Source organism: Podarcis gaigeae (genome assembly GCF_964106915.1).
Source record: "Podarcis gaigeae genome assembly, chromosome: 12".
In the NCBI taxonomy this organism is placed as follows: domain Eukaryota; kingdom Metazoa; phylum Chordata; class Lepidosauria; order Squamata; family Lacertidae; genus Podarcis; species Podarcis gaigeae.
The window spans coordinates 45,782,261-45,926,439 of record NC_139688.1 but is presented as its reverse complement, the minus strand read 5'-3'; the positions used below and the strand labels follow the sequence as shown (position 1 = coordinate 45,926,439).

Sequence of the window (144,179 nt, the reverse complement as noted above, 5' to 3'; positions counted from 1 at the left end):
GTTGAAGACCCAAGCTAAATTCCTTTTAAATACATTTTTTTATCTCACTTGACATAAATTAGAATAAATCCCACAAAATTGTAGTTCATGAAAGAGCATTTAGCCTAATTTATGTCCAAAGTGCTTCATATTTTGCCTGTCACTCCTTTCAGCATATGCTCAATATGCTGTGCAGTTCTGAATCACTATTTTTACAATACTGTATTTAAAGTTTTTTTTTTCCTTCTATGGAAGCTTCTGCTGGAGACAATTAATTGAGTTGCTTTGGGGAACTGTACTCACAAACCATCAAATAGTAGATTATTGTCTCTGCACAAGAAAATCTGTTTCTAGTAAAAAATGATGTAATGAAAATATAATATGGGGATGCTTAGGTTTCTGTGGGCTCCTAAAACCTGTAAGACCTCACACTGGTTTGTCAGAAGCTTTCCTTAAATTAGTAAACGTTTGTGCCATTTACTTAAGCACATCTTTGTATGTTTGAGAAAAGCTAAAGTAAACCTGGTTTGTAACCTAAACTGCTGCTGAAACCAGTATTTCTGGAAAAGACAGGAAATGTACTGGAAAATACTCTGGGGTGTGGGAGCTTTGATCCTGGGTTCCTCTTGTGTCAGATAGAAACTATTGCACCATATTTGAGTGCTTCATCTCTCCTGTCATCTTAGAAATGGACTTGCTTGGGAGTGGTTCTCTTCTTTCTTCCATATGCAGCCCAGATACCTATTAAGACTTGAATAGTTCAGTGTAAATAGGCTTTGGAGGGGTAGGAGCTGAACTTCCTTAAGGCCTTATTCACATGTTGTTTTATAGGGTCCTCAAAACAGTAGTTATTATGATTAAAACTGTCGTTAACATCAGTCTCTCTGAAGTTTCCATCAATTTCTCTAGGTTTAAGATGCTTTTGCAGGGACCACTTTTATCCTTCACTGAGTTGTTAAACTCTTGTGTTTTAATATTGATCCTTCTGGGCTTTTGTTCTTACACCGGTAAAGAAGTATCAATTAAAAGAACTGTTCTCATACAACTTTCAGTCCTGGTGTGCACTCTTCTTAGACTAGTAAGAAAGAAGGATAGGTGTAGTTTAGGAGCCAAGAACTAATGTACCCATCTTTCTTTGTCTGCTGCTGTGGCTGATAGACTGCCAATGCCCATTTTGTGTTTCTGCTTCTTTCATATCTACTTTCTCCATACATACTGATCCCCATGCTGGAAAAGGGCAATAAGGCAGACTATCTATCCTACTGGGTTGTAGCAAAACTCCATGGATGTTGGAGACAGGGTGAGAGAGTTGGCTTTGGTCTCTTACTATCAGCAGTGTTGCTTGCTGTCACTCTGTAGTAAGAAGAAGAACTTTCTAATTTCAGAACCCAACATTTTTGCTATGTCCTGGCCGAAGGGAATCCTGCACACAGATCCTCCTCTCCCATTCTGGTATCTGCCTTCATCGGGAACTGAAGTAAATATCATAAATAGTGTGTTATAGTGCTATATTTCAAACTGTTTGAATTCCTCCATGTGGATAAGGCAGAACATCACGTGCATACTTTCCGGTTACATCCTCTTTAACTGGTTCTTCACAGTACAGTAGGTCCACATCTTACGCTTCTTTTTCTTACATAATCACAGTTTTAGATGAATCACAAATAAATACATAGTAAAGAGGAGGGAGACCTTAGCTTATCGGGCTCTGGAGGCTCTCGCAAGATATTGCGGGGCCATCTGAAGGGTTTTCATTCACAGAAACAGCTTTTGAAGCCATGCGCCTTGCCTACGGGGCTCTCAAGTGGTAGTACAAGGCCCTCGTGGGGCTGTCCAAGACGTTGTGAGATCTCAAATGGCCGGGACGGTTCCTGGGTTCATTCTGACTTTGCATGCTTTTGCCTTTGTGGACTCCCGGATATAACCCCAGTGCTCTCCTGTTAGTAGCTCCATCCAGCATGGTCCAGTGGTTAAGGATGGTGGGAGATACATAGTCCAACAACATCTGGGGGCCCCCACGATGGGGTGGTTGGTCTGCAGATTGAACTTGCAAGTCTTCGAAGCAGCTATATTATGAGGAAGTCACTGTGGGCACTTCTGGCTGTATGTTTATGCATGGAATGTGGCAGAGGATAAGGATTGTGGAAAACATTCTGCATCTTGGGTTACCAGAGACCTGGTGGTAATGAAACAAACTGGATGACAAGTAGAGTGCAGGATGTAGAAGATGTGCTGCAAAACTGACTGAACATGAGTGAGAACACAGAGCCATGCCTACTGCATAACAGTGTAGATGGTGAAGAACACCCACTTTTCTGCTTTCTTTGCATCCTCAGTGGAATTTTGTTTTGTTTGTCTTTTTGTATTCTTTGGGGTCTGCTTACTTCTGATCCAGGCAGTGGAATTCTAGATCCTGTGGGATCCTGCTGTTATTTGTTTGCAAGACAATTTGAGGACTGCCCTTGAGGCTGACCCAGAAGCTGCAGTTATTGCAAAATGTGATGGCTCGACTGCTCACTGGAGTGGAATATCACCATCATATTACGCTACTGCTGAAAGAATTGCACTGGCTGTCATTTAGCTACCAGGCTATTCAAGGTGGCAACATTGGTGTACAAAGCCCTATGCAGCCTGGTACCAGAATATCTAAAAGATTATTTCATCCCCTACATACTCAACCTATCACTGTGTTCTGCAGGATCATCCTTATCAAGAGGTCCATTCTGCACAATGTCTGAATCAGGCTTTTAGTGTGGGCACACCTACCTTCCCATTGTATATCAGACAGGTGATATGTCTCTTTGGTACCTGCTAAATACATTCCTCTTTCAAGAAAGCTTAAAAAAACACCCAAGTTGGCATCTCTCTTGGATTTGAATTGATTTTATGTATGTGCTATTTCTAGTTCAATCTGTTTTGAATATGTTATACTGCCCTGCAAATTGCTGCTGAATGCCTCATGGGAAATGAGTAAAAAAATGAAATAATAAGGATTTGGCTCTATGACATTGTCATTGTGGTTTCTGATTAGTTCCATTTATGCCTGGATAATGTGTAAAATGATCCATTATAAGAAAACTTTTTTTTAAAAGCCAAACACAACAGAATAAGAATGTGTCATGTGCAAGAGAGTAAAGGATTAAGATGTGTGCTCTGATACAAGGGTTTGTCAGCATTAAGAGAAGAACTGCTTATTAAAATCTGCTGAAGGGCAGTACCACAGAAGTATTGAAGTAATTGCTTCTGCTAATGACTAAAATGAAAAGGAGAATAAATTTCTTCCTTTAGGATGTTTCATTTTGGGGGAGAGTTAAATATTTTTCCTGCTGTGAACAAGAGCAGACATAACTTCTTTGCAACCTCCAGCCCACCCTTCCCTCCAGTGCCACAAAGCATTTCCTTCCTCTACCATTTGCTTTGGTTGTGTTAGGGCTTCTGTGCTATCTATTTCATGACAACCACAATACCAGCTAGATTATTAAAAGTTCTGATTACGAATATCATTAGCCTTTTCGTTTGAATTGTGCACCTAGTGCTGTGTTCTCATCACATCGAAACTAAGGGAGCTGTATAACAGAACTGCCTTATTTCAAGAGAATGCCGTGAAACGTCTGAGTCCAGTTCCAGTCAACAGTAGAAGGGTGCATTGTCATTTTCCAGAATACTTAAGTCCATAGAGCCAAATCAAAAGAAAACTGAAAGGTTTAATTGGTGCAACTAGGAAAGTAAGGGAGGAAGCTGAAGCACTGGAAGTGGTGCATGCAAGCTATCGACATATATTTCTGTCTGTCATGGCAGGAAGAATGAAAGCTGTCAAACAGAGTGGTATCACATAAAGCAGTGGTGTCCAAATTTTTTTCAAAGAGGGCCAGATTTGATGGAGTGAAGGGCCGTGAGGGCTGACCAAGGGGCCGACCTTTTTTTAGGATTGAAGTTGTTGAGGGTTTTTAAAGGATTTTACCCTAGGAGAAACACTGCAACAGGGGCCGGATTAAACCAACCGGCAGGCCAGATTAGGCCTCCAAAATGGACTTTGGACATGCCTGACATACAGGGACTGTATCTCCAGATGGCATAGAATCCCAGCCATGAAACAATGGTGCTGGACTGCTGTTTACATCTTATCGAAGCTAGGAGTGAATTGCTTATTCGGATTGCCCTAGAAAACATCCCAAATGCATTTGAAAGCATGGCAATTGGGGCAGATGGTCAGATGCAATCTAAAACAAGTCACCACTTTTTTTGGCATAAGATGAAATAGCAAAGCAGAATAGTTGACTACAGTACGTGGAAGTTCCTTGTGTTTACACCTACAGAGACTACAATAAAGCTGAAGTGTAAATAATGCTAACCTTGGTTTGCTTCTGTTTATGGAGAAAGCTGTGTAACCTTGCTGAGTTTCTTATTCTACACTTTAAAAACCTGGAGATGATCTCCATTCATATTTTGTTTTCCAAGCTTCATGAGTAAAATCCTTCCTAATTAAAATTACTGCTTTAGAAGGCTGACTTGGCATGATTCAGAATGGTGAGGTTTGTCCCTATGCAATCCCTGCCTATTTAAAGCGCTCTCAATCTTATCTATACAAAACCTTACAGGGAAAAATGCAGACATAATTTAAAAAATAAAATTATTATACTGCATTTATATAGCTGTCCCTTAACAGTTTTGCTCTTCATTATTTTGTTCATTTTTGTAGGTCTTGTACTTATACATTTTCTTATTGTGTACTCTGGGGGGAGGGGGGGGTGGAATCATCTTGTTGTTAAAACATATATACCCGAATGGTATGGAAAAATTGCACGTATGCAACGTTCTGGCCTGTCATTTTTTTGATTGAGGGGCATTGTTTTTCAAAATCTTTTTCCTGCAGAAGCCCTCTTCTAATCCTACAAGTGCCCTACCCTTTTCATTTCATGCCTCCGCACGTTGACAAGGGAGTAACAAATAGTTTATACCACTCAAATTACATTTGACTAAGATTTCTTTTAGGCAAAAGTTTTGCAGCACAAAATATTTCTCATGCAAAATGCAGCAGTGGAAGAAAAAGTGAGCCCTGACACAACTCAAGGGACAAGTGCTGACTCACTCTTACTCTTTCTCTTCTCTTCTCTCTCTCTCTCTCTCTCTCTCTCTCTCTCTCTCTCTCTCTCACACACACACACACACACACACACACACCACTGAAGTTCATGTGCTCAAAGTCCAGTGGGGTTTACTGATCCGTAGAGCATAAACAGAAGGTGGAAAGCGTTCAATAAAGCACATCCTTAACCTGTAAGTCTTTAACTTTGTTTCGCAAGGAGTGCATCAGTTTTTTATACTACTGGCCTCAGTACGTATTTGCATTGGTGCTTTTCCAATAATACCGCTGTGCAGGTTCCACCTATGTATATAAATAGTTACTGTAGGGAATGACTAGATAAAGCAGGTGCTCTGTTCCTGCATTTCAGATACTTGTGGTTGATTGAAATATGTATGTTAGTTATTGGCCAGAAAGCCTGTAGCTGCAGGCACTGATGGAGACTGGCATGGGATGTGTGTTCCAGAAGCTGATTGTTTCATTGTATGTGATGAGAGGTGGTTTTGAGACTTCATGACCAAGTCGTACCTTGGAAGTCAAACGGAATCCATTCCGGAAGTCTGTTTGACTTCCAAAACATTCGGAAACCAAAGCTTCTGATTGGCTGCAAGATGCTTTTAGCTGCTTGGAGGCAGGTGAACTAGCAAGGTGTGTGGGGTTTTTTTGGCAGTGTTGTTGTTGTTGTTAGAATTAATATACCACCCTATACCCGGAGGTCTTAGGGCCAGTTCACAGAAGAGAGATAATTTCCCATTGGAAAGACTCCAAAGGTCTCTGGTTATTTCAAGGTCGGATTGCTAGCTCCTGAAAGCACAAAATCTTGCTAATTCTATGTTCCACTTGCTTGCATTAGTTAAACTGGTCACTTTACCAGGCAGACAGAATATTCAACAATATCAAGTGGAACACTTTAAGAGGTGCCCCACTTAATGTCCCTTCTCCCCCCTAAAAAGTTGTGACATGGAACATTTCTGGTTGTCTTACACTTTAATAGGAAAATATATATGCAGAATACACACACACACACACACAGAGAGAGAGAGAGAGAGAGAGAGAGAGAGAGAGAATATATCAATATATATTTTGAGATGAATTTTTAAAATCTGCACTTTGAGTCTACATTGGCTTACAAGGCTTTTTTTGTGTTTGTTCTGCTGCCTCACCCCCCATATAGCCTACCTGGCACTGAAATCAAAGCCAAGAAAACGTATTGTCACTGCACCTAGAGCAATTGCTGTACTATATGCTTCACCAACACAGATTTCTTCTTTCCAGTTTCCCTGAAATATGTTCGCGGCTTTTTGCAACCAGGTACCAGGGAACAAGGGGACACGGGTGGTGCTGTGGGTAAAAGCCTCAGCGCCTAGGGCTTGCCGATCGAAAGGTCGGCGGTTCGAATCCCCGCGGCGGGGTGCGCTCCCGTTGCTCGGTCCCAGCGCCTGCCAACCTAGCAGTTCGAAAGCACCCTCGGGTGCAAGTAGATAAATAGGGACCGCTTTCTAGCGGAAAGGTAAACGGCGTTCCGTGTGCTGCGCTGGCTCGCCAGAGCAGCGATGTCACGCTGGCCACGTGACCCGGAAGTGTCTTCGGACAGCGCTGGCCCCTGGCCTCTTGAGTGAGATGGGCGCACAACCCCAGAGTCTGGCAAGACTGGCCCGTACGGGCAGGGGTACCTTTACCTTTACCTTACCAGGGAACAAAATGCAGGCATATAGGGTCTGTTATGAATGGGACAGTTATGTGATTTGTAGCTTTTTCTCTTCAAAACATTTGCAGGTAGGAGCTGGAATGTCTTAGTTGTCACTCTATTTTGAACAGAATAGTTTCATGAATAGGATCTCTGACAGAGGTTTCCTCTGACTTCTATTTAAGATCTTTTAGTTGGTAATGTTAAGGACTGATTCTGAAACCTCTTGGATGCCAAGCATAAGATTTTATCACTGAGGATTACGTGTGCTTGTCCTTCATAACAAGCTGCAGTATGTTTGTGTGTCAACAAGGTACAAAATGTATTGTTCAAAATGGGCCTTTGGTGAAAGCCAGACTCTGGGTGTTTTCCTCAGAGGTCTGCCCTTTGCTTCTCTGTAGTGAGCTTCCAAGCACTAGAAAGTATTCTGAAATGCATTTAATGGGTTCTGAACCAAGTTATTTCCAAGTATACTTTTCAGCTGATTGGGATAACTACTGATGTTACTTTTTCTCATGGCTAATTCTTCTGTGCTTGGGGAAAGCACATTATTAATGAGGTGTTGGTAAGATAGACCTCTTGAAAACCCAGTCAGATGCATTTGATGCTAAAGTCTGTTTAATGTATACATACTTTTTAATGAAGAGTTAACTCCTTTCAATACAGGGATATAGCTATACAAAGAAGTCCAATAGAATCTACAGTGACCACAGTGTAAAAATAAAATAAAAATCCTACCAAACATCAGAGGTCATCCTATGGGTCATCTGTATTCCAAAAATGCAGAAATTGTATAAGGGCAGCTATAATATTGCAAAAGCAGTGTTAAACCTTTATCTGTTAATTTTTTCCTCATGCTTCTTTGAGTTGTGAAATCAAATTCACAAATTAGTTAAATAAGCAAATAAGAAACGGTCACATTGTAAATTAAGCGGGAAAACACTCAAATGGTTGAGGAGTTGAGCAGGTTAAAATACCACAAAATAATTTATGTTATCTATTTCTTTTTTTGACCTGAAATGGATTAAAATTCTGATTTCCCCCAGGAGCCTCTTCTTCAGCATTTTTAAAGTAGTTGTGTTGACACTCCTTAAGCACTTGTATGAGAAAATTAATTGATCCTTATATAGTACACGTCTGCTTCCTCCTCCCCCCCCCCCCCCGGCCAATAAATTTGGTCTCAAACTATTGTTATTGAAGATTGCATTTGCATCTGATACCTGATGCTGTTTTCCTGCTTAGCATTTGCCTTTCGCTCAGCGACAACCACAATATGAAGTAGGCCTTATTTGCATTTTGGCCCTGCTTCATTCAGAACTCTTTTACTCTGTGTTGTGCTTTACATATTCTGCAACAATGCACGTAACGAAATAGTGAATGTAAAGCGGTCAAGTGCTGCATTTTGTAGCTACTTCGTACCTTTGCTGATATAAAATGAAACATGCTAGCCTAAGGGCCAGCCTTACCATTAGTCATAGTGAGGCAATTACCAGTGTGCACAAAAATACAGGGCTGATCACCTGAACTCCTTGGCTATTCGCTTCTGTTAAAGATCAGAACTATGTGTGCCACGAGCTTGTCATGCAGTCTCTAAGCTAGCCTGCTTCCCTTGGGTACAGTGAAGGATGCTGTCCCATTGCCAGTGTTGAATCAAGATTCAGCTGCCAGCCCAGTCATCTTCTGTCCATGGAATGGAAGGGGCAGCTTCGTTCTTTGCCTCAGGCAACCAAATGTTTTAGGCCAGCCCTGTGCAGCCAGACTGTTCTACTGCATGTAGTAATGACGTTAAGTGGGATAACATTTCTTAAGAAATAAAGGTATAATGCTAAATACATTTTCAAGTGACCTTGGTTCTCTTTTATTTCTGAATAACTTTCAACAGAGTTTTGTGGTACCTTAAAACTAACAAACAAATTTCCTGGTGTAAGCATTCATGGACTAGGGTCAATTTCATCAGACAAATATTTTGTTTGCTGCAGCAGACAAATAGAGCAGCCCCTCTGGTAAATAAATACAGTACTTTACCAACTTTCACTAGCGTATGTTTTTTCTTTGTTGCGTTAGCTAAAACTTGCTGCGGGCTCTGACAGTTCCGTTTCCTCTTTCCCTTTAGCGATCAAAGTTGGTACAAAAACAACTGCTATCAGTGGAGATGCTTGATTCTTAACTGTCAGTTTTACTGTTGTTTGTTACAACTTACTTAAAAATAATCTATGTAGTGCTTGGTTGTAAGGGAACCTTAAAGAGGTTTACACAAAATACAAAATGAAACATTAAAATTATCAATAGATATTCAAAACATGGTTAAAATCAATAGTAACTGAAAAGAAATAAAACACATGAAACGTATAAATGTCTTCGATTTAAGCAAGGGCCAAAAAAAGAAAAGAAAAATTACTGCAAAGGGGCTGTTTTCTGGGTGGAATGGGAGGAAACTGGTGGAAAAGCACTCTTAGGCCGATTTGTTCATTAGTTAGGGAGCTGTTTCCTAATAGGCTCGAGTAATGTGAGATCTGATTATCTTTAAGAGGAGCCATTTGGTGTGGGACCAGACGGGGGGGGGGGGGAGGGGAGAAGCTTCCATGCCATCCTGGTAATGCATGATCCAGCTGTTCTTCCTTTACTCACCAGATAGAGAGTGCAAGTTGGCACTCTGTTGACTGTGCAGTTCAAATGGATGAGTGTGCATCTTACCTTGTGTAGATGGCTTTTTCTCAGGTAACCCCATCTCCCCCCCCCTTTTTGCCCCCTTTTTCTTCCTCAAGGTTCTTTCTTTAGAGACATCAGCATTGCCCTGATACTCTGTTTCTGCTCTTCTTGTTTCTAGGCAGCATGCTGATGGACCATCTGTTTTTTGTTTGGGAACTATTCCCCCCTCCCCTTGCATGACAGCTGTGGCTTTATGGTTAGACTGGCTTTTAGATACTTCACATTAAAGTAGATAACATATCTATTTTAGATACCAATATGGACCTTTGGGTAATTAAAGAATATTGGATTGATTTACAAATAATTGCCAAGAAGGAGCGGGAAAGAAATGCATTATCACCTGTCTCACCTACGTGATCAGCTATGAAATATTGTGTTTTGATTCGACTTTGAAAGTAAGGTTAATTAAAGTTCTTGTTTAACCTACCCTATAGTTGTTGTTGGCATCTGTCTCGAGAGACTATGTATCACGCCTCCAGGGTGGGAGGTCAAAACTCTGGAGAATCACAGCGGCTGCTGTGACTGCAAAGACCCATAACTTGTAACGGGTGTGTCTCACATTATTTTTGCTGTATTAGCAGCACCAAAGTGACCCCTTTGGGCCACAAGCCTTGACAGTGTGTATGGAGGTCTGGGGCTGCCCAGACAACAAGACGCCCCCTAGCCTTGCTAATGTCCAAAAGAAAGCAGAGCAATACATTTGGCACCAGCTTGGCAACTATTGAAAAGGCCAACCCTGGAACAAGTGGATTGTAACAACTATCACCCAGTTGCAAATACATCCTTTCTGAGGAAGGGATTGAAAGAGTTGTGGCAGAACAACTGCAGACATACCTGCATGAGACTGCCTGTCTGGATCCATGCAGGTCTGGGTTCAGGCCTGGGTTTGGGATCAAATCTGCTTCAGTCACTCTGATGGGTGACCTTTATAGAGAGAAGGACAGTGGGAGTGCAATCCTACTCCTGCTCAATCTCTCAACTGTCTTTGATACCATGGTTGAAAACGGTATCCTTTTGGACTGACTCTGTGGGATGGATATTGGTCTCACGGTGCTACCTTGGTTCCATTGCTAGCTGAAGGGTCATGAACAAATTGTAGCATTGGGATACTGCTCTTCAGCCCCTTGATGCAGTGGCGTAGCGTGGGGGGTGCAGGGGGGGCCAGCCGCACCGGGCGCAACATCTGGGGGTTAGGGTTAGGGGGGCGCAAATCCACGGGTTAGGGGGTGCAAATTACTTGCCTTGCCCCGGGTGCTGACAACCCACGCTACGCCACTGCCTTGATGTTTGCGTTCTGAGGTGTCGCAGGGCACTATTTTGTCCCCAATGCTATTCAACATCTGTATGAAGTCATTGGGAGCAGTCATGAGGAGTTTGGAGCCAAGTATCAGCAGTATGCTGATGATACCCAACTCTACTTATCCATTTCATCTGAATCAGGAGAGGCTGGATTACTGTAACACACTTTTTGTGGGATTTCCCTTGTATCTGGTCCACAGACTGCAACCAGTGCAGAATGCGTTAGCCAGGCTCCTCACGGGAGCAAATTACAGACAACATGTTACTCTACTGCTGAGAGAACTGCACTGGTTGCCAATTTGCTCTCGGACCAATTCCAAGGCTCCTTTGTGAATTTACAAAGCCCTGAACAACTTAGGCCTGAAGTACCACTTGATCTCTTGTACTCCACCTCAGTCACGGAGATCTTCTGGGGGTTCTCCATGACCTTGAAGTTTAGTTGGCCTTCATTAGGAACCAATCCTGTAGTGTGGCAGATCCTTTTCAACAGGTTTTCACAATATGATTTTTTTTCTTTTTAACCAACAGTATCTGTTGCTTTTTCATTGATGTTTTTAATATGTTCATTGATTATTATTTTTTGTATTTTATGTTGTAAGCTGCCTTCATATATTTTATGAATAGTCGTAGTCAAAATTCAGCACGTTCCCTTCTAAACCAGAATTTGCAAACCCACTAAACAGTAGTTTCACATTTTTGTTAAGAAGCGAGTCTGGATGCTATTAACCATTTTTAGCATTGGTGCAGGTATAAGATTAAACTATGGTTAAATTGGACAAGGGGAGGAATTGCATGTTCCTGAGCATGATTTCTAACTCACAAACCCAAGTCTGCAGGAGCTAGCACTATTTCTGCACTAGGCCTGAAGCAAAAAGTTGCATCAGAACCTGACCTTCGCATTTATCTAACGGAAATTTCCATCACATATGTATGTATTACATTCTGACTTTTTTTGTCATTGATAAGGTTTTCCTTTCTTTTTTTCTTGCTGCTGTGTTCCTCCAGGAACCATTAGCTACTGGTAAGTATTTCAATTAAATCAGATTTTACAAAGTTTTGCCTAGTGAGGACATTAGACCCTCGCTGACTTCAGTGAAAACTTTGTATCCGATGGACACGACTGTTACCTTCAGTGCTTTCTCAGGTAGTTGCTATTACCCAGTTGAAGAAATTGTTGGAAGTAAGAACAATCAGGACACTGAAGTCTGTGTTTGGACTTCATGGTAGACCATTGTTTATTGTGAAGAGAACAAGCAGCACTGAGCTTTGGGCTTGCATGCGCCCCCATCCCCTCTCCTCCTTCAGTTCCTCCATTAGGAGAAGAGATTGGAAGTTTTTGCTTCCGTTTTTGATTAACTTCAGTTTAGTGTGTGTGTGTGTGTGTGTGTATGTATGTGTATGTATGTAAGCAAATATATATATATATATATATATATATATATATATATATATATATATATATATGCAAACTGAAGCTGAAGCCGTGGCAGAAATGGAAGGCTGTGCTATTTGTGTCAAGCTTTTCATAGTGAAAGGGGATGTCCTGCTTGATTCTCAGTAACAGTTTTCAAAGTACTTTTTAAACTATTTGTAGGGTGCTGAGAGTTCCCAAGCAGTGTTCACAACCAGCGTGTTGTCCCCGTGGGATAGCAAAGCCAGTAGCAGCACATCCTAACTGATCTTTCTTTACCCCATATCCAGTGCAAAAGAAGCCAGTCTAGGCTATTGATAGAAAATTCTTGGCAAGCAAAGAGAGATAAAAATAGTAATTAATCCCTGAAGTCTCAAGCATCTCCATGTGTATAGTGTGTTTGTATGCTTTTCTCCTTTAGCATCCGACTGAAGGAAGTGATTTATTGTGCATTTTTAATCCCTGTGGCACTTTGGTGAATACTGGTGGCATGTTATGTGGCGAAGGCTGCAGTTACTTGTGTTTGAAATTGCATAAATGGCTTTACTTTCTCAATTAAACTCAACATCTTATATTTTATTCTGTGAACCACACTGAGATCTTGTGACGAAGGGTGGTATACAAATTTAATAAATAAGATTGAAATAAGAATACTAATGTAAACATACTGAATGCCTGAACATATCCATTAAACGTATTACATTCTTTTTTGTATTGCCACTTAATAAGCTTCTGGGTGAAGAGAGAAAATGGAGGTTATTAGGATGATCTGGAAACAAGAATGTAGCTCATCTGTTGAGAAGGCCTGCACTTATATAATGCAAAACCATGGTTTGTTCAAGCCATAGTTTAACAAACCACAAGTTAACCATGAGTCAAACAATGACTTTTCCCTCCATTTGCTTTATAGCTGCTCTTGCCAGATGCCGTTATGGCTTGATGAACATTTGGGCTGGGGTAGGCAACTGTCAGATGGCTGTTGCAGTTGCTTGAGAGTAATCAGGCAGGACTCCAACCTGTCTTTTACAGGCTTTATTTTGGTGCAAACTACTTATAGTGAAAAGCCCCAAAGCTCATGTCTGGCTCAATCGCTAGCAGAATCCGGGAGTGGTCATCTTTTGGACCTCCCCCAACATAAGAGTTTCATTACCGCCAGACTTCTCCTTCCCTCTTTGCGACTTAGACTACAGCATAGGATGGGCGATGGCAAGGGCGTGTTTCCCTCCTGTCCGGCTTGCCCAGGAGTGGTGTTAAGGCTCCCACCAGCATCCTCTGGTCCTTACACCTCTTCCCCACCTGAGGTGGGGCTTTCCTCCTCCCTGGAAGAGGAACTGCTTCACAAGATTTTCGGAGGCTCCCTGTAACACAACTGCCCTTCTATTTCTTGCCTCTGAGCCAATGGCAGTTCCCTGACAGCAATTAACAGTGGTTAAGGAAGAATGCTGTGTTAACTTGGCTTGTAAAACAGCAAACTGTGGCTCCAGAAAATGGTTTGTTGGCAATAAGCAAACTTTAGATAAGCTGCTGTGCTCGGCTTGCATATAATGCTAAGCCACAGTATGGTTTAGTGGCTTAGTGTTTTTGTGAAAACCAGGCCATTCTTGCAAGTTTTTAGTTGTGTAAGTAGGAAGAACCACCTTTATAAACCACTTGGAGGTTTTATTCACAGTTAAGCAGTATACAGATTTTGTTAAATTAAAATAAAATGCTGCAATACATTCCTCAAAGCTAGCTGTGACACTCTGCTCTCATCAGGTGTGTTCTGAACCAAATGAACCTTTGAAAACCAAGGGGTGAAATTTGAAGCTGAGTTTTTAAAGCAGCTAATGGGTCTGTTTGTGTGCGCGCGCACATGCCTGATCTCACTTTAACCATCTTCTGGTTTTTGGGTGAGCAGGATACACTGCTCTATATACCCCTCTTCTTCTTCTTTTCTCTATAAGGGTTTAAACCTTCTCTTTTTAAATGAAAACTAAATTATCTCAATCGCCTGTGTAACTTTATCTAGAAGGCTTTTGTTTTGTTGAAGATACAGGATGGCCATATTCACATGTAATGCTAAGCCATACTACTGGCTCCAGGAGGAAGAATATGCCCACTTTCCTCCTCCCTGGCCCCTTTGGCTCAGTGTGTTATCCAAACCCAGGGTTGTGCTTGAACTCTCTCCCTAACCACAATCTGTACCCAGGGTTTGTTTTTGGCTTCGCTGCCAAGATGCACTGCCTCTCCCCAAATGAACTGACTTAGACCCTGCAATCATCACCTGAGGCCCTTCTTTGTACGCCTCCCCTGAGAGAGGTCCGGATGGTGGCAGCACGAGCGTGGGCCTTTTTGGTGGTGGCTCCCTGTTTTGGAATGCTCTCTCCAGTGAGGCTCGCCTGGCGCCTTCATTATATATCTTTAGGTGCCAGGCAAAAACATTCCTCTTCTCTCAGGCCTTTGACTATCTATGGCCTTTTAAACTGTGTGTGCGCAAGTTATTGTTTCTGTTTATTATGATGATGTGTATTTTTGTGGTTTTATATTGTAAGCTACCATGTGATCCTTGGATGATGGGTTGTATAGAAATTTAACTGATGGTGTTGATGATGATAGAACCAGGGAGTAGCAAAAGGGTTGCAAGTTCCTCTCTGGGCTTAGCACATTTTCAGTAAACCTACAGTTGTCAGCATGTAATAAATACTACTTCCCACTTTGAGTTTTGTTTGTATATTGCTCTGTTCTCATTCTGGTTCTGTTCCTGTTACTAGTATAGAATAAGTATACTGGTCAAGTGATGTTCCTCTTTTGACAAGAAGGCTTTCTGGATTTCTTGGTTAGGCAAGGGGGCTGTTCACTTAAAGGAAATGTTGCCTTATTCTACCAGTTTTCAGATTAGGCATTCAGAAGACTTTGCCAATGTACACCTTCCTGCCCTATGTATCTTATGTGCCTGCTTGGTTTTTTCAAATGAAAAAGACACTTCCCTCTTTATTACATTGGACAAAATTGTGGGAGTTATTTTCATAAGCTAAACTAGAACAAAACTAAACGTCAATTCAAAACATCAAGGAGCTGGGTTCAGGAGATACTCAGGGGTCATTCTCTGCCATTTTTCACACATCATATCCCCCCCGCCCCACAATACAGAACTTATATCATTGTATCATCATATCTGAACAAGTAGATCAAAAAGCTATTGCAAGAATGTCCATGAATGTTCCCTTCAGCCAGGTTGTCAAACCCCAATGAGCCCCAGCCAGCAGGACCAAAGGTCAGAGATGATGGGAGTTGTAGTCTGGCAACATCTAAAGGGCCCCAGGTTGCCCCAGTATCTTGCACTTTTTGTGTAAAATAAAATGCTCGTTTCTTCTTTTTCCTTCATGAAAAGTGGATTTGTTTAGAGTTCAGTAGCATGTTGCCTGAAACAAAATTAATTCCAGAGTAGTATTTTACTGTCTCTCATCCTGGTTTGTACTTTGTAGTTTCCTTGATCTCATGCAGTGACTAAAAACGGAGGTTTTGCCTTGATTGCCGGATTTATCTCAAACTCTAGCTGACTTCCAGCAGAAGCTTGTACTCTTCTAAAATATTCCCTGGTCCTTTTAATGCTAACAAGATGTAAGTGTAAAATCACAATTGTTGGTTGGTTGGTTTTTTAAATACGGTTTATTCCATTATTTTGTTTGATAATGGGGTTTGCCATGGTATCTAGACTTACAGTAACATTGCCATATCAATAATGCAGGATCATAGTATTTAACTTCTTTTCTATTTCTATGGCAAACGTGTTTTCTGTGGATCTCCAAGTTAGTATTTCTGATTTAACAGGAGAGGGGGAGCAATGGTGAATTTCATCTATTCCAATATTGGGGTTGTCAGACTTTTCTTGAACTTTTGTGTAACATTCAAAACAGCCTAATCTGGTGGACAGAAAGTCTTAAGCATATAGAAATATTTACATCTTCATAAAAATAGTTAGCATTTATTGGACATCTCACAAGTTTTAATTTGTGCATTTTTAATGTAAAAGTGGAGCTGTCTGTCTCATATTTATTTTATAAAGCCAGAAGAGGTTATTACTTGCTGATATTGTTCTTAAACAAAGCTAAGATTATCAGAAGTGAAGTATACAACAGATGCTGTACTGGAAATCAGACACCACAATTCACTGTGCAATTGTGGTCATGCAGATGTCTAGCCTCTCTGACCTAGTTTCATGCAAAACTGATTTAATCCTTCCTAGTCCTAATTATGGGGTTGCTAGTATGTGACAGGGATAGAGAGATTCCTACATATGTAGGGTAAGGTCACAACAAGGATTTTCAGAGACTACATTGTGATGAACTGGTTCCTTGGGCAGAGTCATAGCTATGGGGCGTCTAGCTGGGTTTTTTACCCCTGGTGAAGCCGCCAGAGGAGGGCCATTGATGCTCCCAACCTGTATGTATGTGTGTGTGTGTGTGTGTGTGTGTGTGTGCGTGCGCGTGTGCGCAAATTTGCATGGGGGGGGGTACCAAACTGGGTTTTTGACCCATGTAAAATAAAGCCTAGTTTTGTCCCTGCCTTGGGCAATGTGAATCTGCAGTTATATAGTCCAGCTTTACATGAATCTTGATTCATTCTCTCTCACATTGGAAGTGAATATTGGCTAGGTTGCCATCTCTTGTCGTAGGCCACTACCAGATTTCACAAGGTGAAGTTTCAATTTAATTCTCCCTATTGAGATAAGAAATATCAGTGTCATATACAGTTCTCTTCTCTTGTCCATATTTATGTCATTTCCTCTGAACTGAGAATGTCCTTGTTGACTTTCAGTGTTTCTCATTGTCAGTGCAGTGCGATTTATTTTGAGCTGAGAGCCAACTTAGTTTAGCCCAGAACTGAACTGCTTCCACACACTCTCTTTTCCCAGTTTGTATCAAAATGAATTTGCAAAGAATAAAGTATGCCTGCATCATTAACTTGTGTTAAGCGCAAAGCACCTGTCCTCTAAAGCAGTGTTGTCCTTTAATACCTGTGTATAATGACACTTCCATAAACCAAAGAAATATTTTGATTTACATATCATGAAAAGATGAGCTATACAAAAGTTGTCACACTTCTCAATATTTTTCTCTCCTTTTTTCTTTTTTGCTTTAGGATTCAAGTGCCCTGTTTGTTCCAAGTTTGTCTCTTCAGATGAAATGGATTTACATCTTGTGATGTGTTTGACAAAACCAAGGATAACCTACAATGGTAAGAAAGTAAGCTAATTACTGCTTGTAGTACGTAACTGAATTAAGATCAGCTGTGAACTAAGTTGATACAATTATTTAAACCAGCAAATACAAAGAACTATTTACTAATGCTTACTTGACACTGATAAAAACCTCACATTTCTGCTGACCCATTCTGTTAATTATTTCATCCATTTCATTTCTAGTCTACCCTTGATGCCTCTCTTAAATGTTTTTGTTTTCATTTCATTCTTCAAGAGCCATAATCATTCTAGTTGGGAAAATAGTTGGGATACAATTATTGTTTGGACATAAAATCTTGGTATTTCAGTCGTGCAAGTCAGTCTTTTCTAGTTTCCTTTTTGGTGTTGTCTGAACGGGGCACAAAAATATCTCCTTCCTCTGGAGTAGAGTACTGAAAATGAAAATTGGTTATATCAGAAATCCATCAAGGTTAAAACAAAAAGTTGTGTCAATATAGCAGGTCATTGAAGAGCAGATACATTTGTGGGTCACAAACAGCAGATTTAAGCTAGTAAACCAGGAGTTGGTGGTTCTGTCTGTTTTGTTCCCAGATTCTTTTATCCAGATGCACACTTACTTAACTTCTCGTAAGAGTACAGAAATAATATAATTAACAAATAATATTTTAGCACTGAGCAATCCTGAGCAAATTCTGAGCAAAACATTGGGTTCAGATACACCCCTCCCCTTTTGCCCTCTTTCTCCTGTGTGGCCAGAAGAACAACTTCTACTGAGTTTACTTTCAATTTAAAAGGATCTCATCATAATGTTATTTGGAAACCAGGAATCCTGGTTTAATACAAACAGTAGTTGCCAAACAATATAACTTGCATCACCCATGGTTTGAATTTGGTTTGTTTAGGAATTAACCATTGCTTTAAACTAGGATTCCTTGTTCACATAACGCCAAGTCGAGAATATTTGGAAATAAAAGTAAGCACTACAGAAGTCTTTCTTGTGGCTGCGTGGAAGGAATAAGGGGGGGCGATGTGAGCCCAGTGCTTGCTTGGGTTCAGTGTGTCTCATCCATATAATGTCAAACTATGGTTTAGCATTTTGTGTGATCCAGTGAGTCCCATTGTATGTACTTTTTACTTTCTGTGGTCAAACATTGGGTCCCTATCTTTTCCTTAAAACTACAATGTGGAGAAGTGTGTAGGCTTGAGGGATATACTGTATAGATACAGGAATATTTCTGTTGCATAGAACATGGGTTAGAACATGTGACAAGTGGTTCCTTTTTATAACATCTGAAGTTCTCAGACCACACAAAATGTTGTGTTTTAGGTAAGTATTATATGTTTGTTTAATTTTGGGATACTTTCTGTTGTAATGTACATAAAGGTTTTTACTTATATTTGATAGTTTTCTAACATGCTGGTCAATCGGTGCAATTCATTCTCTCCCACAACTATTAAATTTCCATATTTTCCACTACACTCAGTGATGTTTGCAGCCTTTTACAACTATGCTAAGATAATGTTTCGGGTCTCTTGCTGTCTTGCCCAGTATGTAAAACATGCTATTTTACAGGGTTTTAAAATTATTATTCCATTGGTGAAGGCATTTAGTCTAGAGAGAGCCTTGTCCTATTTGACTCTTTGAGAACTGTTGTGATCTTTTTAGATGGTTAGATATTAAATAAGCCATTGTGTAACGTGGATTTTAAAACAGATTAGAAATGTAAAGCTATTACAGTAAGGAAGTTTGTAAAGCTACTATACAACCACAATAGTGTTTAGTATGATATTCTTAGAAGACAGATCAAACCTGTTGGTGCTAGCAGTTCATGCAGAACACCAGCCGTATCTATTTAGCCTCATTGTTGCCCCATGTGAAGTATAAAGCCACACTAGAAAGAAGTTATCCACCTCTGCTGCTGTTGATTGCAAGGGAAGATAAACAAAGCAGCCTTTTCTAAGGAAGGTTGCGACTTAGCTTTTTGTGCATATAGCCAGGCATCCACAAATACATGTGTGGATTCATAATACATCTTTCCAATGTCAAATGCTTCAAGCAGGGAAGCAGTGCTATCAAATCTCATTAGCACTGAGGGTTGGAGAAGGTTAAAAAATGGCACAAATCCATAAGGCTCTTTTATTTCCTTTTTTTTTTTTTGTGCCACACTGCAAATGAGAGGAATCCTGTCTCTTCCCCACACTCTCTGCACATCCTGGAGGAGCTGGGATGGGGAAAGATTTGTGGGCAACCACACACCCAGGCTGGCTCATAAGCCAAGACTACCATATTTTTTTGCTCTATAAGACTCACTTTTTCCCTCCTAAAAAGTAAGGGGAAATGTGTGTGCGTCTTATGGAGTGAATGCAGGCTGCGCAGATATCCTAGAAGCCAGAACAGCAAGAGGGATTGCTGCGCAGCGATCCCTCTTGCTGTTCTGGCTTCTGGGATTCAGATTTATTTTTTCTTGTTTTCCTCCTCCAAAAACTAGGTGCGTCTCATGGTCTGGTGCGTCTTATAGAGCGAAAAATACAGTATCTTGGTCAATTGTTGCATGTAACCACCTCATAACACCTCATTATTGCACTAACATACCTGATCAGAAATCTGAGAAAGTAGGAGGGTGCATCATGTATCTTCACCACTCTGATTTGAACAACAGGGTTACTGAGTAGCTGCACATCATAGAAAGTTTCTACCTAGTCCTCCACATTCTCCCAGTCTCAGAGCCTGAAGCATGACACTTGCTACAAGGTATATTGTGCTGAAACTTTGGTTTCAGACTGCTTCTCTTCTTTCATTTCCTTGCTCCTCACAAAAAAAAAGACCCTGAAAATAACCCTTACTTAGCAATATGGAAAGACTGTAGCCCAGCTTCCACTCAACAGCAAAAACAATGGCTTCATGATCCACTGTGTTTTATGAACAGGAAGCTGATCACTGCCCCTAAAGTGGCGATTCAGATGTCAAGTATGATACCAGTAACAAGGTTCCCTATTTGGAGAATGCGCCCCCCTTGCTTGCTTATTATACTGTGTGTAGCTATAATCTGTATAGCTTGTGCAATTCTCAAGAGTTTTCTACTTGCATATTACCCTTCTGATATGCCTACCTTGTGCTATTTCTGGCTTCTAAGGTAATGGCCTTTTAACTACAGCCTGGTGCTGAGGAGTTAAAACTATTAGTGATACACTCGGTTCTGAAGAGATGGAATAGAGGGGCAGGAATAGCTTTTCATTTCTACTCTGTTCAAGACACTGGTGTATAGTTGTGCTGAATTTCATTTTCTTTAAATGACATGGTGGTTATACTCTCTGCAATTTTTTTTTTTTAAGTCAGTACTCAGAAATGCTGAGCTCCATGACCCTCATAAATAATAGAAATTGAGCAAGTGTGCATAGTTTTTCTTGATTTACATAATTGTTTCTACTGTTGCAAATCAAAGGAGGGGCTAACAACCCAGCAACCCAGCACACTGAGTCCTTCTCAGCCAGTTTTCTTCATTCTGAGATTTTAGCTGGCACACTTTGCAACATTTTCTAAAGTTCTAGAAACTTTTTATTTAAAAAAAAAAAAAAGAGATTTGCAGGAAGCTGCTTTCTGCACTCTCTACCACATTGTAGAATTGCACCATATGGAGTCCTGAGGAGGGTGCGACACACATGTAGTAGTAATTCAATCGGAGGCATTCCTTCCTTCTTCAGGCCTATATTTAATTTTATTTCCTGATAGTGGGGAGTGCCCAGTGCTGCCCAGGAATTTTTCAAAAGCAAAAAATATTGGAGACCAGCATCCAAGTATCTTTAAAAGCTGCTGTCCGCACCTTGGGAACCCTTGTACTTAGTTAGTGATGCTCTCTAAAGATGTGTCCGAATTGAAAAGAGAATGAACAGACAGACAAACCACTTTCCAAAATCCATAGTAGATGACATGCTAATGTTGTGCCGTGCAGTGATGACCCACAAAGGGTTAGAGCCCCAGAAGACTACATAGGCTCCTGGGAAGGTTTGCATAATGCACATCATATTCTGATGGTTTGGATGATGTTTTCCACGTAGAACCTAGGTCCTACTAACTAATGATTGCCCTAAAAAGTAGAGAATTGACCGGATGATTTCCATTATCTAGGATTTTGAAATGGATTATTTAGAGGAGAAACTGCCTTCTGAACTCTGGAGCGGATAGTTACCTTTTTGTGCCTTACTGAAAGCTGTTTCAGTCTCTGTCTAAGTGATATCTCAAGCAGCTCTGTCGTGTGGTCTCTTGCCTTAGTGTAGTAAATGTTCTTGAGCATGATATGCTATACAGCATGACAGAAAACAGCACAAAACTCAAAAGAGAAAGCTCTAGGGCAGCTTGCTGTCTTGTTCAATTTGGAATGTTAATTCACTCACAGGCAAGGATTCAAGGTTATAAAAACCTGAGCACTGTGCTTTGTACCCCTACAAGTGAAGGTCCAACATGCCTACACCAAATGTTGGCAGTCCAGGAATCACAAAATGTTGTACTTTATCCTTTGACTCTTGGAATAAGAGTCTTCTTCTTCTTCTTCTTCTTCTTCTTCTTCTTCTTCTTCTTCTTCTTCTTACCCTGCCCATCTGGCTGGGTTTCCCCAACCACTCTGGGCTGCTTCCAACAAAATATTAAAATATAGTGATCTGTTAAACATTAAAAGCTTCCCTAAACAGGGCTGCCTTCACATGTCTTCTAAAAGTCTTGTAGTTATTCTTTTTGACATCTGGTGGGAGGGCATTCCACAGGGCGGGTGCCAGTACTGAGAAGGCACTCTGCCTAGTTCCCTGTAACTTGGCTTCTCGCAGCGAGGGAACCGCCAGAAGGCCCTTGGCTCTGGACCTCAGTGTCCGGGCAGAATGATGGGGGTGGAGACGCTCCTTCAGGTATACTGGGCCGAGCTGTTTAGGGCTTTAAAGGTCAGCACCAACACTTTGAATTGTGCTCGGAAACGTACTGGAAGCCAATGTAGATCTTTCCAGAGCGGTGTTATGTAGTCTTGGTGGCCGCTCCCAGTCACCAATCCAGCTGCTGCATTCTGGATCAGTTGTAGTTTCCAGGTCACCTTCAAAGGTAGCCCCACATAGAGTGCATTGCAGTAATCCAAGCGAGAGATAACTAGAGCATGCACCACTCTGGCGAGACAGTCCATGGGCAGATAGGGTCTCAGCCTGCGTACCAGATGGAGCTGGTAAACAGCTGCCCTGGACACAGAATTGACCTGTGCCTCCATGGAGAGCTATGAGTCCATAATGACTCCCAGACTGCACACCTGGTCCTACAGGGGCACAGTTACCTGATTCAGGACCGGGGAGTCCTCCACACCTGCCCGCCTCCTGTCCCTCAAAAAAAGTACTTCAGTCTTCTCAGGATTCAACCTCAATCTGTTAGCCACCATCCATCCTCCAACCACCTCCAGACACTCACACAGGGACTTCACCGCCTTCACTGGTTCTGATTTGAAAGAGGTAGAGCTGGGTATCATCCGCATATTGATGAACACCCAGCCCAAACCTCCTGATGATCTCTCCCAATGGCTGCATGTAGATGTTGAAAAGCACGGGGGAGAGGACAGAACCCTGAGGCACCCCACAAGTGAGAGCCCAGGGGTCTGAACACTCACCCCCCACAACTTTCTGAACACGGCCCAGGAGGAAGGAGCGGAACCAATGTATAACAGTGCTCCCAGCCCCTCTAGACGGTCCAGAAGGATGTTATGGTCGATGGTATCAAAAGCCTCTAAGAGATCCAGCAGAACTAGAAAACAGCTCTCACCTTTGTCCCTAGCCCACTGGAGATCATCGACCAGTGCGACCAAGGCAGTTTCAGTCCCATGATGAGGCCTGAATCCAGACTGGAAGGGATCCAAATGGTCTGCTTCTTCCAGGCGTGCCTGGAGTTGTTCAGCAACCACTCGCTCAATCACCTTGCCCAAGAATGGAAGATTTGAGACTGGGTGATAGTTGGCCATATTGGCAGCATCTAAAGATGGTTTTTTAAGAAGCGGTTTGATAACCGCCTCTTTCAGCACGTCTGGGAAGGCTCCCTCACAGAGAGAAGCATTCACCACCCTGCGAAGCCCATCGCCCAGCTAGCTTTTATAAGCCAGGATGGGCAAGGATCAAGGAGATAGCTGGTTGGTTTCACTCGTCCAAGCAGCCTGTCCACATCCTCAGAGGTAACAGATTGGAATTGATCCCACGCAACTTGACTAGACAGGACTCTAGCATGCTCCCGCCCCGGCCCTGCTCCCATGGTGGAGTCTACCTCTTCCCGAATCTGAGCGACTTTATCAGCAAAAAACTTTGCAAAATCATTGCAGGAGATCATGTGGCCCGTACTGGGCCCCGATGTAGCAGGTGGTTCCGCTAAATTGAGAGCCACCTGAAAGAGTCTCCTGCTGCTGTTTTCTGCAGATGCAGTAGAGGCGGTGAAGAAAGTCTTCTTTGACGTCGCTATCGCCACTTGGTAGGCTCGACATTGAGCTCTAACCCATGTCCGGTCAGCTTCAAAATGAGTTAACCGCCACCAGCACTCTAGCCATCTCAGCGATTGTTTCATTGCCCTCAGATCCATGGAAAACCACGGGGCTGTCTGGGCTCCATGCAATCGGAGAGGGCGCTTCGGAGCCAAACAGTCAGTAGCCCTGGTTAACTCCACATTCCAGCGGGCCACCAGGGAATCAGCTGAAAGGCCATCAACATGGGATAAAGCATTCCCTACCACTCTTCGGAAACCATTTGGATCCATTAAGTGGCGGGGGCGGACCATCCAAATCGGTCCCACCTCCCTGCAGAAAGGGTCGCGGAGAAGTCCAGCTGCACCAGGAAGCGATCAGGCCATGGCACTTCTTTAGTTTCACTTTTACTTACTGTCAGATCACTAACATCCATAGAGGTGAACACCAGGTCTAAGGCATGTCCGTGACTATGAGTTGGGCCAGACTTATTCAGGGACAGCCCCATGGAGGCCATGCGTTCCACGAAATCCCAAGCAGCCCCTTGTAAGGTTGTGTCAGCGTGGATGTTAAAAACCCCTAGGACAACCAAACTAGGTGTCTCCAGGAGAACATCCGCCATGACCTGAAACAACTCGGATTCCTCCTTGGTACAGGAATCCTGTACTTGGTACAGGAATCCTGTACTTCCCCTATTGCCCAACTTCAGAACATGCACTCAGAGAACTAGGTCTTCCCAATAGGACGCCTGGTGCAAACTAATGACTTCCTAAAAATCTCTGCAAACCCCTCCCCCCAAGGCATGGGTTGCTGTGCGTAAGAGAAACCTGGTAGACAAGCAGCGCCAAGGACAGGCCCATCTGCTTCATCCAACCTAGTCTCTGTTACACATGCCAGGTCACGTCCTCCATCCATGATCAAGTCATGGATGGCAGTAGCCTTATGAATCATTGACCTGCCATTGCACAGCAGCACCTTCAGGTCATGTGGGTATCCCTTGCTGATTCCAGTATCCGTCCGGACAAGACCAGACCCGGAGTAAGGGATAGTCCTCAAATAACGACTAAACCTGCCTCCTCGGTAATGACATGGTCTCGTCTTAGCGTAACTCCTCCTCCTACCCATGATCACTGAGATCAGTTTTCCCAGTTGGAACCTATTTTGATGGGCATTGTGAACAACAGGGCCCATTATGAGCAACAGCTCATGCACACACAAATCAAGCAAAATAACAGTTGCAATTCTGGATCATTGGTGCTGGAGAAATGTTTTATATACTTAGGCAGCAGCATTCATATTTTGGAGCCAATATCATACATTTAGAGGCAAGCTCTCTGAAGACAGAACAAACGTTCTGAACTTACTGGCACTAGCACAACATTTCTAGGAATCTGAGCAACTAGGCGCCTAGGAGTTTTCTTCGGGTGCTGCATCTGCTGTCTTGCAATTAGTTGAGTCCTTGGAAAGGCATTACACATGCTATAAACAACTTGAATGAAACTCTGCATTTTGCATTTTATAAATTTATATTTTGTAAGATGGAGCATGGTTGGGTTCTGCTGCAATTGGGAGCTTTGGGGTGCTTTGTTTTCATGCCAGATGCAAACCTTAGGTTAGGATGGTCTAAAATGTACACATGCAGTTGTGCATTCCATATGCTCTTAAAATATGCTGAGAGAAAGAAGTAGACCCAAATATAAGATTAATTTAACAAGGTTTGAATGTCGCTACTTCTAATTCTTTTAAAGCTGTCACATGGGTAAATGCAACTGATTTAAGTTAGCTGCAGACTCTGACCCATTATTTTCTGCTTTGACTGTTCTTGAGGTTCTTATCAGGGCCATTAGGCTTAGTTTGGTTTTCCTTTCTCCTCATTCTCCAGTTGATTGTCTTGTTGTAGTTCTTGCCCCTCACAAGATCCATTCTTTGAAATTTTCCTGCTTCTGTTTTCATATAACAGTATCTAATCTCTAGACTCAAAGGCAGACTTCAGCCATCATGCAGACTAAAGTACAGTATTACAAATATGTAATTGGGCGATACTGCATATTCATTAGTTGGGTGAGTCACCCCTGACCTTGCTGCCCTGCTTCCCAATGACACTTGCTTCTTCCACTGTTTGCTAACCCTAGTTTCTTGTCTTGCAGTGTCTTCTATAATAACTCTTAGATTTGATTTCACCATAATCATGTAACCAGTTTTTAAAATTGCACCTTTATAGGGTGATATTCAACTATGTTTTATTCAGAGATGTTTCTACATCTACACAACAAAAGCCAGAGTAGCTGGTCTGGTCTGTTAAGACTATTCCACGCAGGAATAGTAAAACAGTTGTATTAGAATTAACTGAAAAACCACAAGCTTGTACAAGTACATTGTGGTTTTGGTTGGTATCAGTAAAGCTTTTGATTTACTAACCCTAGGTAGAATCCCACACATTAAGCAAATAATAAGCCCTTGAGCAAATGTTTTACTTTTGCCATTAACTGAAATGCTTCTGCCATTGGAATTGATAATCTCACAAATACGAATGAGTTGCTAAGAAAGGAATGCAAAAAGTCACTAAAAACAGTTCAGAGAAAAAAGGGTGTGGAGCTTTTGCACGTGTAGATTTACAATACAGTATGCGTACATTTTCTTATGAGAAATGCACAGGGATTGTTTTCTGTACCTCGTGATTCTGCTGGATAAGAACTACCTGGAATGTCCTACACTTAATCAGTTTCTAACTTTAAAGGTCATTCCGAGGATGTCATAAATTGTGTCTGCAACTGCTGCAGTCTTATGACTGCTAGGAACTGTACCTGAGGGCAAACCCTGAGCCTTATCTTTCACTATGTTTATGGAGCGATTTTATTTGATTGACCATATAAGCATCTCACAAGAGACCACAATTATTTTGTTGATGTAGCTCTTTGAATCAATAAAAGCAGTTTTCTTTTTCAGGGTTTCTCTGTCCTTATGACTGTATTTTGTAGGTTTGCAGTTCTTGTACCTTACATTGCAGCCCTATGTATGTCTGCTCAGAAATCTGCTTAATGGAGCTTACTCCCAGTTAAGTGTGTATCAGATTGCAGCTTTAATCAACATTAGTCATAATTGGAGCAGACCTATTGAAAGCAATAGGTTTAAGTTTAGGTCTGTTGCTTTCAAAGGGTCTAAGCTGAGTGTGAGTTTTTGGTATACTGTTAGCTAAAGTGTTTTGGTGTTTTTTTAAAAAATAAATAAATCCTAAAGCTGTAATTGATCTTTCACAATGTGGATTTTGTTTGAAATGTGATGTGGTATGAGTCAGTAGCAAAGGAAATTCTTGACTTCAGCATTTTCTGCAACAGCTTAGACACCAGATAGGGTTGCAATTTATGCCTGCCTCAGTCTTTTCCAGGGTTGTGACTCTGTGACAGAGTTACGCATACTGGAATGATCTTTTCTATTTCAGATGAAAATATAGTACTGTTAATTTATACCTATTTTTGTTTTTTAAATCAATTTTTATTGCAGGAAGTGGTGTATATGTGTTGCTGGTTTGATTATGTTAAAATCCAAGTAGGAATTTCTGAACTATTGAGAAGGATTTTTGATTGGAAAATGCTTGCTGCGCCAAGACGGGGAATTGTGACATTGTTTAACATTGTAGCTTATTTCATACAGTGTTGACTGTTTACATTTTTTACACTGGAAACACCCAGTGTTTCCATAATTTGTATAACAGTGTCATCTTACTTTCAGGGGTTTAAGCTAATGTGTTAATCTTACCTTTGAAATGCTTATATAAGGGCACTGGTTGCATCCTGTTGAGGAATTGTGTACAAAATGTCAGGCTGAGAGATATGGTGGAATACAGAACCTAACATCCACAATAACAATGGAAGGGGTACCTGAACAGTTGTGTACACATGCAACTCAACTGGAGTGGTCTCCTAATGGATGTGGCTATGCAGGTTTTTACCATAGCAAGTCTACATCCAAATACTACAGAACTTGCAGGATTACATCTATTCCTATTGGTCCCCATTTTCAATATTTCACAATGGAGCTTCCCCTTTGAACAACTTCAAAGGGGAAGCTCCATTGTGAAATTTTTAAACTATTGTGGTACCTCTAGTTACAAACTAAATTCATTGCAGAGGTCCGTTCTTAACCTGAAACTGTTCTTAACTAGAGGCGTGCTTTCGCTAATGGGGCCTCTTGCTGCTGCGCCGCCAGCACATGATTTCTATTCTCATCCTGGGGCAAAGTTCTCAACTTGAGGTAACTCCTCCAGGTTAGCGGAGTTTGTAACCTGAAGCGTTTGTAACCTGAGGTGTTTGTAACTCGAGGTACCACTGTATAATGCATTAACAACTTTTTTGTTGCATCTTACATTTTACTTGGGTGACAAGTAGCATTCATTTTCCTCTTCTAGGTCTGCCCTGTAGTAGATTTCTTTCTGGCTACAACTCTGTGGAACTTTTATTTCACTGGGTGGGTATTGTAGACTGAAACACCTGGTGTAAATCCTTTAGTTGTGAGTCAAAACAGAGGCAGTTCCACACAAAAACATGTAGATACATATAGTTGTCAGTAGGTTTCCAACAGAGGGTGCTTATGTCCATAATGTTTTTCCACAGTAGTGTCTAGAAAATTGCTTGTTGATAAACTGGTCCAGGCTCACAATGATGGTGAGTTGAATTCCTAGTTGAGTTTCCCAAGTGTTTCATTTCCATTAGTCAATCTGAGCCTGGACTAGTTCATTCAATGGGACACTCTGGTGCTACTGCTTTCATTTTGTTTAATCACCTTCCGTAGACATACCTTAAGGTGATATACAAAATACAATAAAAACAACACAAGCAAATCCTAAGCAGCCAGAGAGCTGTCCATCTAGCTGCAAAGCTTCCTTGAACAAAAATATATTCAATAGCTTCCAGAAAGTACAGTGTGTTTGTCATATAACGTGACAGGAATACCGCTCTAAAAAACTGGTGCAGCCTGCTCCAAGTTACTGTGGAATGGGCTTCTGATATCTTTGGAACTTGAAGGAGGAGCTCTTCTGAAGTCAGCAGCGACCCACTTAGTATATACGGCATGAGGTTGTCTCTCAAGTAACCTGGTCCTGAGTTGTAAAGGATCTGACAGTGGCAATGCCTTGAATTTGATCCAGTAGCGGAGTGGCAGTCGGTGAAAATCCTTCAAGCCAGGTTTTATGTCCTGGCAGCAGTTTGCCCCCACAAGCCACCATATTCTGCAACAGATGAAGCAGAGCCCAGACCAAGGGGAGCCCCCCATGTATCCCCATTTGTTGGAAACCTCCTGATTACTACACACACACACACACACACACACACACACACACACACACCACTATCTTCCACTACTGCAATTACTCAGTATTCCCCCTTATATTGAGGAGCCCCACACCTCGCTGTGAGGGACATGGCTGTCATGGACATTGGGGGTGGGACTGGACTAGCTAGCATGGATCCCTTGTGCATGTTTTCAGTGCTTTTGGTTTCCTGTAAACACCCCCAAAAGTCTTCTCTCTAGGAGGTTCAGATCACCCCGGTGTCAGTATCTTAGTAGTTAGGACTCTGAACATGGGTGCTGCCTTAGCTTCTGCCTTCGTAGCTACTTCCCCTCACAGATGTATATTGGCTTGGTTTCCGTGCAACGCTGAATCAAACCATGACTTGGTGCAGGCTCCCAGAGAGGAGATTGTGGCTCACAGCTGCGTTGCTCTTCCTCCGGTCTCGCTGCTCTGAACCAAGCCACAGTTTGGTTTAGTGCATTGTCTGAACCCAGGCACGTGATTTGTCTTGCTCCAGGCAAGCCACAAGTTGTAAACCGAGAACAAATCTTGGCTACAGCTCATGACAAACCACTAGCCTGGGCTCAGATGACATGCTAAGCCAAACTTTGGTGTAACTCTCACAGTGAAGACAGCTATGACACCTGAGGGCTTAACAGTGCCTACCAAGTGACAGTGAAAAGGAGTTATTTCAAACTACAAAAACTTGTTCTGCAAGTACACTGGTTTGTCTATAAGGTGCTAGAACTGTTTTGCCCTGAATCAGCCCATTGATGTATGTAGCTCAGTACTGTCTAACCTGGCTGGCCCTCCAAGGTCTAAGGTAGAGACATTATTCAGACCTGCCTGGACCCTTAATTGGAGATGTTAAGGTTTGAATTTTGGTCTTCATGTACGCAAACCATTTTTCTTTTGTGAAGTGATTTAGTGCTATATTTTTTGAGGTCTAAAACTTTCAGGGAAGTCATATGTCTTTTATATTGGTATTCCCGTCTTCATTGTGGCTCTATGAAAGCACTCAGAATGGGTAAACATCCTCAGAACAATGCTTACATGCAGCATTGGCCACCTTCTGGAGTTCACCCTACTCTGCTCTCCATGTGTTTGCTGTAAATGTCTACTTTGGATGTGTGCTTATAGGACCCCTCAAATGAAAACGTAAGATCCTAACTTAGGGTCATTTGACTGAAAGGCAAGAATAAATAACACCCTATTTTGGGAGGTACGGTTCTACAGGTACACATGCCAACAAAGAGAGGTTGAGGCAAGCATGACCGTATTAACTCATCACAGTCCTTTGACTTACCAGGAAGAAAATGCACTGTTAACAGCCATATTGAAGTCTTGCTAAATGTGTAAAAATAAAGCTACAGACAGGTTTGAAGCTTGTCCTTTGTTAAGAGGAAAATCAAAACATCCAGAGCTTCTTGCCATAGCTTGGTTGGAGACAGAATGCTGCTGAATCCCAATTGTTGGAAATTTCAGGAGGAGAGAATGTTCTTTTCCTTGGGTCCTGCTTGTGGGCTTCCAATAGATATCACTTTGGCACTCTGAGCACAGGCTACCGGACTGGAAATGCCATTTGCCTGTTGCAGCAGGCTCTTCTTAGATTCTTCCGTATGTTATAACTTTCATTAGGCTATGCCACTTGCATTGTTTTACATTTTACTAATGTATCAGATTTTAAGACTGGTTTGATCATTGTCAAATTATATTTGTATGAAATCGACTTGACATACAAGATGTTTGCTTAATTTACCAGTATCAGTGACTGCAGTACATAATTAAAAATACAACAAGCTTTCTCACTAATTTTACACACACTTTATTAAGCGTCTCTCTTTTCTTTGCATGCAATAGAGTTCTGCTTTGAGGACTTAAGCACTGGAGTCCATTGTTGCTTGCCCTGGCATGTAAAATAAGCACAAAGGAGAAGAAGTTTGGGGGGGGGTGTCAAAATGTCAGGCACTTAAAAAAAATCTAAATGTTACGGAAATTAGAAGTATCTCTGCAACTTAGGGCAACTGTCACTGGCCAAGGAATAGCATTTTATTCTCGGTGGCTTCTGTACTATTACTAAAATAAAATCTATTATCACTCTTGATTTTTCTAGGGGAGTGCACATTGTGTGCTGCTTTTGTGATGGTCTGCTATCATTGAGGGTTCAAGAACAAAAAAGTATTCAGGTAACATGCCTGATCTTTCATCAGTCAAGTTGTAGTGCTTGTCTGTCTCTCTCCTTCCCTCCCCCTTTCCGCCCCCATTTCCACTGAAACAGATGAATTGTTTTGGATGCTTCGTCTGAATGGCAAATATTTCTGTTATGAAGCAGAGCATGGAATCCTGTTGGATGCTTTCATTAAAACCAATATATATTGCAGATAACAGGCTTTTGTTTTGCTGTCTGCTTTACTCATGCTGCCTTGACCTACATTAGTATAGACGTTTACTAAGAAGAGCTTTTTATTTTGCATTTTGGGTGCATGAAAGCTACTGATTCCAGACTTGATATAATTGTCTACAGAAGCACCTAGTATATTGAGTTCACTGACGCACAAGCAGCATTTAATTGATTGGCCTTTAAATAGCTATCTCCTTTTCTCCAGTGGTAAAATCTTTACATACCCAGCTACTAAATATCAAAGCATATAATAAGTTATGCCTAACTAGCCTCCACCGTAAGCAGCTGAACCTGAAGTTGGTTTGAGCAAGGCCAGGTCAGATGTAGGAGAGAACTCTGGGGTTTCTATTTCTTTATCATAGATCTTGCTAAGCAAGGGTGTGACTAAGTGCGGTCTGCACAGTCTGGGTTGCCTTGTGGCAGCAGGTAGTGGTATCATGGCAGTTATGGAAACCTCCACAGCAGTACAAATTGGTTTGCTCCAAGGTTCATGTACGACTTTGTTCTCTCTGTGTGTCATGTTCTCTTTGCATTTATCATGCCGACACTGGTGATAAACCAGGGATGATTGGGTTGTGCTCAGAATCTGGCATTGATTCACTCCAGGCAGTTGCTTAGGGTATAGTTTCTCTGTACGTCAAGGTTACGGTGACAACATTTGCTATGCAGAAGAGGAGACTGAGGAGAGCCTTGTGGTATGTGAGTCTTAGTTTATCTGGCCGCCGTGGAGACTGTAGAGTAGACTTGTGGAAATGGCTCTTTGTGGGAAAGTCTGTAAATGCATTAGGCACTTACATCAATTTGATCTGAAACAAGACTTGAATTTTAAAGTTGCTTCTAAAAATTATGCCTTCATAACAGTGGATTGTGCAAACTCAAAGCCTGCCAGGATGAGGCTCAGAGGTGATTGGGGATTGGACAGAAAATTCAGCATCTTTTATCTTGTGAACAGCCCTGAGATCATGTGATGTAGGACGGCATATAAATCAGATAAATAAATATTTAGAGAAGATGCCTTTAAAGTGCCAAGTGAATCAATCGGTAAAACAAAGTGAGCTTCTTCATAGTGTAGGCATAATACACTTAGGCCTCGCTGTCCAAGCCAATCAGGTTTCCCTTGGTTTTTAAGTATCTCACAAAAGCTTGGAGTTCATACCCTGCCAACTGGCTGGATTGCCATAATTTTAGGTCATGGCTGTGTGCCTGGTGGACACAGATTTGACCTGGTGGACCAGATTTTTATCTGTCTCCATCACCACAGTCCAACTTTACCAGGCCAATAGCCAAACAACTGGCTGTTGGGTGCTTGGGAAATGCTGTGCAAAGCACATTGCAAGCTCTGTGTTTCCCAAGAGTTGAGCAAAGGGCCAGAAAAGCTGCTTTCTGCAGGGATCGGCTGTACAATCAAGTTTCCCCATGGGAAGTTAGATTGCACAGCCATTCCAGCCACATCGGTACCCATGAGCATGATGGGTGTGGTTTTAGGAAAACAGCTTAGTTGGCCAATTTGGGATGTAGGCCAAATATGGCCTGTGGTCTGGAGGTTCCTCACTCCTGCTTTAGTGTTAGATGAGTTGGGGCAAGCACAAGTGAACTGCCAGGGTTGTGTGTTCCTTCTCCTATAGGGCCAGGGTTACTTTGGCAGAGTTTAGTTATGCTTTAATTAACCCCAGCCTTACTGTGTATTCAAACAAATAATCTAATTACAGTTGTACCTTGGAAGTCGAATGGAATCCGTTCCGGAAGTCCGTTCGACTTCCAAAACGTTCGGAAACCAAAGCACAGCTTCTGATTGGCTGCAGAAAGCTCCTGCAGCCAATTGGAAGCCTCAGAAGCCCCGTTGGACATTTGGCTTCCAAAAATAGTTCACAAACTGGAACAGTCACTTCGGTGTTTGCGATGTTCGAAAGCCAAAAGGTTCGAGTACTAAGCTTTTCGAAAACCAAGATACGACTGTGTTGTAATAAGCTAACTTGGTTTCAAGTTGGCATAGTATGAAACTTACCAATGTGTATGTTTAAACCAGGATCCTACCAACTAAAATGAAACACTACCAAAATTATTATCTTAGCTATTTGGGAAGAGGAGTACAGAATGGAGCATGTAAGCCCAGTTCTTGGCTCGGGCCCATTCAGGCATGTTTTAATTATTGACTAGAAACAGAAGGTTCATAAAGCCATGCCAGTATAGGTAGAAATTGCTTCTTATAAACTGCGGACATTTTAATTTGACCAGCTTCTGCGAATTCTTCATACTGTGGAAATAGGAAGATCTGTTACCTTTCATGTAGCATACTGAAATTGCCTGAAAAGTATTTCATAAAGATTTCACAGGAACAAATAAGAATTTGTTTCAAGCCCTAGTTCTGTGGAGAGAATTAGCAATTCTGATTTTTCCTTACTGATTTTTATCTCAACACAGAGAGATCAGTTTATAGTAAATCTTGACATTAATTCAAAGGATTCATCACAGAATTGTTGTCACATTGGTATTACAGCTTTGTCACCTACAAAAATATCCCCGTTTGGGGGATCGTTGTATCTACTACTACTAGTAATTTACTAAGAAAATGCTCCATTTGGGTGGGAGGAACCCCTTCTTGGCTGTTTTTGTCTGGTCAAATAGAGAGCATGCTTGAAAAGTTATTCAGTTGTATGAATAACTTACAAACTTTTTACTCTTTCATTAGTTAAGAAGTTGTAAACTTCCAGTTTCTGCTTCTTCAGTAGAAAAAAACAATTTAAGGTATCTATGCGCCATCATTCATAACCTACTTTGAAATTAAATTCTGGCGTGTTGTCACATGCCTTTGTTTTTACACCATCAGAACTCACTTTCGCTCCACAAAAAGAGATGCCTCCAAATTCTGGAGCTGATTTTGAACTTCTAATCAAGTGGAAATAGACATGGATTGCAAGGGGAAAGGGAAGGTCTCACTGGTTCTGGAATATCCTTGTTATTTAGATATGGCAGGCATAGATTTAGCCATCCCTAGCTTGCAAAGGTAGAAAGAAAAGCCAATCCACTTCTTGTAAGAGACAGTTTCTAGGTGCAGCATACCCGGATAGGCACTCAGCACAATTTAATCCAAAATTGGCAATGCTGTGCAGAATTAAACCTCTTTCACATTCATCAGCTGCTTCAAAAGCCTGGCAGGTGGTGCCTGTGGAACACTGCTTTCCAGATTCAGTGCTGGAACAGTGGTTGGCTCTGGCAAACCTCTGCCAGATTGAGCAAAATCTGGTGAGGTAAAGCTACAGAAATCAAGCGAATGGGCTTATTTTGCAGAAATTCTGCCTCAGGTTTTGTCCAGCCCTATGTCATCTGGAAACCATATTGCACAACTTGCAATCTGGAAGCGAATGGGTGTATCTATTGTTGATGTCTAATTACTTTTTATGATCACCACTTCAGCAGTAGGGATGTATAGAATCTAGTATGTCAGAGGTGCTTCTTTTCCATGTTCAGGCTTCAGGTGATAAAGGTCTCTGTTCCGTAAGGAGGTATATACTATAAATATTGATCTTTGAATAATGGGGAAGGCTGAGAGAGCATTTATATTATTTTCTGTCTATATCTGAGTTGAAATATATTTTATACCATCATAAATAACTCATTTTCCAAGTGTGGATCCTTAGTAGCCAAGTGGGTACCATCAATTTAGAACACGAAGGTTAGTAGGCTTGGGGAGAAACCCCCAAGCAACCCCCCCCCCACACACACAAAAAGGCTTTGGAAAAAATCTCTAAGAGGTGGAAAACCCCAAAAGAGCCTGTGAGGACCAAGCATGTTTAGTGGTCACAGAATGCTGTCGAAGTGTTCAAGGGTGGAAAACTGAGAGAACATGGGATGCATTGGAGTTTACTGAAAGAGGGCATGGCTGGCTGGCTGGCTGACTGGCTGGAAAGCTTTGATGCAGGTCTTCCTTGTTGTTTTCTATCTGCACAAGCATGTGAGGTATTGTAATCTTTAGCCCTACATTCCAATAGCTTGTTTCACAACAGTATTCCATTAGACTAAATCAAACCACAGTATGATTTGATTTTGTGACTGTTAACTTCATTGAATGTTCAGCGTGATAGATCTCATCTTCCTTGCCATTTCTTTAAAGGATATTGTCAATACTGGGAATGAAATATATATATATATATATTTTGTCTCTGTTGTGTTTTGCCTGTGTCTGTAGAGGACGTGCTGAGTAAAGATGCTGGGGAGTGTGCAATATGCCTGGAAGAGCTGCAGCAAGGGGATACAATAGCACGATTGCCTTGTCTATGCATATATCATAAAGGGTAAGTACGTGAGAAACAGAATGCAGCAGCTGGGACTTGGAATCATAGAATTGTGCAGTTGGCAGAGACCCAACGGGTCATCTAGTTCAACCCCCTGCAAGGCAGGAAATTCAGCTAAAGTATCCATGACAGGTGGCCATCCAACCTTTGCTTAGAAACCTCCAAGGAAGGAGAGTCCACAGCCTCCCAGGGGAATCTGTTCCACTTAACCATTCTAATAATTCACTGAAATAATTTTAATAGGTTTGCATTTAAAAACTATCAAAAATGAGATTTGACAAGGTGGGATTTCTAGAGCTTATCCCCTCAGCATACTTACTTTTCCTGTTAATTGTTTTTCTTTTGAAATCTTACTTCATAGTATGCAAGGACCCTCAAAAAGACACCTTTACTGAGGTTTTCCAATATATAGCTTTTTGATTGATTGATTGATTGATTGATTGATTAATCAATTACAAGTCTGTTAACTGTAATGGAAAAACCATTTCTGAATGATTGCCCTAGTTAGCATGATACTTTCATTATAACGAAAGCATTTACTTGAAAATATTTTTTTTCTGTTTTCGTGGAGCTGACTGATAAGCAAACTTCTCTTTGTGTTTCAGCTCCAGTAAAGAAATAATTCTTCTCTCTCTCGCTCTCTCGTAGATGCATAGACGAATGGTTTGAAGTAAACAGATCTTGTCCTGAGCATCCCTCAGATTAACGTCAGAGTTTCCTGTTTGTGTAGGTAACTACTGTCATATAGGTTGCTGTCCCCAAAGACCAATATATAAAGCTGAGTACCTTTTAATATCTGGCTGTAGCACAACGTGAGTTCTAGTGCTCCAGTAACCTTTTGCTCCAGCTACTTTTCTTAATGGTACATTGGCACAATAACTTCTGGGATTGGACGCAGTTGTTAAATGTATTTGATTCTTGCATACGCTAGAGACTTCAGACCATCGATCCTGTCACTGATGATGGGGATGAATGCTGAATCCTTACAGCCTGAACCACCTACTCCCTACTCTTGCCATGGGGATTTTTGTGTCAAGAAATTCCTGCCTTAACCCGATAAACCACCTTTGCTACTACTTTAGGCTTAGGGCCCTCGTATTTACGGGACCACCTCTCCTGGTATGCCCAGCAGAGGACCCTAAGGTCCACGAATAACCATAGTTTAGAGGTCCCAAACCCTAAGGAAATCAGACTATCCTCTTCTACCAGGGCCAGGGCCTTTTCAGTGATGGCTCCGACCTGGTGGAATGCTCTGTCCCATGAGACTAGGGCCCTACAGGATTTAACCTCCTTTCGCTGGGCCTGTAAGACAGAGCTATTCTGCCTGGCCTTTAATTTGAATTCAGCCTGATCTTTTATTTCCCTTCTCATCCCTCCCCCTCCCCTTTTATGAAGATTCCCCACTCTGGGACCCCACAGCTAATTCTCCTCTGGCCTCCTCGCTGGCCCAAGTAGGACTAATTCAGCCAGCTAGCCCCGGTGACTATCTAATGTTTATTGGATGGATTTCCCCCAAATTGATTTTTGAACTTCGAATTTTATTGTCATTCATGCTTTTATACTGTATTTTATGCTGCTTCCATGTTGTACTATAATTAAGTGTTTTAAATTTATTGTTAGCCGCCCTGAGCCCGGTTTTCTGAACCGGGAAGGGCGGGGTATAAATTAAAAAATATTATTATTATTATTTATCCAATTCTGCTGGAGTCATCTTACCATTCTGGGCAGCAGTGCTGGCCCAAGACATTTTGCTGCCTGAAGTGGCATGTAAATAAATGGTGGCCCTGTTATGGCAAACACTTTATAAAGGCATTTTCTGCACCATTCAGACACCAGTTCTTACCCTGTGTGTCCCAGATGTAGCACTTAGCATCTTGGTGCCTAATGCTTAGTAATCACAGTGGTAGGCTGTTTTTACTAGACATTAAGCAATGTGGAACTGGACATTCTGGCATGCCCTTTGTAGACCAGCAATCGGTGCCATTTGAGATGCTCTTTAAAGAGTTGTCTCTTAGCATATTCAGTTCTGACTTGCTGGAACTAGACATGTTACTATTCAGTAACATCTTTTTCATGACTTTTATCCCCACAAGGAAAAAATATTGTGTGTCATATTTCAGGCATATTTTTTTAAAACTTGAAAACCACAACTGTGTTAGAGCAGGGCAGCAATACTTTCTAAACTTCCTATTTTTAAATGCCTGCTGGCATTTGTGTCAAGTTATTTGAGTTGGCGCACAATACAAATAACTCCTTTAGGCTCGCAGGTACCAGGAAGGCTTTCCTCTCTATACGCACCCCGAACAACAGCCCTCACATGCTGTATCAAAAATTGCTCTTGAAGCATGATTAATTTTTCAGAAATGGTTTTTTTGTGTCCCACAATGAATGTCTGTTTAATGGAAATGTATAGTGAAAAGTCTCACTGTGCCCATAGTGTTACTCATGTGGTCTCTTGATTGTTAATCATCATAGTCTTGATCAAAGAAGGCCCTTTCTTTTTCCTTCCCCGCCCCCTTTTTACTATTTACCAGGTTTCATCTACTATTTCTGCATTCTTCAGTCATCTTAGAAACCACAATACTGATGTGGTGGGAGTGGGGAGGAGTTATGGTGCTGAATGATGGGTACTGCCATTTAAAAATACTCCCTGAGCCTCAAGCCATTTCTGTTGTTAACAAGTTAATACAGTATTGAAATACTAGTGCATTGTGACAAAAGGTGGCTCAATTCACACATAATGCTAAGCCAAACTATGGCTTGGCATGAACAAGCAAGCATGCAGGTGCATGTTTAGAACATCACAGCCTCTTTGCTCTTCAGCCAGTCCTGCTGCTGCTGTACTTCCAGAAGCTGAACCATGGTTTGGCTTAGCTATACAAGCCCAGGCTTGTAGCTGGTCTTGCTCCAAACAAACCATGAACAGTAAGCTAACTCTGAGTACAGCTTGTGGTTTTCTTGGACCAAGACAAACCACAAGCCTGGGCTCACATATAGCACTAACATGGCAACTGCTGGACCAGAAGGAGGGACAAATTTTCTAAATTTGCACCAACTCACTTGGGCATAGTTTGGCTTGGCATTACTTGCAGAGCAGGTTTCTCTCCTGCTTAGGTAGTCCAAGAATAAAAGAAGAAGTTTTCATGCCCAAATGAGTTATGGAGCTTTTGGGCAAGCCCAGGAACATCATATGGGCTCTGAGAAAATGGTGGGCAATAGTGGGGAGAATTTGCATGGCTGCTTCCCTCTTATTTCTCCTTCCTCCTGCCATCATGTGAAATGCAGAAGGGTTTAGCTTCCTGCTGCTCTATATGTGGGATGGGGGTAGATTATGGGAAATGCCAAGGAGAACAGTATTCCTTCTCAAAATCCCCACTACACCACTATTACAGGATAAATACAAGTGAATCGTTTTCTCAGTATCAGCTGGTTCTTATGGCTGTTTATACACACAAGGGCAATTTATTTTTAAGTGGTGTCCAGAGAGACTCATACTTTCTCCCCCCCCAACCCCCCTCCAAAACCTGCTGTTTCTAGAACACACTCCATTTCCAAGAAAGTTAACTTCCTTCTCTGTGAATTTCTTTCTAGTCTCTCACACTGATCATCACGTGTAAAGGATTTGGCGTTCCGTCTTCAGATGCCGACGTGAGACCGGACTTCTGTTCACTTTGTACTGGAAAGTTAAGAGGGAGACGGAACACGACACGGGACAAGTGATTCGAAGCTGGAAGCTCAGTGTACCGACACTCAGCTTAAAGGAGACACAGGGATTCTTGAAAATGCTGCACATCCTGGAAAAGTCCTCTTCCCACAGACTTTACGGACAACATTTTGTATCTACAGGCCAAAGTTACTAACTTTCATTTTAATTTTTTTTTTAAAATGAAAACTGTCTACAGAAGCAGTTTGTTCTCATGTTCTTTCTTGAATGGAAGCTGTGTGCTCCGGATCAAGATTCTGGGACATTGTACAAGGAAAATGCCATTTTGGAGTTGGAATCCGCCCCATTCCCACTGTGTACCATGAGCTTGGGACTGGGGGTAAAGGCAATCTATGAAGTACATACAGTTAAGCGGTGTGAACTTCCTCATGAAATTTTGCACCCTTTATGCTGTTCACATTTTTTCTGTGAAAGAATGCAACATTCCTTGACTTAGGATTTTTTTTATTTTTTAAGTAAAGCTTTGCCAGAGTGCAGCCCAAAGAGCAAAATGTAATCAAGGCAGATCATTAATTGACGTCGTTGATCAGGCTATAGAGTTAATTGAAATCCGCATACTGTGTTCATTTACTAAAATTCACCTTTACTGCTTGTGGATATCAATGCAGCAGCAAAACTTAAAAAAGAAAAGAGAGAGAGAGAGCATAATTTAGCAGCTATGCAATATTTTTTAAAATAAATTATAGGGAAATAAGAATTACCATCTCAAGTGCTGCCAGTTAAGGTAATTTAACGGGTATTTTTTAAACATGTTTCAGGTAGTTATTTTCTTGTACTACTTTAATTTCCAGGCTGTTTCTACAAAGGTGGGCAAAGTGAGACATTTCATGGGGATGGGACCTGGATTGACTTTTGTGTGGTTTTTTTAATGATTACTATTCAAGGTTGTCTCAGTGGCAGATCATAATAGTTCACGTTCAGTGCTGTTAGCCAGGTTTTTGACAGTAGCTATAATTCTGTACCCAACTGCTCATCCTTCATCCCATTGATATAAATGGGTTTAAACGCACATAACTGTGAGCATACATTTGAAGGAACCACCTGTATTTCTTGAACCAATAAAACTTTACACTACTGTGGCTTACCATAAATTGAAAAATGAGGGGTATGGGATAGGGAAGAAGCTCATTAAGTAAAATTGTGAGCTGTTAATAATATATATATATCTGTTTCCACCAAAAAAGGGACCCGTTTTGGAAGCTGTTAAAAGTACCTTGTAAAGTTTGTAACAAAAGCGTTAAATAAAGGTGATAGAAACTTTTCACATGTTTATATAGCAAAAAATAAGATCTATTTCACATTATTTTGTTCTTAAGAATTAAATTATGCTTTTGTTAAGACTCCCCTTCCTCCCCCAAAAAAGTGGCAAATGGAGAAGGTTTAAGTAGCCTACTTCTATGTCTGCCCTGCAAATGTCTCCCTCACCCCACCTTGCAAGGCAACCTGTCTTTGCAACCCAATACCTACTTCTGTCAAATGAAAGGAAGCAATATGGTGGTTTCTTGTAGCTTTAGGATATTGGATAGAGAGAAAAGAGTTTTATTAGCCTGTAGGCAGCCTGTTACTCCTTCCTGGTATCTCAAGTTCTTTTTACCTTCTGACAGGAAAAACTTGCATTCATTGGCTTTAAATTATGTCTCCATCTCATGTAACAGCACTGTGTCGTACCGTTCAGGGACTTTTCCCTCCCTTGAACTTAAATCAGATCTTTTGCTGCAGCTGCTGGGATTCAATGATTTTTTTTTTCAGGGATCATTACTGCTGGTACCAGACACTGAGGTTGGGACAATATAAGCAAGGCAGTAATTTAAATGTAAATGTACTTGCGATTTTCTGCACTAACTTATCGTTCTCCACCTTTCCCAGTGTCCTGTTGGTACTTTACATTTTTAGATTTACATGTAACACTGGTATACAGGAGCTCTTAGGAGGAAGAGTTAATCAATATACAGTACCTATTCATATATCAGGGAGCCAGGATTGGCTGTGACTCTTGAGCAACCTGGAGTTTGATTCCATGTAATTTGTAAATGGCCCTGGAATGTGAATATTTCAGACTGGGCACTTTTCAGTCGGGTTTCTTCACGTGTCTATTAATTGAAGTACCTTTTTCCTTTGAGGCCTCAAAAGCTTTTATTCTATTCAGTCTCCTTACACACACAAAAGCAGGTGAGTCCAGAAATATATGTTTATATTGCTTGCTACTCCAGTACACTTAAAAAAAGAAAAGAAAAGAAAGAAACCTGTCTTTTACTGTCATTTATTCCCTTGGCTGGTTTTGAGCCAGAGTGGGATTTTCCAGATGATTTTGCTTTGTCAAGCAGACATGCTGGTATGGAAAGTCCCCACTCTGCATTGCCAATGAGCTAATCTCAGTGCTGATCTTCTTGATAGCATAACTTGCTATTTATACTTCCTTGTCTTAGACTTTAAGCTTCAAATCTCTTTCCTCCTTACTTCCTCCTTCTAAGACATTGCACACTGCAGTCTTGAGCCTTATTCTGCCCTGCTTTTATTTGAGCAAACTCTTTTGTTGACCTCAATTAGCACTCCATTATACAGATTTCGCCAGAGGAGGAGCGTTTTCATTTTGGCCCAACCACTTTCTTGTGTCAAGTAGTAGCGGCTTTCTTTTGATGGCTCCTGCTTCTGATCCAGCCCTGTGCAATGAAACTGAAAAGCTCCAAAGTGCAGACAGCCAGGTTCAGTTCTTAAGTATGGTGTCTGCTCAGTGTTCTGCTGGATATATTGAAAAGACAGAAGTGCATTGTTCTAAATTAACTCAGTCAGGAGGCCAAATTTGCGGTTGCAGTTCAGAAGCAGAACAATATAAGTTGCTGCTGTTGGAAAATTCTCAGGCTGCTGGAAGGCATTCTCTAGAGTACATTGGTATGTTTCGTGCCACAGTGGTGGAAAGTGCAAAAGTAATGCAAAGCAGTGCTAAAGACTGAAAGCTGCCCGTGTGTCCAGCATTTATTTGGAAAATTGACTTGCTTTTGGTACTACTACTTTTTTGTGTCTCTGAGTTGCAAATAGGCAAGAACCCCTATCTGTTTGAAAGAAATGGCATCAATGATGTGCAGACTTTGCTTGCTGTCAGTCTAGTTCTTTATATATGTGGCATCTGTTTAAGTGTTTCAGAAGTTGCTTCAGCAAAGATTTTGCTTTGCATTCCAGCCTGCAAACATGAATTGCCAGATTAGTTGGCTACAATATTAGTTGACTGATTGATGGAGGTAAATGTTAGATCTACTGGAACAAACGTTAAGCAGAGATGCAGAGGGTTAAGGGTACTGTTGCTCATTTTTGAGGCTATTTTTCGTTCTGGAGTGTGATAGGGGGGAAAGGGAAATATTTTAAAGACGGCCTTCTAATAAGTCGAGGCTTTTTAAATGAAGTAGTTGGTTACTTTGCACTTCCCTTAAACATCTCAAAAGATACCCAATACTGAATTTTTCATGTTTCCAGATTCTGTGGATTTATCATTCAGAAGGCATCAAACAACTAGCAAACTGCTTGCCCTTGTTCCTACACACGGCGACATACAGAGTGAATCCTCATTGAATCCCTAAACCCCTTTTCGTTAGGCAAAACATTTGCACTTTTTCTCTTTTAAGTGCTGTCAGTGGCAAACTATTGTTCATGCAAGCTGCAAAAAGTGGCTCCTTCACAAATTGTATGGTCTGCGGTTTCAAACTAAAAACCTTCAGGGAATCCTTTTTCTGTTGTCTTTTTCCCCCCTTTTCTTTGCCACCAAGGAGCCACTGTGCCTTGGAAAGAATTCTGAAAGAGTGTACTAAGAGAGTTCACATGAGGTACTGGCCAGTCTCGTCGGGCCTCACCACACCTTCTGACGAACTGAGGGAATGTCCTCTAACACACCCAGAACTTCATGGTAGGGCAGGATTTATAGTGGGTGGTAACAGTGTCTGAACAGAACTTCTCTGCCCATATCTTCTCATTGTAGAACATCTAACAGACTTCCCAGTATTTTCTGAAGCATAGCATGCAAACCACCGGGATAAGGGATGCACTCATTAAACGGGGACTGAAATACTTTATTTTGATGTATGAAGCAAGATTGTACCTCCCACCATCTCCCCAGCTTTGAGAAGATGCAAGAATAATTTGAACAATGGCGAGGGGGGGAACTAAGCAATTAGAAGGCTCATTTGAGCATAGATAAGTTGGAAGGTTATCTTTTTACCAAGCAACGATTCAGGACTATCTGTACTGACCAAGAGTGTGTGCTCTTCAAACCATTAGATTCATGCTATGAATCAGCTGTTTGGACTAACTCATTTCCACAACACGTTAGATGGAACTGTGAGCAGGACGCAGCTTAACGTTTGGTAGTGGCAGTGGGAAAGAAGACTTCCTTCCTTACCCTGCTAATAAACCAGAATGCAATTAGCAACGTCTAATGTAACACGTTTGTAACTTTTTAAATTGAGCTTGTATGGTTGGGGAAATGAGGATTTTTTAAAAGGTTCATCATGTACTTGGTCTGCTGGTAAATGATCATTGATTCCACCCCCACCCCTTTTTTTTAACTGATCTAGGTTGTATGTTTTAACATTCCATTTGTGTAAAATAATGTACAAGAAGTTAATAAAAAAAAAATTGAAGCACACTTTCCATTATGACTGGGTGTCTTCTGGGCTTTTTAAAACAGGAAACTGAACTCTCTGATTTTCTGTTGTGTTTCTGGATTTTTGCTGTTAGAAAAACATGTAATGAAAGACAAGTGGGGTGTATCTTCAATTGCGCCCTAATTCATTCTGGTCCCTATTCACCAGCTGCTATGGGGCAATGGCTTAGTTGTAATTACTATTACTATTTATTACATTTGTATACCTCACTATACCGACAGGTCTCAGGGCAACTCACAACGTAAAAGCACAATATGAAAACACAAAATGCTTAATAAAAATAATCCCTCCCCTCCCCAAAGCATTTTTAAAGGGCATTGGATGTCAGTCAGCCAAAGCTAAGGTTAAAGAGGAACATTTTTGCCAGGCACCTAGAGATGTATAATGAAGGCGGCAGACAAACCACCTAGGGGGAGAGCATTTCAGAAATGGGGAGCCACTGTAGAAAAGGCCTGTTCTCGTGTTGCCACCCTCGGGATCTCTTGTGGAGGAGGAACATGCAGAAGGACCTCAGAAGATGATCTCAGGGTCCAGGTAGGTTCATATAGAGAGATTCTGTCCCTGAAATTATCCTCCATTTCTGCCATCGGTTCCAGGTGTTCAAATCCTGCCTTCACCCCATGCCAAGGGCCCACACTGTCTAGTACAGGGGTCGGCAAGGCTTACCGGGCATGGGCCAGATCACTCCCACAGAGATCCTACGTGGGACGGACCGGCGCAGCGCAATGCCAGAAATCATGTCTGCGCGTGCCCAGATGCCGGAAATTGCGCCTGCGCAGAAGCGATTTCTGGCGACGCGGACATGCACAGACGCAATTTCCAGTGTCTGGGCATGTGCAGAAGCAATTTCCGGAGCCACGGAAGAGAGTTGCCACATGGCACCAGTTTAGTGTAGTGCGTGGGGACTTGCCGAGCGGGCGGCTTGGTTCGGGGCTGGCTCGTGGGCCAGTTAAACGGTCTCTGTGGGCCGGTTCTGGCCCATGGGCCTTAGGTTGCCGACCCCTGGTCTAGTAGCTTTGGGGGACTGCCCTGTTTAGGGAAGTTTTTAATGTCTGATGTTTTATTGTGTTTTTAATATTCTGTTGAGAGCCGCTCAGAGTGGCTGTAGAAACCCAGCCAGATAGGCAGGGTATAAATAAAATATTATTATCATCATCATCATAACTCAGTAGTAGAGCACATGTTTCAGCAGTGTAATCCTATGCATGTTTATTAAATCAGTAAGCATTGTGTTTTTAGGATCGCAGCCTAATCCTGGATTAAGGCCCCAGATTCACTTCCTAGTGTCTGATTTAAATATATGTGTGTGTGTGAGAGAGAGAGAGAGAGAGAGAGAGAGAGAGAGAGAGAGAGAGAGAGAGAGAGCTGGGAAAGAACATGAAGAGGAGTTAGAACAGGTGGTGAGCAACCTGGTCCAACTTGGTAGAAGGCAGTTTGGAACAGAAGACCTTCGAGATCCCTTCCAACTCTATGTTCTAGAATTTTGAATCTGTTCTGATAAATTAAAAGCTTTGCAAACCTTGCTCAGCAGTTTTGCTAGACACCTTCCAAGTTTGCTGACCATAACTTGCTGCTCTAGGCTCTGTTGTCAAGGAGGCAATGTGATCACACAAGAACCGAATCCGATTGGAGCTGGATGGGTGGAGCTAGGAGCTGGCTTTGGGATTAATGAGGAATGTTACACAATCTCCAGTTCATCTGCCTCATCTGTGCCTCTGATCTCTCCCCTGTTGTCTGTCCAAACAGAGTCCTAGCAGAAAATAATTCGTTCTGTGTGAACGGGGCCAACTTGTTAAGATTCACTCCTTGTCCGTTTGTTAAATGCAAGCCTGTAAATGTTCAGTCTCTGCACCGCTTGAATAAAGGTAATATGAAAACTGTCGCAAGGCAACTTAGCATAATTAGAAATTAATTTTTTTAATTGCATTTGGATAAAACAAACCCTTTCGTTTGCTCGACTGGCTGACTTCTGATCTTTAAATTCCCCTCCTTGCTGAAAATGCCACAACCCCACCACAGTTCTTCAGACAATGCAGAGGCAGGGGAGGAACCTATTGCAACAACATAGAACCATAAAATTGTAGAGTTGGAAGGGATGCATTTGTCCCACACAAAGATGGAACATGCGTTGTTGGCACCACACTCTTAACTCCCACAGTTCTAATGCTGCATGCATTGAATTCACCCTTATATCCTCAAAAGAAAACTTACCTCTTAGCTACTGTGAAACCTTTTGAAACTACTAGCTTCCGCTGGCAGCCAACATTATTATTTATTTATTTATGTATCAAATTTGTATAGGGCATAAGTGGGTGTCTTCTATTGCCACTGGCTATGGTTCCCCGTGAAAATCAACTGTGGGTACCCTCGGTAGTCGGGAGTAGCCACATTCCGACTTTGCAAAAGGAAATTATTCCGGTCTAGTAGGTGCAGAAGTTCATGTGTGGAATTTAAATGAGCACCTGCGGGCTCCGCACCATCTCTCTCTCCTCTATGTATTGGCTCTGCCTTCAAATTACGAGGGTTGTGCTTCATTGGTCTCGAGCTAATGTAGTGTACGTGCCTGTAGACTTGATTAGATATTACATTCCTTATCCCAGGGATGGATCATGGCCTGTTGGCTGGACTTAATCTGCATATGACGGGAAACCAGGGACGGATGAATAATATCACTCGGGGTGCAGTCAGCCGGAGAGTTTCCTGCCTTCTCTATCAATTTTTCGGTGCAACTTGCCCACCCCTCCTGCCTGCCCTCAAGCAAACTGTGGCATGCAAAACCAAAGAACTTCAAACGGCTTGCAAATGGCTGTTCAGCAAAAGCACTCCTGAACAAGCACAGATGTGTCAAAGCCACAAAGGTTTTCTACCCTTTGCTGTCTGTGTGCAGCACTTTGGAGCGGCAACCAACTCGGGTTGCACCCTCCGAATTGCGCTGCCTGCTTTTTGTGAATTGGGTGGGGCCTGGAGAGGTGGTCAGGTGCTTTAAACATCACCTGGGAAGACAGGCAAACTAATGCCAGTGTACGCGGGTGGCGCTGTGGGTTAAACCACAGAGTCTAGGACTTGCCGTTCAGAAGGTCGGCGGTTCGAATCCCCGCAACGGGGTGAGCTCCCGTTGCTCGGTCCCAGCACCTGCTAACCTAGCAGTTGAAAAACACGTCAAAGTGCAAGTAGATAAATAGGTACTGCTCCGGCGGAAAGGTAAACGGCGTTTCCGTGCACTGCTCTGGTTCGCAATAGTCATGCTGGCCACATGACCCGGCAGCTGTACGCCGGCTCCCTCGGCCAATAAAGTAAGATGAGTGCTGCAACCCCAGTCGGTCACGACTGGACCTAATGGTCAGGGGTCCCTTTACCTTTTTTTACTGGAAGAAGCAAAGATCACCAATGTCGAATCTCTGATCTTCAACATCAACTTCGTTGGACTGGTCATGTTGTGTGGATGCCTGATGATCGTCTTCCAAAGCAACTACTCTATTCCGAATTTAAAAATGGAAAGCGTAATGCTGGTGGTCAACAAAAGAGGTTTGAAGACTCAAGGCAAATCTTAAAAAAAAAGTAGTATAAACACCAACAGCTGGGAAACACTGGCCTGCAAGCACTCCAATTGGAGAACAGCCTTTACCAAAGGTGTCATGGAATTTGAAGACACTCGAATTAGGGACAAAAGGGAGAAATGTGCTAAGAGGAAGGCACACTTGGCAAACCTTCACCGTGATCAACTCCTGCCCGGAAACCTACGACCCCACTGTGGAAGAACCTGTGAATCTGGAACTGGCCTCCACAGTCACTTCCAGACTCACTTTTAAAACCGTGTTTATGGAAGACAATCTTATTCGGCTACGAGTGCTTGCCAAAGAAGGACCATGTGAATTGTTTGAAGGCTATCATATCAGCTTTGGCTGTGCAGCTTAACTATCCTGACCAACCTGTTGTGCGGTTTAACTCCACGCAAAATCAACACTTTATCTCCAGGAACAAACTCCCTCAAGGTAGAATTTCTACCATGAAGAAGTCATGGTATTTTCACCAGACTTTGCCAAGGAAATTTCTGCTGGCTCACAAACTTCATCAAACTGATTTACATTTCCAATTACAGGAACTCAATTCCTCAACACATTGGCTTGACATTCACCAAAAAGTTAACTCTTTAAGGTCAGGCGACAGCTCTTTTTGCTGCTGAGCTAAATGCTGTCTAAAAGTGAGATCGTTGTCTATAAGGCAAGGCGCAAACATATCATTTTCATGTACTAAAACTGGTAAGGATCCTTTAAAATCTTTGTTTTCACAATCCACCTGGGCTAGACTGGTTTTTACTCCTTGGCCCCCATAGGGAGATTAGACCCAACCCACAGTTCTGCTACTCCTTAATTGCCCAGCTACTTACAACGGTTGGGTGGTGAGGAGCATGTTGAAGAATGATTAGCTTTGAGCAAGTGGTTTTGAATCTGTCCTAATCCCTCTGTTGGTTACTAAGTAATGGGTAAAAGTGCAGCTGTGTTTCAGTTTTGAGTGTGGAGCAAAGTGGCTTGATGCTTTTTCTCCACAAGGCAACGCCTTGGGGTGCAGGGGGGCGGGGATAGGAGTGCCCTGTCATTTGTCTTGGCCACACCACTTCCTGTGCCTCTCTAGGAGACTGGAACTTTAATCTAGCTAGAACTGTTGGTTTGCAGGAGATGCCTTGATGTAGTACAGTGGTACCTCGGGTTACATACGCTTCAGGTTACAGACTCTGCTAACCCAGAAATAGTACCCCAGGTTAAGAACTTTGCCTCAGGATGAGAACAGAAATTGTGCTCCGGCGGCCCGGCGGCAGCGGGAGACCCCCATTAGCTAAAGTGGTGCTTCAGGTTAAGAACAGTTTCAGGTTAAGAACAGACCTCCGGAACGAATTAAGTACTTAACCCAAGGTACCACTGCACATGTGTCAGGTGACTGCCATCGGAACAGGGGAGGGAGGCGGGGGGGGCATTGGGATACAGAGTGCCTCCAAAACTCCTGAGGAGCAGTTCTTCCAGCGGTGGGCAAAGCCACACCTCCAGTGAAGCAGAGAGGGAAGGGGCCAGCCAAGCGGGGAAAGGGCTTGAGGTTCCAGCTGAGAGCCCCAGCGCCTCACCTAGCCAGGCTGGCCAGGAGGGACGCTTTCCATCGCCCAGCTTGCGCAGAGAGGTGAAACGTAAGGAGGGGAGGAGGAGGCTTGGGGTGCCGAAGTTCTTATGTTGGGGGAGAAACCGGAAGGGGCCACTCCCGGATTCTGCAAGTGACTAAGACAGACATGAACTTTGTGGTTCTGCACTGTAAATGGTTTGCACAATAAAACCTGCAAAAGACAGGTCGGAGTCCTGCCTGGTTACTCACGAGCAACCACCACCTGCATCTGACAACATGTTTTGTTCCATTTCAGATTTTGGATCAAAGCACAGTGTCTTTCTTCCCGTGACCTGTCTGCGTGTACAGTGGTACCTTGGTTCTCAAATGTCTTGGTACTCAAAACAACTTGGAACCCAAACACTGCAAACCTGGAAGTCAGTTTTCCGGTTTGCGAACTTTGTTCGGAAGCCGAACATGCTCCATTTTGAGTGTTACACTTTCAATTTGAGTGCCACGCTTCCAATTTGAGTGCCACACTTGTCTGTTTTTACTATTTATTTTGCGTTTTTGCTTTTGCGGCTCTTTTGTTTTGTTTGTGTGACTGTGTGGAACCCAGTTCAGCTACTGATTGATTGATTGATTGATTGATTGATTGATTGATTGTGCTTTCATTTTATGGAACAATGGTCTTGTTAGATAGTAAAATCCATGTTAAATTGCTGTTTTAGGAGTTGTCTTTAGAAGTCTGGAACAGATTAATCCATTTTGCATTACTTTCTATGGGAAAGTGTGCCTTGGTTTTTGAATGCTTTGGTTTTGGAGCGGACTTCTGAAACGGTTTAAGTTTCGGAACCAAGGTACCACTGTATGTGACTGGTTCTTTTTGAAGCCCTTTTCTCCCTCCCCTAGCCGATCCCAATGACAGTTGTCTCACTTTGCCCATCCCGCCCCGGAGCAAAATGCTCCCGTTTTAGGCTATGCTAGCTGAATTTCTTTAGATGTTTCAGAATGACTCCTCTCCCTCCCTCCATCACCCGGGTGAAACACAAACGCATCACGCCTGTCGTCATTGCTCCGTTTCCCAGCAAAAGCACGCAACTTACAAGTGTGATAAATGGTTGTTCTGTGGGTCTTGACATTTCCTGCCAAGGCAGAATTTCAGAAACCACATCGCCTCCCTGCCAGTGTGATAGGAGTTCTATCACAGTTATCAGCACTTTGAGGATCTGTAGCAGGCAATGATCTGTGGTGTGATGGTGAGGTTTGCAGAGGGCTCTCCTCATCAGCAAACAGAATATGGAATCTGCTGACTTGGGTAGCTCTGCATTAACCTGGTAGCTTTATTTTGTTGTTGAATGCTTTCTTCAGAAAACTCCTTTGTGGATTTGTGCGGCATACTGGATTGGGGTGAAGGAGGAGCTAATAGTGCAAGTTCTTAAAAGGATTGGGAGGGCATCAAATCAGAGGAAATGTGGGGCATTTATTGTACTTTTGCTCCAAGGAGCTCAAGGTGTCATGCGTGATTTTGACCTATAAAGTCTTAAACTGCTCAGGACCGCAATACCTCAAGGACTGCCTCTTTCCATATGAACCTACCCGGACCCTGAGATCACCTTCTGAGGCCCTCCTTCGTGTGCCTCCTCCTCAAGAGGTCCGGAGGGTGGCAACACGAGAACAGGGCCTTCTCTGCAGTGGCTCCCCGACTGTGGAATGCTTTCCCCAGGGAAGTTCGCCTGGCGCCTTCATTATACACCTTTAGGCGCTAGGCAAAAATGTGCCTTTTTAACCAGGCCTTTGGTTGATCTGTTTGACATCCTATACAAAAAATAATAATAAGGGATGTGGGTGGCGCTGTGGGTTAAACCACAGAGCCTAGGACTTGCTGATCAGAAGGTTGGCGGTTCGAATCCCCGCGATGGGGTGAACTCCCGTTGCTCAGTCCCTGCTCCTCCCAACCTAGCAGTTTGAAAGCACGTCAAAGTGCAAGTAGATAAATAGGTACTGCTCTGGCGGGGAGGTAAACGGTGTTTCTGTGCACTGCTCTGGTTCGCCAGAAGCGGCTTAGTCATGCTGGCCACATGACCTGGATGCTGTACACTGGCTCCCTCGGCCAATAAAGCGAGATGAGCACCACAACCCCAGAGTCAGCCACGATTGGACCTAATAGTCAGGGGTCCCTTTACCTTATACCCTTTAAAATTGTGGCTCTGTTTGGGGTGTGTGTGTTATTGGGTTGTTGTTTTTATTCTGGTTATATATGTTGTGATCTTTTCTGTGAACCACGCTGAGACCTCTGGGTATAGGGTGATATATAAACTTAATAATAATAATAATAATAATAATAATAATAATAATAATAATTGCCCTCCCATTCCCTGGTTCCTCAGAACAACCCTCTGTGATACAATAGGCTGAGAAAGTATGACTGGCCCAAGATCAGTCCCTCTGTGAGCTTCACGTCTGAGATCAGAATTTGAACCTTGATCTCCTGGTCCTAGTCTAACATTAACTACTGCTACATGCTGACTGTGTACTATGTTTGGAGACCATGTCCAGGTAATCTAGCAAAATGCAAAACTTGACCCTTAGAAACTCCCTGTATTTTACTGCTTGCCAACTTTGGGTCTCCGAATGTTGTTGGACTCCAACTCCCATCATCCCCATCCGGCTTAGCCCAAAGGTCAGGGATGATGGGAGTTGTAGTTCAGCAACACCCAGGAATCCAAGGTTGAAGAACATTTGTTTTGACGGCTTGTCTCAGTTCCCAGTTTTAGCCATCACCAAAGACCAAGATAAGATTAGAACGATAATGAATACATTTGGATGTCTGTAATACAGTCAAGATGGGACGTGGGTGGCGCTGTGGGTTAAACCACAGAGCCTAGAGCTTGCCAATCAGAAGGTCGGCGGTTCGAATCCCCGCGACAGGGTGAGCTCCCGTTGCTCGGACCCTGCTCCTGCCAACCTAGCAGTTCGAAAGCACATCAAAGTGCAAGTAGATAAATAGGTACCGCTCCGGCGGGAAGGTAAACGGCGTTTCCGTGTGCTGCTCTGGTTTGCCAGAAGCGGCTTAGTCATGCTGGCCACATGACCCGGAAGCTGTACGCCGGCTCCCTAGGCCAGTAAAGCGAGATGAGCGCCGCAACCCCAGAGTCGGTCATGACTGGACCTAATGGTCAGGGGTCCCTTTACTAATACAGTCAAGAGCGATTTGCTTAATACATTCACTTGAAACAACAACACTAGTACAAATGTGGCAACTTCTCTCAGCCAAACAGTATGAAAAAAGCAAGCAGACCCAAAATGGCGCATGCCATTTCAGTTGATAGAAAGCCCTTTAAAAAGGCAGCAAAATGTTTTTCTTCTACAACCTGCAACAGTAGATAAATTGATATAACAGAAGTGTAAATTTTAACGCGATTTTGGACAACCTACGCTCTTAACACAGAAGACTGACAAGAGTACGTTCCCTTCCTCAGTTATACTATTGATCTTCGAAGCCTGGCTTACACATGAGTAAACTGTATCTAGGAGTTACCGGACATTTTACAGATGTTTACTTGCTTGCTTTTAAAAAATATATAACACATTTTTAGACATTTATTTATTTCAGGTCCAGGATAGTTTACAAGCTCGGTATCAGATCTCTCTGGATAAATATGTCATAAATTCTGGTTTAAACCCCTCCTTAAGCCCTTGGTGGGAGTCACAATTAGATTAAAGCAAGCAAGTGGGTGGGGATGAGCATGTTAGCCCCCCCCCCTTGCTTGTCACTTTATGAATGGCAGAGATCTGAAGAGGGGAGCATTGGTGGAGGTTCCCTGCATGCTTTATTGCACTGGTTACCCAGTGTGCATAGATGGGGGGAGGCGGAGAGTCTCCATGGTTTTTGCTGGCTCCCCAGTTCAGACCTTCCACAGGAATGGTGATAGGTGTGCTGATGAACTCAATTTCACTGCCCTCGCCTCTTAGGTGTTTACTTTAACCCAGTTTAATGCTTTAAATGGGACGCGGGTGGTGCTGTGGGTTAAACCTCAGCGCCTAGGACTTGCCGATCGCATGGTCGGCAGTTTGAATCCCCGCGGCGGGGTGAGCTCCCGTTGCTCGGTCCCTCTCCTGCCAACCTAGCAGTTCGAAAGCACCCCCGGGTGCAAGTAGATAAGTAGGGACCGCTTACTAGCAGGAAGGTAAACGGCGTTTCCATGTGTGGCTCTGGCTCGCCAAGAGCAGCTTCGTCACGCTGGCCATGTGACCCGGAAGTGTCTGCGGACAGGGCTGGCTCCCGGCCTATAGAGTGAGATGAGCGCACAACCCCAGAGTCTGTCAAGACTGGCCCGTACGGGCAGGGGTACCTTTACCTTTACCTTTAATGCTTTAAAAGGACTTTAGCCTAATCACAGTCACTCTGAAGGGACACATTTGGCAGTATCTAGATTTCTGGAGCTTTTGAATTATGGTGCTGGAGGAGACTCTTGAGAGTCCCATGGACTGCAAGAAGATCAAACCTCTCTATTCTGAAGGAGTGCTCACTGGAAGGACAGGTCGTGAAGCTGAGATTCCAATATTTTGGCCACCTCATGAGAAGAGAAGACTCCCTGGAAAAGACCCTGATGTTGGGAAAGATGGAGGGCACAAGGAGAAGGGGACGACAGAGGACGAGATGGTTGGAAAGTGTTCTCAAAGCTACCAGCATGAGTTTGACCAAACTGTGGGAGACAGTGGAAGACAGGAGTGCCTGGCATGCTCTGGTCCATGGGGTCACAAACAGTCGGACACGACTAAACAACAACAACAACAACAGATTTCTGGAGCAGGCTGATTATGTGTCATTACCAAAGCGGAAAGTGTCCTTTGCAAACTTAGTACGGCTTGTTCCAAGTAACACTTTTTTAAAAAACAAAAATAATTCAGATGCTTTTGCTTTTACAGTTGTACCTTGGATATCGAATGCCTTGGCTCCCAAACAAATTGACTCCTGAATTATCGAAACCCTAGTGGTGAGTGTTCTGCTTTTCAAATGTTCTTTTGGAAGCTGAAAGTTCGATGGGGCTTCCGCGGCTTCCGACTGGCTGCAGAAGCTTCCTGCAGCCAATCAGAAGTCGCACTTTGGTTTTGGAAGTTGAACAGGCTTCCAGAATGGATTCCGTTCGACTTCCAAGGTACAATCAGCATAAAAAATGTACATAGCCATAGGACACAATGGGGTTCATCTGTAATTCCATTTCTGTGGACAGATAGTGGGCATTCTCTGACAGATGCAGAACAAAGAGACATTTGGTCTTTCAATATGGAATTGCTCTCTGTGTCTCTTATTAAAACAAATATTCTGATGTCTGAAATAAGCATGCTTTTCAATTCCTGTTTTCTTTATGCTACAGATTTAATTGATTAAATGTTGACTGCCTATCCCTGGGGTTTAAAATAATAAAAGCAGCTTCACTTTAACTTTTTTATTTAAAAAAAAAATCTTGCTGGGCCCAGCATCAATGCCTGGCTCAAGATAAAGGTTTGTATATTCACGTGCCAATAAAAAGACAACCCAGTTCCAGCAGGAGACTTTTGCATGATTGCATTCTTTGCTCAGTTCTCTTTGAGATCATATTCCCTTGGCTCAGGATATTCTGGCCTTTTTTTGTTTATAGAGGCTTTCCTATATAGAAGGGCGCTCGCTCTTAAAAAAATAAAATAAAATAGAAAGGTCATAATAATGCGCTCCACTGCAGTGCAGTGAGAATAGCCTTGCTGGGCAGATTACCGGTAGGTATTCTCTCTCAAGGATGATGTTATCTACCCTGTCTGCTCTTCTGCTTTGTGCCGAAATTAAAATCCATTTGCAAAGTACAACATCCTCTTCTTGGATTGCAGCCCACCACTCATCTGCACACAGATCAATGTTTGGATCTTGGCCTGTTTCTTCTGAGGGAGCTAGGGCTGTCGTTTTTTTGGCCTGGCATATTATGGATCCATGTGTGACAGCACAGATTTATGAATCTGAATCAATGCAGAGTAGCCCGAGCGATTGTAGATGCCAAGAAGAAAGTGGCAGCAAGAGGAAAGAATGTCCTTAAATGCTTCATATTGAACTTTCAAGTCCATCCATACCTGGTAAATCAGATTTTTGCAGAATCCTACAGTGTGGTAGGAGACCTCTGTTGTAAACAAAAACCTGCCCTTTTCCCTTATGGGGTATCCAAGAGCCCTTATGTAGGTTCCCTATTGGTAGGAGAAAATAACAGAGGCCAACCAGAGAATATCGAGAAGCAAAGCAGCTAGTAAGCCTGATCTTTATTGATTTGTTGCAACAGGGTCCTCACTCATCATCCGCAGGAGAGAGGAGGAACTCAGAACAATGGTGTGCAAGCCTTTATATAGACTTTTGAAATTGCCACCCTGTAGATCAAGACCACCCCCAGAAACATCATACCTACATCACAGAAAGGGCGGTCTACAGGAGAAATCTGTTTACCCCCTGTCTGCCAGATTACCTGTTTAATGGTCACTTGATTGGATTCCCTGGGGAGCCTGGCCAGTCTTTTGTAATGATAAATACTTAGTTCCTGAGCCAGGTCAGGCTCACACCCTATTCATATATTAAATGTGCCCTTAAGACTCTAAGAGTCTATGATATGTTTCTATGACATGTATGCAGTTTACAACTGTAGCCTGTACGTATGTATTGGAGTAGGTGTGTAATCCATTGTGTGGTAAAACACTCTCTTTCTCCACCTTTTTTCTTAAATCCTGCATGGGAAAATTGAGGTACTGCTGGATGTGAAAAATCCACACCCTACATTGAAGGCAACATGGCTTCCCTCAATGAATCCTGGGAACTATAGCTTACTAAGGGTGCTGGAAATTGTAGCTCTGCAGGGGGTAAACTACAGATAATTTTGTCCTAGCCTTGTGATGGAATCAATGCAGAGACCAAATAATTCCGCTTAGTTATTATGCTCTTTGGGCGTAGGAGTTCAAAGGGCATTTTATTAAATTGCTCTTCACATTTGTTTTGAAATGAGGTTGCTGCGTAATGGACTCTTACGTTTGTTGGGGAAGATATTGGGAGGGTTTGTGAAAGACTATAATCGAACCTCCCTGCCTGATTGCGGAAAGTGTTTTGAACCCAGTGTGTTCCAACCTGAGATGAATGATGCTTTACTGTGGACTAGGCTGACAAAGAGTTTAAAAGACACACCCCACTGGGCAGGATCCCTTAACCGTTCACCACACAGCTTTCTTGCTTAGTCTGTGCTGCAGACATGCTTCAAATGACTCATCCACCAATTTGGACTTCTGCGCCGCACCTTATCGCTTCGTTGTGTTTCTTTCTGTTCGGGGTTGGACCTTCAAACAGCAACGGTTCGATAGATCTTGCTGTCTGCGTCTAAGGACCTTGCGCCAAGCTATCAGCAAGGTCCGGAACTTGTCACCTAGCCTGCAGCTTCAGCTGCCAGGTTCAAGGCTGGAAGAAGTGTAAATATTGCCAGAGCAAAGCACAGAAATCTCCCTGGGCAGGCAGCTATCCTCTGACAGCTAATAGATGGAGCCCTCTAGCAATAGGTTCCCAAAGTAGTACTTCATCATTGCCTCTTAAATGAGTAATGCAGGAGAAGATGGACTTTTTTCCCCTCTACAGGGATACTGCAAGATGAGTTCCTGGTACGCTTGAGGAATCTGGCACACAGCAGAATGTTGCATTTAATTAATAAACCTTGGATGTGCAGAGTCCAGGCATTAATACGTTTTTTGCCTGTGAAGATACAGATCGTATTAGGCTGTTCCTTTGCCCTGGTATAAATGAGGGCACAAACTGCACTACCAGCACTTTAACGGGCAAGGAAAATGAAATAACCAGCTCTCTTCTCATTGGGAAAAAGCTTCCCTTGCTTACAAGCAATTCTCACTTGCCCTAAGCTATAAAGCATGTAGCTCTTTGCTGGCTTGAATTATTTACTGTGTGTAAATTGCATTCAGGTAGCCAAACGCATTCGGGTATATGAGAAAGAAGGCAGGATAAAGCTTTCCTTTGTCACGGATGTGCCTTTGTATCCCCAGAGGATGCCCTGTTCCTGTCCTCTACCTGTAACGTTTGATGCCATTTGCGACGTGGATCTTCCCAAGTTGCGTGGAAAGCTTACTCCCTAGTGCCGATGCTGGTGGTGGTGTCGAAGCTCCACACATGGAGGAAGGTGTCAGTGGCAAGCTGTACTAGACATCACTGCCAGGACATCATGCAGGGGGCGAAAAGCAGGGAGATGAGTGACTCGTTCTCTGGGAGCTCTGCAAACAAGGCTTTAAAGACTTCCCTAAGGTAACCCAGGGTGCGGGTGGCGCTGTGGGTTAAACCACAGAGCCTAGGACTTGCCGATCAGAAGGTCGGTGGTTCGAATCCCCACGACGGGGTGAGCTCCCGTTGCTCGGTCCCTGCTCCTGCCAACCTAACAGCTCGAAAGCACGAAGTGCAAGTAGATAAATAGGTACTGCTTTGGCGGGAAGTTAAACGGCGTTTCCGTGCGCTGCTCTGGTTTGCCAGAAGCGGCTTAGTCATGCTGGCCACATGACCTGGAAGCTGTATGCCGGCTCCCTCGGCCAATAAAGCGAGATGAGCGCCGCAACCAGTCGGTCACGACTGGACCTAATGGTCAGGGGTCCCTTTACCTTTACCTTTACCTTTACGTCAGAAAAGCTTCAGGTTCCCACCGTTGCTTTAAAGGGATGCCCCAACAGCGCTTATTTTTATTTGCCCAGGCCTTTGGAAGTTATTGTTTCGGTGAGGCTTCTTTTGGGTTTTTTGTATTTTGAATGTGGTCATCTAGCATCAGCAATTCCATCAGCAGAAGGTTGGGGAGAGAGGGAGAGAAAGAGAGAGAGGAATATGGCTGAGTCTTTTCATCAGCTCAGCAACTTTTATCTCTTCCTCCCCTTGCACTCTTTCCATTCCAGCCGATCTTTACAAGAATCCTGTAATTAAGAACCAGTGCCTGAGTTCACATCTTTTCTTCTCCCCCCACAATCCTCTTTCCTTTTGAGCTGCTTTTTTACACTGTACCGCTGACTATAAGCAGGGACCTGTCTTGTAAATTGCTCTGGAAATTCTTTTTTTTTTCCAGTTAAGAAGCAGGGTTATTTAAAAAAAAATGCTTCCAATGAATAAATATTTCATGCTGGGTTGTTTCGGTTTCTTGTTTAGATTTAATGCTCTGCTGTACTAATGGTTTTTCTTTAATGGTGTCGCGGTCCACTGGTGGGTTGGTATTTAGATCTGAGCTGCAATTCAACTAAAGAAATTTCTTGATGGGACTGGGAACAAGTCCATTAACTTCGCATGACAATAGCACAGATAGTTCTTTGGTTACGACGTGATTACAGAATTATCCACCTTGTTTAAAACCCCAACCGCAGTGTTTATTTATTTGCAGAGAACACGGCTGCATTGCAGCATGTGATAGTTTTTCTTCAAATCCCCTGCATGCCTCTTTCAGAGTATTCATCTCACGCGTCTTTGTTTCTAAGGAAGGATGCTACTTGCAGTCGTGGGGAGTGGGGTTCGGTCTTGCTTGGGGAATCTCTCCAAATAGCCCCTCCTCCTCAGCTTTTACTGACTGTTGGAGAGACTAACTCACTAGCAGTCTGTTATGTACTGAGTTGAATAGCATCCAAAATGCAGCAGTCTGATTGGTCCTAGAACAATGCATCAATATGATTGGTCTGCAGGAGCCACCCAATCCGGCTCCAGATGGAAGTGAATCCACAACCTGATTGGCCTACAGGAGAATTCCGGAATTAGCCAATCACGTGCAGCCCATTGTGTAAATAATGTATATAAAGCAGGTACTTTGAGGGGACTGTCATCCCTCCTCACCACTATGAGCTGAATAAAGAGCATGGAATCCACTCTGGACTCTGGAGTATATTTCACAGTCCTTTGGTCATCTTCCATTTGTCTTAAGCCTTCTGCCTTCATGCCCTGCTCTATTTTTTCATCTCTGATTCAGCAAATGCTGGCTGGCTGGCCGGCCAGCCAATTAACTTTTATAAAAACACAGCCCTCTGGGTTTCAACCCCATTAAAGGTTCAGGAAAACCCTTGCTCAAAATATATGCACGGGCTGGGTCTGCAAACAAGTCATAGGGGGCAAACATTATCTTTAAACTGCGCCAGGGCGTAACAAAGCCCCTTCTCCCTTGCGAAATGTTCTTAGGAGGCTGTGATCTGTATTATAAGAATTTTGAGGTCTCAAATATAGAATAAATATTCATAAATGCATACATATCTAAATATATGAACCATGTGTGAAATATGCAATGGTACCTCGGGTTAAGTACTTAATTCGTTCCGGAGGTCTGTTCTTAACCTGAAACTGTTCTTAACCTGAAGCACCTGTTAGCTAGTCTGCTGCAACAGTTTGATCCATGTCAGACGTATTAGCAATTTAAGAAACATCCACCCACATTGTATATTTAATCTGCAACTGCAAGCACACTCAGCTAAAGTTATTTGTTCCTTAAACTTTAAAAGAGAGTGCCGTGCGAAATTTTTATAGGAGGGAAAAGAGAACAAATTAAAGGGTCAAACGACCCAGGGCTGTCTTCCTTATATTCTGCAAATGGGAACTAGAGTCTGTCACTCCCACAACTTTCCCCCTCTCCACACCCACCGTATTCCAGGTCAGTTTAGGAACAAAGCTTCCATGCTCTAGTTATCTTCCGCTTGGACTACTGCAGTGCACTCTACGTGGGGCTACTTTTGAAGGTGACCCAGAATGCGGCACCTAGACCGGTGACTGGGAGCGGCTGCTGGGACCGCATAACACTGGTCCTGAGAGATCTGCATTGGCTCCCAGTACGTTTCCGAGTACAATTCAAAGTGTTGGTGCTGACCTTTAAAGCCCTAAACGGCCTCAGTCCTGTATACCTGAAGGAGCATCTCCACCCCCATCATTCTGCCTGGACACTGAGGTCCAGCGCCGAGGGCCTTCTGGCAGTTCCCTCGTTGCGAGAAGTGAGGTAACAGGGAACCAGGCAGAGGGCCTTCTCAGTAGTGGCGCCCACCCTGTGGAACACGCTCCCCTCAGATGTGAAGGATATAAGCAGCTATCCTATCTTTAAAAGACATCTGAAGGCAGCCCTGTTTAGGGAAGTTTTTAATATTTAATGCTGTACTGTTTTTAACATTTGATTTGGAGCCGCCCAGAGTGGCTGGGGAAACTCAGCCAGATGGGTGAGGTATAAATAATAAATTATTATTATTATTATTATTATTATTATTATTATTATTCCTTTGGTAATACTTGGCAGAGGTAAAATTGGATTGGCAGACAGGTCCCAGGGGAAAGAAAACATCTGGCAGGGAAAGGGTTAAACATGCTCTTCTTGTCTTCCTCCCCACCCCCCAGCTAAGGTGTGTACACACTGTACCTTTAAAGATCATTCTTCCCCTCAAAGAATTCTGGGTACTGTAGTTCAGAGGAGCACTTCAAAGCAACCCTTAACAAACAATAGTGCCCATAATTCATTGAAGGAAACAGTATGCTCTGAATGCCATTTAAAGGTCTAGCACAAATCACCCCCAACTTGTTTTGCAGTGAATAAGAAGCTACTGTGGATTTGGATATGTACACTGAGTTTAATGTCTGTCATTTGAGTCCTTTGTTCCACATAAGCACACATGGAAAAGTATTCATTGTTCTAGTTGCCATGAGGAACTCAGTCCTCACGCAGGCAACCCAGCAGCCTTTATGTGGCTGTCTGTCAGCACAGCCTGTCCAGGTTTGTCTTGATAAGGAAAAATCCTGAGGTGTGGATTAACTCTGCTGCCCAGCTCGACTCCCCACAAGTCTCTCCAGTCAGCAAAAGAAAGATACTCCAGCCAAGTTAAAGGAGCAAACAGCAGTCTGCAGACCTGATCTTTATTTGTTGTGTCGTAAACAAAAATTGCCCTTATGGGGTATCCAAGAGCCCATATAGAGTCCTTACATAGGTTCCCTATTGGTAGGAGAGAATAACAGAGGCCAACAAGAGAATATTGAGAAGCAAAGCAGCTAGTAAGCTTGATCTTTATTGATCTGTTGCAACAGGGTGCTCCCCTCACCCGCAGGAGAGAGGAGGAACCCAGAAAAATGGCGTGCGAGGCCTTATAAAGACTTTTGAAATTGCCACCCTGTAGATCAAGACCACCCCCAGAAACATCATACATACATCACAGAATGCTTTTGAATTATGGTGCTGGAGGAGACTCTTGAGAGTCCCATGGACTGCAAGAAGATCAAACCTATCCATTCTTAAGGAAATCAGCCCTGAGTGCTCACTGGAAGGACAGATCCTGAAGCTGAGACTCCAATACTTGGGCCACCTCATGAGAAGAGAAGACTCCCTGGAAAAGACCCTGATGTTGGGAAAGATGGAGGGCACAAGGAGAAGGGGACGGCAGGGGATGAGATGGTTGGACAGTGTTCTCGAAGCTACAAACATGATTTTGACTAAACTGCGGGAGGCAGTGGAAGACAGGAGTGCCTGGCGTGCTCTGGTCCAGGGGGTCATGAAGACTAAACCAGTGTTTCCCAACCTTGTGCCTCCAGCTGTTTTTGAACTACAACTCCCATCATCCCTGACTAGCAAGACCAGTGGCAAGGGATGATGGGAATTGTAGTCCAAAAACAGCTGGAGGCACAAGGTTGGAAAACACTGGACTAAACGACTAAACAACAACAAACATCACAGAAGGGGTGTAACCTAAGACCACCCCCCAGATACATCATACCTACATCACAGAAAAGGCAGTCTAAACAGAAATTTGAATGTTGTTTTTCTCCTGTCATTGTTTATCTCCTGTCTGGCAGGTTACTTGACTGGATACCCTGGGGAGCCTTGCCAGTCTTTTGTAATGATAAATACTTAGTTCCTGGGCCAGGTCACAGGCTCACACCCTATTCATATCTTAAATGTGCCCTTAAGACAGGATTTGTGAGGAAAGAGACAATGGGGAGGTTTCCCACTTTGACCTTGCAGAGAAAACATTTGCTCAGTTTAGGAATCAAAATGGTTCCAGGTCGGTCTTCCTGTGCTGATCTATGTAGGTGCTTGGTTGGTACACTTATGAACATTACCATATATCTAAGACCATAAAATCCCTATCACAGTTGCAACAAGGTTCAAACACACAAAGAGTGGGAACATGGGGGGCATGGGGTTGCGTGAACCTTTAAGAGCTCCCCCCATTTCCCATAATACATTTTTCAACAGCATCATCAATACATCACAAATATGTCACAAAGCAGGAGTGCTTGCCATGTAGAAACATGAGCCCATCACCCACCCCTGTCAATAACCCTACTGACACCTTTTAACACATCCCCCTAGCTGCAAGGTTTTCCTCCACTTCTCCTCTGAAAGTATCAGGATTCAATCCACCATCCAGATGGATTTCTGCCTGAGGTATGTGCTGCCCTTGATCGCCTCCTGCCTCCTATTGTGAGGCTAAGTTCACACCTTGTAGAGGGGCAAGGAGTATGTGACCTTATGCTTAAGGGATTATGGAGGCAGGGGGAGCCCTTCCAGAGGAGTCATTAGCCGTTGAAACCAAGGAAATGGGTCAAACCGTTGAATTTTGGTGATTATTTGATTCTATGTTGGATACACAGAGGAAACAGTACGATGCAGGATATCCACTTACTGCTACAATTTTATAGTCTGTTTTTTTCTGATCCTCTTTGCTGTTGTGTATGTATGGTGCCTGACCTTAGTTAGAGACTGTGGTGGGGACTTGGGATTTTTGGGGAGCCATTTAAGTGCCCTCCATTCCTGGTTTTAACAGTCTCCACCTGCCTGACACCTGACATCAGAAACGACATCTTGGGGGAAAACAGCCGCTTGGGCCAAACTGGGACCTTGTTGTTGTTGTTGTTGTTGTTTAGTCGTTTAGTTGTGTCCGACTCTTCGTGACCCCATGGACCAGAGCACGCCAGGCACTCCTGTCTTCCAATGCCTCCCGCAGTTTGGTCAAACTCATGCTGGTAGCTTCGAGAACACTGTCCAACCATCTCATCCTCTGTCGTCCCCTTCTCCCCAGCATCAGGGTCTTTTCCAGGGAGTCTTCTCTTCTCATGAGGTGGCCCAAGTATTGGAGCCTCAGCTTCACAATCTGTCCTTCCAGTGAGCACTCAGGGCTGATTTCCTTCAGAATGGAGAGGTTTGATCTTCTTGCAGTCCATGGGACTCTCAAGTCTCCTCCAGCGCCATAATTCAAAAGCATCAATTCTTCAGCGATCAGCCTTCTTTATGGTCCAGCTCTCACGTCCATACATCACTACTGGGAAAACCATAGTTTAACTATACGGACCTTTGTTGGCAAGGTGATGTCTCTGCTTTTGGCCCATGAGCCAGAGCTTCCCCAACCCTGTTCTAGTAATATGGATATTTCTGACTCTTCAATGTAGGATTCATTGTATGTGGTGAACAGGGCCGCTCCACCCATGAGGCAAGATGAGATAACTGCTTCAGGCCGCAAGGTCCACTGTGGCAGCAGATCCCAATGTAGATCCTTCTTCCCCTGCTTGTTCCCAACACAGATTTTCTTTCACCCCTTCTTACCTGGCAGGGAGGGGAAAGCCATTTAGGGATGTGCCTCAGGTGGCAAAATGTCTTGGGCGGGCCCTGGCAGTGAATGCTTTTACAGTCGTACCTTGGAAGCCGAACGCCTTGTGAGTCAAACGTTTTGGCTCCCAAACGCCGCAAACCCGGAAGTGACTGTTTGCGAACATTCCTTGGAAGCCAAATGTGTGACATGGCTTCCAATTGGCTGCAGGAATCTCCTGCAGCCAATCGTAAGCCTCACCTTGGTTGCCAAACGTTTTGGAAGTCAAACGCACTTCCGGAATGGATTCTGTTCGGCTTCCAAGGTACGACTGTATTTTTAATTGTAGCATTTTGCTTCTTTGTTGCTTGCCTCCCTGGGCTATTTGGGGACGAAGAGTGAGATAGAAACATAACTGCTAGTAGTGATATTTGCGTCCAGATTCCTTACTCGCCATCCCTAGGCCCGCCGCTTTGGACAAGCATTTTGAGAGCTGGCTTATGCTGTTGTGCATTTGCTGCCCACTTCAGCCCACACAATCTGGAACCAAAATAGCAGCAGCTAAACCCGCCAGCAAGTTCCTTTGAACGATGCCATCAACCTTGGGTTCAATCCGACGCATTGTCTGGCACGGCTAGAAACCGAAGCCAAACCGGTCAGCTTCCCCTTAAAGTCCTTAAAGGTGAATTTATAAACAGAGTCCCTTACCTCCGTGGAAAGTGCTTTTCAGCAAATTACCGATCCCTGTGACGTACCGGTCTATTTTAACTTGGAACGTAAACCTATTTTTATTTCCAGAGACCTGAATTCTGGCGAACAAGGTCCCATTGTAGGCTGCCAAGCTCCATTCATTGGAAAAGGCCTATTCCCCCCGTGTTGTTGTGCCAAGATGCCAGGCTCTTTGAGACGATTAAAGGGGTCCAGCTGTATTTTCCAAGAAGCACAGTTTAGACGGAGCTGGTGAAATGACCACAGAATTTTTAAATAGATCGCTCAAGCTCTCCACTCCCCAATGACCTGGGAGAGTTTGGTGTTCCTCTTTAAGGGCCTGTAAGACAGAGTTGTTCCGCCTGGCCTTTGGCTTGGAGCCAGTTTGATTCCCTCCCCCCCCCTCTCTCTTTTTTCCCCTTCTTTTCCTTCTCCTCCTGCGATGAGGCTACATTTTAATATTTTAATGTTCCATTATTTTAATTGTTGTGTTTTATTTTTGTTTTTAAGTTTGTATTCATTCATCTTGTTTTTATTATTGCTTGTAAGCCGCTCTGAGCCCGGCCTTGGCTGGGGAGGGCGGGGTATAAATAAAAATTATTATTATTATTATTAAAAAGCTAAAGCGTTATTTTAACTCCAGATTGATTTAGCTCTTATCTAGACCAGGTTTTGACATAGTTGGGCTCTGGCTGAAATCATCAAGCGCACAGAACATGTGGTGGACATGCAAGATAACAAAAGCATTCTGGGAAATGATGTATAATGAGTTGAAAAAAATGTTTAAAATAACTTTTGTGAAAAAATCAGCTTTTATAGGAATTTTAGACGCAGAGATACCAAAAGAGCAGAAACTATTGTCTATGTATATGATGACAGCAGCACGGATACTAATGGCCCAGAGATGAATGACTGATGAAGATGATGGACTACGCTGAAATGGCGAAAACGACTGGGAAAATCAGAAACCAGGAAGATAGAAACTTTAATAAGGAATGGGAAAAATTTACAATTTACTTAAGAGAACACTGTAAACAACTGAAAACTTTGGCAGGATTTGAGTAACACTTTTAATGTATTAAAAACTAAGGAGGAAATTATTTTAAGAAAATAGAGAAAATATATGATGCAGTAGAAAAAGTTTGAAATGGAAACCATGGAGGGGTGGAGGGAAGTCCAAGGATTCGGGGAATCCTGAATGTTGATGATTATGATCAATGTCTGAATTTAAATGTAGAGAGTAAAACTGAATAAAAAGATTACACACACACACACACACACACACACACACACACACACAATATTATAAAGCAAACAACATCCCATACGTAAACTCAGCCATATAGGATGTGTTGCCATGGGACTTCTCCTACGTAGAAGTGGAGAACCTGTGGAATGCCAGATGTTGTTGGAGTCCATTTCCCACCAGGCTCAGTCTCCATGGCCAAAGTTTGGGGTGATGGCAGGAGCAACCCAGCAATAGCTGTGGGGGGGGGTGTCAAATGACTCCCCCCTACCTTTAACCTCTCAGATTTGCTGACACTGAATTGAAAAGGAATGCTTTCTTCTGTAACCAGGACGACTGTGGCGTTTGCCCTCCTAGGTGTGTGACATCATACTGGGTTCATAAGGAAAGGGTTAACCAAGTGTAAAATGATTAACCAATAGGAACCCAAGGGGAGGAGTTAGAGTTGTTAAGAAGTCAGTCTGGAGTTAGAGAAGAGACATAGAGGATAAGTCTGTGGGTTGGGCTAGTCTGATGTGAGAGAGTGAGAGAATCTCTTAGGAGGAGTCAGTCAAACAGTTGAGATAATCAGTCAGAAGGTATTAGGAAGGTATAGGCTGGTAAAGAAACTAAGGTTAAGAAACTGACAAGAAAATGATCTGAGAAACCATAAACTTGTTAATGCTTATAAAATAAACTGGTTTATTTGGTTTAATTTTAACAACTGTCTGGACTCCGTGTGTACCCAAGAGTAACGGGTTGGTAGCAGAGGGGAAGGTGAGCACAGTGGTGACACAGGGATCAGTAGACCGCCAAACATCCGGGGACCCTGTGTGATTGCCACAGAGTATACATCTATAAATGTATAGAGTAAAACTGAATAAAAAAGATTTTATATCTATCTACCGTATCTTATCTATCAAGCAAACAACATCCCATACGTAAACTCAGCCATATAGGATGTGTTGCCATGGGACTTCTCCTACGCAGTGGCGTAGCGTGGGTTGTCAGCACCCGGGGCAAGGCAAGTAATTTGTGCCCCTAACCCGTGGATTTGCGCCCCCTAACCCTAACCCCCAGATGTTGCGCCCGGTGCGGCCGCCCCCCCTGCACCCCCCACGCTACGCCACTGCTCCTACGCAGAAGTGGAGAACCTGTGGAATGCCAGATGTTGTTGGAGTCCATTTCCCACCAGGCTCAGTCTCCATGGCCAAAGTTTGGGGTGATGGCAGGAGCAACCCAGCAATAGCTGGGGGGGGGTGTCAAATGACTCCCCCCTACCTTTAACCTCTCAGATTTGCTGACACTGAATTGAAAAGGAATGCTTTCTTCTGTAACCAGGACGACAAAGAATGTGAGTTTTGTATATACATAAAATAAGGGATAAAGGTAGAACCTCCTTCGTGCTCTTGCAAATATACCATATTTTTTGTGTATAAGACGTTCCCCATGTATAAGACACCCCCTATTTTGGGGGACTCCAAATTAAGAAAACACGCCTCAGCACTATCCGTGTATAAGATGAGCCCCAATTTTAAACCTAATTTTTTTGGTTAAAAACCCCCTAGTCTTATATATGGAAAAATACAGTAATCAAATTTGAATCCTGTGGCAGCAGCTATTTATCCCCTATCCCTCCCCCCTTTCTAGTGAATTAGCTCTTATCTACATACGCTAAACCATCATGGCTCCCCCCAAAGAATTCTGGGAGCTGTAGTTTAAGGGTGCTGGAAGGTGTTAGGAGACCTCACAGAGCTACAGTGGCCAGAGTCCTTTAACCATCTATCCCACTTCACAAGGGACTCTGGGAGGGGAATTGGGGTCTCCTAAGAACTCTCGGCACCCTTAACAAACTCCAGTTCCCAGAATTCTTTGGGGGAAGCCATGACGGTTTAAAGCGGCACCGTAGTGCTTTGAATGCAGAGTATGACTGTGCCCCAAGATTGGTGCAGGCCGATAGGTGTTGCTTGGCATTGTGGTCATGAATAGGGGTGAGGCAAGAAATGCAGCTGTGAGAGAAAGTGAAGAGGAAACTTGGAGGAACGGACTGTTAGAATTCCTGCTCCATGATTGCAGTCATGGGATTGTTGTCTATCACATGACGATATATGTTTTGACTCCCCAGAGTGGGACGTGACGGAGACAGGATGTTTGTGTTACTGTGTTCCGTGAAGTGGGATTCGAACCGCCGACCTTCTGATCGGCAAGTCCTAGGCTCTGTGGTTTAACTCACAGCGCCACCGGCGTCCCTTTTTTTAGTACGTACATAATAAAGTAACAACAAATGGTTGTGTCGGTTGATGCACGATTCCCCCTGTGAAGTAGGGTGCAAATGGTTAGTTTTTAAGGCAACAACTACCGTCAAGCCTCTGTTACAAGATGTAAAAACAGCACCAAGGAGATATTTTATTTTTTTAAAACACAATGTAAGGCACACGTCTTCCACCCTCGAGTCAACTGGGCATCACATTCGGGCTTCAGCCACCACTGTTCCAAAGGCCTGGCATCTTGACAGCCGTCCAACCCGATCTCTCCCCCCCATCTCAAAAGAAAACAAGCCTCCTTTCATCTTCAAACGTTTTTGCATCCTCTTGGCTTATTAGGTTTCCATTTAAGCTGTTGGAGGTGGAAAGAGAAATTAAAATAAAGCAGCTGTTTCTGCAGGTTCTCTCGCTCTCTTTCCTTTGGTGCTCTTCCTCTTGCCTGTTTGTTTTGGGACGAACGGCACAAGGTAGTCCTGGTTTCTGACGAGGACGTGAAATTTCCACCTAGAGAAATTCATCTCTTGGGAATGCTTAGCCCGTAGTAAGGTAAAGGTAAAGGGGCCCCTGACCCTTAGGTGCAGTCGTAACCAACTCTGGGGTTGCAGCGCTCATCTCGCTTTATTGGCCGAAAGAACCAGCGTACAGCTTCCGGGTCATGTGGCCAGCATGACTAAGCCGCTTTTGGCGAACCAGAGCAGCGAACGGAAACGCCGTTTACCTTCCCCGCCGGAGCGGTACCTATTTATCTACTTGCACTTTGACATGCTTTCGAACTGCTAGGTGGGCAGGAGCTGGGACCCAGCAACAGGAGCTCACCCCGTCGTGGGGATTCAAACCGCCGACCTTCTGATCAGCAAGTCCTAGGCTCTGTGGTTTAACCCACAGCGCCACCCGCATCCCCTTAGCCCGTAGTAGGCAATACTAAAACATATTGAAAGTCACACACAGCCCTTTAGATCACGAGATATAAGCTAAGGCTCTCTTCTTTCTGCTGCAAGAAGTTCACCTAGTTGATGTGTTCTGGGCTCAACAGAACAGGGCAGATATTGAAGCACAACTATCTGCAAGAATGCCTTCTTCCACATCTATCAGGGCTTGTGCTCAGAGGTCAGAAGGTGAGACCCTCCTGGTGGTCCTTTCTCAGGATGAGGCCTGGGAAATGACCTCTTCAGTGGTGGCTCCTTTAAGACATAGAACTCCCTCCCTATTAAAATGCCCCAGGCCCCATCTCTGTACAGTTTTAGGTGGCTAGTTAAGACCAGTGTTTGAAACTCCCATTGTCCTAGGGGTATTTTGCAACAGGAAATTTCATCAGCGCAAGGAGCTTCTGACCTCTGGGTGCAATACTACGCCTAAGATTTTGGGTTAAAACTGAAAGAGTGGGTGAAAAGGAGGACCTTTTTCTGCCTCCCCACTTCCAGCTACTCTCTGAAGACTGGAGAAGAGAATATTAGGGGAGTGGGCAGGGGAAGACTAGAACATGTGAAAAACCAACATAATATTTTAGCTGCAGTTCATTCATTTTCATATTCTTGTTATAAAATAGCATGCCTAGACATTCTGTTGTTGTGCCCATAACCTCGGTTTAAGGTACCATTTACCTCCCAGCTTTCATATCTCGGTTTCTAACACTGGTTAAGGCACATCTGGAGAGACTTGACTGATGCGGCAATTAGTAATTGCTCTTTAGTGATCTGCCACCTGCTTTCAAATATTGTGTGATTTTTATGGATTTGCCGGTTTTAAACGGCCCTGGGGCTTGTGTAAAGGCAGTACAGTCGTATCTCAGAAGCCGAACGGAATCCTTTCTGGACGTCCGTTTGACTTCCAAAGCATTCGGAAACCAAGATGAAGCTTCCGATTGGCTGCAAGAAGCTCCTGCAGCCAATCGGAAGCTGCGGAACCCGTGTCGGAAGTTTGGGTTCCAAAGAACGTTCGCAAACTGGAACACTCATTTTGCATTGTTCCGGAGCCAAAACGTTCGACTCGCAAGGCGTTCGACTTCCGAGGTACGACTGTATATTAAACTAACGAAATGCACTTTATTTCTGAAATGGCTACAGAGACAATCACAGAATTGTACAGTTGAAAAGGACCGTGAGGACCATCAAGTCCAACCCCTGCAAGTGCAGGCATCTTTTTGCCCAGTGTGGGGTTCGAACCCACAACCCTGAGGTTAAGAGAGGAGCATCTCCTGCACTGAAACGAACGGGGGCTGTGTAAGTCCTACGGCACCGGCTCATAAACCAAGAGGCAAAATTGACAAACGCTGATTCTGAGCCAGCTAAAATGTTAAGTGTCACTGGGCGTTGGGCCTGAATAACCTGGTCCACAGGTTTCTATGGGACTTGGTTACAACTACTGCTAGCCACATTGAGAGACTCATGATTTAAATGCTAATTAAAGATGTGGCTAGGCAGTTAAGGTTTAGCCAGCTGGTGGCCCACAACGGCATGCAGGGCTCCCAACACGATTCTTCCTGATCTCTGCTATTCTTCCCTTAGTTAGACTGCGCACACAGGGTAGGATTAAAGGTAAAGGGACCCCTGACCATTAGGTCCAGTCGTGGCCGACTCTGGGGTTGCGGCGCTCATCTTGCTTTACTGGCCAAGGGAGCCGGCGTACAGCTTCCGGGTCATGTGGCCAGCATGACTAAGCTGCTTCTGGTGAACCAGAGCAGCATACGGAAACGCCGTTTACCTTCCTGCTGGAGCGGTACCTATTTAACTACTTTGACGTGTTTTCGAACTGCTAGGTTGGCAGGAGCAGGGACTGAGCAATGGGAGCTCACCCCGTCACGGGGATTCGAACCGCCGACCTTCTGATCAGCAAGTCCTAGGCTCTGTGGTTAACCCACCCATGTCCACCACGGGGCAGGATTACTTGCTCCCAACTATCCGAATGATACAGACTCCTGATTTGCGTTTGAAGGATCCCCATGTTCAGAAGTCAAGGTGACTGTGGCGGGAACAGCGGCCCAACTCAGCTCCACAATCTCTCTTGGCGCCTTTGCCCTCTTGGCACCAGAAACAGGTGAAATGGATTTGGGCGTGCATTCCATCGCCAAAGCACGAAAATGGCCAAGACGCAAGGCGTTTGCCACTGTCTCATGTGCGAGAACATCCCACGCACGTTTTGTTGTATATCAACAACAGCATGTGGCTCTCTGGATGTTAGGCCCCAGCTCTCATCGCTGATGAGACTTGAAGCCCCAATGGCATCTTAGGGGCCACAGGCTCCCCGTCTAACTAGGCAAGATCCTGCACATGGGTCTAAGCAGACAGTTGGAGTGTGACTGCCACACTTTGGAAAGCTACACAGCCGTCATTCTTACCAGATCTCTTTAATGGCCGTATTGTGCTTGAGAGCATCAGCCAGGCACTTGGCACCTCTGCTGGTAATCTGATTCTGGATAAGCCTGGAAGAGAAAGAGAAAAAGAAAGGAGAACACTCAGCGCCAGAGAACACACTCTGTTTGCGCCCGGTCCACAGCATCCTGCCTGTCACGCACTTGGCTTGGGCATGGTGCGTCTGAAGCGGAAAATCAACACTCCTTTTTGCTGAACAAGGCTGGGGTCTTGCCAGGAACTGGTGCTTTCTGATTTCCATCTGCATGGCTGGCCTGCATGGCATCAGACAATCCCCCCATAGAAGCGCAGCCAAGAGGCTCCAAGCCTCTTCAGTCTAAAGTGCACGGGCGTCTTTGAGGGTTACTGAGCTTAATTGTATAATTGACCACACAGCTGCTCTCTGATCACAGGAGAGCAGCTGTCTGGGGGATTATTCATGACGGATCCAAAGCGACGGCCGGGGAAGGCAATTCACTGGCCACTTTGGGCTGGCACCGCAAGAGAGGAGGCAGGAAGAGACTGGCTCAGAGGGGCCAACCATCAAAAATATGTAAAGTCATCTTGGAGTTCGATCTCTCCCGTTTTCCTTTGCCCAGAACACTGCAATTTATTTTTATTTATTTTTTTAAAAAGCTTCAAAACATTTATTTCTTTAGCATTAGTCACTCAAGGGTAATTTCAGTTACAGATAGGTAGCCGTGTTGGTCTGCCGTGTTGGTGTGTATCTGAAGAAGTGTGCATGCACACGAAAGCTCATACCAAGAACTGACTTAGTTGGTCTTTAAGGTGCTACTGGAAGGAATTTTTTTTGTTTCGAGGGTAATTTGTTATGGAAAAACACAACACACGGACAAAAGGAAATGTCAGCGTTACTGACAATGGGGTAGATCCCTAAACAAACGAAAACCAAGCCTTACATTTTGCTGGTGCTTTGATGGTGGTGATTAAATTAAACACTGTGTACACGGGACATCTGTGTCCAGGGCAGCGGTCTACCAGCTCCATCTGCTACGCCGGTTGAGACCCTACCTGCCCGCAGACTGTCTCGCCAGAATGGTGCATGCTCTAGTTATCTCCTGCTTGGATTACTGCAATGCGCTCTACATGGGGCTACCATTGAAGGTGACCCGGAAACTGCAACTAATCCAGAATGCGGCAGCTAGACTGGTGACTGGGAGTGGCCGCCGAGACCACAGAACACTGGACCTGAAAGACCTACATTGGCTCCCAGTACATTTCCGAGCACAATTCAAAGTGTTGGTGCTGACCTTTAAAGCCCTAAACGGCCTCGGTCCTGTATACCTGAAGGAGTGTCTCCACCCCCATCGTTCTCCCCGGACACTGAGGTCCAGCGCAGAGGGCCTTCTGGCGGTTCCCTCCTTGCGAGAAGTGAGGTTACACGGAACCAGGCAAAGGGCCTTCTCGGTGGTGGCGGCCACCCGGTGGAACGCCCTCCCATCAGATGTCAAGGAGGTAAAGAACCACACAACTTTTAGAAGACATCTGAAGGCAGCCCTCTATTGGGAAGTTTTTAACGTTTTGACGGTTTGCCACATTTTTATACGTGTCATCTGCATAGGAATCCTTCAAAAGTCCAACTGATTCCTCTCCTAGTCACTGGTTCAGCAACTCCTCCAGGGAATTGTGAAGAATGACGCACTCAAACTTTAGATCAGCATGAATCTGATGCCTTGATGCAAATTAAGGGCTTCCGGTGACCTTTCTGTCAAAAGGAGCCCAAAGCTCAGGGTTGGGTCCTTGTGTAGAAAATGTACAGTGACTGAAATGTGACTCGTAGCCTGAGGCAGTGACTCAAGAGTCCCTTCTCCGCGAGCCAAGACAACTCACCATAGATGACCCAATCGCTTGTTGACCTTTACCATTTCGGCAAAGCATTCAGCTGCTTCGTCATCCAGCTCATTCTTTGTTAGCCTGGTGAGAGAAACGAACAGGATTTTTCTTTTCTTTTTTTCTTTCATTTTTTTTATACACCGTATTTTTTGCCCTATAGGACACACCGTCCCATAAGGCGCACCTAGTTTTTTTGGGCGGAAATAAAGGGGGGGAAAGGCGCGGGGCTGGGGCGGGGGAGGCCCGAGCTTCCCCCGCCCCAGCCCCCAAACAGGCAGCTCTCTGCAAGCCGTGGGAGCCCAGCGCTGGCTCCCGCTGCTTGCGGAGAGGTCCGCGAAGCCTGCAGAGCGAGAGGGGTCAGTGCGCACCGACCCCTCTCCCTCTCCAGGCTTCAGCGAAAGCCTGCATTCGCCCCATAGGACGCACACACATTTCCCCTTCATTTTTGGAGGGGGAAAAGTGCGTCCTATAGGGCGAAAAATACGGTATATACTTTTCAAGTGTATATATCTAACTAATTTTACAATCATTTTGACATTTCAAAACTTGACTTCCTTCCCCCCTTTCTGCAGTTCCTTAAATTCATTTTTAATATCTTCTGCATATCCAAATTAACTTAATGTGCTCATTTATTCATCTTCTTTAAATATATACTCTTATGAAACTGCAAGTTATTAGAATTATCCTGCCAGTGTTTTTATCTCTTTGAAATTTATCTGTAAATTTTCCATAAACCACTGCTATTCTTTTTATAAAAAGTTTGTTATCTTGATTTCTTATTCTTCTGTTAGGTTTTGCCATTTCTGCATATTCCATAAGATTTTGTATCAAGTCTTCCTTTGATAGGACTTCTGCTTCTTTCCATTTTGGGGCAAGTAACATTCTGGCCACTGTAGTCGCATACAGGACCATGTTTCTATATACAGTGGTACCTTGGGATACATACGCTTCAGGTTACAGACTCCGCTAACCCAGAAATAGTGCTTCAAATTAAGAACTTTGCTTCAGGATGAGAACAGAAATCATGCTCCAGCAGCGCAGCGACAGCTGGAGGCCCCATTAGCTAAAGTGGTGCTTCAGGTTAAGAACAGTTTCAGGTTAAGAACGGACCTCCGGAACGAATTAAGTACTTAACCTGAGGTACCACTGTAGTTTAGGTAGTTCTGTCCCTATAATTCCCAAAAGAAAAGCTTCTGGGGTATTTTTTTTTTTACAAATGTTATTTTAAACATCCTTTTCATTATATATCATTTCCCAGTAAGCTTTAACCTTACTATAAGACCACTACATATGATAAAAATAACCTCCTTTTTTCAGTCCTGAGACTGTATGGCTGTCCCATGGTTTGGAAAAAAAAATTGAATTTCTTCTCTGCCAACATAGGTGCAATTTTATTGAAGATCCTGGCTAGCCAGGAATGAAATGGAAACTCTTAGATGCGCATGTCTAAAAGGTGTGCCAAGTGATTTGACAGTACAGCCATTGTGGGCATCATTGCGTTCAAGCAAGCTTACATTTTGCTAAGATTTCAGCATTCATTTGAAAAAGGGGTTGTTTTTTTTAATGCAAGTGAGATGAAGACCCACTCACCCCCCACATACGTAAGGCATTTCCACATGATCAAGGAAGGGTTTCTGGTTTTGCTTTCTTAAAATGAAAATAACAATGCTGCCATGGAAAGCATTCACGGGAATGGCTGGTGGAGACAAGGGCAGCTTGGAAAACTCCCAGCGAGGACAGAAAAATAGGTTTAGCCATTAGGACCACACCAAAACTGGTCTTCCACCTTCTCTCCATAGAGATTAAAGGCATTTATAGCTCAACGCTTGACCAAGCAGCCCCAGGCTGGGTTAATGGAGAATTATTGCCCTTTTTAAGTTAGTCTTTTATTTTCTTTTGTAAGCTGCTATGTATGGCTCTCCCCTTCTTTTGGGGTTAGGAAGAGGAAAGTGGAGCATATATACAGAAGGTACAAATACTCAGGATGTCCACAAAGCATTTTAACAAGCTCAGGAGGCTTGTTGCTAGCTGCAAATTATTAGTTAGTTAATCAATCAATCAAAATTTTATACCGCCCTTATATAATGAATTGAAAAAATGTTTAAAATAACATTGTTAATAAACAAAACAAAAACTGGAGCTTTTCTGTTAGGAATTGTAGGTACCAATATTCCAAAGGAGCAAAAAATACTTTTTATGTATGAGATGACAGCTGCACAGATGATACTAGCCCAGACATGGAAAGAAGACAAAGTCCCTATCAGAGAGGAATGGCAAACTAAGCTGTTGGACTACAGTGGTACCTCGGGTTAAGTACTTAATTTGTTCCGGAGGTGCGTTCTTAACCTGAAACTGTTCTTAACCTGAAGCACCACTTTAGCTAATGGGGCCTCCTGCTGCCACCGCGCCGCCGGAGCACAATTTCTGTTCTCATCCTGAAGCAAAGTTCTTAACCTGAAGCACTATTACTGGGTTAGCGGAGCCTGTAACCTGAAGCGTATGTAACCTGAAGCATATGTAACCCGAGGTACCACTGTATGCCAAAATGGCAAAACTGACTGGAAAGCTCAGGAACCAAGAAGACCAAAACTTTTAACAAAGGATGGGAAACATTTAAACTTATCTGGGAGACCACTCTAAGCAGATGAAAACATTAGCAGGATTGCAATAGCACCTGTAATGTAGCAAGTACTATGGAGACAATGGAGTGACATAAAATATGGATTACTGAATAATATGCAGTTGAAAACATTGACAATAGGACCCATGGAGGAGGAAGGTGGGAAGTCCAGAGATTCAGAGGAATCTCTAAATATAGATATGTACTTTGTATTGTTATACTCTTATACTTGTAAAGCCAAATAAAAATTATTTAAATAAAAATAATTTATCCACATGTCTCAGGGCAGTTCACAGATAAAAATAACAATATTTAAAACACAAAATAGCGTATTTTTCACTCCACAAGACACACCTAGTTTTTGGAGGAGGAAAACAATATATATATTGACACAAGCCACAAAACCACAGCTCGCCCCTATACACGAAGCCAAGCCAAAGCACAACTAAGTGCAATACAGCCATCTTCTCAGGAAAACTCTTCACAAAGTTCAAGAGGTCAAGACACAAAGACTTTAGCAACTAATCCACACCTAATGACCCACCTAAGTGGTACTCAGGATATCACTCAAGAAATCACTCAAGGTATCTCTCAAGTAATTAAGGAACAAAAGAAGAAAAGGCACACTAGCCTGGGAACTTCCTCTCTGCCCAGAACATTGGAGGCTAGACACCACACCCCCTCTACAGTATTTATAGGAACTCAAACATTGAGATCCCGCTCTGTTCCAGTAACAAGAAGCCGAAAGCACCAGCCTGAAGATGACGAGTGAGACCTCGTCGAAACGTCGCCTAGACACCCCAACTTTTACACGGGAAGACACCCGAGGACACCAAAACCTGCATTCCTGTACCCGTGAAAATCTACGAAAGCAATATATATATATATATATATATATATATATATATATATATATATATATATTCTGAATCCCAGAAGCCAGAACAGCAAGAGGAATCGCTGCACAGCGAAAGCAGCAATCCCTCTTGCTGTTCTGGCTACTGTGATAGCTGCGCAGCCTGCATTCGCTCCATAAGACGCACACACATTTCCCCTTACTTTTTAGGATGGAAAAAGTGAGTCTTATAGAGCAAAAAATACGGTACATAATAAAAATAAAAACAAGAATAACCCCAAAATCTCCTCGCTGACACATTTTAAAAGGGCATTGTATGTCAATCAGCCCTAAAGGCCTGGTTAAAGAGAAACATTTTTTGCCTGGCGTCCTAAAGGCGTATAATGAAGGCACCAATCAAATCTCCCTGGGAAATGAAGAAATGAGCTCTCTAACAATAGGCAGTGAGTGCTGACAGAAATGAAGACAGAGGAGCCGCTGAGAAACAAGGTGCGGTTGTGAGGTATGATGTGGCTCAGGGGTGGCTGAAGCACTTGATTTGTATGCTAAAGGTCCTGGGTTCAAATCCCAGCATCTCCAGTTGGGCTGGGAGAAGCCCCTGCCTGAAACCCTGCAGGGATGCTGTCAGTTAGTGTAGGCAATACTGAACTGGATGGACTTTGATTCACAGTTCAAGCCATCAACAGCGTTGCGGCCTGCCGTCTTGCATCAGATCCCGGGCACCACTTGGCACACGATCCAAAGTTGCCTCCCCTTTACCGTCAACGCCGGGACTGGCTGTTCCAAAAGCACAATAATTTATTGTCTCCAGAAACGCGGTTGTTGTGATCAGCCAGGCATTGTGAGAACGATGATGGAACAAAAGAGGGCTTGGCTTTCCAGTGCGTCAGGTGGGGTGTTTAGTGTCCCTGCTTCAAAACCGGTTCAAAGGCACAGGAGGGAGAATGTCTGGGGCACAAATGAGTCGCAAGATATTCCTTACGATAATTACGGGGTGTCTTACAGGTGTGCCACAAAAGGCCGTGCGAACGCACCTGGCTAATGCTAGATTGCTCACTGCTTGCTGATGTTTATTGTCATCTGTGCTGGGATTTATTTTACATGAAGAGTGGAGTAACAAATAAAAAAGAAGCGCTACCAAAGCTCCATTGGTTTGCCCTGTATGTTAACGCAATGGGATGAAGACTCATCTACCTGGATAACTTGGTTTGGGAGGAGGAAATGTCTCTTTCTCTCCACTGAAGATCCCTCTTTCCTCCAGGGATCTGTAATTTAGGGTTCAAAAATCTAGCTATACACCCCTCCAGACTGTTTCTCTCTAGCCTTCCACCCCTTTCCACATTTACCGTATTTTTCGCTCCATAGGACGCACTCGACCATAGGACACACCTAGTTTTAGAGGGGGGAGAACAAGAAAAAAAAAATCTCTCCCTCTCTGCGCAGCGCCCCTTCAGCGAAGCGGCATGAGAAACGGAGCCCCTTCCATTTCTCCTCCCGCTTCGCTGAAGGGGCGCTGAGCAGAGAGGTAAAGCTGTGCAGCGCCTCTCCAGCGAAGCCAGGAGAGCGAGAGGGATCGGTGCGTACCAACCCCTCTCGCTCTCCAGGCTTCAGAGAAAGCAATGCAAAGCCTCCGGAGCGCGGTGGGAGTGCTCCCACTGCGCTTCGGAGGCTTCGCGTTGCTGTCGCTGAAGCCATGGAGCCCGCATTTGCTCCATAAGAGGCACACACATTTCCCCTTAATTTTTGGAGGGGGAAAAGTGTGTCTTATAGAGCAAAAAATGCGATAAATCTCTCACCGTACGCTCCCGAGTTCATTTTGGATTCATTTAATCATCAGGTTTAGTCAACTTAATCAGCTGCTTTTAATACTTAAAAGTGTTTACTTTTTAAAAACTCACTGCTGCTCCCTGGGGTTGGATGTGGTCTAGCTCTGATGCTGTTTCTTGCTAGCTCAGACATCCTTGGGCTGCTAGAACAAGCCTGCAGGGCCTTATCAGCAGAAGCAACAGCAAAGACGTTCAGAAGCCAATGGTTGCCGCTGAGGAAGTGCTCTTAAGGAGGACGTGGAACCAAGAATTGAAACCATACGAATGTGGAGGTTGGGGTGGTGAATTATTCTCTCAAAACTACTCGGAACACACTGAAATGCTAGGAAAACCATGGTGGGTTAAAAACCACACACACACACACACACCATGGCTCAGGGCCACAGTACCTCAAGGACTGCCTCTTTCCATATGAACCTACCCGGACCCTGAGATCACCTTCGGAGGCCCTTCTTCGTGTGCCTTCTCCTTGAGAGGTCCGGAGGGTGGCAACACGAGAACAGGGCCTTCTCTGCAGTGGCTCCCCCTCTGTGGAATGTTCTCCCCAGGGAAGTTTGCCTGGTTCCTTCATTATACACCTTTAGGCGCCAGGCAAAAACATTCCTTTTTAACCAGGCCTTTGGTTGATCTGATTGACATCCTATGCCCTGGGGGGTTTTGTGGGGGGGGCTATTGGGTTGTTGTTTTCATTTTCATTATGCACAGTGGAACCTCGGTTGTCAAAAGCTTCAGAAGTCAAACGTTTTGGCTTTCGAACACCATAACCTGGAAGTGAATGCTTCCGTTTCTGAACGCCCCTCAGAAGTCAAACAGCTTCTGAGGCACGTTTCTCCATTTTTTCAATGGATTTTGCCGACCAGCAATTGCACCTCAGTTGTCGAACGTTTTGGAAGTTGAATGGTCTTCTGGAATGGATTACGTTCGACAGCCGAGGTTCCACTGTATTTTGTGGTTTTATATCTTGATTTTATTCTGTGAGTCGCCCCGAGACCTCCAGGTATAGGGCGGTATATAAATTTAATCAATCAATCATATTTGGTCAGATTCTCAGGCCCTTGAGAGCTCAGCAACATGGCATTGGCAAGAGATACTGGCTTTTCTAATTCACAAGTACAAAGCTGTTGGATCACTGCCACTTCCTGGCCGGGGCGCATTAGCTTGGCTGTCGAAAAAACACATCCCTTCCAACAGGACCACGGCTCACGCTACAAGGAAAAGGGAGGTGATCTCCAAATGCAAAACTCAACCTATCCGGCTGCAGCAGAGGGAGACAGGGGAAACAGGGCCGCTGTTTCCGTCCCAGCTGGTCATCGTAAGAGCTACGTCATAACTCGGGGGGTTGAAAACATGTGGTCCTCTGGGTGTCGTTCGACTCCGACACCCAACAGCCCCCTGTCGGCGTGGCCAGTGATAAAGAGGAGTTGCCCCCGACCACGGCTGGAGCGCCACCTTGTGTTTCAGCCTAGATGTAACTTTCTAAGGGTTTGCTTGTTTTCCTCTTCCCTCCTCAAACCTCTTTCCTTTTGCGTCATCTTTTCAACTGTCAGCCTGGGGGGGGAGGGGCCGCTATTGGTCTCACGCGATAGGGTAAAAATGCCCCAAACAAAATCCGAAGAGTTTCCTGCTGTGGTTTATTTGTTCTCCTCACATTTTTGGCCTTGGCCTCTTCTATGCTCAAAGTGATCCTTCCAGTTCCCTCATGTACCTCGCACAGAAATCTGCCACTCCAACCTAGGCCTACTCTGGAATCTGGTACGGACTGAGATAGGTGAACCCGCCATGTAAAATCCATGTCCCCTCTCCTTGTAAGCGAAGCTGCCCCCCTTCCCAGAATCTGCCAACAAGCGGATCCTTACCAAAATATATTCACGGTGCTATTGTGCTTCATGGCTTCTGCGATGCTTTTCCCCCCTTCGGTGGTGATGCCATTAAACGCAAGACTGCGAAGCAAAAGACAGGAGGGGAAATATTTAAAAGATGCACGTGGGCGCACACACAAAAGAGCAGCAAGTGTTTTCTTTCGACAACCTCGCAGCTGGATGAGACTTTGCGGAACCGAACAGTATACAAACAATGATTCACATGGATGTGCCACAGATAAGAGTGCATAGGGCCCTTCTTCCTTCTGTTTCATACAGTAGTGTCATAAGGGGAGGACATTTGGGGCAAGGACCCTCTCAGCACTCCCCCCCAACCACAGTAGGACTAACTTAGCCTATGTCAGACGCACCAAGTGCCCTTATTTTCCAGGGGCAATCGCCCCAGTTTCTGATTTGATCCCGGAATGTCCCGCTTTTCCTTAGGACGTCTCCTATTTTCATTGGAGAAATGTTGGAGGGTATGGAGTTATCCGCCCCCCCCCCCAAGCCATCTGAAGGCAGCCCTGTACAGTGGTACCTCGGGTTAAGTACTTAATTCGTTCCGGAGGTCTGTTCTTAACCTGAAACTGTTCTTAACCTGAAGCACCACTTTAGCTAATGGGGCCTCCCGCTGCTGCACGATTTCTGTTCTCATCCTGAAGCAAAGTTCTTAACCCGAGGTACTATTTCTGGGTTAGCGGAGTCTGTAACTTGAAGCGTATGTAAACCGAGGTGCCACTGTAATAGGGAAGGTTTTTTAAAAATGCTTTTAATGTTCATTATGTTTTTGTGTATGTTGGAAACCGCCCAGAGTTGCTGGGGCAACCCAGTCAGATGGGTGGGGTATAAATAGTAAAATTAATAATAATAAGAAGAATAAGAATAAGAATGATTTATTAATTTGAATAGGATGTCCCTATTTTCATTGGAGAAATGTTGGAGGCTATGCATTTTGAAATCAATGAGAAACCACTTGGAGATTAGCAGTAAGGAAAATGCAGAGAAGGTGAAGAAGAAGAGAACAAACAAACACAGCCACACAAAAACCACATTTGCAATGCCTAGATATCTGCCCCAAAGACTTCCTTCCTGAAATTAAGCATTAACGGTCACATAACTAGAGAACGTTTCCATGCTGCCCGACAGCCTTGCTCTGCCAACGGAGGAAAGGTTTGCAGGCAAGGAAAGCCCCACCCCACGATAATTGGGTCCGGAAATTCTTCCAAGTAAAATTTGAACCGTTTTGTGTGACAACTGCTAGATAATGAAGCCGATTAGAAAAGCTGTTCGTTTTGGTCAGGATCCAAAAAGCAGAGCAGCTATTTCCACACGTCTCAGAGCGGTCGGTCCCGTCCCCCCCCCCCGGCTCTTAGATTTCTCACAATTTTTTCCCTTGCACCTGTATCTGGTGAGTGGGTGTTTCAACAGCCGTTTGTGCCGTGGCACGAAGAGCTGCTGCTGTTCAAAGTGTGGAGAGGGAGGGAAAATCATTTTGGGCTGAAGCAAGCCTTGGCATGCTCTTTGCATGCCAACCTCCCTGGCTTTCTCTTCACCTGCCTCTCCTCTTCACATGTAGATCCGTCGACGTTATTCCCAGAGGTATCAACACTGTTAAGATCCTTCCAAAACAGGCAAAAAACTTCCACTTTAACAACAACAACAACAACAACAACAATTGATTATTTGTACCCCGCCCATCTGGCTGGGTTTCCCCAGCCACTCTGGGCAGCTTCCACAGAGACCAAAAATACACTAAAATGTCACACATTAAAAACTTCCCTGAACAGGGCTGCCTTAAGATGTCTTCTGAATGTCAGGTAGTTGTTTATCGCTTTGACATCTGGTGGGAGGGCGTTTCACAGGGCGGGCACCACTACCGAGAAGGCCCTCTGCCTGGTTCCCTGTTACCTCACTTCTCGCAATGAGGGAACTGCCAGAAGGCCCTCGGCGTTGGACCTCAGTGTCGGGTTGAACGATGGGGGTGGAGACGCTCCTTCAGGTATACTGGACCGAAGCCGTTTAGGGCTTTAAAGGTCAGCACCAACACTTTGAATTGTGCTTGGAAACGTACTAGGAGCCAATGTAGGTCTTTCAAGAGCGGTGTTATGTGGTCTCGGCAGCCGCCCCCAGTCACCAGTCTAGCTGCCGCATTCTGGATTAGTTGTAGTTTCCGGGTCACCTTCCAAGGTAGCCCCATGTAGAGCGCATTGCAGTAGTCCATTCTTCTTCTTCTTCTTCTTCTTCTTCTTCTTCTTCTTCTTCTTCTTCTTCTTCTTCCTCTTCTTCATAGGTAGCTCAAGGTGTCTTGAGCATTCGAAGTGCCCCAAAACATGGAGCTTCGTCTCTCTTGCTCAAAGCCAGCAATTTGAACAGCTAGTACTTTGGTTGCTGAATGCCTTGGAACTCGTACGTTTTGGCTCCCAAACGATCGGAAACTGGAAGTGAGTGTTCCGGTTTTCAAATGGTTTTCGGAAGCCGAACGTCCGGCACGGCTTTTGGCTGAGTGCAGGAAGCTCCTGCAGCCAATCGGAAGCCGCGCCTTGGTTTTTGAGCCGTTTCGGGAGTTGAACGGACTCCTGGAGCGCATTCTGTCTGAGAACCAAGGTACGACCGCACCTCATCAGGGGGATAAATGATGCCCCATGGAGACAGCAAAATGGAAGTGTGGGAGGCATGTTGGGCTTGCAGTGGCAACCAAAAACTCGAGCTTGGAAGCAGGAGAACCTGCATATACAAGAGAACAGATTCACCTGTGAGTTTCCTCCTCAAATGGGAGTCTTAAATGGAAGCGAGGAAGGAACTGAGGCTTGCAGAATCCGTGCTGTAACTGTCTCCTAGTGAGACCAGTAAGCCTTTTTGGTCTTTCGGGAGAAATGCCACATCAAGAAATGGCTTTTCACACTTCTCCGTTTCAAAATGGAGTTTGCGAGGTGGCATGGAGAGGGGTGCTGCTGTTTTACCACTCTTGAACCCGAGGCCACTCATGTAAGGTCCTGGCTCCGATGCAGGTGGATTCCCTGAGCACAATCCTGCAAGGCCACTCTTATACTCGCTCTGTTTTGTAAGAAGACAGTGCTTCCCATCAGGTCCCTTAGGTGCAACCAAATGAAGTTTCTGGGGAGCTTTCACAAAGCAAGCTCAGAACTGGGATGCTGGCTAGGTCAGCTGCCCTCGCTGAGCCTCCAATGGCTGCTACCTGTATAGACAAGCAATGCGCCAATCAGGTAAAGTGTTACTGCGGAGCGTGGGCAACTGGAAAGGGCCTTTTCGGTGACAGCCCCCTAGTTATGGATTCCCTCCCAAAAGAGCTTAGATGAGCACCATTATCCCTGAGCTTTCTCAGGCAGGCAGTGAAAATGTTTTTATTCCATCTGGCTTCTAATTCAACGCTGGACATTTCAACTGCACAAAGCCTTGGATTTTAAGCTTTTGAAAACATTTTTATTCCACCTGGCTTCTAATTCAATGCTGGATGTTTTGACTGCGCAAAGCCTTAGATTTTAAGCTTTTGAAAACATTTTTATTCCAATTGGCTTCTAATTCAACAGTGGACACTTCAACTGTGCAACGCCTTGGATTTTAAGCTTTCGTTGTGTATTTATTTATTTATTTATTTATTTATCATCATCATCATCATCATCATCATCATCACCATCATTCATTCATTCATTCATTCATTCCCTGCAGCTGCCTTCTCCTCAAAGAGATCAGAACCTTCCAACACCATTGCAAAGAAGCCAAGGCAGACAGGGATTTTTGACCAAAACTAGCCAGCAAGGATCACTGGCGAGTTCAACAGAGATTTCCAAACACAAAAGACTCAACGTTTTCTCTGGTTCTCAGCTGTTTCACACATTCAGCATGGGGAGACATGGGTCTGCCATAGTTTGCACTTCCAGAAAGAACTAGAAACAATTATGGCTTCCTTGTATGTTATTTTATTTTTGCATAAATCTGTGCTGTTTTTTCTTGGTCACACGTTTGTGTGCAGGTGGAGCACTCTCAAAAAAATTGCGCTGCAAGAAGCGGCCCTCTCTTCTCACCCAACTAAACAGACTTTTGAGATTTTCACTTGATGAAGTCTGCCATCTTGTGGGAGAAGGAAAACGGCCATTCTCCTTAGCCGAGAATCATCAAGGTTTGTTTGTTAGATGAAAGAAAAGTGATTGACAAGCTTTTGCTTTTTCCCTTAAGGAAAATTGTGTTTTAAAAGCGCCTCTCCAAATTCTGAGAAGCTGCCAACGTCAATTTTATTTTTTAGTGCTTTTTACAGCCAAATATGGACTGTCAATGCTGTTTTGGTACTGTAACGCCACCATTTAAGACATCAATCATCTTTGATTTTTTAAAAGGTCTTTGCTCTAAATTAGGCTCCCTGGTTCTCTGCCAAAAACCTATTGGTATTGCTTGACTACAACAGACTCAGTTGCTGCCCAAGACAGATCCTGACAACAACCGACTCCATTTACCTAGGCCTAGAGCGGGGGTCAGCAAACCTTTTCAGCAGGGGGCCGGTCCACTGTCCCTCAGACCTTGTGGGGGGCCAGACTATATTTTGAAGGGATAAAAATGAACGAATTCCTATGTCCCACAAATAACCCAGAGATGTGTGTTAAATAAAAGGGCACATTCTACTCATATAAAAACATGCTGGACTGTCTGTGGGCCGGATTTAGAAGGTGATTGGGCCGGATCTGGCCCCCGGGCCTTAGTTTGCCTACCCATGGCCTAGAGCATCCCTGTGAGGCATTGTGGGAAATTCAAAGGATGGCCAGGTCCAATCACCTGAGGCAGTTATCAGTTGTGGACTCCGCCAGAGGGGGCTCAGGCCCCAGCACCTACCCCAGGATGCTGGATGATTGACTCCAGCCTCACCAGCCCCATTTAACAATCCTAAGGTGCCCCATTGTTCTGAAATGTGGGGTGCTTACTCTTCTGACATGAGGATAATCCTTCATGATATGGGTCTAAACCGTCGTTCCCTGCTCAGATATGGTCTTACCTGACGTTTGTTATACTGGGGTGATTCTGCAGTGCTTCTGCAAGGCTTTGGCGCCTTCGTCTCCAACCTGATTGCCCCACATCCTGTCAAAAAGAAAAAGATGGGACATATTATTATTATTATTATTATTATTATTATTATTATTATTACCACCAGCGCTTTTTTCTTAATTTTTTTTTTTTAGGGATACTCTCATTTTGACTCAAGAAACAAATCGCCATTTTATAGTTCAAACTGGGGAAAATAAATACAGTGGTACCTCAGGTTACATACGCTTCAGGTTACAGACTCCGCTAACCCAGAAATAGTGCTTCAGGTTAAGAACTTTGCTTCAGGATGAGAACAGAAATCGGGGTCCGGCAGCGCGGCGGCAGCAGGAGGCCCCATTAGCTAAAGTGGTGCTTCAGGTTAAGAACAGTTTCAGGTTAAGAACGGACCTCTGGAACGAATTAAGTACTTAACCTGAGGTACCACTGTACAGTAAATGGACAAAGATTCGCAAAACGTTTAGGGGTATGTGTACCCCTGCGTCCCCCCAGAAAATAAGCACTGTTTATTACTATCGTCCACTGGTAGGTCTCAGGACAGGTTAGCTCAGCCGCCATTTTAACATGTGGGTTTTTTTTGGGGGGGGGGAACTATTGGGTTGTTGTTTTTATTTTTATTATGTATTTTGTGGTTTTATCTCTTGATTTTATTCTGTGAACTGCCCTGAGACCCCCGGGTATAGGGCGGTATATAAATTCAATAAATAATAAATAAATTAAATAAATTAAACTTGCATTAGCAATGGACAAAAAGAAAGAAAAAAGAGCGCCCTCTGAATCATTAAACTGTCACTAAAGTGTGCAGGATCCTTTGTGGGGGAGGGGGGAACCCCAATTATTAAAAACCATGAACAAAAGTGATCCAACTTACCCAATTTCATACATCGTTTTACTCTTCCGAATGGCATCAGCGAGACATTTCCCTCCCTCTGTGGTTATTCTGTTTGCTCCTATTCTGCAAAGAAATACCATGTGGGTAGGTTTTTTGATTTGCCAGAAATCAAGTCAACAATGCAATGGAATTCCTTCAGTGCCATTTTAGCTAGTGGTTTCTTTCTGCACTTCTAGAAAGAAAACCAGATTCACTTGTGTTTGCTGTTTTGTAACCGGAATGTCTCTCGTTGGAACGCCTATTAATGAATCAGTTCCAACAAAGGGATACTTCGCTGAATGCTTTACGAAACAACATAATAAGCAGATTAAAGAATTTTTGGTTGCCCAATTATCTGCCTTTGGGATCCTCATATTTAAATAACTGCATATTTTAAAACCTCCACAGGGCTAGAGATACTCTAAAGAAAATGTGAGTTAATTTAAGGTAAGACGGGAAACATGCAGGAGAAATGGTTTTGAGGAGATACGGAAGGTGTGTTTGTAGAATTTGTACTGTTTAAACAGAAAGGGCTCAAACTATCGCAAGAGGTGTTGAAATTTTGGGAGGCTGGTTAGTTTCAACAGAATGGTCACGGTGGTGGGGTGCATATTTTTCTTCTTTATGTATGATTATTACTTTGTCAAAATAAAATATAATAATAATAATAATAAAAATAATAATAATAATAATAAGCTACTGTGTACTCTTAAAAGGCCATCTTCAATATTTTATTTTTCATTCTCTTTCACTTCTATGCACCAGCCTCACAATCAGCTTTACGTAGTGTGTCCTTAACTGTTAGCCAATTAAAATGACAATCTGATTAAAATTGGCTATATACCATTTAGTAAATTTAAGTTACCATTAACCCTATTTAGGCGGACAACTGGCTATGACAAGAGAGAGATAGATCACTCAGAAGCAGAGAAGCAGAACTCTTTCTATGCTGCGAGAGGCGAGCTCCTACCCCTGAACTCTGCCAGCTGGTTGTTATGGGAACAACTGTTTAGAAACTGGTGTCTGAGGTTTGATTTTTATTTTCCTCTTCCCACCGTGTCCCCTTTTCCTTGTGTGCCGTGTCTTTTTAGAATGTAAACATGTGGGGGAGGCACTACCTTGTTTTGACTGCATGTAAGCTGCAAGCTGCCCTGGAAGCCTTTTCTGACTGAACAGCAGGGTACAAATGTCCTAAATGCATAATAATAATAATAATAATAATAATAATAATAATAATAGCTATCCATGCAGAAACATCACTCCATCTAAGAAAAATGATCTTTCCCGTATCTTTCAAGCTTTCTTTTTCTTTCTTTTTAAATTGTTTATTTGGTTTTCAAATCCAAGCTTTACAATCACATATCCAATATATAACGTAAAAACAAAATTCCAGGGAATCTCCTGGACTTCCCTCCTTCCCTTTGTGGGTCCTTTGGTTAACCATTTCCTCCTGCGTCTTTTATAATCATCCAAATCTTTTACATCTCCATTATCTCCAAAATTCACCATTAAACTACAAGTGTTATTCCAGCCCTGCTTGTATCTTTCAAGCTTTCGCTGCACCGAGAAACACGGTAGAAAGGGGGTGTTGGAAATACATACTTAACATATATGAGGCTTGGACATTCCTCAATGAGTCTTGCAACATATTTAGCTCCAACGTCGGTAATCTGGTTGTTGTACAAGCTGTGGGGCGGTGGGAGAAATAATAAAAAAAGGAACCGGTGTTTAGATTTGTAACTTTTTAACAACTAAACCACAGAGCCTAGGACTTGCTGATCAGAAGGTCGGCAGTTCAAATCCCCGTGACGGGGTGAGCTCCCGTTGCTCGGTCCCTGCTCCTGCCAACCTAATAGTTGTAAAGCACGTCAAAGTGCAAGTAGATAAATAGGTACCACTCCGGCGGGAAGGTAAACAGCGTTTCCGTGCGCTGCTCTGGTTTGCCAGAAGTGGCTTAGTCATGCTGGCCACATGACCCGGAAGCTGTACGCTGGCTCCCTCGGCCAATAAAGTGAGATGAGCGCCGCAACCCCAGAGTCGGTCACGACTGGACCTAATGGTCAGGGGTCCCTTTACCTTTGCTTTACCTAACAGCTACAAACCGGGTAGGGTTATTATATCAGATGCATGGGATCTGATTCCCTCCCCACAAAAAAATACCCCATTACCATTCATTTAGAGTCAGAGACCTGCTTATTTTGTACGAGAACCTGGTAAATTAACTGTGCAAAAGTTCAAGAAGGAGGTTTGCAGTTTGCTTTAAGGCTCCAGTTGCCTCAATTCTGCAAAGCATGTTCTGTACTGTTCTGTATGCGCATTGCTTGCTGGATGGGAAAATATGGATCCTTATCAGTTGCACATCTTTGGAGAGGCTTTGAATGGAATGCACATGCCAATGTCTATTATTCCAGTCTGCCAACACCCACTGCCTTCTTGTGCAATTCACGGAAAATTAACGCCATCTTTACCAGCACCTAGACCTGCCTTGGAGCCAGCGTGTGATAAGACAGAGAACTAAATCTTTCACTGCACAGCTGCAATACTGTGCCCACTCATTCAGGAACAAGACCCACTGACAACTGCAAGACGACCCAGACTGTACAGAAACTTATTCCTGTATGCGACTACAACGGCAAGAACGTCACTTGCCCCAAAATGGAAAGAAGAAGTCCCAGCCAAAGAAGAATGGATACAAAAACTTATGGAATACGCAGAAATGGCGAAACTTACCGGAAAAATTAGAAATCAAGAAAACAAACTTTGGTATAAAAGAAAGGAAGTGGTTTATGGAATATTTACGGACAAATTGTAAACAGATAAGAACATTGGCAGGATTTAAATTATTGAAATGTATAAACCTGAAAACCATAAATAAAATTTGTTTTTGTTTTTTAAAAAGACAACTGCAAGACTCGGTGGAAAATGAGTGGGAGCCGGATCCAAATGCCTTTCCTTTGGAAAGTTTTCCCCTGGGGCCAACACCGATGAGGGAGCGACAAGGCGATTTGGCGCAAGGCAGAGTCGCACATGAACACACGATGTTCACAAGGCTCCCTTCGGTCATCGGGACCAACCCTGAATGTGACAGCTATCCAAGCTCCTCATTCATACGTACCCCAAATAACTCACAATTCTGTACTTGGACATCTCGTCGTAAAGCACTCTGACTCCTTGGTCTGTGATCTGGTTAACACTTAACCTGAAAAAAATAAAAGGGGCAGGCAGGAGAAAATAAATGGCTCGTTGGGATACATCAGGGGGAAAAGTAGTTGGAGAATCCTCCTTTTAATAGGCACCAAAATGTGCTCTTTAGATTTTGCTGCAGCATCAAAGAAATAGAACAAAACATACGTTTAGAGAAGATTGGGAAATGTTTATTGAATATATGGGGAGGAATTGTGTACACTTGAAAACCTTGGCAGCCTTAAGATAAATTCAACAGTGTCAATAAGTTTTGATGGATGTAAGAATGGAATACTGAATGGTTTGGTTTACCTAAAATATGCAGGGATTTATGATATGCAAAATGAACCACGGAAAGAGAGGAAGGGAAGTCGTTGATATTTTACGGATGTTTAAATGAGTATTCTAAATTGTAAAACAGAAAATTTAATAAAAATTGTTAAAAACAACTCCATGGAAACCGGGGTGGGAAGTTGACAAAAGTAAGAGAAAAGACGAAACTGGGTTTTGACTGCGTATGTTGAAACTTAATAAAATATAAGTTTTTTTAAAAAAGGAAAGAGAAGAAAGGAAGAGAGCATGCTGAACCTTGCTGTTTGCTTCCCCTCCAACAAATCATGTTTTGTTAGCCCAGCAGTCTTATATAGTGGTACCTTGGTTTTTGAGCATAATCTGTTCCGGAAGACCGTTCGACTCCAGAAATGTTCGGCAACTGAGGCGCAGAGGGCAGTTTGCAAATTCAATAGAGAAAATGGGGGGGGGGGGCTCACCGGAAGCATTTACTTCTTCCGGTTTTTGGCGTTCGAAAACCGAAACGTTCGAAAACCAAGGTACCAAAACCGAGTACGTTTCCGAGCACAATTCATAGTGTTGGTGCTGACCTTTAAAGCCGTAAACGGCCTCGGTCCAGTATATCTGAAGGAGCGTCTCCACCCCCAACGTTCTACCCGGACACTGAGGTCCAGCACCAAGGGCCTTCTGGCGGTTCCCTCACTGCGAGAAGCCAAGTTACAGGGAACCAGGCAGAGGGCCTTCTCGGTAGTGGCGCCTTCCCTGTGGAACGCCCTCCCACCAGATGTCAAAGAGAACAACAACTACCAGACTTTTAGAAGACATCTGAAGGCAGCCCTGTTTAGGGAAGTTTTTAATGTTTGATGTACTACAGTATTTTAATTTTTTTGGAAGCCGCCCAGAGTGGCTGGGTAGAAATAATAATAATAATAATAATAATAATAATAATAATAATAATAATGTTATCAGAGATGGGCTGATGACCTTTGAGAGCAGTCAACAAGCCCAGGAACTTACCGAAGTACTGCCAGCCTACTGAAACAAGGCATCAGCTGCTTTATCCCGTAATCGTTGATGTTGTTGTTGTCCAAGTCCAGGGCCAGGCGCTTCCGGAAATGATGCATGGTGAATGAGATGGCGCTGCAGTCGGCAGAGTAGACGTTGCAGTAGGTGAGCTTGATGTAGTTGGCGCCCATGCCCTTGGCCACCCCCATGCCTACCTTCTCGTTCTGAGTCTCGTAGATGCACCTCAACATCCATACGAAATTGGGCATCACTTGAATCTGCCGGTATTCCTTCAGCCTCGCCCGGGTTAGCCCCTTCAGGTGGGACTTCATGCTTTCAAAGAAATAGGTGAGGAGCACCTTCCTCTTCTTCTTGAGGGATGCAGGAGAAACCAAGTGCTGCAGGAGCTTCTGCTTCGACTTGGACAGCAAGCCACAGAGGAAGAGGTTGGTGAAGTGGAAGTGTTCGTTGTTCCGGAAAGGGTCCTCTCCCGTCGGGTGGTGCTTCTTCAGCCAACCGATCGGGAAGCAAGAACGCAGGGTGGCGTCCGAGGTGGAGCATTCGGCAAAAAAACGGAGCAGATCTTTGGCGCTCACCTTCTCGTCGGTGACCAGGTGCAAAGCGGTGAAGAAGGACTGCAAGGTCAAGTGCAGGAACTCGTAGGAAACTTGGTCTCCGCGGCCACCGTAGTCGGGAACTGCCCTGAGGAAACCAAGCTGCAGCTCCTGCTCGGAGAGGTTGGCGAGGACTTCCTCTTGGTCAAAGACAAAGAGAGATTTCTGCATCGCCGTGTGAGCCACTCTGCTCAGAGCAAACAGCGTCTCTTTGTTGGACCTGTAGGTCTCCACTTGGCTCCTGTTGTTCTTCTTCAGCAAGCTGGTCTTCTGGATTCGGTTGAGGTGGACTTCGGTCATGAGCAAGAAAATATCGGTCAAGGTCACGGTGAAATCCGGGAGCTCGTGGCTGTCGAAGGCCGAGTGGAAGTGGTCAAAGCATTTGAAGATAATCCAACAGAACAAAGGCACTAAGCAGAGACTGCTCAGATTTGGGTTGGCTTCCAGTTGGTTCAGGACTAAGGTCCTGCACCCTTCATCTTTGAAGAACATTTTCGTGTATTCTTTCAGGTTACTGCTGGAAAACCCTCGGAGATGTACCTTCTTCCGGACAATGTTCCGATGAACATCCGTCCCTGTCCTGGCAGTCAGGACTTTCTGAGATCCCTTCAGAAGTTTCCCGCTGAGGAGACCCACCAGCAAAGCCAGCGGGTGGATCGATTCAGTGGGGGAGCAGATCTCTGGAACGCTGTTGAGGTCAAAGTCAGAATGGATCTCATCAAAGCCGTCGAAGGTGAACAGAACCGTGTGAGGGAACTTCACGATGAAGTCAAAGACCTCTTCAGGGTCCTGGTCTGGGAAACAGTTGTACTTGAACAGGAGGTCTTTCAAACATATGGCTTCATCCTGTTTGAAGCAGCTGAACATCCGGCATCGGAAACGAAAGAAGAATTTGGCCCCTACGTCGAGTTTGTCCTTGGACCAGAGGTTCTGCATCTTTTGCAAGAGAATGGACTTCCCAATCCCTGCATCACCAAAGATATAGATCACCTCTCCAGCTTCATTGATCAGACCAACGTTGACGTCCAGCAGGTCCTCCAAGCTATTCACGTTGCTGAGTTTCTCGTTGTTGTCCTTGATAAACTCCATGATGTTGGAGGAATAAATCTCCTCAAGCAACATGTCCTCCTTCTGGGCATACGACATGATGAACTTTGTGTCTCGGCCCAATTCATCTTTAAGTTTCTGACGGTACCTGCTAACTAAAGGTAGCATTGGTTATGACAAAGAGAAATTCTAGCACAGGAGAGCCAGCATGAAGAGATACGTCATACAAAACCATTACACAAAAAAAGCAGAGAGTCAGTGTGGGGTAGTGGTTAGATGATGGACTAGGACCTGGGAGATCAGGGTTCGAATCTCCGCTCAGCCATAAAATTCACTGTGTGACCTTGGGCCCGTCACTCACTCTCAGCCTAACCCACCTTAGTGTTGTAATGCACAGGGGGAGAATTCTGTATCTTGAGCTCTTTGGGGGAAAGTTGGAATATAAATGTAACAACCACCACAATTCTGCTGGATTCTAGAAGGGTTTGGGCTTGTGTTTGCCTACAGCAGTGGTGTCCAAACTTTTTTCAAAGAGGGCCAGATTTGATGAAGTGAAGGGCCAACCTGGGAAACTACAACTAATCCAAAATGCGGCAGCTAGACTGGTGACTTGGAGTCCTGAAAGACCTACATTGGCTCCCAGTACGTTTCCAAGCACAATTCAAAGTGTCAGTGCTGACCTTTAAAGCCCTAAACGGCCTCAGCCCAGGATACCTGAAGGAGTGTCTCTACTCCCATCGTTTTGCCCGGACACTGAGGTCCAGCTCCAAGGGCCTTCTGGCAGTTCCCTCCCTGCAAGAAGTGAGGTTACAGGGAACCAGGCAGAGGGCCTTCTCGGTAGTGGCACCCGCCCTGTGAAACACCCTCCCATCAGATGTCAAAGACATAAACACCTATCTGACTTTTATAGACATCTGAAGGCAGCCCTGTTTAGGGAAGTCTTTGTTTGATATTTTATCCTGTTTTTAATATTTTGCTGGGAGCTGCCCAGAGTAGCTGGAGAAACCCAGCCAGATGGGCAAGGTATAAATAATAAGTTATATGATGATGATGATTATTATTATTATTATTACAAGCGGATTTGAGGAGGCTGCATCAGATACTCTGCTAGAGCTCCTACGTTTCATGCACAGAGGAACAAGCCACCAGTTTCAGGCTGGGTAAATGCAAAATGCAGGATGCAATCTGCACATGCAGTCCGTTTATAGGAAGCGTACCCTGAGAAACTCACCCTGCTAACCTTTATTATTTATTTCTCCTGGAAAAAGTGTTTCACCAACATTGAAGCAATGAATGATGGGATTACCCAGACAAGCTTTTTCTATCGGGAATGAAAATCTTCTAAAAGCAGGCATCCTACCTGGGTCGGTATTTTCAACGGGCTTATTACCAACGACCTCTGAAGGGCGAAACCCAATCTCTTCTAGCCACGGCTGAAGCTCATAATAAGCATCTGCTACTTGCTGCAGGATATAGACGCAGTATTCCGCCACTTCTTCTCCTTTGCTCTGCGCGAGATCCAAAATTTTGCGGACCTGTGGAAAGATCGCACGAGACGTCAAAGATCTACAGAGGGAGCGGATTGATAGGTAGAGTACTCTCAAGCGCTCTAGAGTCAATTGCGGTTGTGGGGCAACACATCATCTGCCTTCTTCTTTGCAGAACCAAGAACAACATCCCAATGTTGCATTTTTTTTCCTGCATGCATGGTTTTTAATGGAGCTGAGGCTACACCACCACGTCATGCTAAATGCCAATCGCACCAGTTGCGAGTAGAGGGACACTATCTGGCGTGACACAACAGCAGGCATCATTCAACATGTTACTGTCAGGAGCTCAGCCTACACTCGAGTAGGACCCTGGCAGAGACACAGGCCTGACTGGCGTGTTCTCTCCCTCCTGGTTGATCGTTCGGGAGCTTCAAAAGCTTTCTTCTGCCTGAACATCACAGCGACTGATGCCAACAGACACCGGCACACTTAGGGATCCGCAGAGTCTTCACAGCTTGCGTAACAGACCTCAGCAGCTCAGCATTTTGGCTAATCTACTTTATTTACATATAAACACACACGGAGCACTGCAACATGGCTCCCCCTCTCTCTAGCATCAGACAGCAAAGAGAAAGAACAAAGGACAATAGTCCCACATCATGGCACACAGTAACACAAACATCCTGCCTCCGTAACTTCCCACTTTGTGGAGTCAAAACATACACCGTCATGTGATAGACAACAATCCCATGACTGCAATCATGGAGCAGGAATTCTAACAGTCCTTTCCTCCAAGTTTCCCCTGTCTCTTCACTTTCTCTCACGACTGCATTTCTTGCCTCACCCCTATTCATGACCACAATGCCAAGCAACACCTATCAGTTCTTATTGTCTATCACATGATGGTCTATGTTTTGACTCCACAGAGTGTACCACTGTACTTCAGATATATGTTGAACTGGATGCGGGTGGTGCTGTGGTCTAAACCACAGAGCCTAGGGCTTGCCGATCAGAAGGTCGGCAGTTTGAATCCCTGCGACGGGGTGAGCTCCCGTTGCTCGGTCCCAGCTCCTGCCAAGCTAGCAGTTCGAAAGCACGTCAAGTGCAAGTAGATAAATAGGTATTGCTCCGGTGGGAAGGTAAACTACGTTTCCGTGTGCTGCTCTGGTTCGCCAGAAGCGGCTTAGTCATGCTGGCCACATGACCTGGAAGCTGTCTGCGGACAAACGCTGGCTCCTCTGCCTATAGAGCGAGATGAGCACCACAACCCCAGAGTCATCCGCGACTGGACCTAATGGTCAGGGGTTCCTTTACCTTTACCTTTATCCTTTGACGTAAGGTTTGGCCTGTTTCTCCAATATAGAGAGCTTGTAGGGCAATGTTGATATTTGATGGCATGCACAATGTTAGAAGATGAGCGATTAAATAGTCCTGCACATGAAAGCTTATACCAATAACAAACTTAGTTGGTCTCTAAGGTGCTACTGGAAGGAATTTTAAAATTTTGTTTCGACTACAGCAGACCAACATGGCTACCTACCTGTAACTAAAACTATGGAAGGCATGAATACATTTCCACAAACACAGCAGGAGTCATTTTGAGCCTTGAGAATTGGCACCTTGAAGAATCTCCGAGTACACAAAACACCCTGACCAACCACAGTGAGGGAATGAAATTTCAAATGTTGAATAACTGGTTCCTTAAGCCCATCAGCCAGAGGCTGCAGAAAACTAACAATTATTAACTGGAGAAACAGAATTAACTCCCGAGGCTGGAGGAAGGGTCAGTTATGGCCAGAAGTACAGGTTTTCTCTCCCTTACATTATAATGTTTTATAATGTTGTACTGTTTTAGTGTTGTTAGCTGCCCTGAGCCCGGCTTCGGCTGGGGAGGGCAGGATATAAATAAAATTTATTATTATTATTATTATTACTGTTTAGGAAAAAAAACCCACATAAAGCATCTTTGTCTTACTGGAATGTTGGCAAGAGGAGACTATTATTCGCATGGGCTATGGCTCAATTGGGGCAAATGAGCCCAGAACCAAAACAGCGAAAAGTCCAGGGTCCACATGAATACAGGCCCTTCTCACTTTTTGTACTGATCTTAGTATGTTGTGGGACACGGGTGGCCCTGTGGGTTAAGCCATAGAGCCTAGGACTTGCCAATCAGAAGGTCGGCGGTTCAAATCCCCATGACGGGGTGAGCTCCCGTTACTCGGTCCCTGCTCCTGCCAATCTTGCAGTTCAAAAGCACGTCAAAGTGCAAGTAGATAAATAGGTACCACTCCAGCGGGAAGGTAAACGGCATTTCCGTGCGCTGCTCTGGTTCGCCAGAAGCGGCTCAGTCATGCTGGCCACATGACCCGGAAGCTGTACGCTGGCTCCCTCGGCCAGTAAAGCGAGATGAGCGCCGCAACCCCAGAGTTGGTCACGACTGGACCTAATGGTCAGGGGTCCCTTTATCTTTTAGTATGTTGTACTACAGAGACGAGGAAACTTTTTTGGCTCCATGGGCCAGATCTTTATCAGGATTGGCCTCGTGGTCAAAACCTGCTGTGCCACATGATGTCACTGTGATGTCATGTGGTTGTCAGGTTGATTGCCACGCCCACCTGTCCGAATCCTTTGTGGGCTTCCCGGGCGCTCGGCCGCCACTGGGGGAAGTCAGACAGAAGCAGGCATCCTTTATTTTGCTTCATGGAGGATAGACAAAGAGGAGACGTCCTCTCCTCCTTCCCAACACAGCAGAAATTGACAGCAGAGAAGCGGGAACAAAGCAATAGGAGGAAGCCTTTGCAGTCGTCCCCCTGATTTTCCACCCCCCAATGTCAGAGGTGCAAAGGGGAAACTTAGGGAGGAGTGCAGAGGGCTTGAAAAGAGCAGTGCTGGGGTGAAGATGAATCATCGTTTAACCCAGGGGGCAGCAAACCTTTTCAGCAGGGGGCCAGTCCACTGTCCCTCAGACCTTGTGGGGGGCCGGAAAATATTTGGGGGAGAAAAATGAACGAATTCCTATGCCCCACAAATAACCCAGAGATGCATAATAATAATAATAATAATAATAATAATAATAATAATAATAAAAAACATTATTTATACTTCGCCCTCCCCGGCCAGAGCCGGGCTCAGGGTGGCGAACACCAATAAGATCACAGTAAAAACATAATAGGGGGGAAAGGGGAGGAGAGAAAAAAACCCAATTTAAAATACAGGTTAAAATGCAGTTTAAAATGCAGCCTCATTTTAAAGTTGCTGATAAATCAAGACCATAAGGGAAGGGAAACATAAGGGTCAGACTGAGTTCAAACCAAAGGCCAGGCGGAACAGCTCTGTCTTGCAGGCCCTGCGGAAAGATGTCAAGTCCCACAGGGCCCTAGTTTCTTGTGACAGAGCGTTCCACCACGTCGGGGCCAGTGCTGAAAAGGCCCTGGCCCTAGTTGAGACTAATCTAACCTTCTTGAGGCTTGGGACCTCCAAAGTGTTGTTATTTGTAGACCTTAAGGTCCTCCGCGGGGCATACCAGGAGAGGTGGTCCCGTAGGTACGTGGGTCCTAGGCCACATTTTAAATAAAAGGACACATTCTACTCATGTCAAAACACCAGGCAGGCCCCACAAATAACACTGGGAGGGGCCAGATTGAGAAGGCGATTGGGCCGCATCCGGCCCCCGGGCCTTAGCTTGCCTACCCCGGTCTAACCTCTCTGCTGGCAAATCTGAACGAACGCTCACAGAATAGTCAACCTCCTCTAACCTCCTTGCCATCAAATCCAAATACAGTGGTACCTTGGGTTAAGTACTTAATTCGTTCCGGAGGTCCGTTCTTAACCTGAAACTGTTCTTAACCTGAAGCACCACTTTAGCTAATGGGGCCTCCTGCTGCTGCTGCGCTGCCGGAGCCTGATTTCTGTTTTCATCCTGAAGCAAAGTTCTTAACCCAAGGTACTATTTCTGGGTTAGCGGAGACCGTAACCTGAAGCGTATGTAACCCAAGGTACCACTGTAGAAGTCTGAAATGGATGCAGATACCTTGTCCGCTTGCGTAGGATATTGCGCTGCAATCTCAGCATCCTCGGTAGAGAAGTATTCATTCTTGATCAAGTTGTCAATCAAACACTGGGTATTACGGACTTTGCCAACCAGCAGCTCTCGGTGGACTTTCAGCAAATTAACGAAGGACGGAGGACGGGCCGCCAAAGGGCCTTGTTGAAGAATCTCTCCATTACCAGGGGGCTGAGCTTCCATCGTGATGAGAATAAGAGGCTGCTTCTTCCAAACTCATCTTTGGAAAACGGCAGAGGTGTGATGTAAAGTCGCCCTGGCAGCTGGCTCCATGCAAGAGGAACGATTCTGCTCGGCTTTGCTGGATCTGCAAAGAGAGGAGAACGCAAACATCCATTAAGCTGTAGGGCAACTCTGAGGAAATGTCACGGAGTCACAGGCACTAATTGGAAATTGTGGTTTCATTATTGGTTTTTATTTATTAAGTCTGGATACCACCCTCCGCTTGTAGATCTCAGGGCAGTTCGCGACATGAAATCACAATATTAATAAAGACAAAATACATAACACAAATAAGAACAAAAGCTTTCCTATATCTTTCGGATTATCTACAATTTTCTCTTCTATATTTACGTATTAAATTTTTATCTTGTTTCTTCTTTAGCTGCCATGCCAGCAATTTACCTGGTCTGTTAGCAAATCTGAAGTTTTTCCAGGAGATTCCTTGGAATCTTGTTTTTATGATTTATGGTTGATTTATCTCTGTAGCATTTTAAGTTGAAAAACCAAATGAATAAATTTATTTTAAAAAGAACAAAAGAACAAAAGCAAGCCAATAACCTTCCTCTCCCACAACACAACTAAAAGGACATTGAATGGCAATCAGCCAAAGGCCTGGCTGAAGAACGTTTTTGCCTCGTAACCATATGTGTATAATGAAGGCGCCAGGCAAACTTCCCTGGGGAGAGCATTCCACAGACGGGGAGCCACTGCAGAGAAGGCCCTGTTTTCGTGTTGCCTCCTTCCATACCTCTTGAGGAGAAGGAACACAAAGAAGGACCTCAGAAGATGATCTCAGGGTCCAGGTAGATTCATATGGAAAGAGGCGGTCCTTGAGGTGCTGTGGTCCTGAGCCATTTCAAAACCAGCACTTTGAATTGGGCCCGGAAACTAATTGGCAGCCAGTACAGTCGGACCAGGATCGGTGCCACATGCTCAAACCATCTTGCTCCAGGCTGGCCACCCAGTTCTGCACTAGCTGAAGTTTCCAAGCCATCTTCAGAGGCAGCCCTATGTATCACCCACGGCAGTAATCTAACCTAGAGGTTACCAGAGCATTCTGACCGCCCCACACGTTGGAAGGCACAAATAGGAGGAAGCAAGAAGAATTACCGACAATTGAAGAATGGAGGATGAAGTTAATGGACTATGCAGAACTAGATAAACTAACAGGAAGAATTCGAAACCGGCGGGACCAGAAATTCACGGAAGACTGGAGTAAATTTACAGACTATTTGAAAAGCATTTGTGAAGATCAGATGACGTTTGTAGGTTTGCAAGACGTTCTGTGAGTAGTCTTGTTGGAAGTATTGCAAAAACAGATAAGGGGAAGGATAATTTGTTAAGAGACTTAAAGGCAATATAAAGCTAAGAAATGTATAAGAAGTGGATAAAACGGTGGATTATCAGAGGTGCTGATGGAAGTCTAAAAAGATTGTATAAGTGATAAGTTTTGTGGTACACTTTATAATTTATATGTTAAAATCAATAAAAATTATTATTTAAAAAAGGGAAGGCACAAATAGTACGGACAGCAGGAGTGTGTGTGGCCGTCCAGATGGTGTCATAGGAACGAATCGTCACGAATGCACAAGAAAAAGGATGTCTGGAGGCAACCATATCTTTGGCTCGGGCCATCGGTTCATGTCTTTGGTGGGTGCCAAAGCTCAGCGGTCGAGACTGCAAGCAGAATTCAATTCCTAGCGTCTCCAGGTTGGTCTGGGAAGAAGGATGGCTTCTGGAGAATTTCTGCTATTCTGATGGGGCAACTCAGCAGAAATCCACTTCCTTTATTTCTCAAGAGGGCTGAGATCCCGGAAAGTACCTTCCCCCCCACGCAAACACACACATCCAAGGCATGCGCTTGCGACATCGTTTGGAAGTAACCCAGCTAATGAATTACCACCAGGCACGCTCTCTCTGCAAAAGCACCCAGGTGATTCAGCCTCAGAGAGCATATAAAAAGTCCTCTGTGGCTTAGCTAGAGCAGAATTTTCGGCACAAAACATCGGCTAATGTGGTTGACTGATAATTGACCGGTACGTAGATTAGCATCAGTACAATATATCTAAATAGCAGCCTGATGACACGAAGCTCCCATAATATTTATTTAAACCCAGTGCTGTGCCTAACATTTAACAATTTGAGAATTATACTTTCGAAGGCATATTATGCATACTTCTGAAAGGCTTTTTATCTGTTTGAAAATCACTCCCAAATTATTGTTTTCCTAGTCACTCTTGAGAATTACAGGCAACAGTTGTTGGTTTTTTTGGTTCTTTAAAAAACAGATTCAAAAGCTGAAAACATATCTGTGTTTCTATAGTTATAATTTCTGAGATAATGAAGTTGATATTAAAAGAGATGCACTCTTGCATATATGTAAAAGCAGGCATAATGATACTTTAAAGAGATGATAAGACTGTTTTTAACTCTGTTTAAGTTGTTTTAAAATATATAATAGCAATAAAAGCATATTTATTACAAATGTGTTTGCAGGCCTGGGCTCCTTTGGGACAAAGGGTGGGATATAAATACATAAAGAAATAAATAAAAATGAATACAGTTCATTCTAAATGCAGGATTGATGCCTTGATACTATTATGAACTCAAATAATCATTAATGACAAGTCAAATGGCTGTATGGAGGGATGCTTGATAAACAAACACGTGTTGAATGGAAGTAAATTCACTTTTCACTTTGGAATTTAAAAAATTTAGGCACTCTTGAAAAGAGAAAGCCTCTGCACTGAAAGCTTTCAAATACAGTGGTACCTCAGGTTAAGTACTTAATTCGTTCCGGATGTCCGTTCTTAACCTGAAACTGTTCTTAACCTGAAGCACCACTTTAGCTAAACGGGCCTCCTGCTGCTGCCGAGCCGCCAGAGCACAATTTCTGTTCTCATCCTGAAGCAAAGTTCTTAACCCGAGGTACTATTTCTGGGTTAGCAGAGTCTGTAACCTGAAGCGTATGTAACCCGAGGTACCACTGTAAATAAAATTATTTCTGAGTGGTCAACAGGAAATTCTTCCTGGCAAAGAGATAGGTTAAAATGATAGGTTCTTCAAGTGATCAGAATTCACAGTTGAAATCCTTCCATTTGTTGTTGTTTAGTCGTGTCCGACTCTTTGTGACCCCATGGACCAGAGCACGCCAGGCACTCCTGTCTTCCACTGCCTCCCACAGTTTGGTCAAACTCATGCTGGCAGCTTTGACAACACTGTCCAACCATCTCGTCCTCTGTCGTCCCCTTCTCCTTGTGCCCTCCATCTTTCCCAACATCAGGGTCTTTTCCAGGGAGTCTTCTCTTCTCATGAGGTGGCCAAAGTATTGGAGCCTCAGCTTCAGGATCTGTCCTTCCAGTGAGCACTCAGGGCTGATTTCCTTCAGAATGGAGAGGTTTGATCTTCTTGCAGTCCATGGGACTCTCAAGAGTCTCCTCCAGCACCATAATTCAAAAGCATCAATTATTGGCTAGAGCTTCTGGCTAAAATGTGGCTCACATGTTTGAGCTGCAAGAATTGCTCAACACAAGGATGTTACAAATTCCTGAGACAAGGGAGTGTCTCTCCCTGAAGAAACTAGAAACTCTGGGACTGCAGTTCAGAGCATGGCTGAAATCCAGAGCACAATAAACAAACAAACAAAAAAAACAACAACAAGCAAACAAACAAATAAGCAAAACCAGGTATTACTACTTATGCCAATGCAACTATTAAAAATTCTAAACCTATTACACCTATTAATGTTTTTCCTACAACTGGATAAAATCTAGGGACAACTGGATAAAATCTACATTGTGATACAACGTAGCAGATCTATTGAACTCAATGGATCTGAATCCTGGAGAGAGAAAAATAAAAAACTAGATTAAGGGGTTGGGGAAGTCAGGCATGAAAAATTGCTCAATATCTCATATATTTTCTCAGCTATGTGCAGAACTGAACACATGAAATTCCAGCTGTTTTCCCAGTTTCCTGGGGGAAACTTTATTTTCCCCACCACCACCAAACCTTCCTACACCTGCGCAGCATTAGGGAACTTTCATGTACAACCTGTTAAGATTTCCTCCCCAAGGAGCGAAGGATGGCAAATGTTAATTAACAATTAAAACTTCTAAAAGCAATTCCGAGGGAAGTCGTCAATAGGTGTGGAGAAAATAACAATGTTCATAGGGAGGGAATTCTAAGGGGTAGGTGCCGCAAGACACCAATTTGGGGACAGGGCAGAGAGAAGGGGGCTTCTGCAAGGAGGTTACCGTATTTTCTGCTCTATAAGGCTCACTTTTTCCCTCCTAAAAAGTAAGGGGAAATGTGTGTGCGTCTTATGGAGCGAATGCAGGCTGCGCAGCCATCACAGAAGCCAGAACAGCAAGAGGGATTGCTGCTTTCACTGCGCAGTGATCCCTCTGGCTGTTCTGGCTTCTGAGATTCAGGATATATTTTTTCTTGTTCTCCTCCTCCAAAAACTAGGTGCGTCTTGTGGTCTGGTGCGTCTTATAGAGCGAAAAATATGGTATTTTAGGTATCTGGGCCCCAAACTGTATAGGGCTTTGCACACCAAAACCAGCACCTCGAAATCAGCCCAAGTTCACTGCGAGTGAGAGAAATTATTTCTGTTGCGCCAGAGTGGTGCACGCTCTGGTTATTTCCCACTTGGACTACTGCAATACATTCTACGTGGGGCTACCTTTGAATATGACCTGGAAACTACAATTAATCCAGAATGCGGCAACTAGACTGGTGACTGGAAGCAGCCGCTGAGACCATATAACACCGGTCCTGAAAGACCTACATTGGCTCCCAGTACGTTTCCGAGCACAATTCAAAGTGTTGGTGCTGACCTTTAAAGCCCTAAACGGTCTCAGCCCAGTATATCTGAATGAGCGTCTCCACCCCCATCGCTCTGCCCAGACACTGAGATCTAGCTCCACCCCCATCTCCGAGGACTTTTTAGCAGTTCCCTCCCTGTGAGAAGTGAGGTTGCAGGGAACCAGGCAGAGGGTCTTCTCAGTGGTGGCACCCACCCTGTGGAACACCCTCCCATCAGATGTCAAGGAAAGACAGCGGTACCTCGGGTTAAGAACTTAATTCGTTCTGGAGGTCCGTTCTTAACCTGAAACTGTTCTTAACCTGAGGTACCACTTTAGCTAATGGGGCCTCCCGCTGCCGCCGCTGTGCCACCGCCATGCGATTTCTGTTCTCGTCCTGAAGCAAAGTTCTTAACCCGAGGTACGATTTCTGGGTTAGTGGACTCTGTAACCTGAAGCGTATGTACCCCGGGGTACCACTGTAAACAACTGTCTGACTTGTAGAAGACATCTGAAGGCAGCCAAGTGTTTTGGACTACAAGGGGCTGATGGGGACTATAGTTCAAAATACCTTCCAGCCCCCAGTTTGGGAAAGGCTGGCATAGACCAGATTGTAACTCAGGACCCTGGCTGAGTGTTCATATGATGCAAGTCCAATACTCTTATATTTTACAGCACACGGGGTCTGCAAAATATATTTCAAAAATAAGAGTGCAGACCAGGATTCCTTCACCCAGCACTCGCTCATGTTGCCCACGTGAATCTTGGGACATTTTGCACCGAAAGCAAATTAATAATTATAGTATTTTTAAATCACAGGCACACATTTCCTTTCGACCGGCGAGTCGTCACTCTCTCTTCTATTCAAGAGGCTGTGAATGGGAAGCAGGGCAGAAGTCTCTGGAGTCAGGCACCAATAATAATAATAATAATAATAATAATAATAATAATAATAATAATAAATTTTATTTATATCCCGCCCTCCCCAGCCGAAGCTTCTTTCCGGGGAAGAGGCTAGTCCTCGTGATCTCAACTCTCTCGTTTTATTAATACTCCTCTTAATTTTTTAGGCAAAGGCCCAAGCCGTTTACATGAAACGGTGTAAACATATTTGTTGAAAAATAGCAACAAACACAGACCATGGTAGACATAGTAATAAAATGGCTGAAATAGAAATGAAGTATGATTTTAAATCTACAGATTTTGAAAAAATGGGGCGAAATAAAATCACACATTTTGGATAGGCTTGCCTAAACAACAACAGAAAAGTTTTTGGCAGGTCCTGAAAGCAGCGGAACGAAGGTGCATGCTTGCTTTGCCAATGCAAAGAAGTGTCTAACCACAATCCATCTGCTTCTCTCTGCTGGGGGCCTCTGCCAATTAATGCCAATTAACTGCCAATTAGAGCAACACCCAAGGAGACCCCTGCCTCTTAGCCGGCACCCACAAATGGCCTCCAGTCCTGCAGCATTTCAGTGTTTTTAGGTGGCATGCAATGGTGCCCTCTCTCTCTTTAGGATTTCTGCCTCTCTCTTTTAACAAGGAATCCTAGATTTGCAGAGTTGGAAGGGGACCCCCGGGGTCATCTAGTCCAACCCCCTACAATGCAGCAAACAAATAAACAAACTTGCATCCTCAAGCACGATTCTCCAATTCTAGGATGGAGTTAAGGTCTCTTGATCCACAGGCCAGTCAAGGGGGGGGGGCGGGCAGGAGAAAATACACACCCCCAGGATCAGCTCCGCCCCATGGCCGGGTTCAGAAGCGCGTTTCTGCAGGGCTCGACTTGGCCATCCCTGCCCGCAGCTTGCAGGAAGCTGGACTCGTCCGCGGCTGTGTTTCCTAGTGGGGAGAGACCCGCTCTTCCCTTCGCCAATCCTGGCCTTTTTCGCCCGTGGGGTGTGGATCTCTCGCCCTCCTCTGGCTGCTCTCCAGCCCCCCCACGCCTGCCGCCTCCTCGGTCGAAAACTTTCCAACTGAGCGCCGGAAACGTCCCCGCGGCTGGATCATGGGAGAAAGGGAGGCGGAGAAAGGAAAAGTGAAAGTGCGGGGAGGAGGAAGGAGGCGGGCGCCTCCCCCGCGCGGCCCGCCGAAAGTGAGAGCGGGCGCTGCAGCGGCTTCTCTTGCCGCCCCCTCCCCGGGATCCCGAGCCGATCGCGCCGGATCCCAGCCTGCCCCGCCCGGTTAAAGGGGATGCGGGCGACCCGGGCGCCGTCCTCTTCCTGGAAGGTGCGCTTTGTGCAAACCGGAGGCGGGAGCAGAACGGGATCTGGAGAGCAAAGGATCCCCGTTCCTCGGGTCCCGAACGGAGCAAGATCTCCCGGGCTGTTATCCCGGGAGATCTTTGATCCTCCTGATTTGGAGGACTGGTATTCGACGGCTGGGCCAATTTCCCCTGCACAGAATCGCAGGCTTGGCCAAGAGGAGCATCATCAGCAGGACCAGTGGTCAGGGATGATGGGCATTGTAGTCCGAAAAACAGTTGTTTTTGGACTATCATCTTCCCTAGCTAGCAGGACCAGTGGTCAGGGATTATGGGAACTGTACTCCCCAAAACAGCTGAAGACCCAAATTTGGGAAACACTGATGTAGTCCAGTCTCCTGGCATGCAAGCATCTTTCACCCAACATGGGGCTTGAACCCAAGACCCTAAGATCAAGAGTCTCATGCACTGCCTATTGAGCTATGCAGAGGATCTTGGAAAGATCTCTCATAAATTAAAAGCATCTCAAGGGCAGAGCTCAAATTAAAAAAAAAATTCTCATACAGCTATTGAAGCGCATGGTCACTCAGTGTGCCAGAGGTATATGCAAATGTCTGGCTCATTTAGGACTTGGTAGAACATTTTAGTCACAGAAATGATGAACCACACCAGTGCAGAATAAGTTTGTTTTTACGAATCTTTATTTGTAAAGGGAATCTTGCTATGATTTAATACTTCATTATCCTTTTGCACTGTGAAGTTTTGCCCTTCCATGCCGTTACATTTTACCGTTTAAATAAAAAGTGAAAGAGTACTTATCACGTTCAAGTGTTCATTTAAAAAGGAAAAAACCACTTCAAATATATATTTATAGATTTGCCCAAGTATGGCCACCGTTTTAGTGGATGAAACATTTTAAATTAAGCTTCGATTGACTGAAGTGTGCGCTCCTACTGAACAGCGCTATATATTTTAGGTTCTTTTTTCCTTTCCCAAACTCAACATCTTGGTTATGCACAATGCTACCGGCATATGCACTCCCATCAACATGTTTGATGTGACAAGATGGGGGGAGTTCAAGGATCTGCAGGGTGTAATTAAAACAGCGGGAAATTTACGAGGCCAGAAAGAACTCTTCTCCCCTAACTCCAAAATAAATTAGTTCAAAATCTCCATGGTGAAACGGGTGGGTTTTTGGGAAACCAGATTTTTTTAATTATAAAAATAAATAAAAGGGGGGTGGAGATGCAAGAAAGACAGACAGCGGCATCTCTGTGTGATATTTTTGATGACAGACCGAGCTGGTACGCAGACACCCTTGTCAATTAAAGCAAATTGTGTGATCCGTCATCAGTCTGGCTTTGTAGTGTTTGCCATGGAGATAGAAAACAAAGCAAAAAACCAATCTGGAATAAATAGAGTTAATATTGCAGTTGTGTATTAGAAGCACAACTTAATCAAGGACCACCTTAAATGTCATTTCTTAATCAAGGATGCACCCAGGAGCTTTTTGTTCTCATTTTTGCATGCAATCCTACACCATCCTAGATGGAGGTACCATTGAATTCAATGGGGCTCACAACTGAGCAGACATGCATAGGATTTCACAAAATAAGAGAGGTACTCGAATAAAACGATAATCAAGAGAAACCAAAGCAGGTGATTCTAAAACGTTTCTTTATTATTTCGTTATCTCATTTTCGCTGAGGGCAGCTTCAATTTCATCAAAAACCGGCACGGGTCCTGCATAGTCATTCGTCTGTATAGAGTCTAATTTCTTCTGGTAGTCCACTGGCAAACCGTTCTGCTTTGCACCCATACAAATGACCTACGAAGAACCACATTAAATGAGGATTTAAAGCAACAGTATTATTTATGTATGCCACTACTGCAGCCCGTGTTTTGCTAGCCCAAAAATGGAAAACGAGCGAGGTGACAGCTTAAGCTGATGGAATATGTGCAGTTTGTGGACCTAACATATAGAATAAGAGAACAAGAAGAACATACGTTTAAAGAAGATTGGAAAATGTTTATTGAATATATGGGGGCAAATTGTGTACACTTGAAAACGTTGGCAGCATTAAGATAAATTCAACGGTGTTGGTAAATTTTGATGGATGTAATAACGGAATACTGAATGGTTTAGTTTATGTAAAATATGCAGGGATTTATGTTATGCAAAATGAACCATGGAAAGCGAAGAAGGGAAGTCACTGATATTTTAAGGATGTTTAAATGAGTATTCTAAATTGTAAAACAGAAAATTTAATAAAAATTGTATTAAAAAAAATAAAGCGGCAGTGTTTGATTCCACAAGCCATATCCACACATATAACCTGGGAAAGGGATGATGAGAATACGTTAGTGCTGGTTCACACATACCCACACAAAACTCCATTTCTGTGTACTGGATGATTGGCAGGTGAGTGTGTAATTTGATTCAAACGGGCAGCTGATGGGTGGGCATTCAACCCAGTTTCACTCGGAATAGATCCAGTGATCTATTCAACCGAATGAAAATCAGTTGTACAACACCCAATCAAAACATTTTCCTTGCGGTTTAAGATCAAGCCCATTCACACTTACAAACCACAACCTGACAAGACATGGGAGGATATGGCTATTGCCACGCCAGAGGACCCACAGGAAAGGACTGGGTGAGCTCACACCCATTTTTCCCAGTTGCCTCCTCTCCCTGCAGCACTTCCCAAACTTTCCCTGAGGATCCACGGATCCCAGGAGAGGCTTTTTAAAGGGCACTGGAGGGGCTGTTTACATCTTCAGAATCTGGTCCTAGTTAAAGGTAAAAGGACCCCTGACCGTTAGGTCCAGACGCGGACGATTCTGGGGCTGCGGCGCTCATCTCACTTTACTGGCCAAGGGAGCCGCCGTACATGTGGCCAGCATTACTAAGCCACTTCTGGCGAACCAGAGCAGCGCATGGAAACGCTGTTTACCTTCTCTCCGGAGTGGTACCTATTTATCGACTTGCACTTTGATGTGCTTTCGAACTGCTAGGTTAGCAGGAGCAGGGACCAAGCAACGGGAGCTCACCCCGTCGCGGGGATGCGAACCGTCGACCTTCTGATCGGCAAGCCCTAGGCCATGGGTAGGCAAACTAAGGCCTGGGGGCGGAATCCGGCCCAATCGCCTTCTAAATCCGGCCCGCGGGCAGTCCGGGAATCAGCGTGTTTTTACATGAGTAGAATGTGTGCTTTTCTTTAAAATGCATCTCTGGGTTATTTGTGGGGCATAGGAATCCGTTCATTCCGTCCCCCCCCAAAAAATATAGTCCGCCCCCCCCACAAGATCTGAGGGACAGTGGACTGGCCCCCTGCTGAAAATGTTTGCTGACTCCTGCCCTAGGCTCTGTGGTTTAGACCACAGCGCCACCCGCGTCCCAGGTCCTACTTAGGAAGCAGCAAAATTAAGCAGAAATGCTCATTCTATGACTTGATTTCCTGAAACTGAAAATATGTGCCCTGCCCCTAAGATTGGCAAGGCAACAGCTGACAAAGGTGAGAGATGGGCAGATTACTTATTTCTCTCTACATCTAATGAGAAAGGGGTTGAGGGCAGTTATCTGTACAGGGATACAAATCTGATTGCCTTCATTATCCAAAAATTGGATAATTAAAAAATAATAATAACCAGGAAGTATAGTATATCAGTTTTTATTTGGGTAACAGTCTTGGCATCCAACAGCAGCTGAAAACATCTGTGTTATGGGCTGCATGTGCCATTAAGCATCTGCCAAGCTACTCTTGACATGTAGTAACACGGCCAATGTTGGGAGCCTTAACAGATCTCACTGGTTTTGCCGGTTCAGCTGGTTCTGCATTTGAAACAGCCACATGGAGCGTGTTAGTATCACTGGTGGATCATCTCCAGAAGCGCTGGGGCAACACCTCCTCATCCCTATTCCCAGGAGTGGAAAAGTCCACAACAGAAGAGAGGGGAGGTCGCTACTCAAGTGCTGCCCCATGGAAGAAGATGGAGCAAGCTTGTTTTCTCCTGCTCTGGAGGGTAGGACTCAAACCCATGGCTTCAAGAAAGGAGATTCCGACCAAATGACTCGGGAAGAACTTTCTGGCAGTAAGGAATGAAGCGGTCTCCCTTGGAAGGCTGTGAATGGATTCTCCTTCTCGGAGGTTTTTAAACAGAGGTCAGGTGCTCATGTGTCATGGAGATTCCTGCATTGCAGGGAATTGGACTAGAGGACCTCTGGGGTCCCTTCCAACTCTATGATTCTATGATACTCTTCCTATCAGACTGGGCCCTGGCTCAAGACTGGATCCACCGTTTTTGTGCACCATCGACAATAAATGTTTCAGCAGTTAGGAAGGAGGACCCAGCCTGGGGGGGGGAGCAATTGGGTGTTCCCAACCATTCTGCACATTCCTTCAGTGTTCCCCCAATGCCACAAGGAAGAAACTTGTGCCTCCTATGGAGCCAGAACTGCTCTCTACTGCTACCGCTGCTTTTAAAGTACAGTGGTACCTCGGGTTACATACGCTTCAGGTTACATACGCTTCAGGTTACAGACTCTGCTAACCCAGAAATAGTGCTTCAGGTTAAGAACTTTGCTTCAGGATGAGAACAGAAATCGTGCTCCAGTGGCGCGGCAGCAGCAGGAGGCCCCATTAGCTAAAGTGGTGCTTCAGGTTAAGAACAGTTTCAGGTTAAATGCAGACCTCTGGAATGAATTAAGTACTTAACCCGAGGTACCACTGTAGTCATGATCAGCTAGCTGCTGAACAAGGGTATGAGCTTAAGTCGGGCGTTTCCAAGCCAAGCTGGATCTGGGCTCAAGCTGACATGGTTCTTAGACAACCGTCTTAAAGGAGATGTACGACCAGCATCAGACCATGTTTCAACAGGGTTAGGAGAGTCTGTCACCTAACCCCTGCAAAGGAGAGGGCTGCAGAAGTGTCTTCGACTACACTGGTGGCCAAAATTGTGGAAACCTTTGAGGGAAAGTGTATTTCCGAGGTTTGATGGCTCACAACACCTGATTGGCTCTCTAAACACTCGTGCTCATTGGCTACATTCAAATGAAGTAAAGATACTGCATATCAACCTAAGCAAATTGTGCTTCCTTTTTTTGGTTATTTGGCTATAACATTTGATAGAATACAGATAATTGAACAAACTGTTGCATTCCATTCCTTATTAAATTAACTTTCCATTGATATATAATTTTCTGGTATTACTCCAAAACAAAAGTGGTGTTATGAGCCATCAAACCTCAGAAATACACTTTTCCCAAAAGGTGTCCACAATTTTGGCCCCTAGTGTATATTTATGGCCATGGCTATAGTAAAGGGAGGAAGCTATCACTAATCAGCCCGACTGATAAGATACAAGCAACTTGCCTGACTCAGCAGGCCTATACTGAGCCTGAGTTTGCTCATCGAGGGAGAAAAGGAGGCAGCACGGATCTGGCTAAAGCACCATATCACGCGGCAATCCCCAAGTGCCACTATAAAAGCACAACTCACATAACCCTAGTATCAAAGTAGCTAAGCTATTTCCCTTTTCATGTTCCATGGACAGCTTAGGACCAAAGGGGACAAGTACTAAGCACCATGTAGGTAGGCTTTTATGAATGAGTTTTGAGTGTGCCATCTTCCTTTGTAAAAGTTACAACCGCAGTGCTAAAGGGACAATGGAAGTTACAAGAGCTCAGATATTACAAGATCTTCATAGTATGAAATCACATGTGAAACAATGCCATATATGCATAGCGGTCAACTTATAGATTTGAAAATAAGGGACCAGCAGCCTCGAAAATAAGGGATCAGCAGCCAAAATAAGGGATTTTCCGGGCACAGGTATGTTCAGCTTCTGAGCCCCTCTGAGCCAAAGGCAGAAAGCCCAGCCAGCAGCCAAACAAAGCCTCATCAATAAGGGACAGCAGCGGGACATGGTGCTGGGATAAGGGGCTGTCCCGCCAAATAAGGGACGCATGACAGCTATGCATATATGTAAAATAATTATCAAGGACATGTGTTCATCAGATAAGCATGTCATAAAGTGAAGGTACTCGTAATTTCAGCTTGCCGCATTCATTACTTTTGCAGTAATTTAGGGCATGAATTTTATAGAAGACCAAATTTTTACATTTTTTTTCACTTGCAGAAAAACTACACTTACTACTAGGATTAGTAAACCAGTTTCTCTCTCATCTGCTCATATTCTCCTTAGAATCACAAATGAAACTTACCTTTTTATATTGCGGGGAAGGAAGGCCTAAGACATAGTCTGTCATTTGGTAGCTACGACTCTTAAGTATTTTCCCTTCTTGAGTCTGGACTGTAACTTCTATTGGGATGTAAATACCTTGTTCAACTCCCTCTTGTCTGAAAGAGAATAAGGAATAACTTTCAGATCGAATCACTAACTTGAGAAAGAAAGTGTAGTAGTTTGCTTTCTAAGCAGACTATTCATTTAGCAAGGCACCCAGACCATAGACAAGGTAAGTCATGAAATTTAGGCCGTATCTGGACAGCAGCTTTCTGAGCTCCTGTTTACAAAATTAAGTTAGAACTAAATAAGAGGGCAGGTATAGAGTTGTGTGGCTTTTTACTGAACATTGTTAAGTAATTTCTCTTACGGATTGTGCTACATTACACCATTACACCATCTTCTGGCTGAATGGAGTAGGAATTGGCAACACATCTGTACAGCTTTTAAGGGCTTGGAAGCATAAAATGTTATGTACACAACACTGGCCCTGTTAAAGAGGAAGAGACTCTAGTTAATAGTGTTTATTAATAGGGGCAGTTATTTCAAGAAGTGAGTCACAAGGCTACAGCCGCTACCAATCCCACCCTTGCCAGAAGAAGGAATTGCCACCACGTACAGACTTTTCACTTCCTTCTCTGATGCTTCTGCCTGGAATATCTAAAGTCATTGGCCTACCCATCAACCACCATGTGATGTGTGTTGCATGAACCCAAAGCTTTTTCTCAGAATGTGCTGCCAGTCATGGTTAGTGAGTGCAGTCTAGAATACGTAAGATCGTAAGGGAGTTCCCCTGCCCAGCGAGGAGATCCCTGTTCCGATTGCTGCCACTACGCAGACCAGTACGAGAGAACCCCATTATTCATCTAATTATTATTACCATCCTCTCTTGCGCCCAAAGCAGGGCACATTAAAATTAAACCAACATTGTAAGATAAAAAGCACAGCCAAGAAGAAAACTACGACGACTTAATAAACAGAAAATATTATGCAGGAATACCTAATCTTGAGGGACGCGGGTGGCGCTGTGGGTTAAACCACAGAGCCTAGGACTTGCCGATCAGAAGGTCGGCGGTTCGAATCCCCGCGATGGGATGAGCTCCCGTTGCTCGGTCCCTGCTCCTGCCAAGCTAGCAGTTCAAAAGCACGTCAAAGTGCAAGTAGATAAATAGGTACCGCTCCAGTGGGAAGGTAAACGGCGTTTCCATTTGCTGCTCTGGTTCGCCAGAAGTGGCTTAGTCATGCTGGCCCATGTACGCCGGCTCCCTCAGCCAATAAAGCGAGATGAGCGCCGCAACCCCAGAGTCGGCCACAACTGGACCTAATGGTCAGGGGTCCCTTTACCTTTACTTACCTAATCTTATGCGGGGAGTCAGTTCCGGGGGAATATGCATAAAATATGGGTATAGCCAAACCTTTGGAGCTGCCCTCTAGCTAAAGGGTAAGGGAGGAGAGAGCAAGTATCCCCAGCATTCCCAGAGATTGGCAGCAAGGCAGAGAACTTAAAAGCTCTTTTTTGCACTGTGTAACCCCAAGTTGACCAGGCAGGAAAAGAGCTTTCAAGCTCTTCGCCTTACTTGGGCTTGGACTTGCACCATTTCAACCAGCCCACATATGGTTGAAACTCTGCAAGTCCAAATGAATCTCATAAGAGGGATTACGGCAATACAGTAATAAACCATCAAGGTTAGGCACTGGTGTTCAGCAAAAGCCCCAGGGGACAGGCCATCGTGCACAGCTCTAAACTCCTGCAACAGGTACAGTGGGAACCTCGATTTTCGAACGTAATCCATTCCAGAAGACCATTCGACTTGAAATGTTCCAAAACCGAGGCTCAAAGGGCTATCAGCAAATTCAGTTGAGAAAACTGAAAAACATGCAGCGGAAGGCATTCGACTTCCGAAGTGTGTTAGAAAACGGAAGCATTCACTTCCGGGTTTTTGGCATTTGGGTTCCAAAACGTTTCTCAACGGAGACGTTTGAGAACCGAGTTTCCACTGTAGTTCCCCTTTAAAATAAGATCTCCTGTTGCTTTCTGTTTCACCATTACAGCTGTCAATAGGGGTGAAATAACTTTCTAGCACAATCCTATGCATGCTTACCTAGCAGTAAAGCCTGCTGAATACAGTATGGCTAAAGGTAAAGGTAGAGGGACCCCTGACTATTAGGTCCAGTCGTGGCCGACTCTAGCTCATCTCGCTTTATTGGCCAAGGGAGCCAGCGTACAGCTTCCAGGTTATGTGGCCAGCATGACTAAGCCGCTTCTGGCGAACCAGAGCAGTGCACGGAAACGCCGTTTACCTTCCCGCTGGAGTGGTACCTATTTATCTACTTGCACTTTGAGGTGCTTTCGAATTGCTAGGTTGGCAGGAGCAGGGATGTCACGGGGATTCGAACCGCCAAGCTTCTGATCAGCAAGTCCTAGGCTCTGTGGTTTAACCCGCAGCGCCACCCACGTCCCTAACAGTAGGGCTTACCACTGAGTAAATATGCACAGGATTGCATACTTATTACAACAGCGTAGTTCTTTATATTTTTCCTGCTGTTTTTATCAAAGATAAAAACCCATCTGATTACCGTATTTTTTGCTCTTTAAGACTCACTTTTTCCCTCCTAAAAAGTAAAGGGAAATGTGTGTGCGTCTTATGGAGCGAATGCAGGCTGCGCAGCTATCCCAGAAGCCAGAACAGCAAGAGGGATTGCTGCTTTCACTGCGCAGCGATCCCTCTTGCTGATCTGGCTTCTGAGATTCAGAATATTTTTTTTTTCTTGTTTTCCTCCTCCAAAAACTAGGTGCGTCTTATGGTCTGGTGCGTCTTATAGAGCGAAAAATACGGTAAATCAGGTTCTGCAACAGTTGCCAAATACCCAATTAAAGCTGTTAATTCTGTAAGAAAAGGGAACTGATGGGCTTTGGTAATAAGCACCTGCCGGAAAATCACTATTTTTTTTAAAAAAGTCTTGCTTAGTTTCTATTTGGTAAATGTTACAATTGAGCACTTCATACTCGAGCCATATCTGCCCCGCCCCCCCGCACTGAAACTGTTCACTTGGGAGTCTGGCAATTGCTTTGGCAAAGAATTCACACCATACATACAACAAAACACCCAGAACATGTAAGCAAGTGTGTGGCTCGTTAAGTTACTAAATTGAGAGAAGGTGACAGGACTTGAAGACACCCACCTATCCAGAGAAGGTAAATCGGTAGTACTCAATCTCCATACGACTCCCCACACTTCATCGCCAGGACTACGGATTATAGTTGCTGTACTTCCATGCCAGTTAGAACTGGGCTTGCCATGATGAGAGCCAAAAGCAAGTTTGTAATCCTGCAGGTTAAAAGGAGGAGAAAAAATAACCTCCATTTATATACCGTATTTTTTGCTCTATAAGACTCACTTTTTCCCTCCTAAAAAGTAAGGGGAAATGTGTGTGTGTGTTATGGAGTGAATGCAGGCTGCGCAGCTATCCCAGAATCCAGAACAGCAAGAGGGATTGCTGGCTTTCACTGTGCAGCGATCCCTCTTGCTGTTCTGGCTTCTGAGATTCAGAATTTTTTTCTTTCTTGTTTTCCTCCTCCAAAAACTAGGTGCGTCTTGTGGTCTGGTGCACCTTATAGAGCGAAAAATACGATATCTATAGGTTTAAAAGACATGCGATTAATTCAAACAAAGCTGTGGAGTGGATGGGTAAGACAGGAGAAAGAAAAGTGAATGTAAAATCCCATTCACTAATAATGATGTTAATGATGATGATTTATTGAATTTATATACCGCCCTATACCCGGGGGTCTCAGGGCAGTTCACAGAATAAAATCAAGATATAAAACCACAAAATACCTAATAAAAATAAAAGCAACAACCCAATACCCCCCCCCCAATTTCTTTTTTAAAGGGTATAGGATGTACAGTGGTACCTCGAGTTACAAACGCCTTAGGTTACAAACACTTCAGGTTACAAACTCCGCTAACCTGGAAGAGTTACCTTGAGTTGAGAACTTTGCCCCAGGATGAGAACAGAAATTGTGTGCCGGCAGCGCAGCGGCAACAAGAGGCCCCATTAGCGAAAGCACGCCTCTAGTTAAGAACAGTTCCAGGTTAAGAACGGACCTCCGGAACAAATTAAGTTCGTAACTAGAGGTATCACTGTAAATCAGATCAACCAAAGGCCTGGTTAAAAAGGAACGTTTTTGCCTGGCGCCTAAAGGTGTATAATGAAGGTACCAGGCAAACTTCCATGGGGAGAGCATTCCACAGACGCAACAGAAGCAGAGGCGTGGTGACAAAGACCACCCACAAAAACAGTGCCACACTCATGATGACATGCCCAACGTGTTTTTTTTTAATGGACTAATAAGCTTCCACACTAGGAGTGACTGCAGATGGATAACATGCTGTTTAGCAAATTTTCCACAATAAGTGGAAATCCAGATTGAATGTACAAAAAGGTATGGCTTGGCATTACGACAACAATGGCAACACACAGTTGCTGCAAAAAACACCACCGCCACATGGGTATGAGCAAGGACGGATTCTGCACTAAATTGGAACCCTCCCGGGCTAACTACTTTCCCTGGAAAAACGATCACATCTCGACAGAAGGAAGTGATGATTGCACAGCAATATCTGCTGCATATCCTAGTCACAGCAATGGCAGACAAAGGTATTTTTTGGCATATGTTTAACAACATAAAGAGACAGACAGACAGCACTAACCAGTAGCTGTGCCAGGGTGAGAAAAACTGCAGATGGGTTTCTTAACATTATCCTCTCCCGCAACAAGTTACTACCGTAGGCAAAATACGATAAGCTTTCATTCCCGAAGCTTTGGACATTCAGCCCTTCACCCAATCCGGTCGGTGTACAATGCTTAAAGGTTTCCATCTGCTAGAAAGGAGCCCTGTTAAAAGAAAACGGAGGTGAGATATTTGTTTGTAAGGTGTGCGGGCAGTAAAAGCAGCATGGAGCAGTAGTTCCCAAGTACCACAAAATTTACCCGTGCCCAGACCCTGAATATAAAACAACAGAAATGTTCCTTTCCTTATTGCTCTGATTTTCCTTTGTTTTGCCTACTAACGTCACGTTGCTAAGACTGGAGTGGATGGCAAAGATGGAAAGAGACATCATTACCAACAATGGAAGAACGGTTTTTACAATTAATGAACTTAGCTGAGATGGCAAAATCAACATGTTTAATAAGAAATAAAGTCATTGTTAACATTTACTAAAGATTGGAAACCACTCAAAGACTTTTTGTGTGAGAAAGAAAATGAAATAATGCATTTGGGTTTGAGGATTGAAGATAATTTGTTTATAGAAAGTAGTGTTCTCTTAGGAGTTATATCGGAGTGGATGAAGTGATTATTGTTTATATGTATATAGCGGACAGATGAAGAACTGGAAGTTCTTCAATCTCTGAACTTTTATCTCTATTTTATATACACATACACACACACACACACACACATAGAGAGAGAGATGGGAGCATGAAAGGACAGGTTGCAGATTTTTATTTTTAATTCTTTAATTTCTATACTGCTTTATATTTTTAATAAAAAATCTCAAAGCGGTTTACAGCTTATTAAATCAATAAATCAGATTCACACCATACAGTAAAAGCACATTTAAAGCACATGGCTTCCTCAAAGAATCAAGGGAACTATAGTTTCCTCTCCTTGAGCTGCAATTTCTAGCACCCAGGATTCTTTGGAGAATGTCATGCACTTTAAAAATGCCTTAGTTGTGCTCCAAATGTATGATGTGGATGTTTTGAGGCTTCAGATTAAAACCTCCTAGGGAACCTGGCAGACACCGAAGCATATTTACTCGGCAGTACATCCTGCTGTGTTCAAATAAAGGTTTTTCCAAGGAAAGCGTGCATAGCATTGCAGCCACGGAGAAAGGGAGTTTGCAAGAGTGCATGCATCATCCATAAAGCATCCAAGACCTTTTAACAGACTCAACACCTTCGTAAGTAGCAAACAGATGATGTAGCAGCTATTGCAAAACGGCTGGTTTTCGGTTTAGATCAGGGGGCCAAATCCTTTCTAAGTTCTAAGACAACTGAACTTTAAAGAGGGAAATGGAACCAAAAAACTCTGCAGTTCCACGGAAGGCCGACCTGGGCGCGGAGCGGCGAGTTAATCCCGCCTTCCAGGGGCCCCGGGACCCGCGCCCTTTCCCCGGGGGTCTCCCCTTCTTCCCCTGGCCCGGCTGCCCGCGGCCCTTGCCCGCCCTCGCCCCCCCCCCCCCCAGTCTCGCCTTCCTCGCCTCAGCAGCAGCAGCAACAGAACGCCGGCAGGAAACCCGGCGGCCGAGACGGGCCGCGCGACGCCGCCGTTGGCTGAGCCGCCACCGGCCCTTCCCATTGGCTCCCGAGCCGGCCTCCGTTGCCTTCCCGGATGCCCAGTTGGAGGCACGCTGACGCTCTTCTTCCGCGCCGGCATCTCGCAGGATAGGGAGGCGGAGGCGGGGAATGGAGTTTCTGACTGCGCAGGCGCGCCTCAGCTACCTGCAGTACTTCTGCTGCCTATTCTATTCTAGTTTTTTTAAATTCTATTCTAGTTTATTCTATTCTGTTCTAGTTCTCTTATTTTATTCTAATCAATTCTAGTTCATTCTATACTAGTTTATTGTGTTCTAGTTTATTCTATTTTAGTTTATTTCATTTTACTTTAGTATTTCATTTCATTTATTTTATTTTATTTTATTTTATTTTATTCTAGTTTATATTGTTCTAGTTTGTTCTACAGTGGTACCTCGGGTTACATATGCTTCAGGTTACAGACTCCGCTAACCCAGAAGTAGTGCTTCAGGTTAAGAACTTTGCTTCAGGATTAGAATAGAAATCGTGCTCAGGTGGCGCGGCAGCAGCAGGAGGCCCCATTAGCTAAAGTGGTGCTTCAGGTTAAGAACACTTTCAGGTTAAGAACGGACCTCAAGAACGAATTAAGTACTTAACCCGAGTCATATTTCATTTAATTTTACTTTACTATTTTATTAGATTAGATTAGATTTGAATGCCACCCTTCACCCAAAGATCTCAGGGCGGTTGACAGCATAAAAATGCAAAAACCATGTTTTATCATACTCCCAAAAAAGCAGCCTTCAGTGCCTTTAAACGCAGAAAAAGATTTTTTTCAAAAAAAAAATCCCTAACCTGAGGGTCACAATTTCTGCAAAAATCTGACGTTATCCAATTCACTCAAAAATGATGCCAAAGGGATGCAAAAGCTCCCCTGAAAGGTTTGGCAGTGGACAAAAGGCTTATTATCTTTTTTATCTTTTATTTTATTTTCAATGCAGAATCATAACAAAAATTACAAACATTGAATACAAAATAGTACTATACAGACAAAAATCCCCGGCACGTATAAAAAAACAAACAACAAAAAACAAACAAACAAAAAAACAGAAAAAGAAAAAAAGGGGGGGCAAAGGAAACAAAACTAAACTAAACAAAAACGAAAAAACACACATCTACAGAGCAAAACTATATCATTACATACATAAACACAAACTGACTTCCTTCCTTTGTTCTAAGACCTCCAAAAAATTTACTCTTACTGTATTGTTGTGTCTAATTAGATTACTTCCATCTTTGTGCTTTTTTACATCATTTTTCTTGTTCTTTAACCCTGTAAAGCATCATTCATTACATACCAATATACTAACTCCAGAACAATGTTTTTTCATATACTCTTTAGCACAACCCCATTCTTTTAATAATTTCTGGTCCGATTGTCCCCTTATGTAAGCTGTGAGTCTTTCAGATTTATGTATTCACAAAATTTAATTTGCCAATCTTTCACTGATGGAATTTTTCTGCCTTTCCAGTTTTTAGCTATAAGCATCCTGGCAGCTGTTGTTGCATAAAGGAATACTTTCCTTTGATTTTCGGGGATATCATTTGTAATTAAACCTAAAAGGAATGCCTCCGGTTTTTTACTAAAAGATATTTTAAACATCTTTTTGAGTTCTTCATAGATTTCATTCCATAATTGTTTAATAGGTCAGCATTCCCACCACATTGTTCCTATTTCTTTTTTACATCTCCAACAGGTATTCGATTTTAATTTGTAAATTTTAGCCAATTTCACTGGAGTTAAGTACCATTGGTACACCATTTTCATAAAATTTTCTCTTATTGTATAACATGCCGTGAATTTGATGTCATATTTCCATAATTTCTCCCATTGGTCCAGCCGAATTACATATCATATCACATGCCCATTTGATCATAACTTCTTTTATTTCTTCATCCTTTAATTCCCATTCTAATAATAAATTATACATTCTGGATATATATTTTTTTGAGTTTTGTAATAATACTTTTTGTAATTTTGATTCTTCTTTTTCAAATCCTATTACTTTATCCTGGTTGAATATTTGTGCAATTTGGTAATATTGTAACCATGTGGTACAGTATTGGGTCACCTCATCGTATGGTCTTAGTTTTAATTGGCCCTGTTCTTCCTTTAGGAGCTGCTGGTAAGTTGCCATTCTTCCTATAGTATTTTTCTTTTTAACTGATATTACTTCTAGCGGTGAGACCCACCATGGGGTTTTTGGTTCTAACAACCTTCTATGTCTCACCCAGACCTTGTATAATGCATTTCTAATTACATGGCTTAGAAATTCTTTATGGACTGCCACTTTGTTATAAATTAGATAGGCATGCCAACCATATCTGTTGTTCCATCCCTCCAAATCCAAAATGTCACTGATATCCAATTTGATCCAATCCTTGATCCAAGTAAAGCATGCTGCATCGTAATATAGTCTCAGGTCTGGGAGTCCAAAACCTTCCCGCTCTTTTATGTCAGTTAATAATTTATGTTTGATCCGTGGCTTTTTGCCTTGCCATATAAACTTTGTTAGGTCCATTTTCCATTTTTTAAAACAATCATCTTTACCTATTATGGGAATCATTTGAAAAAGGAACAGAAGTTTTGGTAAGATATTCATTTTAATAGCTGAAATTCTACCCCAGAGTGTTAATTTCAGTCTTGTCCAAGTTTCCATTTCTCTTTTTGTTTCTTCCCAAATTTTTTTATAATTATCTTCAAACAAATTTATATTTTTCATTGTTATTTGTATACCTAAATATTTCACTTTTTTTACAATTTGTAATCCAAATTTTTCTACCAGTTCCTTTTTCTCTTGATCTCCCATATTTTTTACCATTAGTTTCGTTTTTTCTTTATTCAAAGCAAAACCTGATACCCATCCAAAGTTTTCCATTTTTTCTAGAGCCTTTGCTATGCTTTCCTTTGGATTTTCCACCATTAAAACTAAATCATCTGCAAATGCCCTTATTTTGTATATTTTCTCTCCTAGGGATATTCCATTTATTTCTTAATCCAATCTGATTTCTTGATTTAATATTTCCAAAACCAAAATGAATAACAAAGGTGAAAGTGGGCACCCTTGCCTGGTGCCCTTCTGTATTTTAAAATAATCAGTTGTGTCGTTATTTATTATTATATTTGCTTCTTGTTGTTCATAAATTGCTTTTAACCCTCTTGTGATTTGGTCTCCCATGTCCATCTGGTCTAATAATATTTTTAGAAATTTCCATGATACTTTGTCAAACGCCTTTTCCGCGTCCACAAAAACAAAGGCTACCTTCTTACTTGGGTTCATGTCTAAATACTCGATCATATCAATCACTGTTCTTACATTGTCACTCATTTTCCTGCCCGGCAAGAACCCTGCCTGCTCTTTATTTATACAATCCTGCAAAACTGTCTTTAATCTTGTTGCCAATATTTGTGCATAGATCTAGTAATCATTGTTTAGTAATGATATTGGTCTATAATTGGTTATAAACTCTTTGTTCCATCCTTGTTTTGGGATTACTACTATGTGCGCCTGCTTCCAGGTGTTGGGAATCTTCCCGTCTTCTAATATTCTATTTAAGAGTGTCTTCATAGGTGATAATAATGGTTCCTCTAATTTTTTGTAATGTATTGCGGTAAAAAAAGGCTTATTATCATAGGAAAAGAAATCTGCCCTTGATGCCTTAAGCTGCGGAAAAAGATTTTTTTGAAAAAATCCCTAAACCTCGGGGTCACAATTTCTGCAAAAATCTGACTTTATCCAATTCACTCAAAAATGATGCCAAAGGGTTGCAAATACTCCCCTGAAAGGTTTGGCGGTGGAAACAGAAGGCTTTTTGTCATAGGAAAAGAAATCAGCCCTCAGCGCTTTAACCTGTGCAATCACAATTTCACAAAAAATCTGACGTTATCCAATTCAGTCAAAAATGGTGCCAAAGAATTGCATTTTTGGATGTGTAGCATTATTGCTTCTGTAGTAGCATACATAAGTAGGATACAAAATAAATTTCTATACAATTTATGTAGTTCTCTCCCTATAATTCCCAAAAGATAAGCTTCTGGGCTTTTTTTTTACAAAGATTATTTTAAACATCCTTTTCAATTCATTATGTATCATTTCCCAGAAATGATAAAGCTGATCATTCTTGCTCCTCAAAAAATATTACCCCTCTCCACCGCGAGATCTGACTTTTTGCAATCAGGAAAAGGATGAGGAAATGCTCTCTACCCTCTGTGCAAACCAATTGGGAGAAAGGCTCAATTAAGAGGTTCAGAAGCACCTTGAGTTGTCTGCTGAGAGATAATTTGGAGCGCTTGCCATCCAGTAACACAGGGAAATACGCACATTTTCTGGAAGCCCCCGGAAAACATGCTACTCCTTGTTAGGACCATAGCTGTCAACTGTCCCTTATTTGGCGGGAAACTCCCTTATCCCAGCGCCATTTCCCGCTGCTGTCCCTTATTGATGATGTCCCTTAAATTTCCCGGGTTTCAAAGGAAGCAGCTCCTCTCCCTCCCTCCCTGCCGGCTCCAACTGTGTTGCTTGGCTGCCCAGCCCACCTCCCTCCGGCCTCCTCTCACCAGCCTCGGTCCCCGGAAGCCCCTCCCTGCCAGGACTGAGGAGCGAGGGCAACCATAGAGAAAGCAGTTCAGAGAGAGGAGGAGGAGGCAGAGGTGGAGGCGTGGGCAGGTGTTCCAAGGGCTAACCATAGAGGAGGAAAGCGGAGGAAGGACTGCAAGGGCTTCTCCCATATATTTGTAGTGGTAGACTAGCATAGATGGTCTGATCTGTGGGTTTACTTCGGGCGCTGTTTCCCCCCCCCCTTCCTCCCGCCCTGCCTGATGGAACTGAGAGCTGAAGATGGAGCACGAGAGAAAAAATACAGAACTGCAGCAGCATCTTCGTAGCTTGGAAGTCGTTTTGCGCGAAAGGTGGTTGCTGCTTGTAGTTATTTAATTGCAGTGTTTCACCAGCTGGGGTCTTGAGCAGCAACTTCTGGAAAAGAAGGGCTAAATTATCTGGTCCCTTTTAACTTCGCATTTCAGCTGGTTGACTAAAATCCCTTCTTTTGGCTGCTGATCCCTTATTTTCCAGGCTGCTGATCCCTTATTTTCAAATCTGTAAGTTGACAGCTATGGTTAGGACTGATTCAGCCGAAGGCACAGTTTGGGCCATTTCATTCACAGAACGAAAAGTTTTCATTTATCGACCATGTACCTTATCGGCAAGCACCACAGCACGTGTCTAGGAGCCATGTATTTGAGCACATAGTAAAAATGCGCCTGGACATTTCAACTGGCAGATCTGACTGTTGTCACAGCAAGGAACATAATGCATGGTCCAGGGTCTTCTGGGATGCATTCCCGGGCAAATCATGTGACCCATGCTTCACTCCCCCCCCCCCCGATTTTTTTTTTGGGGGGGGAGAGAGCACAGCACCCCAAATGGTCACCATGATCTCACATGAAAAAAAAGGGATGTCCCATTTTTTTCCAGGGCACTTGGCTGGTATGCATCTGTGGCTTCAAACATATGCATGAGCACCTGAAATTAGGCCCGGAAACAAATTGGGCCACTGGAAAATGGGGATGGAGCCACCCATGAATAGGAATGAGGAAGCTCTTCTGCAAGTGTAGATCAGGATGAAAATGATGCTCTGAGTCACAGTGGATTCAGTGGAGTCAAGGCAGTTTAAGAAGACGGTGTCAGTTACGTGACAAAGCATAGCATTATTATGACACATTTTTTAAAAAGGTAGTTAAATTGCTGCTCTGTTTAAACTTTTATTTTAATGGGAAAGCAATGCGCCTGCCAAAACGTTTCCTCAGTCTGCGATATTTTAAGAACTTGGTTGACGAGCGTAACTCAGTTTAAGAAAGGTCATGAGAACCTTAGTTGGTATCAATTCCTTCTCCCCGAGGAAACATCTCTGTTTGAACCCTGCCTTTCCTGGACTTAGGATGCATTAGAGTGCCTAAATGAATCAGGCAGAAATTCAGATCTAAGATAATGCTGAAATGGTGTACACATCGATTCTCTTTTTTAGCTTTTCTCTGAGATGCAGGATTGTCAATTCTATTATGATTGAGCCATCGCCGAGAGAGGCAGGGAGGGACGATATGGTGTCCTGGCTATTTTTATCCTGACGGTAAACAAAAATTAAGACGTGGCCTGCCAAACAGAGTGAAGTTTAATCCAAACAGAAGTCAATACTAAAATTTCCATTAACTGCAGAGCAGCCCAAATTTGGCTGAAAGCAATTCAGGGCTTTAACGGTTTTGTATTGTATATACTGCTATCTGCTGTCAATGACCACACTCTCATTTACCGCCAGTGTTACTTGCAACTTAGAAACCTGTTCCTGAGCCTCTTAGGAGTGGGGATCTGCACTTCAGAGCTGTGGGTCAGCCACAGCCATATCCTCCAAGTGTCCCAATTTTCCAAGGACAGTACTGGAATTATGAAGGCCATCCTGGCTTCTGATTTGATCCTGGAATGTCCCTGTTATGTACTGAAGTTCTCACCCTGGGCCAGCAGGGGGATACTGTAGATAGTTTTCACTCAGGATCCCCCTGCTGGCCCAGGGCGAGAACTTCAGTACATAACAGTAGCCCTCCTGAAAATTATTGTCAGAGTTGCCTCTAGGTCCCAGCTCACAGAGGACCAACGTGAGTCAGTAATAACGTATAAAAGTCTTTATTGAAGATTAGTTTCCATTTCCAAACCGCAGCGTGCAACTCTACGTCTTAGAACCTAGACCGGCGAAGCTCCATCTGAGTCTCCGCCTCCTAGACACCAGTTTAAGACTCTAGCCTTACTCCACCTCTTCCGTTGTTCTTTCCTCCTCTGGGTCCTTCTGCCCCCTGGGGTTTCCTCCTTTCTGGACTCTTCTGACGCTGACCCCCCTGAGTCTTGCCCCTCCTTCCGGCGGGCTTTAGGACCTGGCTCCCTATCCGGGCTACCTGCTGTGCCGTTCGCCTGTACATTTGAACTTGGCGTGCGCGCCCAGCCGGTAACTTTCCTCTTGACCGTTTCCCCGCTCTCCGATGGAGGCATGGTCAATCCTGACTCATCTCCTCTCGCTGGTGGTGAGAACACTGGTCCCGATGCCTGGGACTCCTCCCCCCCACTGCGCTCTGGTGGGGAAGCTGGTCCTGATTTCCAACTGCTGCTCTGGGAGTCCCCGCTGGCCCCTTCCTTCTGGGGTTTCCCCCTTGGCACCCCCCTTGCCCTGGCCATCGGCGCTCCCTTCTGTGAATCTTCCGATTCACTGGAGAGGCTCATGGAATCCCTCTGACCACTGTCACCGCCTATGCTCCCCTCGGATTCCTCCCCCTCGCTCTCCATTTCCTCCCTCTCCTGTGCCTCTGCTCCTGAGCCCCTGACAATTATGAAATTCGCCAGCCTCTAAAAGCCACCAAATACCCCCACCTTTCAACAGGGGTAAATTCACCGGAACTCAGTTTCAGCACCTCTCAGGTGGGAGGTGTTCGTGGTGAGTTTTGGCACCTGTTTTCCTAGAAGAATAAAGATAAAAGTAAAGGGACCCCTGACCATTAGGTCCAGTCGTGGCCGACTCTGGGGTTGCAGCGTTCATCTCCCTTTATTGGCCGAGGGAGCTGGCGTACAGCTTCCAGGTCATGTGGCCAGCATGACTAAGCCGCTTCTGGCGAACCAGAGCAGCGCACAGAAACGCCGTTTACCTTCTCACTGGAGCGGTACCTATTTATCTATTGGCACTTTGTGCTTTTGAACTGCTAGGTTGGCAGGAGCAGGGACCGAGCAACGGGAGCTCACCCCGTCGCGGGGATTCGAACTGCTGACCTTCTGATCGGCAAGTCCTAGGCTCTGTGGTTTAACCCACAGCGCCACCCGCGTCCCTTCCTAGAAGAATAGCACTGGGCAAATGGTCCTTTGTCTGGAGGGGTAGATACTCAGCCCACCTTTAATATTAACACATGGATATTTATTTTGCCCCCCTCCCACCAAAGCTTTCCCCCCTTTCTTTGTGTGTCTGTCGCTTCTAAGCATCCAACTTTTACAGCTGGCATGGAGACTCGCAGAGGCCCTTGGGAGCTTGCGAGAATATTTCTTAAGACGATTCCCTTCCTAAATATGGTATTATGTGAACAAGAGGTTGCAGTGCAGAGATGATCACAAAAACCTGCAGCGCATAGAACAAGATGTGAAAAAGAACAAACACAGACCGCCAGACTGCCTCTTTCTCTGGAACTGGGCCTCTCTAGAGAGATGGTTTGTTTCCACTGCAAAGCTTTAGAAAATGGGAAATGTGGACATTTAGCAGACCCCATGCAATGAACACCATGATAAGGAAGGAAAGGGATTGCTTATTTATTTTCTCAGTTTATACCTTCCCCTTCCCCAATGTTTCGTTTCTCTGTGTGGGTTAAATTGTTATGCCATATCTCCAAGGTAGAACCAGACCCTGGAAGCTAAAAACAATAATCATCCAGCAATTGTGTCTTGTCAGTACGCTGAGTAAAATAAACCAAACCAGCCAAACTTTTTTTTAAAGTGAAGGGCAATTTGGATGCGACGGCATCATTTTGCTAGCGGTTTTTAAGATTACCTCTCTTTTAAATCAGAACCAGTGAGGGCAGTGAAGGTCCTGTGTGAGTGTCTGGAGGCGGTTGGAGGATGGATGGCGGCTAACAGATTGAGGTTGAATCCTGACAAGACAGAAGTACTGTTTCTGGGGGACAGGAGGCGGGCAGGTGTGGAGGATTCCCTGGTCCTGAATGGGGTAACTGTGCCCCTGAAGGACCAGGTGCGCAGCCTGGGAGTCATTTTGGACTCACAGCTGTCCATGAAGGCACAGGTCAAATCTGTGTCCAGGACAGCTGTTTACCAGCTCCATCTGGTACGTAGGCTGAGACCCTATCTGCCTGCGGACTGTCTCGCCAGAGTGGTGCATGCTCTGGTTATCTCCCGCTTGGACTTCTGCAATGCACTCTACGTGGGGCTACCTTTGAAGGTGACTCGGAAACTACAACTAATCCAGAATTCGGCAGCTAGACTGGTGACTGGGAGCGGCCGCCGAGACCATATAACACCGGTCTTGAAAGACCTACATTGGCTCCCAGTACGTTTCCGAGCACAATTCAAAGTGTTGGTGCTGACCTTTAAAGCCCTAAACGGCCTCGGTCCAGTATACCTGAAGGAGCGTCTCCACCCCCATCATTCTGCCCGGACGCTGAGGTCCAGCGCCGAGGGCCTTCTGGCGGTTCCCTCATTGCGAGAAGCGAAGCTACAGGGAACCAGGCAGAGGGCCTTCTCGGTAGTGGCGCCCACCCTGTGGAACGCCCTTCCAGCAGACGTCAAAGCGATAAAACAACTACCTGACATTCAGAAGACATCTTAAGGCAGGCCTGTTCAGGGAAGTTTTTAACGTGTGATATTTTACTGTATTTTTGGTTTTTATGAAAGCCGCCCAGAGTGGCTGGGGAGGCCCAGCCAGATGGGCGGGGTATAAATAATAAATTTATTATTATTATTATTATTACAGAGTGGCTTAGCAATTATGCATTTCACAACTATGCTGTATGGTAACTGGCTAAGTGAAAACGACTCAACCATGGACATCCAATAAACTTTATGAGGGAATATGGATTTAACCCAAACCAGCACATAATTTATGTCAGTACACTGTCCTCAATAATGTTTATGGTAGAAATCCACCACCAACTTCGCACAGACTGTTTGGATGGGGTGGGGAGTAAGTAAGAAGATGAAATCTCCCTTCTTTACATGTTCACCTCAACAAAATTATGGAAATTGCCTTCCAAGAAACATTAGACCTCTCAAAATGGAGAGACGGTGCGATTTATAATAGACCAAGAAGAAAACATCAGCCTAGGTAGGACTTAAATTGGAAATTATGGTGTGTGGCTTAAATTGTCCAAAGCATGTGCAACTACTGTTCTTCGTAGCTATAATTTTGTGGATGGGTTGGGACTCTTCCAGACAGAATGCCAGAAAAATGGAGAGATATACTTTTTCCTGGAACAGGAGTAACTCGATCCACCAGCTAATTACAAATGATTCCTCTTTGGCTCTTCGATCTTCGTAATGTTAGGTGACTGAGTGTATGCTACACCAGCATTCTTGGCAAGTGTACCAAGGATCACATTCATATTTTTTATTTCTCTCTCTTTCTCCCTCTTTGTCTTTCTTTCTTTCTCTCCCCTTCTTCAGTGTACAGGACCCAGGCAGGCATTCTTTCCTACAAAGCCCGTGCACAGTCCATCTCCCACTTAATTTGATTCTTCAGCTAGCGTATTTATTGTGTCAGCCTGGGGAATACCCCTTGGATCTCTTGCGATTTTGTTTCCTAAACCATGCTCATTTATAGCCTTTTAAACGTTGCATATTTCAAGGCCTTCTGGGAAATGATCCATAATGAACTAAAAAAGGTACTGAGATTTACCTTACCTAAAAAACCAGAGGCCTTCCTTCTGGGCATGGTGGACCAGAGAGTGCTTAAGAAGGACAGAACTTTTTTCATGTATGCTACCACAGCAGCAAGGATCCTGATTGCAAAATATTGGAAGACACAAGATTTACCCACGCTGGAGGAATGGCAATTGCAGTTGATGGACTATATGGAACTGGCTGAAATGACTGGCAGAATCCGAGACGTGGGAGAAGAAACAACTGAGGGCTGGGAAAAGTTTAAGGACTATTTGAAAAAACATTATAAGCTGTATGAATGTTAAAAAATGCACCTTTCAGGAAATTCTAGCTTCAGCAAATGTAAGTTAATGAAATGAAAATTAAGACACAAGAATTCAGAGGTAAAATAATGAAAGAACTTTATTGTGTCTAATATAAAACATATAAGAATTGAGCTACAGTAAAATTGAAAATAGGGAACATGATAAAATGGAAGTTACAATAAGTTTTGAAATAAGTTAACAAATTGCTGATGCTTTATAAGACAGAGAACGCAGGGTTCGGAGGATGTGGGGAAGTCCTATAGAATAGATGGAAAAAGAATATGGAAACTTGTTATTTATACCCTATCTTCTTATAACCACTCTTTATTCTTTTTTCTGTATTTCTAAAAAAGCAATAAAAAATGTTTAAAAAAATAAATAAACGTTGCATATTTCAGATTCGGTCTGCTAGGGTGTTCTCCCAACACCGGCCATAAATACGGAAAGGAATAGACGTCGCTTTCGAACAAGCGACATAAAGCTTTCCGGCTGAGCTTGGTTTCCTTAGCATCCCCTCTAATTATACTTCTAATGCCTTGTGATTTAGAGGAACCACTGTGTCTCAGCAGAGGTGACAGCCAAGACCCACCTGCTGAATCTGGAAAGTCAGCATCCTCTCCTTTAGAAGTGTGTCAGTGGCAATATTTCCACAGGGACTGGCTACACAGATTAATCAGTGTCAGGCTTCCTGGAAATTCACCAGCAGGACATCCTTTTGCTGGCATATGGTGGCAATTATATGGGATTAGTGGATGGCCCAATTTCTTTGCCCGTGCGGAAATGATGAAGTAGTCAATCGGCAAAGGAACAGCTACCTTGAAAGGCTTTTTTTAAAAAAAGGTGTACGGAACATGCTACTCACAAGTATATTTTATACAATCCTATTTCCTATTGTCAGGGGTTCAGGAGCAGAGACACAGGAGGGGGAGCAAATGGAGAGCGAGGAGGAGGAATCCGAGTGGGGTGGAGGCAGTGACAGTGGCCAGAGTCATTCCACGAGCCTCTCCAGCGAATCGGAAGATTCACAGAAGGGAGCGCCGATGGCCAGGGCAAGGGGGGCTCCAGGGGGAAAACCCCAGGAGGAAGGGGCCAGCGGGGACTCCCTGAGCAGCAGTTGGAAATCAGGACCAGCTTCCCCACCAGAGCGCAGTAGGGAGGGGGAGTCCCAGGAATCGGGACCAGTGTTCTCACCACCAGCGAGAGGAGATGAGTCAGGTTTGACCACGCCCACATCGGAGAGTGGGGAAACGGTCAGGAGGAAGGTTACCGGCTGGGCGCGCGCGCCAAGTTCAAATGTACAGGCGAGCGGCACAGCAGGGAGCCCGGATAGGGAGCCAGGTCCTAAAGCCCGCTGGAAGGAAGGGCAAGACTCAGGGGGGTCAGCATCAGAAGAGTCCAGGAAGGAGGAAACCCCAGGGGGCAGAAGGACCCAGAGGAGGAAGGAACAGCGCAGGAGGTGGAGCCGGGCTAGGATCTTAAACTGGTGCGGAAGGGATAGTGACTCAGAGGGGACTTCGCCGATCTAGAGTCAAGACGTAGGGCTGCGCGCCCTGGGGTTTGAAATGGAAACTAAACTTCAATAAAGACTTTTGTACATTACATCAACCGGGCGTTTGTCCTCTGTGAGCTGGGACCTAGAGGCAGTCCTGACACCTATGTTCTGGTTGAGAGTGCTATTACTACTTTTGAGCACTGGCAAGACAATATGTTTGGCAGGCAGGAGAGGCAGGGCCTTTTCAGGGATGGCCCCAACTGCCACTGGTGGAATTCTCTTCTGACCGATTTACCCCAACACTACAGATGAGGTTTAAAAACACATCAGTTTCCAGTTGTGTTTTCTTACTGGTCTTTCGGTGTTGCCGATCTACATGGCCTTTAAGGCTTTTAATGTGGATGTCTCTGTAAAAGGATTCTGGCTTTATGCTGCTGTTATTAAAATGGTCTTGGATTGCTTTTCATACCATTGTCTTATATTTTACGACTGTCTTACAAAAGTGGCCTTATGAGGATTATAAACATACCTAAATATACATAAAAAGAAAGAAAGAAGAGAAATCAGGGAGAGGGGCTGAGAGAAGTCCTTGGGGGGGAGGGGGGAGGGGGAAAATAATGTATGTGATTATATGGTATGATAATTTGTTATATGGAAATTGAGTTATAAAAATATTTACAGAAAGAAAGAAAGAAAGAAAGAAAGGAAGGAAGGAAGGAAGGAAGGAAGGAAGGAAGGAAGGAAGGAAGAAAGAAAGAAAGAAAGAAAGAAAGAAAGAAAGAAAGAAAGAAAGAAAGAAAGACAGACAGTTTGGATTTGATATCCTGCTTTATCACTGCCCTAAGGAGTCTCAAAGCGGCTAACATTCTCCTTTCCCTTCCTCGCCCACAACCAACACTCTGTGAGGTGAGTGGGGCTGAGAGACTTCAGAGAAGTGTAACTGGCCCAAGGTCACCCAGCAGCTGCATGTGGAGGAGCGGAGACGCAAACCCGGTTCCACAGATTACGAGACTACCGCTTTTAACCACTACACCACACCGGCTAGATAGGTAGATCAGTAGGCACTTAGGGGAATCTTAAGGTTTGCAGAGGTGGAAAAAATATTTAGGGGAGATTATAAGAGAGGGATGTACCCCAAATGACCCATTGGAGACTGCGCAGTGGCTACAGAACTCTAAACTACAAAGTGTGACTGGAAAGTTCGGTGAATGGTCACAGTAATCGGACTGCGAGAAATATTCGAACATACATCTCTTACAGGCCTTCAAAATAGGCCCCCTCTGATACAATGCACCATTCACAACATTTGCAGAACTGTTGGAAACTTCTGGAGAAGTTCTCTTTTTGTACTGCTTTCAGTTCCCTCATCACAGAGGTGTCAACGTGTGGAATGTTAGAAAATCTGTGCAGTAGCGTAGCGTGGGTTGTCAGCACCCGGGGCAAGGCAAGTAATTTGCGCCCCCTAACCCATGGATTTGCGCCCTCTAACCCGTGGATTTGCGCCCCCTAACCCTAACCCCCAGATGTTGCGCCCGGTGCGGCCGACCCCCCCTGCACTCCCCACGCTACGCCACTGAATCTGTGCCCTTTCAGTGCAGATTTCAGTTTTGGAAAAAGAAAGAAATCCGGTGGGGCCTAATCAGGAGAATATGGAGGGTGGGACAACTCAGTAACCTTAGTAACGATTTTATGTGGAATATGCAATTCTTCCGCCATCATTCAGATGGACAAACCCCGATCCCTCATCAATAACTCATGAACTCTTGTCGACATTTGCTGCCGTTCTGCTTGTTGACGGTCTGCCAGACTGAGGGTGATTTTTGATGGTTTGCCGCCCTTCACGCAAACGCTTAAACTACTCATACACTGTCTTTTGAATTACAGCTTTATCTCCACACACAATTGTGAGGATTTTGTGGGTTTCCGATTGTACGTTCAAATATTTCTCACTGTCCGATTTCTGTGACCATTCACCGAACTTTCCAGTTACACCTTATACTATCTGTTAAGTTGTGGGTGAACATATCAGATGGCACAGCGTGCGATGGCCTGGGAATCTCATTCAGAATCTGAACCTGAGGAGTCCCAGCCTGCACAGGAGTCCCCGCCTCCAGGGCCGGCTGAGTCGGGGCAGGGGCTTGAATCTGAAGGGCCCGCACCTCTGCCAGATCCTCAGAAGCAGACACCAGATGAATACACTCTGGCTCCGGAGGTGATGGAGGACCCATTGCCTGCAGGTGCTCCTCTCCCAGCCCTGTCAGGGGAGGTTGAGGTTGCCTCTGTGTCCTGTAACCCTCCAGCCTCTCCTGAGCTGCAGAGGCTCAGGGCAGAGAGGCGGAGGGAACTGGGTTCTCTCAGGAGTAGTGCTCGCCTTAAGGCCAGGAGAGGTGGGTCACTTGTGGGCCGGGACCGCCCCTGGCCTCAGAGGAGATAAAGGCCAGTCAGCCCAGTCCCAGGTTGCGGGAGCAACAACATTGGAAACCTGTTTCCGCCAGCACCCAGACCTGTTTTTCCAGAGTTCCCGACCACGCCCGGCTTCTTGCTTTAGACCCCGCTTCACCCTTGGTGGACAGTCTCCAGACCCTTGGCCCAGGACCGAACTCTGACCACGCCTCATGGTAACCCCCCCCCCCGGGACCAGCACACAGCAATTCTTCAAACAGCTCTTGTTTATTCACAGGCCAGGACAGAACTGAACTGAAGGGTTCAGTCAGCCTGCTTATATAGAGCTCTAGTACAATGTAACTGTAACAATTTTCTAAAACTATCCAATCACTGAACGTCACTTTCGATCCCTTATTTGCATAACTATCTACAGTATCCCCCGCTGGCCCAGGGTGAGAACTTCAGTACATAACACTACAGTGGTGCCCTGCAAGACGAATGCCTCGCAAGACGGAAAACCTGCTAGACGAAAGGGTTTTCCATTTTGGAGGTGCTTCGCAAAACGAATTTCCTATGGGCTTGCTTCGCAAGACGAAAATGTATTGCGAGTTCCTGCGGGGTTTTTTCCCTCCCCCCCCCCTTTTCCCCAAGCCGCTAAGCCGCTTATCAGCTGATCTGCTAAGCCGCTTATCAGCTGATCCACTAAGCCACTTAACAGCTGATCCTCTAAGCCGCTAAGCCACTTATCAGCTGATCCGCTAAGCCCGCTAAGCCGCTAATAGCGCTAATCCGCTAAGCCACTAATGGGCTTGCTTCACAAGACGAAAAAACCGCAAGACGAAGAGACTCGCGGAACGGATTCTTTTCGTCTTGCGAGGCACCACTGTATCTGAGGTGGGGTGGAGTTGGGTCAAAGAGTATTGCTGGCTGAAATCCTGAACAGCAGCAGTCCACACTGCAGGTCCTACTTGCTATATTATGTTATGGCTTTATTGAAACATTTCTTCCCTGTCTTTCAGTCCATAGAGAACATTCAGTGTGGCTCCCAGTACTCATAAATATAACTGTGCAAATGCATTAATAGGACCTGTGAGCCAACAACCACATTAGCGTCACAATCAATAAAGCAGCAGCCTCTTGAAAGAAAATCACACCAGCAGGGGGAAAATACCAACACCTGAAGCCAACAGCTTTCAGGCGCCACCAAAGTCAGCTCCTCGTAGAAACAAAAGCATATTCATCTGGTACCTAAAACCAAGTAGGTAAAAAAAGTTAAAGGACGCCTGGATGGTTAAGTTCAGTCAAAGGTGACTATGGGGTTATGGCGCTCAATTCGCTTTCAGGCTGAGGGAGCCGGCGTTTGTCCGCAAACAGCTTTCCGGGTCGTGTGGGCAGCATGACTAAACCGCTTCTGGTGCAACGGGACACCATGACGGAAGCCAGAGCAGCGCATGGAAACGCCGTTTTCCTTCCCATCACAGTGGTACCTGTTTATCTACTTCGTCTGGTGTGCTTTCGAACTGCTAGGTTGGCAGGAGCTAGGACAGAGCTCACTCCGTCGCGGGGATTCGAACCGCCAACCTTCTGATCAGCAAGCCCAAGAGGTTCAGTGGTTTAGCCACCTGCATCCTGACTAAAATCAAGTAAGGGCATCCATGGATACAAAAACATATGGAATATGCAGAAATGGTGAAACTTACCAGAAGAATAAGAAATCAAGATAATAAGCTTTTTATAAAAGAGTGGAAATGGTATATTGAATATTGTAAACATATAAAAACACTGGCAGGATTATGTGATAACCTGCAGTTACATAAGATTATATATTTAAAGAAGATGAATAAATGAGCAAATTAAGTGAATTTGGATATGCAGAAGATGTTAAAAATAAATTTAAGGAACCACAGAAAGAGGGAGAAGGAAGTCAAGTTTTAAAATGTCAAAGTGATTGATCAGAGACTGGGGCCACCACTGGAAAGGTTTGTTCACCTGAATCGATACCCACTGTACTTCAGACAGGAAGCCCTCACTTGGGACTTCAACAACATAAAAGTAGTTGGAGGAAGAGTCTGGCTTTAAATACGCAGGTCTCAAATCAACCGACACTGGGCTGGACCCAGAAAAAAATCTGGGAGCCAGTGAAGATGGAGCAATGACAGGGTTATAGAAACAAGCTTCTGACAAGACTCTGGCTACTGCATTCTTGCACCAGCTGAAGTTTCTAGATGCATTTAAAGGCAGCCCCATGCAGAGGGTGTCGCAGTAATCTGATCTAATCCAAGATGGGCCTTTTTCTGGAGAAGGGTAAAGCTGAAATGTCAGTGGAAGTGGCTTGTTGGGTGGGGTGGAGCAGCTACACTATCCTCCAGGTACATGGGTTGTTGTTGCTTTCTGGGGAGGGTCAAGGGGGGGTGATGGAGTGCAAATGCACTGGTGCCCCTTTGGCAATATAGTGGTACCTTGGTTCTCAAACTTAATCCGTTCCGGAAGCCCGTTCCAAAACCAAAGCGTTCCAAAACCAAGGCGCGCTTTCCCATAGAAAGTAATGCAAAACGAATTAATCCGTTCCAGGCTTTTAAAAACAACCCCTAAAACAGCAATTTAACATGAATTTTACTATCTAACGAGACCACTGATCCATAAAATGAAAGCAATAAGCAACGTACCGCAGGCACACAATCAATCAGTAGCTGAACTGGGTTCCACATAGGTGTCTGTTTAAATTGGCTAAAAGAGTGGATTGTATTAAAAGATGGTGATTTGTTAGATCTAGAAGGATTTAATAATCGTTAGGGTTGGCATGCGTATTTAGCTTATGAAAAAGGGAAAGTACACGGGATTTATGAATCATGTCATAAGGAAATCATTATATAAAACATGGACAAAATATAAGGATCTCCTAGAACCAAAAACACAATCGTGGACATTACCTCTAGAAGCGATTACAATAAATTTTACTACCTAACATGAATTTTACTATCTAACGAGACCATTGATCCATAAAATGAAAGCAATGAACAACATACTCCAGTCAATCAATCAATCAATCAATCAGTAGCTGAACTGGATTCCACACAGTAACAAAAACGAAAAAGAGCCAAAAATGCAAAAACGCAAAATAAAAAGCAAAAGCAGACAAACCTTAGTGTAACACTCAAAACGGAAGTGTGGCACTCAAAACAGAAGAATAAGACTCAAAGCGGAGAATGTTCAGCTTCCGAAAACAGTTCGCAAACCGGAACACCTAGTTCTGGGTTTGCAGTGTTTGGGTTCCAAGGCGTTTGAGAACCAAGTTACCATTGTAGATGACTCAAGGCTGAAACGCTGTCCCTTCTTTCTTTGGAGCTGTGTATACACTCCTGTTTGCTCTGTGATCCAGTGTGATCCGACTCCTAGACCGGGAAGTGGCATATACACAATGTGGGCCATGTACTGGAAGAGAGGTCTCAGGAGAGACCCTTCCCTGAGCAGCTGATATCCAGCAGTCCTCTGGAGATGAGTTATATTTCCTGACAACTGGTAGTGGATGGGAGGAAAACCAGGGCTCCAACAAAATGACGTTTAAAGGGGCTCTTTGCCAAACTTTTCATCACTTGCTGGGAAAGGCAGTGTCCAATTGTTTATCCTTCTCCAGAGATCAAAGATTCTAGTCAAGATCCTTCATTGTTTATGGAGGGAGTAAAGGCAGCCTCGGCTCCCAGTCTCTCCCAGAGAAAAGAGGACGGCTTTGGTCTGATCCCAGATTTCCGGTAGCATGAAATTCAAGCTGTCTACACAGTTGGGAGATTTTGAAATCCGTGAGCCTGGTGGGCACATGCCCTCTGACATTTCTCTGATGAAAATAGGGACGTCCTATTCCATTATTATTATTATTATTATTATTAGGACATGGGTGGTGCTTTGGACTAAATCACTGAGCCTCCTGGGCTTGCTGATCAGAAGGTCGGCGGTTCGAATCCCTTCAGCCAACCTAGCAGTTTGAAAGCACACCAGTGCAAGTAGATGAATAGGTACCGCTGTGGCGGGAAGATAAATGGCATTTCCGTGCGCTCTGGTTTCTGTCTGTTGTGCCAGAAGAGGTTTAGTCATGCCAGCCACATGACCCGGAAGATGTCTGTGGACAAACGCCGGCTCCCTCGGCCTGAAAGCGAGATGAGTGCTGCAACCCCATAGGCACCTTTGAGTGGACTTAACCACCATCCAGGGGTCCTTTACCTTTACCTTTTACATTATTATTATTATTATTATTATTATTATTATTATTATTATTATACCTCGTCCATCTGACTGGGTTTCCTCAGCCACTCTGGGCAGCTTCCAACATGTATAAAAACATAATAAAACATTAAACTTTTTTTTTTTAAAAAAAATCCTACAATACACAGGGCTGTCTCCAGATGTCCTCTAAAGGTTGTATATTTACTCCTTGGCTCGAGGAACACATAACTCCATACGCTCCAACATTTCTCTAATGAAAATAAGGACATCCTAAGGAAAAGCGGGACATTCCAGGATCAAATCAAAAACCAGAATGGCTCCTGTAAATCCAGAACTGTCCCTGGAAAATAGGGACACTTGGAGGGCCTGGCAGACCCCACTAAGCAAATTATGAAACTCGATTAACGACGTGAAATGGGGAAACCCGATGTTATGCTTATGAGCTATGGGCCATCAATCCTATGAATGCTGCCACTTATTTCTGTCTAGAAAGGACCATAACTACGTGGGGCTATGTTTGAAGGTGACCCGGAAACTACAACTAATCCAGGATGCGGCAGCTAGACTGGTGACTGGGAGCGGCCATCGAGACCATAAAACACTGGTCTTGAAAGACCTACATTGGCTCCCAGTACGTTTCCGAGCAGAATTCAAAGTGTTGGTGCTGATCTTTAAAGCCCTAAACAGCCTCAGTCCAGTATACCTGAAGGAGCGTCTCCACCCCCCTCGTTCAGCCCCGGACAATAAGGTCCAGCTCCGAGGGCCTTCTGGCGGTTCCCTCACTGCGAGATGCAAAGCTACAGGGAACCAGGCAGAGGGCCTTTTCAGTAGTGGCGCCCACCCTGTGGAACACCCTCCCATCAGATGTCAAAGAGATAAACAACTACCTGACATTCAGAAGACATCTTAAGGCAGCCCTGTTCAAGGAAGTTTTTAATGTGTGGCATCTTAGTGTATTTTTGGTCTTTGTGGAAGCTGCCCAGAGTGGCTGGGGAAGCCCAGCCAGATGGGTGGGGGACAAATAAATTATTATTATTATTATTATTATTATTATTATTATTATTACAACAACCTCACAGCAGGCAAAAATTTAGCAGTTCCCCTTCTCCCCAGCTTGGACATGGGATAAAATCAGAATGGCTTCACCTGTTGAATTTCCACTGGCCATGAATCAAGATCTAGCAAAAAAGAAGTGGCTGTCCAACTAGGCACACACATAGTGCCTTAGGCTTAGACCATGGGTAGCAAACTAAGGCCCGGGGGCCGGATCCGGCCCAATCGCCTTCTCAATCTGGCTCGCGGACGGTCTAGGAATCAGTGTGTTTTTACATGAGTAGAATGTGTCCTTTTATTTAAAATGCATCTCTGGGTTATTTGTGGGGCATAGGAATTCGTTCTTCTCCCCCCCCCCATATAGTCCGGCCCCCTACAAGTTCTGAGGGACAGTGCACCGGCCCCCTGCTGAAAAAAATTGCTGACCCCTGCCTTAGACACAACCTATAGAATCTAGTTGGTCGATATTGTTTGTAATCTGCGGGCACTAAAATTTGAGACACGTGAATCGGCACACTCCTTCTGTTCCTCTGTTTATTCCAAGTCCCACTCATCGCCATGCTATCTTAATCCTCTGGAGATTTCAACAGAGGGAGATGACGGGGCGAGGAAGTGAATGTGAACTTCTCTGTTATTTTTTCCGGATGAACAGCTAGACAAATTGGAGACATTGTATGGGTTTCGATAGCAGCCTGTTTTCCTCTCTTCCACAAGCAAGAAGGCTTTGGGGGAATAATGGCTGAAACCCTGGGATTGCCAACGAAAGAATGTCACAGTTTGACAGAATTCTATATAATTAGCTGGGAAGGCAGAGAGAGAGAGAGAGAGAGAGAGAGAGAGAGAGAGAGAGAGAGAGAGCGCTTTATAATGGAAGGCCCATCTGCTCACTAACCCTGCCAAAAACTGAATTGTGGTGATTTTATCAATTATTGTCATGAAATACATACAGGGTGTCATTATGTGTGAAATTCCCTCCTTCTGTCTTTCCCAAATAATCTCTTTCCCCTCACCGCCACCATGGTTGCTTCCCCTTAACTTTTCCTTCCTTCCTTCCTTCCTTCCTTCCTTCCTTCCTTCCTTCCTTCCTTCCTTCCTTCCTTCCTTTCTTCCTTCGCTTTCTCTCTCTCTCTCTCTCTCTCTCTCTCTCTCTCTCTCTCTCTCTCCTTCCTTCCTTCGCTTTCTCTCTCTCCCCCCTTCTTTCGCTCTCTTCTCTTCTCTTCTCTTCTCTTCTCTTCTCTTCTCTTCTCTTCTCTTCCCTTCCTTCCTTCCTTCCTTCCTTCCTTCCTTCCCTCCCTTATTTTATCATCGTCTTTTATCATCCCAGGTGAAATTCTCCCTGAATTGATCACAAGCTTCTGCAACGGAGGCACAAAGGAACTGATCACATGCTTCTCAAATGGAAGGTCACACATTTATTATTTCTATTAATTTATTTTTTGCATCTTTTTGACTTCATCTCTATGCTCAGTTTGGGATTCCTGCTTATACATAACTTACTCTAATATAAAACGTAAGGCAATGGGGATATAAATGGTCACATAATAGGATGTTTCTGAGCTTATTGGGTCCACGGCTACATCTGCAGGCTGGAGGAACTGTCATGAGTCCCATTATCCCTTACAAACAAGTGGACATCACAACCTCTTCTGATGGCTACGACTGGTTCGATTGGTTCCAGGCGGAATAGGAAGAGACCCTGAAAATGCCAGAGAAGGTCTCTCTGGGCACATGTGAGCTCCTGGGCACCACTTGGGCGACTCTTTACACTGCTTGTAATAAGCAGACATAGTTGTTTGGGTTGGGAGATCAGGTTATTTTATGTAGGTATGTTGCTGTTGTTTAAATTTGTTTACCACCCTATACCCGCAGGTCTCAGGGCGTATCACAACATAAAATCACAATATAAAATCACAATATAAAATCACAAAATGCTTATTTATTTATTTGTATTAATATTTTATTGGGGGAGAAAGTTGAATTATGAAGAAATAAAGTGATGAAAAGAAAAATAGAAGGAAAGAAAAATAAAAAGGCACAAAAATGTGTACAAAAAAACCCTCAACAATATACAGTGGTACCTCAGTTTCCAAATGTAAACCGTTCCGGAAGACTGTTTGATTTCCGAAACATTCGAAAACCAAAATCTCAGTATGGAAGCCTCAATACGGAAAGCTCAATATGGAAGCCACGTTTCATGTTTGACGTCCGAGGCACGTTTGAAAACCAAAGCATTTATTTCCGGGTCCGCGGCGTTCGAAAACCGAAATGTTCATCAGTGGAAATGTTCGAAAAGTGAGGCACCACTGTATGAGTATATACAATATATGAAAAATACCCTAGCCCATACATTGTTTTATAAATTTGGTATTATTATCCTAACACACATGCAAATATTAATAACCTGCTACATTTTGTATAAACTCATTCCAAATATTGTCATATTTATCCAAAGTCTGGATAAGTGAGTAAGCAGTCCATTCACAAATTGCGAGTGTTGTTGTCGATCCATTTATTGAAGGGGGTCATTCCCCCCCCCCCTTCTAGTTAATCAATATCAATCCCTTGGCTACCACAAGAGCATGTAGAATCCATTTTCGTTGTCCCACTGTTAATTTCCATACAATGGGTATATAGTTCAGAAGAGTGTTCTCCGCTGAAATATTTAGCTTTTTCTGGATGGTCACAACTTTTTTGTGTATATAGCTATGTGCAAAAGTACACAATTGGAATAGAAATAAAAACAAACAATAGAAGGTACATTTTTTCATATGTGGTGGGATTGCAAAATTGTTAAGAAGTATTGGGAAATGATTTATAATGAAATGAAGATGTTTAAAAGAACCTTTGCCAAAAACCCTGAAGCTTTCTTATTAGGTATTACAGGCATGGATTTACCAAGATCACAAAAGAACTTGTTTTTGTACACAACCACGGCTGCACGAACATTATTAGCACAACATTGGAAAGAAGAAAGTGTCCCAGCTAAAGAAGATTGGCAAGTTAAATTAACGGAATATGCTGAAATTGGCAAAATTGACAATCAAATTAAGAGGAAGAGACGGCAACGAATTTAAGGAAGAATGGAAGGACTTTATTGCATATATACAGAAGCAATGTACACAGGTTAATACAGCGGCAGGGTTTTAAGAATTTTATTATGAACGGACAATAAGTAATTCAAATGGTTAAAACTTTATAATGGACATTGATATACAGTGGAACCAAGGAAGGGAATAGGGGGTTTTGTTGTTTTTGTTTTTATCGTTATCTTTATTGTTGTTTGTTTTGTTTTGTTGTTGTTATTGCTGGAAAATTAGTAAAATGTTATGAAAAAAAGAATAGAAATAAAAACAAGAATGACCCAATAACCGCCCCCGAACCAAAAGCTCCGAAAGTCTGATAACACAAGTGGATCTGGCAACTTTTTTAAAAATAATTTTTTAAATTTGATTTTCCAGATTAAAATTTACTTTCACATAACAACATAATATATAAAAGCGAGATTCCAAAGAATCTCCTGGACTTCCTTCCTCTCCTGTGTAGGTCTTCTTGTTAATCCTTTCCTTCTGCATCTTTTATAATAATCCAAATTTCTATATCTCCATTATGTCCAAAGTTCATCGTTACACTACAAGTGTTATTCCAATCCCACTAACGATTTTCACTGTTTACAATCGTTTTTGAGATAAATTATAAATTTCCCCCATTCCTTATTAAAGTTTTGGTCTTCCTTATTTCTGAACCTTCTGGTCAGTTTTGCCATTTTGGCATAGTCCATCAACTTGGTCTGCCTTTCTTTTCTGGTAGGGACTTTATCTTGTTTCTATCTCTGGGCTAATAGCATCCGTGCAGCCGTAGTCGCATACATAAATAGTCCTTTCTGCTCCCTTGGGATTTTGGCACCTAAAATTCCTAAAAGAAAGGCTTCTGGGGTTTTTTTTTGAAAAAGTTATTTTAAACATTTTTTCCAGTTCGTTATATATCATTTCCCAGACTGCTTTTACCACCTCGCATGTCCACCACATATGATAAAAGGTGCCTCCTTTTTCGGGTCTGGCAACATTAAGACCCAACAGAGTTCTGCCATTGCTGAGATTTCTTCCAAGCAAAAGCCAAGTTTTCTCACGATAGGAAAGATTCTGCTTCAGTATCAACCCTGTCCGAGGCCCTACAATGAGCAGCATGTGAGCCTCTGAAATTTGTAAGCTGGTACTGTAACCGTAAGGGACACGGGTGGCGCTGTGGGTTAAACCACAGAGCCTAGGACTTGCTGATCAGAAGGTCGGCGGTTCAAATCCCCACGACGGGGTGAGCTCCCGTTGCTCAGTCCCAGCTCCTGCCCACCTAGCAGTTCGAAAGCATGTCAAAGTGCAAGTAGATAAATAGGTACCGTTCCGGCGGGAAGGTAAACAGCGTTTCCGTGCACTGTTCTGGTTTCGCCAGAAGCAGCTTAGTCATGCTGGCCACATGACCCGGAAGCTGTACGCCGGCTCCCTCGGTCAATAAAGCGAGATGAGCGCCGCAACCCCAGAGTCGGTCATGACTGGACCTAATGGTCAGGGGTCCCTTTACCTTTACTTTACTGTAACCGTAGTACCTAGGAAAGTGTATGTGTTTTGTGAAGCAGCACAAAAGCAGCTGCTAATTTTGTTTGGAGTTCCATTCTGGATTTCTGTTTTCTACCAGACTTCTCCACTAATCCTTTCATTTCAGAGCACAGAGGAAATCAGAATTCACTCTCCATTTGACGCTGCTTCCAGGCACCCTTTGTCTCCAGCACTCTGATAAAACAACAACAACTCACTGCTGCATATAATCCTGCTGACTCCAGTTCTTTTCGACACAAAGACCAGGCAAGTCCTTGTGAAAACTCACCAGCATTTTAGTGCGAGTCGCTTCTGATACACACAATTTTGTGTGCAACCTTGCTAACGTACACACCCTTGCACAGCAATCTCCTCTGATATGAAGCATTTTGCACGCTGTTTTCACTAATGTAAACACACCCTTTATCCTAGTATTTTTTGTACGCATTGTTTGAGCGGAGAACTATGTTGTAAAATCTGGACAACTGCAGATTTCAAAAGAGGACAGCGTTTCAGTTTGTGTGTTGCCCTGCACAACTCCTTAATCTCCCACCAAAAAGCAGAAGAAATTATTTGGTGCAAACAGATACGGGCAAAGATCTGCTTAATTTTGAAAATTAATATAGGGGGCAGAAGTCAGCTTTGGCTACTGGAGTATATGATGTTGAGTTCATTTTAAAATACAGAGCAAGTATAAACAGTGTTAAATATAAGAAGACTATACGGTAATTTATTAGCAGTCCAGAAGTAATCCCTGTTGAATTTGACGGGTCTTGCTCTCAAGTAAGAGTGTATAGTAGTGTGGGTCATAAAAAACGTGTGTGTTTTTTTAATGCCTTTTCCAAAGGTCTTATCTTACTATACTAGGGCTTATATAGCTATATCTGAAATTTCATGCATATCAGTTAATATCTTGACCCTCCTCCATGAAAATAGCTGTTTACTTGGCCGTTTTCTTATGTCGTGAAGGCTGAAATTTCAATTCAGTGGAGCAACCATTATAACATGTAAAACAGAAAATTTAATCAAAATAATAGAAAAAAAGAACAAGCATGCAAAAAAAAGACAAGCATGGCTGAACACAGTGGGACCTACTTCTGGGGGGGGGGGGGAAACGTGCTTAGACCTGCGCTGCAAGCATTTGGGATGGCAGATCTTTGACTTTAATGGCAGAGGGCCTTTTCGGTAGTGGCGCCCACCCTGTGGAACACCCTCCCACCAGATGTCAAAGGAAAAAACAACTACCAGGCTTTTAGGAGACATCTGAAGACATCTGTTTAAGGAAGCTTTTAATATCTGAAGGACTATTGTATTTTAATATTTTGTTGGAAGCCGCCCAGAGTGGCTGGGGAAACCCAGCCAGATGGGCAGGGTATAAATATTGTTGTTGTTGTTGTTGTTGTTGTTGTTGTTGTTGTTGTTGTTGTTGTTGTTATTTTAATGATCACCTTAATTATCTGTCTCCCTATGCATTAGGACATTCCTGCCCAACGTAATGGTGGTACACAAACCATAATGTTTCTTGTTTGTTTTGTCTTACATTTAAAAATAATTTATTTGCCGCTGCATATATTTCAAACATCCTCATGATCTTAAAAACGATAAAACAACACATCATGCGCTCCAGTCTCAATAAAAGGAAGGGATACACTATATCTGCAACAATTTGAAATGTGTACGTTTTATACGCATGGGGGGGGGGAGCAGGGTTTGGGGTGGGTAACATAGTTACTGCCTACTTTGCTTCGCTCTTTTGCTCGTGAAAAGAAAACGCCTTCTAAAGGACCTTTCCTTCTCCCTTTTGGCAGCGAAAGTGAAGCTCGCGGGGCAATTGACGTCACCTGCAATTGCACCTGCAAGTTCAACATGGATCGAGTGAATCAAG

At 43.9% G+C, this 144,179-nt stretch overlaps 3 protein-coding genes and 1 long non-coding RNA gene across 5 annotated transcripts in view; 1 reads left to right on the top strand and 3 right to left on the bottom strand.

The window, feature by feature from the left end:
- The window catches only part of ZNRF2 (zinc and ring finger 2), a 56,563-nt gene extending 12,399 nt beyond the window's left edge, over positions 1-44,164 (top strand). The window contains exons 2-4 of one of the 2 annotated variants that reach the window (XM_083706099.1): positions 17,290-17,385; positions 35,692-35,797; positions 36,446-44,164. In XM_083706099.1, the coding sequence (XP_083562225.1) occupies positions 17,290-17,385; positions 35,692-35,797; positions 36,446-36,503 (260 nt within the window). In that variant the 3' untranslated portion in view covers positions 36,504-44,164. Of the gene's footprint in view, positions 1-17,289; positions 17,386-31,217; positions 31,291-35,691; positions 35,798-36,445 lie in introns of those variants that run through there. The other variant, XM_083706100.1, reaches the window with a different exon arrangement.
- Positions 44,165-68,137: 23,973 nt separating this feature from the next.
- NOD1 (nucleotide binding oligomerization domain containing 1) lies at positions 68,138-105,206 on the bottom strand. The gene is given in 13 exon segments (XM_083705603.1): positions 68,138-68,381; positions 71,364-71,447; positions 73,228-73,311; positions 80,389-80,472; positions 85,394-85,436; positions 85,439-85,476; positions 86,312-86,395; positions 87,914-87,997; positions 89,427-89,510; positions 90,803-92,606; positions 93,812-93,986; positions 97,972-98,311; positions 104,666-105,206. Coding segments are annotated over 12 exon segments (2,853 nt in total). The 5' UTR covers positions 98,188-98,311; positions 104,666-105,206; the 3' UTR covers positions 68,138-68,308.
- A 1,691-nt stretch (positions 105,207-106,897) lies between these two features.
- Positions 106,898-116,384, bottom strand: GGCT (gamma-glutamylcyclotransferase). Its single transcript, XM_083706116.1, has 4 exons — positions 116,199-116,384; positions 114,667-114,812; positions 111,464-111,599; positions 106,898-107,065 (listed from the first exon to the last, which is right to left on the bottom strand). Exons 1-4 carry the CDS (start codon positions 116,364-116,366, stop codon positions 106,919-106,921), a joined length of 597 nt encoding a protein of 198 aa, XP_083562242.1. The 5' UTR covers positions 116,367-116,384; the 3' UTR covers positions 106,898-106,918.
- LOC310828527 lies at positions 107,246-108,118 on the bottom strand. The gene is made up of 2 exons (XR_014557003.1): positions 108,058-108,118; positions 107,246-107,955 (listed from the first exon to the last, which is right to left on the bottom strand). It is a non-coding gene; the product is annotated as an uncharacterized lncRNA (long non-coding RNA).
- Positions 116,385-144,179: the final 27,795 nt, after the last annotated feature.

What these genes read in the sequence shown, in the direction of transcription:
- GGCT (XM_083706116.1), bottom strand. Translation starts at nt 116,366, where the DNA reads ATGGAAACCTTTAAGCATTGTACACCGACCGGATTGGGTGAAGGGCTG. An exon ending in TCACCCTGGCACAGCTACTG is followed by an intron (nt 114,813 to 116,198) that starts GTTAGTGCTGTC and finishes TTTAACCTGCAG; the next exon opens with GATTACAAACTTGCTTTTGG. An exon ending in CTTCCCCGCAATATAAAAAG is followed by an intron (nt 107,066 to 111,463) that starts GTAAGTTTCATT and finishes GGTTCTTCGTAG; the next exon opens with GTCATTTGTATGGGTGCAAA.